Genomic DNA, 121896 nt, shown 5'->3' with positions numbered 1-121896 from the left:
CTGTAATTAAAAAAAAAAAAAAAAAAAAAATACAAAGGAGCAGTTTTGGAGAGGTAGGTTTCCACAGCATTCTATAATAGCAAGTGGAATAAATTCCAAAACTTAAAGAGAGGTCATGTTGAATGCCATCTACTTTTGCTTTGGCATCAAGGTGTTGAAATGACAGAACCTATAAAGGAGGCTGTAATCCAAATTACATCCCTCAAGCCACTAATAAGCAGAAACTGCTATGAACATGCATATTCCATATGTGTGGTATGACTAAAGGAAGGAGGCATTTCAAAGTTTCCTGAAAACATCAAGAATTGGAAAATTATATGCAAAGAACTGCTTATTTTTTTAAAAACCTCACTTGTACTTGGAGTTCCATGATAAAAAATAACCAGCAAGAAGCACTAGAGAGGAATATCATTTATCATGTCAGTATCAATCACTAGAATGAAACAAAAAAAATCTGTATCATTTTTATGCTTTAGCATAAAATCATTCCTTTTATTCAAATGTAGACTAGAAATTCCAAAATAGCTTTTTCCACCCCCACATAATTATTTAGAAGGAAATAAAAGAGTTTGACTTTTATTAAGTCAAACTTAAGATTAAACTCTAATGTTGATCCAGACAAATTAAAGCAGCATGTAAATTCCCTTGTTATAAAAATTACAAAAGCAGACCTAGGAGAAATGCAAGATTCTTACTCACTCTGGTGCTTTAGATTGCTGTACCTTATTCTCCAGCCTTTTACTAGTTCTTCTTCCTCCTATTACCTCACCTACTTACATGGGTTGTAATTCCAACAGACTCTTGACATTTCCCTCTCCTTACTCCACTTTCTATCTGTGTTATATAGTCTTTTGTAGTGTTGCTGAGGCTATGGCTAAATCTTAACTGAATGTGCATTGAGTTTTGTGGGAGGTAACAAGGAATGGCTATTTTTTTTTTTTTTTTCTTTTTTGTGGTATTAGGGATTGAACTCAGATGCACTCTACCACTGAGTTACCACATATTTGGGGCATTGTCATCTTGCTAAGCTGCTGAGGCTGACCTAGAACTTGGGATCCTCCTGCCTCAGCCTCCTGAATCACTGGGTTTAACAGGCATGTGCTATAGCACCTGGCAAGAAGTGCTATTTTCTGATCTTCCCTCTACTTCTTATTGGCTCTGATGTAACTCCTGTGCTGTCATGGGAATAAGAGATCTAAAAAGTTGTTTTATTGTTATTCTTTCATTCTCTTTCTATTATTACTGGGCACATTCTAAGGAATCACCTACTAAAACAATTCTGAAATATGACCTAATCTAAATATTTACAGTATAGGACTAGTTCAGCACCTTCTAACAATCCACTTAATTATTTTTGTTACTCTGACAACTTTTTACAAAAATATTAGATAATAACCTAAAGGGTTTAAAAATCATTGTAAACCTGGTATGGTGGTGCACATCTGTAATGCCAGCAGCTCAGGAGGTTGAGACAGGAGGATCAAGAGTTCAAAGCCAGCCTCAGTAATAGTGAGGTGCTAAAGCAACCCTGTGAGATAGACTCTTAAAAAAAAGCAAAATAGGGCTGGAGACATGGCTCAGTGGTTTAGTGACTGAGCTTAATCACCAGTACCAAAAAAAAAAAAAAAAAAAAAAAAAAAAAAAAAAAAAAAATGTAAAGATTCACAGGAAGTAAAGGCTACTCTGTAGGTTCAAGCTAATAATGGCTTGAGAAGTGCTACTTTAAAGCTACTTTAAAAGGCTCCTGGCAGAAGTGGTATTAACAGAAGCAGGGGGGAAAAAAATCTTCAGAACACATCTGAAAATTAAAGTCGACCAGGTGTGGTTGTGCATACCTTGTAATCCCAGTGACTGAAAAGGTTGAGGCAGGAGGATTGCAAGTTCAAGACTAGCCTCAGCAATTTAGCAAGGCCCTAAGGCAACTTAGCGAGACCCTATCTCAAAATAAAAAAAAAAAAAAAAATAGGGCTGGGGATGTGGTTCAGTGGTCAAGCACTCCGGGGTTCAATACCCAGTACCAATAAATAAATAGGTAAAATTAAATTAAAGCAATAGCTTATTCAAAACTTACCTGGGTCAAAGATGATGTAAACTAATTTTATCTAGAAAAATCGAGCATTTAAAGAAATCTTTGACTTGTAAAACATGGATGGATGAACAAAGTTAAACATTGTCATTCTATGACTTCCAGTAATATGTGAAGAATTCCCAAACATCCCAAATCCCAGGGGTTGTAGAAAGAACCTTGTCTGCAATCAGAGGCAAGCAAGTTTTTAATAAATCAGCCACAAATACAACATGGTATTTTAAATATACAGTAGGAACATTTATTTTAACACTTCTAAAAGACATTTCTCCATGCCTGATGATTTGATATAAAAATCAAACCCATCATACTTTCCCCATCAGTCTCTCTACATCAAGGGCAATCAGAAATTTGTACAACATGAATATTTGCTTCTGAAACAAAAATTACAAATTAAGTGATAACAAAAATACACAAATCAACTGGACCCTAAACAAATTTCTAATGAATTCTTTCCCCTTTCTCTCAATCACCTAGAGCTTCTTTCTTCAGCCTCATTTTGCTCCTTTTCCTTTCTTTGCTTGGCCATGAACTTCTGTGAAAGCAATTTGCAATATGAAATAATTATTAGATATTATTTTCCTGAATGTAAAAATCTTTCTAATGTATTTCATTGCATTTACTATTTAAAAGTGCCCACCTTTAAAAAATAAAGATTACAAACACAGTGCCTTTTATTAGTATTCCTTCTCTTCATTCATCAATCTTCTGATATTTTACGATATACCAAGCTTTATGCTTGGTGCTTGAAGATTTAGTGGTGAACAAGATAGACATTGTATACAACAATCAAAGAACAAAAATAAACAAGGTAATTTTGGGTAGTAGTAAGCACTCTAAAATTATAACAAGGCAACTGATTAGGTTGACTTGGGGTGAGGGCAAGATGGAATGTCCTATTTTAGCTAGGTCTTTCTTAAGCAAAGGTGTTTCTGAGGAGCTGATATTTGAGTTGAAACCAAAAAGATGAGGAAGACCTGGGGTCAAGAAGAGGAATTGAGAGAAAGGAAAGGAACAGCAATATAAAGATATAAAGCTGGCAAGGAGCCCTCATGAATAAAAAAGCAGAACAAAAGACCAGGTATAGGGCTGGGGATGTGGTCAAGGGGTAGAGTGCACTTGTGTTCAATTCTCAGTACTGTAGGGGAAAAAAAAAGAGAAAGCCAGAAAAGTTGGGATATAGCCAGTAAATAAAAAGCTGACTTCAGAGAAGTTCCAAAGCAGATCAGGTAGGGCTATATGGACCCACAATAAGAAGTTTAAATATTATTTCAAGAGCCCTATGACAGGGAGTTTAAATGGAAAATGACACAATAAAGCTAAATGCACAGGGAACATAAGCAAAATGTATGAGGGTCTGAGCCTAGAACAAAACAGCTAGGATTAAATCCTAGGTCTTCCACTAACTAGCTATGTGACCTTGGGTTTAGAAATGTAATCCTGAGTCTGAGTCTTCATCTCTAAAGCTGGAATAACATCTACCTTTTAAAGTTGACGAGGGGATTTAAATAAGTTTTCAGCACATAGTAGCTCAGTGTTTGATGAGTGTCTGTGACATAAATTCGATAGAAAGGACACATAAAACAATCTCAAACATTCAGGAGTAATCAGAACATTGCTTCAATGGCTAAGGATGATTCTCTAGAGCAGCGCTGCCTAAACATGCAAAACTTTAAAAAGAGGGCTTTGTGATCAATCAATTTAGGAAATTGCATTACATAAGCTTAAGCAGGATTCTTTATGGCTAGCAACTAAAAATTTTATTGTTTCCCATATATTACTTACTGGAAGAAAGGTTAGTATGCTAACACGTATATGACTTTGTAACAGGGTATCAGAATATGTAGTTTCTCACACTTTAATTGAGTGTCACGTGAGACTATTGATCTGCAGAATCTACTCTGGCAAATGCTATCGTTTAAGGAAAAGAAATAAGGGCTAGAAATCACTAGCAAGGTACAGTGAAGAAGAAAATAAGATTTTGGACTTAGATGAATAAAAGGACAAGAACATCTAAAAGTTCTTGCAAAGGGGAAAAATGTATATTTGGGATAGATATTTAGTTCAATTATAAGACAATAATAGCACCTGGAGATTTTTAGGAGTTAATAAGTAAAAATTACCTCTGTATTTTGCTTATGACGTGTACTCTTGCAGTGATTTGTCATTGCTTTTTCACCTGAGTAGAAGAGGGAACAAATTGGACAGAAAAATCCAGCCTTCGGTACAAGAAAATCTAAATCTTTAAGATAGAGTGAGAAGAGAAAGGAAGAAAATTAATAATGTTTTAACAGATCAGTCTATCCAAACATATTAAAAGAGTATGTATACTTACATATAAGGATAGTAAACACTATATACTCAGGAATCAAGAGCAATAACTTTAATTACAAAACAATTTTTAATTTTTTAAGAAATTATAACCAGGTACAGTAGCAAATGCCGGTAATCTCAGAAATTTGGGAGGCTGAGGCAGGAGAATCAAAGTTTAAGACTAGCCTCAGTAACTTAGGAAGAACATGTCTCAAAATTTAAAAAGGACTGGGAATGTAGCACAGTGGTAAAATGCCCCTGGGTTCAATCCCCAGTAACCAAAAAAGAAAAAAAAAAAAAAAATTAAAAAAATTCAGAGACTCTTAGGAATGCCAGAATTCCACTAAAATGGTATAATGCAAACTGAATAAATTCTCATGGATAAGGTTGAATTAGAAAGAACTGTTCCATTATCCTTCAGAATAGAATCTGACAGAGTCAAAAATAAACATTTTAGGAATACCCTGTTAAAAAATAAGAGGCAGAAGCAGAATAATGGGCAACTGCTTGTGGAGTGTACTAGCTGAACAAACAAGGACCCCTCAGCTTACCTCATAAAGAATCATGAAAAAAGTTTGCAAACTTAATTTTTTTTTTGCATATTCTGCCTAACTGGAGTTTCTGTCTGGGCAAGTGCAACTCAATTCTCACCACAGCAGCAAAGAAAGCACCAGAAATAACACAGGAAACATATATGCCAGGTTTTTTTAAAAGAGGGCAATAAAAATATCCCTGCCATGTATTAAAAAAAAAAAAAAAAGGCCTACTTAAGCTGTTTTCAGAAATAACAAGCAAGATTATTCAATAATTCATTTAAATAACAGAATAATTATTGTGGTACAGAATTTTTATAGGGAAAAGGAAAAGAATGTAATTTTTACTTTACCTTCTGGGATATCAGGTGTCACTGATTTGCCTAAAGAAGAGTCTTCAATCTTCTTGCGTTTTCGATCTGGTTCTGAATCCTTTAATCCAGATTCTTCATCAACTAAAGTCATTAAAAAATTTCAAGGAAAAAAGGAAGCTATTCAAAATAGATTTACAGACTTTGTGAAGTTAGTGCTGGATAATCCCTACCTTCAATGACTAACTTAGAAATCAAAGGAAATCCTCCTTGGTTTATACCACCTAACTATTCTGCATTTACTATTCTCTAGACTGTCTGATGTCAAAAAGTATATGGGTCAATCTGTTTAGATTTATTAAATGCATTTAGAGGTAAAGGGCTAAAGCTAGCAGAAAATCTTATTTATATAAAGTTTCAGAATAAATTTACAGGGGAACAGAAGTAGTCAAGTTCTACAGTTACTAGGAAGAGTTAACTTGTCTATGTAAGGTGCTAGGTTGAGGAGTTAAGTGGAAATTAGGGGAAAGGATACTAGGAGAGAATAATTCTGATGTATCCCCCCCACCGTCAACCTAGAAAATTAATGAGCCTAAACTGATAGACTAAAACAGAATTAAAAGTGAAATTATAAATATTAAAGCTCAGCAAAGTGAATGACCTCTAATGGGCTGTGGATAGCACTCTGGGCCCAGCTGAGATAAGATTCAAAGAACTTCTTGGAATGAATCATGGTTGATAATTTTTCCTTACAGAAAATAGAACAGGAAGACAAGGAGGGTGCTGCAAAGAGAATGGTAAAGGAAGACCCTTATAGTGCTATTTAAATCATCCTGGCAATAAATTCCCTGAAATCAGGAACTCTGTGTTCTTTCCTATACTTTTCAGCATTTTACTAGAGAGAGTATCCAATATGATGGACACAAAGCCAAACACTTGTTGAGTGAAGTATTCTCCCTTGCTGGACACTATTCCTTTTTTTGTTTCAACTTAAATTTTATTAATGTTATTCGGACATTTTGTTATTGTTTGGCTGCTTGGAAGCATGAAAAATAGTTAGATCATTTCTACCTGATGCTGCAACATTGGAAGAACCTTTTATAGATCATTTTCACAAATACATCTCATTGTAATATCAATGTTCCATTATGTCTCTAAATTATAAAGATAAAAATCATATCAGTACCTAATAATTCTAAACCTGCCATTTTCCACTCCTGTTTTATTCTACTGCTTTTCTACTTAGATGGTAATCTTTGGAACTTTTATCACCATCTCATGCTATGTAACTGTCTCCACACCCCAACAATCCTGCTTTACCTTCACTAATTTGGAAGGCCTCTTCACCTTTTGCTGATTCTGTTGCAACAGCTTTTTCTGAGGGTGGTGCTTTACCACCAATTCTAATTCTCTTCGTTGGTGTTTTAGCTTTAAAACAGAAAGACTAAATTTATTGCTCTAGTAATAGTATTTAAACTGCTTTAAGTTAAACATATTGAATTGAATAACAATTTCAACCCTTTAGTTTTAGAAAACAATACCCAAAGCTGAGAAGAAACCCTATTTCTATTATAAAATAGAATTCATTTAATAAATATTCCTTGTAGTTAAAACATCCTATGTTCCCATTTATCACATTCCAAACAACTCTTCTTCCCTATCTTCTTTACTTAAGGTGGCTACACATGTTTTTAAAATTTATTACATAAGACTGTGGGGACTTAGTATTTTATTCTTAGTTGGTTTAAATCTCCCCAGATTTTCTTTAATGGAAATTATCGCCTTCAAATCCTACAAGTGCTGCTCTATTATTCTAAACCATCAAAATATTACTTTAAAATAAAATTGCACACATGAATTGTTCTAAATCCTAAGTTTAAACAAAAACTGGATGGCAGTGTGGTATAAACATCCTTCTAATCATCAAAAGCTGTGTTTCCCACAATGTAAATATAGTATTATCATTCCAATTCTAATTTGGCTACTCTATAGCTTGTTTTCTGGTTTTGACATCCTTTCTTGACGTTTAACAACTTGGAGTAGAAGTTCTGCTCTAAAATTAAGGGAACTATGTGAAACTTGTATACATTTCTTTGGAAAATATTGTCGGGTATAACTCTTATTTGCTGGCTTATATCGATGCAGGGTGAAATTACTGGTAATGCCACAACATATATTTTTACATTAATTTTAAATATAACCCTCTCAAAAAACATGAAAACTACCACTTCCAAGAATCTACCTGCTAAGTGTCTTTCAATCATGGTTTTCAGATCTTCTGTAATATTCTCATTTACTGGACCTGTTTGGGACAAGGCTTCAAGTTTTGTCTTCTTTGTGTCCATGGCTCTCTTCTTTCTATCTCCTCTTTTATCTAGAGGACCATCATTTTTGCTTTGTGCTAATTCAACTTTTAAATCACTGTCTCCATCTTCCTCCTCTCCAACTTCATCAACAGTAACAAAATTAAGTTCTTCTTTAAGGTTGTTAAAATCAGCCAGAGAGTCTTCATCCTCTTCAGTTACTTCATCCAAAGTCACTAAATGCAAATCACTGCTGTCATCCTGTATTTCATCTACAGTGACTAAAGTAGAAGGATCTTCTGGCATCTGAGAAGAAATGAACCCAATGGAATCCCTTACAGCATTTCCTTCATCTCCTTTAGCATTTAAAGTGGCAAAAGTTATGTCTGCTGACTCATTTAAAGGTAGCTCTTCTACTTCTCCAATTTCATCCACAGTTACCAAGCGTTCTTGTTTGAGAAGATCTTGTTCTTCAGCCACTGATAGAACAGTAACATCTTTCGGTTCACTGTGGGAAATGCAATCATCCTGGTCAATTAATTCATCTAATGTAAGAAGTGAATTTGAATTTTTTACCATTTCTTCCATATTTAGTTCTTCTTCATCAATTACTTCATCCACAGTGACTAGAGCTTGTGCAGCTGCATCTTCCTCTTCCCCAATCTCATCCAATGTTACAAAAGATAATTCTCCCTCAACACCATGAGAAGCAGATGTTTTCCCTTTCTTTTTTTTCAAGTTAAGTTCAGAGGAAGGAGTATTTTTAAGAGCTTCTTTCCTTTTTCCCTTTAATGGATTCTGCTTGGCTTGAGAAGAATTCACTTCTTCTATAACCTCATCCACAGTAACAAATTCATCCAAGTTAAATGGAAATAATGGTTCCTGTTGGAAAGTTAAAAATCACAGCATTAACAATTATTGACCACTCAGGTTGCAAATGGTCACAATAAATGTGCAGGCAGATCATTTGTATGAATTTTACTGCAGTTTCCTATAAGTTAAAATAAAAATAAAAATTTTTTAAAGCCTCCACAAACAGATTAAGTATAATTCATACAGTAAATGTTAAAGGGAGTCAACGCTATCCATCTTCCAATTTCACAATTACTTCTTACATGATGAGTTTTGCAATACAACAATGGCATAAAAATACCACATTTAAGCATCTGTCAAACAATATAAAGAATTTACTCTTCCACATGTTAAATATCTAGTAAGTGCTCTGGGACACTTAATGGACTTTTAAAAGCTAGAAAGTAAATAGCTCAGATTGTTCCATTGACCAGTTTACTTACAATACATATTTTAACTTATACAATGCTAAGAAATAAAGTTCATATTTTGATAAAGTTACATGAAATCATTATTAGTTAATGTAATCATTTTTGAAAATAACACATCTGTAATTTGAAAAACAGTGCCTACAGAAACCAATTTTCATTAGTGCTCCTACATTTAGTATGCTATCAATGATCAACTACAAGTACATGTAATAAACTCAGTAGCCTACTGCAAAATAAAAAATTTTGGTAGTAGAATTAGTGCTAGGGTCAAAAATAAAACATTTCACTGCCATTTCTTACTCTATACCTCTCCAACTCTAAACATTTTATCAACTATTTTAAGGCAGACTCAAGTTATAAGACAGATGAATTCTTCGATGGGAGGATGGAAATGAAGGGCTGGTGTTAATGGATTATTTTTTACCTCTTTAGATTTGGAACTTCTACCAGTGGTGCTTTTAAAATTCTTAGTGTTTTGCCCAGACAAAGCCTGAAATATTAAGTAAGAAATATAGGAAAATAGAATTTACATCCAGGTTATTAATGTTCTTTAAAAAAAAAACAACAAAAAAACCACAAAACAGAACTTAACACAATTATGCAAATATTTAACAAGTATACAAAACTAAGTTACTGGTCATTTAATAGTACAGGCATAGTCTCTGTAAGTTGTAGCTAAATTCAGTTTTACAGATCTTTTCTTTACTATATCCACAATCTCTGAGTTGGACAATTAAGTGACCAAATAAAGGAAGCTTCAAATTCAAAGAAAAATTTTCTCACTCAGGAGAATACTAAATCACCTTAGGAGATTCACTACAGACCTTCCTTTTAAACCAAAGTTACACTTTTTACCAAATAATGCTTTTCCAACTAATTATGAATTTTGAGCTTTATATTCTAAATGCTTACTGGCTTAACTCAATGGAATTGTTTAAGAAAGGGAAATGAGAGCTTGTGGGGGCAGAGGGAGGAGGTGAAAATATGAAACAAGGTTACATCTCCTACTCCATAGCTACAGCAACAGAGCTAAGCACTTCAAAGACACACTGAGTCATCTTCTTACTCTCCTCACCTTATTGTTGCTGTCATCCCGTTTCATGATGGAAGGTCTAGCCTCTGTTTCCTGAGACTGTTTGGTTATTTCCTTGTAATCCAGTTTAGAATCCTTGCCTTGCAGGGCTGAGATCTTTCCACTACCTCCTCTGGTAACACCACTCTGAGTGGGTTTGAATTTACTGCTGCTTTCTGCCAAGCCTGACCTGGTACTTTTGAGTAGACCAAGTTCCTTGGCTGAAAGTTTCTTTTCAGTATTTACTTGATCTCTGAGCGCAGATTTTAGAAAACTTTTCTGATTTTCAGTTTTTGCCGCCGTAGTTTTTGCCTTAGGAGAAGAGACCATAGCAGCCTTAATGTTTGATTTACTGCTAGATGCATTTGATACAGCCAGCATACTAGTTTTACCAGTTTCATCAGGCTCATTGGTCTGACCCACTCCTTTATTTGGGCAGGCCTTGATTACAATGTTTTCTGCAGGCTTTTCTTTCACTGCTACCATAATCTCCAATTTTTCTGCAACCATCTTAGCTTCATTCTTTGCAGCCTTCTCTGTTCCTATCTGTAGATCCGTTCTGGTTTCCTTGGTATTAATTTCATTCTCCTCCTTTTCATCCATGTTGCTTTTTTCAGAAATATCCTTTTTGCTCACTATCTTCTCATCCCCAGTACAAATTCCTGATGCTACAGTCGTAACACAAGTTGATGGCACTATTCCTGAAATACTTTGTTTGTCCACTTCGGCTACGGCTTCTACCATAGACTGTGTGATTCCAGAAAAGAAATCTTCTGTTTCAGACGGAGAATCTTCTAGAATTCCTTTGATATTCCTTTCTTCTATAAGTACACTATCTGATATTGGTAATTCTGTTCCAGGGTTCATAATTTCTGCCTCTTCCTTCTCAAAGTCACTGGTACACACCTGTTGATTTAAAGCAGACTCCTCTATATTTTCCACAAATAATTCAATACTAGCCGGAGTGGATGCTACAAGAGGAATTTCTATGTTGACCTCCTCCCCTTGAGTTTCAATTTCCAATGTTTCAATAGCAAAATCAGAGTCACACAGCGCTTTTTCAGGTTCTTCCTCACAAGGCTCTTCCTGCTGTATGAAAGTTTCTGTCTGAATATTGGGAGTAGTTTCTTCTTCAACCTCACTAGGTTTAACAGAGGGACTATCAGCTGCTTTCTGCACCTCACTTTCATCAACTGGACTGTTTTTCAAGTCAGGGCTAAAAGTATTTAAAAACAAAAAGAACACAAACAAAAACAAACAAAAATCAAACTATGATGAGAATTCAACCATTATAAATAATTCTGTTGATGCCAATTGTAAAGACTTCCTGAAGCATTCGTAATAAGCACTGGGAAATCCAGTCAATCAGCATTAAAGTGGTTAAGATGTTCTGGTGTAAGTATGTAAACAATGTAAAAATTTAAGAGATCCTTCATCCTACTGAGGTTTTTTGGCTTTTTTTTTTTTTTTTTTTGGTGGTACTGTGAATTAAACCCAGGGGTTCTCTACCCCTGAGCTAGATCATCAGCCCTTTTTTTTACTTTGAAACAATGTCTCACTAAGTTACCCAGGCTCAATCCAACTTCTGATCCTCCTGACTCAGCCTCCCAAGTTGCTAGGACTTTAGGCATGTGGCACCCCACCTGGTTTGAAGATTTCTCTTTAATTCAAAGGAAACAATGACAGACGTATGACTGTTGATATGTTTGTTCATTTTACTCCTCTGAGTTATAATCAATATTTTTTCTGCTGTGTCAAGTTTATACTTCATACTGGAAGACCAAATGTGAATTTGAGATACCATGAATTATTACTAGAGGTCCTATCCTCTCATCAGAGGTAAATGAAATAAGAAAATATGTATACAGTTCTACAATTAAATTAAAATTCTGTATGTGAACTTTACCTAAAAAAAAAAAAAAAAAAAAAAAAAAAAAAAAAAAAAAACTGGTAGGGGGAAATGCCACTCTTAACCATATCCCCTCATTTTCGGATGTGAGAGATGTAAAAATTTGCTTTCAATCTCCCACGAATTATACTTATTAATGATATACTTAAAAGGAGATTTCTCTTTGGAAATATTTTTTAAATAACTGTTGGAAACTTATAGGTGAAACGGATAGAACATGAACATACCGTCTTATTATAAAACATTTATCTCTGGCTACATTATAGAAAGGAATATATGTTCTTATTAAAATAAACCTTTCTAGTGACTAAAAATAATATAAAATTCTAATTATTCAGAAGAAATAGAGAAAATACACACCCAAGTACATGTAATTGATGTTATCTCATCATGGTCTTCCCAAACCCAAAGCAAACGAAAGTGTGTGATCTTATAATTCCACTACTTACACTGAGGCAGAGACAAAATAAAGTATTTTTAATATTAATGTTCTGTAGATCAGAATTTATCTTAGGAGAATAAGGAACATCTTAGCTTTTGAAGACAATATCTAGCATGCTGGCAACACAAATTAATGTTTAACAAATATATTTACATAATTACATTAGAAGCAGCAAGTTGGAGGAAAACACCAGAAAATGATGGTTACCCTACCAACACTTCACAGTTAAGAGTACTAATTTGACATGCTTCTCCAAGGACAGTTACATATCCTTCAGTTGACAATGCAAGATGATGTGTACCTGTGTCCTGAGATGTTAATCATATTTAAGAAGAATGGAAAAGGTTCAAATCAGGGTCTAATCATTTGAACAAATAAACTTGTTCTCCCCAAAGGATGGTAAATTTAATTAGGCTTGCAAAGAAGAACAGAACACTTTTCTACTAGAAACACCTGTTTGTTCAAAAGTCGCAAAGGCACCAAGTTTGAATAATTTGAGCTAAACAGCCAGGAACCACAGACCTTAATATGTATTCTATTTACGGTAAAAGTTAAACTTTGTATGATGAAAGGCTAATTTCATTTGAAATAATTCACATCCTTTATATCAAAAATACCGATGGCTGATTTTAAGTGTTCCAAATTCTTAGGACTAGTCAAAATACAGTTTGTGACCAAGCACATACATGACAAAAGAAGTTGTCATATACACAGTTACACGAATATTATTTCTCAAAATATAAGATTCATTTCTGATGATGAAGAATAAACTCAAACTCCTGAATCATTACTGAACTGCATATTAACCCTAAAACCTTTACAAACATTTTTGGGGTTGGAAGAATTACAATGAAGAGGATCTTGATTCCTGGCTCAAGGATATAGCAAGACTTTTTCCCCTTTACCATATTTAAAGTTTGTCTATAAAAAGTTATTATATTTTATACAAAATGAATCACTATGCAGTTCTACACTTGAAAGAGAACATAGACTTACGTGGAAAAATGGTTTAATTCCATATTTGTCCTTCTGTGCTTCTCTTTAAAAATTTATAGAATTCATTTACCAAAAATCAATACCTGGCTAACATGGAAGAAAGCCTCAATAGTGATCAATTCAGGTTGGAAAGTCAGTTTGAGATGTCAAATAAGTGACATTATTAACGTCAAGAGTTAAATAAGAAGTCTTTTTAAAGACCAAAGGAAAACATAGTCATATTCTGGAAAATGGCACAAAAAAAGGATTCCAGTAAGGTTTTCATATCACAGGTATCTAATTTCCTATTCCCCGGTCCTACCCTGCACTCCCATAATTCCAGAATTTCAGAAAAGGCATAGAACAAAAGCTAAACATGAGAATGAGGGTTAACACCGTAAGACAGATATTCCAAGAAACTTTAGACTGTGACTACACAATACTGAAGATTAGTGTTTATTTCAGAGGCTCACTGGGTACTTCCTAATATTAGTGAATTAGGGAAATTAAATCTAGCATCCTTATTTGGAACCTTAGTCACATGGTAAGTAAATACTGATTGTATGGGGGGATGAAGACAGGCATAATGTGGATTATTATTAAATTATGAATATGATATTTTCTCTATGTGGGAAATTTAAATAGTTTACATTAATTATAAACAAAAGGATCATATTCATCATGAATGGGCAATCACAAGTACTTTATAAACATTATTATTTTCTTAGCATCAATTTCCTCTAAAAGAAATGTTATATATTCTGGCTATATCCCACATCTCTCTCCCTCATGTTATGTAAGTCAAAAAAAATTGGCAGCATACTAGAAATTAAGTATGAAATTATTAATGCTAGAATTTCTAAATTTTATAAGACTGAACTATCTGTAAATTCATTATTAATACATTTAATTTTAAAAGATACATCTAAACAATAAAAGAAAGGTAATGATCAATTACTACTATCAAAGAAAAGAAAACTATCAAAGAAAACTATCAAAGTACATAAAATGAATTTTGGGGACAGCCTACTTATTTACTAGTCACAGAGTTATTGTGGGCAAACTGTAGGTCTCTCTACACTACTATGTGTGGCACTGCTATTTATTGAGCCCTTTGTGGCTTTAAGAGAAAACATTGTTGGTTGTATTATTCTTTAGGTATGTGAATATAACTGGGTTGACAATGTACAACTTAAAAAAAAAGTAAGTGTTGACACATGTGGAAAATCCACGGCTTCAAAGTTACCCAACATATGTTAATGAACTCATAGTCATCTTTATCATCCAGAATAGTATAATTTTATAAAAACTACTGAGAAGAAAAACCCATAAGACATTCTGTTTTCAGGCATCTTAAAATGAGTGCATTAAATAACATAAATACTTTTTATATTTAAATACTTTCAAACTGCTGTTTCAAGTTTATATGTTCTTATAACATAGACTAACAAATACCAGTAATGAATTAGTACACAAGAGGTCAGCGAAATGTTCTAAGTCAGTGATTTGCAAAGAAAAGCAGTGAATGGCGGTTATTAACTGGTGGGATAAAGGGGATGACACAGAGTATCCAATAGAATGAAAATGTTAGTAAGGAGAGGGTTTACTTTACATGTGGTCAAATCAAGTTTGAATCACTAGTTTCTAGAGACTTTAAAAAAATCTTTCATCCTCTGAAAATACAAAGGACTTCATATTAACTTTTTTGTTTTTTTGAGAAATTTTCCTTTCCCCACTTCAGCTTCTAAAACTGTACAAATGTGTACACTAAAAATTATCTTTTTGTGTTTTAAACTGTATACACTGAAAATTATCTTTGTGTTTTAAACAAATGCAATTTTGTATTTTGGAGATTAAACACAATTACTATTGTGATTATTTTGGAATAGAGGAATCTAACAAAAAGAATATAATGTTGATCATGAAGTTGAACTGTTCAAGTCTCTGCAAAGCAATTTATAAAGAAGTAATATTTATATACTTAATCCAAACAGTAATATTTATATATTCAATTCATATAGTTTCTCTAAATCATCAACAAAACCTAAATGAGATAAAAACAAATAAACCCCTAAGTCAAAGAAACCAAAATTGAAAACCACAATGACTTCATATATATAAAGAATGAGTAAGAGGAATTTTTTGCTATCTAAGAATATTTACTACAAATATGGAAATACAATTCAGTTAACTAAATGCTATACAAAAATGTTAGCAAACTTAAAGCAACATACCTTTCTTTTTCTGGTTCTGGGTCCTTCTCATTCTGAGCCTGTAACACAATCCATATTTTGTAAAGAGGTTATTCTACTGGATTTTAAATATTCAGTTAATTTTTTTTTTAAGTCTAAAGCTTAATCCATTATATCCTATTGTTCTATATATAGTACACATACAAAAATCTACAAAATTTTATGGGACATCTGTAAAATTGCTCAGTTTAAGTTTTTAAAGGTGTCCTACATACAGAATGATGAAGCCTGATGAGTTAAAAATAAATGAACAGATAGTTTTCAGTGTTCACATAACTATCAGGTTCTAGAAATCTTTTTCTCATTAAAGACCACTAAGTTGTGTTACGCAGAAAAATTCACATATAGCAATTAAATTTTCTTTAATATTGACATGAATGAGAAACTATCTGTGGCTTAAAGAAAACCAATAAACCTAAAATATCAACATCCTCCTTGTGGAATTATTTTAAAAGATTTCTAATTATAAGGAAGACAATTTCCAGGGGCTGAAACTGTAGCTCAGTGACAGAGTGCTTGCCAAGCACATGTGAGGCATTGGGTTTGATCCTTAGCTCCACATATAAATAAATAAAATAATGGCGTTCTGTGCACCTACAACTACAAAAAAAAAAAAAAAATTCCAATTCAAAACACTTAGAAATGCTGGAACAACAATCCTTCCAAATATTTTTCTGAACTTTCAACAACATTCTGCCCACCCCCGCCCCCCAAAAGGTAAAAACTAAAAGATCAGTGCCTATGTACCAAGCACTATCTTAGGTATCTGGAAACATATCTGTGAACAAATGGCAAAAATATCTGCCATTGAGAGTTTATATACAGAAAAAGGAGGCCTTTTCTTTTAGGAATCATGCATTAGTCGAAATTGTCTTTCTAAAAGATTCTGTTGGAAAAACAAAAAAAAAAAACAAAGAATAGTACTTTACATAAAAATGAATAATCTGCTTAGAGAACCTCTTTTAAACAGGGTATGTGATAGGAGTCTAGACTACATTCTACTGGCATAGCAGAAATCAGTGACAGTCAATAAACCCTATCCAAAGATAATATTTATAAGCAGTCTTCCCGATCTGTGGAGTGGCCTCTTAGTGGGAACAAAACCCTATATGAAGGCAGAGGAAATCTGTAACAGGTACCTATATGAGCTATCTTCTCTCCCAATTCACAAGTAAAAGAGAAAAAGAAATTCATAGGAGTAAACATGATAAGCACATAAAACTGGTTCACAAAAGGTATTTCATACAACTGTAGCACTTAAAAAAAATTTAAAAATATCCCCAGAAAAATCCAATAAAAATGGAAGAGAAGATATAAACAATTAAGAGGAGAACTTTCCTCAGGTGAAGAATACACTGATCCTCCCCCCCGCCCCCCGCCCGCAGTACTGGGAATTGAACCCAGGGTCACTTTACCAATAAGCTACATCCCCAGTCCATTTTATTTTTTGAGACAGGGTTTCACTAAATTGTCCATGTTGACCTTGAACATGTGATCCTCCTGCCTCAGCCTCCCAAAATGCTGGAATTAAAGGCATATACTGCCGTGCCCAACTAAGAAGAGTTCCAATAAAATTTAATTTAAAACAAATATACATACTTCTTTCTCCCAGGAGGAAGTAATAAAGCAGCCTATATATCCTAGGACAATGATGATTCATATATGGAATCACTCCACCCACATGTCAAAAAATGCGTATTACATTTTTCAAAATTACCTCAATTTATTCTCATGAAGACAAATTTACACTGTTCCATAAACCATGACAATTGTGATTGCAAAACAAATTTTAAAAGAAAAAATATTTAAGCTCAGAACTAGTTTGACTACAGATTAAAAAACAAATTTTTTTTAAAAGAATAATTATTCAAACTACATTCAGAGTATATCTTCTGAGTTTCGGGTGAATGCTTTTTTTTTTTTTCATTTTCTAAAGGAACAACAACAACAACAAAAAGAAAGTTACCTCAGATAAATCCACCTTTGGAGATAATGTGCAGGTCAATACATGGTCACCTATGTTTTGTGGATTTTGTTTCAGAAAGCTGTACATTGATTGAGCAGATTCAGGACTTTCTAACTGAAGAATTGCCTTTAGAGAAGATTAAAAAAAAAGTATGAGTAGTTCCTAAAAAATTAAAAGTAGAATTACATTTATTTCAGTATGATCTAGCCATTTTTTTCCCCACACTCCCAAAAAACCTGAAAAAAAGGGACTCAAACATTTATTTGTACATATCAATTGACAGAAACATATTTACAACAGCCAAAAGGTAGAAGCAACAGAACTGTCCAAAGGATGAGTAGATTTTTAAAATGAGGTATAATGCATACAACAGAATATTGTTCAACCTTAGAGTGGAAATTCTGACACAAGATACAACATGGATGAACCTGAAAGACAAGTTATCATTTAGATATGAGGTGTTCCCTAAAACCTCATGTGTGAGTCAATGCAAAAGGATTTAGATGTTATGACAGCCTTAACCTAATCAGTGTGTTGATTCACTGTGATTAACTGGATGGTTACTGTAGACTGATAGGATGTGGCTGGAGGAGGTGGGCCACTTGGGGGTATTATCTTGGGATTTATATTTTGTCCTTGTTGAGCAGAGCTCTTTCTCTCTGCTTCCTGATGTGATGTCTTGAGCTGCTTTCCTCTACCATGTCCTTCCACTATGATGTTCTGCCTCACCTTGAGCCCTGAGGAATGGAGTCAGCTATCTATGGACTAAGACCTCTGAAACTGTGAGCCTCAAAATAAATTTTCCTCCTTTAAAATGGATTTATCATGTCTTTTGGTCACAGCAATGAAACTGCTGACTAAAACAATATACTAAGTGAACCCAGTCACTAAAGAGGAAATAAAGTACAATTCCATTTATATGTGGTACCTACAGTATTCATATCCATAGAAACAGAAAGATCATGGAGCATTTTGTCTAGCATGCAAGAGGCCCTTGTTCCATACTACCACCCCTCCACCAAAAAACAACAACAACAAACAAACAGGGAGGGTTTAAAAAAAAAAAAAAAAAAAAAGAAGTACAATGTTGATTGACAAGCTGGGAAAAAGGAATGGAAGGTTTAATGGACAGTGGACAGGAAGCTTCTGTTTGAGATGATGGAAAAACTTATGGAAATGGATAGCAATGATATTGTTATACAAAATGTGAATGTGCTTAATACTTAATAACTGAAATTAATCAGTGAACTTAAACATTGTTAAAATGGTAAATTTGGTTTTTTTTGCAAATGGCAAAATTTATATATTTTCACAATGAAATTTTTTTTCCTAAAATTTCTGAAGAATTTGCTTATCTTTTTCTTTCAGGCTTTATGTGTGATTACAAAGGTATTGTTAATTCTATTTCCAAGTAAAGGAGAGAAAACAATCCTCAGAATGTTACAAAAGGTAAAGCAAAACTGAAAAAGATTATGTATTTTAAAAATAGAGTATTAAGGATGCCTAAATTAGGGGCTGGAGTTGTAGCTCAGTGGTAAAGCACCTGCCTAGGCACGGGGTGAGGTACTGGGTTCAATCCTCAGCACCACATAAAAATAAATTAAATAAAAAGGATGCCTAAATTAATAAAACTTTAGAATTTGTATATGCCATCACACCCTACCTTCTAACCTATGTTACACCATTCCTACAATACCAAACATGCTCTATTTATCAGTTAGGAACATACCAAAAAAATAGTCATTGATCAAATATGTACTTTATATGAAGCAAAAATTATCAACTTTAATAGGAAATCCTACCTTTCTAGATAAAATATTGCTGATTGAAACCTAATTTTAATGGTCATAAACTAAAATATATATGGAATACAGAGGGCATGAAAAATGCAAACAGATGAACAATTTTTGGTTTTTCATTTTAAGAAAAGCAGCACAACGGCGCACACCTAATTCCAGAGACTTGGGAGGCTAAGGCCGGAGAATTTCAAGTTTGAGGCCAGCCTCGGCAATTTGGTGAGACCCTCAACAATCTAGCAAGACCCTTCTCAAAGTAAAAATAAAAAGGGCTGTAGATGTGGCTCAGTAATAAAGCAAAGTGCTCCTGGGTTCAATCTCTAGTACCAAAACAAAAGAAGCCAAATTATGAAGTATTTACACTTCTCATAAACGAAGAAACCTAAATCTACATGTTTTATAGCTGGAAGGAACTTTAATGTGCATTTCATTTTACAAATAAGTGTAAAACACTTTGCCAAGGTCACAAAGTTAGTTAAGGCCAGGTTAAAATGAACTCAGCCTAAACTTGCCAGTTAGATAATACTTTTTGTACTATTTTACCCTTCTTCCATGTGAGTCTTATTTCCCCTTAAAAACTAAGAGTTCTGACGAGACAAAGGAAGACAGAGAGTGATTGATGATCATTTTTTCCCTGTCAGTCAAGGGGAAAATATCCTGGTCTATCATCCTGCTAAGCAACTGAACAGTATTTATAGATTCTTCAATTCAAAAGTTGAATTAAAAGTAGTAGACCACAAACAGGCATGGTAGTGCATGTCTGTAATCCCAGCAACTCGGCAGGCTAAGGCAGGAGAACCACAAGTTTGAGGCCAGCCTCAGCAACTCAGCCAGACCCTAAGCAATTTAGTGTGACTCTGTCTCAAAATTAAAAAAATAAAAAAAGCTGGGGATATGGCTCAGTGTTAAAGTGGTCCTGGGTTAAAAATCCCTGGTACCCCAACTCCCCTAAAAAAATATTCTATACAGGTATATCAGGAAGGAAAATGTTACCTTGTTTTTATTACTCATGAATATGTGGTGATTCACTTTTCCAAACTGAAGTCCAACACAGAGTACACACTGAAGTCCATCTTCTGGTAAATTATCAAGATGTACAAACTGGCTATAAATTTTATCTGTATCTGCCTATATTTTTTAAGAGAGAGCATAGAAAAATTTAAAGTTGTACCTTCAAACTGTAAACACAGATTAGCAGTAATTTAAAATTACAGAGGCCAGACGATGTCTTCTCCCAAGAGTAAGAAAATGACTGTAGATAAAGATAGTAAGAAGGTCTCTTTTTTGGTGCTGGGGATAGAACACCAAGCCCTTATACATGCGAAAGCAAGTGATCTGCCCCAAAGTAAGGTTCCATTTTAGATCTGAGTAATCACGAAAACAATATGCCAAAATAGGAGGCATGATATTTCCACTATCAATATAATGTTTATCCAAAATATCCTCAAACAGGGCACTGACTTAATTTGGCTATTAATTAAACACTCTAGTACTTGAGAAAAAAATTTTCACATCAGCGATTATTATACTCCTTTACTATTTATTTTTACCAAGAAGACCCCACATGACATCTCTATCACTCCAGTACTGGTATGTTTAATTTTTTTAATTCCTAAAAGATGAACCAATAAAACAGTGTTTCTAAAAAAGAAGTAAACACAAGCATGTAAATGCAAAACTCACCTCTGGGTCATTTTCTTGAATCAAGGTTGTGAACAGAGCTTCCTAAGAAGTCAAAAAGAGAAAGGCTAAAGACATAAGCTCTTCCTCATTCATGTACTTAGTCAAGATTTGTAATATAAACTCTATACAAATAAGCATTATCCATTATTTCATCAAATGAGCACCAAAATTTTGATTCCTTCCAAAAATGTTTCCATCCTTTTGAAAGTAATTGAAGTCTCACCCCATCCATACAACTTCATTTTCCCTATTCCTCTAAATTAATTAAAGATCGGTAAATGCCACCTAGGGAAGACATCAGATTCACATATAAGGAATAAGAGACTTAATATCAACAAAAGAGAATTTAAATAGTAAAAGAAAATATAACAAAGCAAAGCAGGGGATAAGGAATAACAGATACAGGCAAATAAAAAAGCTACATAGTGTAGAAATGTATTGTGAACTGTTGCTGTTGAAATATAAAAAGCCAAGTGACATGAGAACAGAATGTCAAAGCTGGCAAAGGATAACTAAGGGAAGGATTTTTGTACAGGAAAAGAACTATCTTATAGGACTACAGTTCTCAAACTTTCTTTTTTCTTTGACACAAGTGACATATATAAAACAATCTCAACAATTTCCAAGATTTTTGCATTTCCACTTTCCTCTAGAGATACTAATATAATATTTCATTCCAGGCCATACACTGAAGGGTATTTACTGAATTTTAATAGATAGGAACTTTATCAGTCTCATGGTTTTGTGAATAAAGGACTTGATGAGACATAACTGAAGGCAGAAATTGAAGGAATATTACTTTGGTGGTCCAAGAAAAGTTTTTAAGAGAGGAAGTAACAGTAGGTGGAATGAAGAAGAAGAAACAAATCCTGCATTTAAGAGAGACAAAACCTCATGAAGGATCACATGTAAGAAATCAGAGAAAAAGAATTAAGATAACTCCCAGGATTCCTGTTTGGATAATGTTAAGATATGAGCAGTGAGGAGATGTCTGTTTCAGAAAATTTTCAATTTTTTTCTAATCTAACAAACTACATACAGGATTCCCTTAATATGAAAGTAACTCTCAAACTGGATTAAGTGATTACTACAAGGACAAAAAGTTTCCTTAGTGTCTGAGAAAAAAACATGCACCAAAGAAGAAAACTGGGTAACATAACAGACTATAAAAATCTGATAAAAAATTCAATAATATCTAATAAAAATGATGGTTTAAGTCTATTATTTACCTCATCTTTTATATTCATGTTTTCAGGAGCCATACTTATGGAGAGTTGATTTCCATCCATGGATATTGGGAAGCAGGTATAAAATTTTACCATAGAATCTGCAGATTTTCTATTTATTTCTATATATGCCTTTTAAAATAAAAATTACAAAAAAAAGTCTTAATTTTTCTTGAAAAGAAAATACTTCAAATGACTTAAACAACTTAATAAACATTTTTAGATAAAAAAAATGCAGACCTCAGACAGGTGAGGCCCAGACTAAGACTACTAAGAAATAATAAATGACTTAACTCATAAGGCAATACTACAAATATAAACAAAAGACATTCCAGTAATTGAACATTAAGGTGTTAACTTATTCACTGCATCCTTACTACCAAAATAGTACCTAAAAGGTAGCATTTTACGTTTTCTGAATAAATTTAATGACTAATAAAATGAAAAAAAAAATAAAGAAAGAAATGTGTAATGACAGTCAAATTGTTTTTTTCACTTTGCTTTTTTCATAGGTATAAAATTTTAGCTCTATGTATTTTTGTCTTAATTTTTAAGCCTGGGTAAGTTGAAATTGAATCTTCTATATATTTGCTAATAATGTGGTAGGAATCTTCTATGTATTTGTATACCATTATAAATATTTTACAAATTATTTTTCATTTGCCAATTTACTCACTGATCTTTAATATGCTATATAGCACACTGTGGATGTGAAGCCTGTTTCCCATTTTATACAATGTTTTTTCATTTTAAATATTCACTTTCCTTTATGCTAATTTTAATGTCATCATTATCTAAAAAAGGATACATAAATTTTAAAACTGAATGCCATTATGGGTGGTGTGATGAAATCTCCAGTCATCCCGCTTCTTCTGGCCTGGGACCCTTTATCTATCCATGCTGCCGATAGTCACTCAACAGTCATCTCTGTTACCAGACTGCTGAGTGCAACACTTATTTAAGTAACACTTATCTTACTAAAAAATGGCCTCAAAGCACAGAGTATGATGTTAACAATTTTTATGTGCCAAAGAGAAGCTGTAAAGTACTTCAAGTAAAAAGGTGAAAAGTTTATACATAATACAGATTTGAAAAATTACATGCTGAGGTTGCTAAGATCTATGGTGAAGACAAATCTTTTTTCCATGAAATTGTGCAAAAGAAAAAAAGAAATCTGTGCTAGTTTTTCTGTTGCATCTCAATATCAAATCAGCAAAAGTTACGACCAGCGTGCATGTTAAGAATTTAGTTAAGTACCAGAAAGGCATTAAATTTGTATACATATGTATTGAAAAAAATATAGTATATACAAAGTTCAGTCCTATGAAGTTTCAGGCATCCGTGGGAGTCTTCAAACCTAACTCTTCTACATAAACAGAAGCATGGAGGGGGAATGGACTACGGTTAACTGAAACTCATATTTTTCTGTATAATATCTAGAAAAGTATTAAATCTCCAAGTATTTAATAATTACACTCTAATCAAAACTGAGTAGTTAATAATCTAAGTATTTTTGTGTTTAGATTTTATACTTATATAATACATATATACACACTTTGCTGCATTATGTAGTTATCAGTAACCAATTTTAATTGTATCTAAACAATCCAAATTTCCCCTATTTCAATATATTGTCATATAAAAATCCTTAATATTAAAAAATGCATTCCCTTTTATGTTCATCTATCTTTTTTTTTTTTTTTTTTGGTGGGAATTGAACCCAGGGCCTTGTGTATGCAAGGCAAGCACTCTACCAACTAAGCTATATCCCCAGCCCCCATGTTCCTCTATCTTTAAACATTACAAATAATCTACTTTTAAAAAAACAAGCTTTACTAAAATATAACTGTCACATCATAAAGTTCACCCATTTAAAAGTGTACAATGGATGATTTTTTAATACATTTACAGAGTTGTGCAAATTCAAATAATCTTACTTTTGACGTGTTTGAAACAACAAAACTTATTTGTACTCTCCTCTCACTTTTTAAGAACACTGGCTCTGATTGTCACCAAAATATATCCTGTTCTATTCTCAAAGACTTTTCGAGATCTCAAACATACCTTTCAATGATAGGAACACTGCTTTCTACCCTACTTTTCCTGAAATCTCACCTCCTATAAAATATCTTTGACAAGTTGTTTATTATTAACCAAAAATTTTTACTGTGCTGTTTTAAAATTACAAAAACAAATATTGAAAGTTTGTAGCATATGGATAAATGTAGTGCTTAGCCACTGAGCAACATCCCCAGTTCTTTTTTTAAATTTTGAGACAGGGTTTGCTAAAATTGCCGAGGCAGGCTTTGAACTTGTGATACTCTTGCCTTAGCCTCCTGAGTGGCTAGGATTACAGGCATGTGCCACCGTGCCCAGCAAACTTGGTTGTTCTAAGAATAGTGGACATTATTAGTTTATGTCTAAAAACAGTGCTCATTTAAGTTATCAATGATAAGAGAGAATAAGACATACTAGTAAAAGAATACATAATTTTTAAGTCATTAAATAACTTTTTATGAAACATTAAAGACATGGAACATTTTCTAGTAAACTAAAATCTCAAGCAAAAACTTTGACAAATTATTAAGCCATTCCCTCTAAAACTGTGCCTTACTAGAACAGTATTAAAAATAAATATATTTTTTAAAATCCCTTAGAGTAATATTTTGACATGCTGCTTTTAAATCAAGTATTATGAATTTAATGTTTTTCAAAATTTATGTGCAAACAATATGAACAATATCAACAACTCTCACCTTTTTATGAGATGATAAAATCAAAATATCCTTTAAGCCACCAAATGGTTTTGTCAAGTTATAAATTTCTTCTATAGAATATCCTTTATTAGGTAAATTAGAAATAAGTACCACACACATTTCTTCTGTTTCCTTCAAAATGAATTAAGAAACTGTTATTAAAATTTCTTAATTTGTTTTTATATTTATTTAAATTTCTACTTTACATCATTATGTTAGTAATTAAATTGTGTTTATTACTGAGGAAAGTCTGACCAATACAGGAGGCTGGACTAAACTTAAAACAAAACAAAACAAAAAAAAACCTTCCCCTCAAATTTGCAAATTTACATTCTTCAAATACGTAAGTATAAAGTCAAACCACTTATCATCTGGCCCCAGTCTGTGGGTTTCTTTTTCTTTTCCACCCAGTGTTTTAAAACCTAAGCTCACTTACAACATTTTTCTTTCATATACTATTGTCATTTCCTATACCTTGTCATGCTGACATCCTCCATCTCCAAATCACTGTGTTGTCTTTTTATTCCCAAGTAAGATAATCACTTTTAGGCAATATAAAAAAGCTTACCCAATTCATTTAGATCCTTACCCAACAATTTAATCCACACTTCAAGTAAGTACTTTCTTTTCTACTATCCCCTATCTCAGATCTATTTTATTCTTCAAGATAATTCTCTCATGAAGCCAATTTTGCTTTTTGTAAATATTGGGAAAATTTCTAAGGATAAGCTATAGTAAGCTTGGCGATTTTTCACTTGTGTTAAAAAAAAAAAGATAGGAAGTTATAATTTTCATAAACCAGGTAAGAGTGATTTGCTGGCACATCAGGTGTGTTCAAAATGGTTCCTTCTGCAAAGCACGGTGGTACACATCTGTAATTCTGGCAGCTCAGGAGGCTGAGGCAGTACTGAGTTCAAAAGCCAGCCTCAGCAACTTATGGAATTCCTGAGCAACTCAGCAAGACCCTGACTCTAAATAAAATATAAAAAGGGTTGAGGATGTGTCTCAGTGGTTAAGCACCCCTGGGTTCAATCCCTGGAACCAAAAAAGAAAAAAAAAGGGGGGAGGGGGTTCCTTTTAAAGTCCTTTATGGAACTCAAGGTACTGTACTGGTGCTTAAAAACTCTTCCTAAAATAAAGTAAGTAGGACATTCTACTTAGTGACTTCTTAAAGAATGAATGGATTTGTTACAGCAAAAATAAATTTGTGGGGCTGTGGCTCAAGTGGCAGAACACTTGCCTGGTATGTGGGGGGGGGCACTGGCTTCTACCTTAGCACCACATAAAAATATATAAAATGAAGACATGCTGTCCATCTACAACTACAAAAAAATTTTTAAAAATAAATAAATAAACGTGCTTATTAGCAGTTGAGTGACCTCAAAAAACAAAATCTGAATTAATGATATTTTAATATTCTTAATGACAAATATAACCACAAGAAAATAATCAAAGTGAACTTTATGACCTTCAAATAAACTGGAAACTCCATTTGCACCTCCAAAAGCCCCCCACAACACCAAACAACCTGACGTGTTCTGAAGTTTTAATATTAGCATATCTCCCAGAAAGAAAAAAAAGATACCACAAAATTCTAGCTTAACATGCTATTCTCAGGGAAAAATAATCTTCAAATATGTACACATTTTTTGGTAAATTGTTCCTAAGTTTTTATTTACTTTGTTAACTGAAGGTTTTTGAACTGAAACCATATTTAAGGAGTCACAAATGACTTGAGTATTCCACAACCCAAATACTGTAAATTTTTTAACATGGGTTTAAAAAAAAAAAAAAAAAAAAAGTTTTTCCAAAATTTGAGCTTTAAAGAAATAAAACATAAAAACTGACCTTGCTAACTGGTTCATTTTCTGTGGCTTCCAAAGCAGCAGCTTCTTAATACCAAAATAATAACAACAATTATTTTTTTAAAAATTCACGTAGATATATTTATCAAAATCCCACTTTACAATGGATTGAATACAAGCTATTTGCACACATATTTACAATTGACAAAAGACTAAAAAATTAGTAGGAAACAACTCCAAAAGCGACATTGGCTTTTAGATAATATAATTTTGTTCATGTGTTCATTAAGTGCAATATTTTGAAATAATCAAGATAGGGTGAAGATGTGAATCATTATTCTTAATTTGACTTGGGCATGACAGTGGAATTGAAAAGTACACACCTACACACACACACACACACAAACACAAATGATATAAAACTCATTATGCTTTTCTTAAAATTTAAAAATTTCCTCTACTCTTAACCATAAGAAAACAAAATAAAATTCTACTGGCCTACCTGAAATAGTTTCTTTTGCACTGTTTTCAGTGGCTTTAGCATCCGTATTGGTCTTTATTTCAGAATTTGCTGCATGAAATAGTCTGCTTTAGTAATCTACAAAACACTTATCTAATGTAATTAGTGATCTAAACAATAACAAATTATTTTGTCGTTTCAGGTCTCCTTACACTGACCTGGGTCAAGTCAAATCCAATTTAACACATATTTCTTTCTGAAACAAAATAATCCCTTTCAGGATTTTTAAGGGAAATTTCAGAATTTTTAAGGGAATATACAGTAAAAAGAATCTAAAAAAAAAAATAAAATATAGAATCATACAACTTCAAGCTTACCTGGTACAGTTACAGGTTTGTTTAAATCTTTATTTTTGACATTCCCAGTCTTTTTGGCTTCTAAAGACTTCTTTCCAGTAGATTTTCCTTTTAAAACAATTGAACTGTTATTCTACAGGTCTGTTCAAAGATTTACATGTTTCATACCAATGTATTAGTAAATGAGTCATTCAACTTTATTGTAAAAGTGGTTCTTTTCATATATTTGTTATTTCTATTTATTTTGAATGTCCGTTTACCAGTAATAGTAAGTTTGAGATACAATTTTTTGCTAATGGCCGTAAATGAGTCATAAGTTTAACCTTCGTGTAGCAGAAACACATAATCACAAACACAAACCAAAAAAACATGTTTTAGAATTTCTGCAAAGGTTGTTTGAAATTAGTCTGTGAGAAAAGATACCACTAAAAAATTATGCTAAGTTGGGCTGGGGATATAGCTCAGTTGGTAGAGTGCCTGCCTCGCAAGCACAAGGCCCTGGGTTCAATCCCCAACACCACACACACACGCAGACACACACACACACACACACACACACACACACACACACAAATATTATGCTAAGTTTCAATAAGCTACATTTATTTAAAATAGTGCACTTACAGAGAAAATGCACTATTTCTTTAGAGAGAAATTCATCCTACCAACATGGAAAGAACTAATTCTTTTAAAGTAATAAACATCAGAGAAATTATACAAGCTAGGAAATGTAATATGAAGCGAAAGTTCTAAAAAAAAAAAAGACCAAAGACTAACAACTTACAGGAGGGAATGACAGAGTAGCCTCTGATTATATGATTACATATCTGTCAAACTATACAATCTATACAACTATAGATATATAGTTAAATATAATCTATACAATCTATAAAGCTATATACAGGTGTGTGCATGCATTTATAAATTATAGCTATGACTTATATCACAATACAAAAATGTATCTTTAATAGCAGTTTACTGTCAAAGATGAAAGTACCAACAAATACAAGTCCTATACAAGTCACAGAAATATCTATTAAATTCTTCAAGATGTTATTAGAGGGCTGGGGTTGTGGCTTAGTGGTAGAGCACTTGCTTATCATGTGTGAGGCACTGGGTTCAATCCTCAGCACCGCATATCAACAAAAATAAAGGTCCGTCAACAACTAAAAAAATTTTAAAAAGATGTTATTAGAAACTAAAAATTATTTTGTGAATTTAAAATTTGCTTTTCAGGGCTGGGGAGATAGCTCAGTCGGTAGAGTGCTTGCCTCGCAAGCACAAGGCCCTGAGTTCTAATCCCCAGCACCGCAAAAAAAAAAAAAAAAAAAAAAAAAAAAAAAAATTTTGCTTTTCATATTATATTTATATGCTTTAAGGAAGAATTAAAAGTAAACTTAATAAAACCTCTTTTTCCTTAATAGTCTTACCTGTTTTGACCGCTTTACCTTTAGCAGCTACTGTTACCACAGATTTTACAGAACCCGCTGATTTCCCTAAATCACAAAAGCTATAGTCAAAACTAGTTTACTTAATTAGTATCAACATTCTCCAAAGAACTTCAGAGAAAAAAAATAAGCACAAATGATCATATTTTATTTGAAATATAAAATGCTGTATCATCTTTGAGAGCATCTCATTTTCTAAAATCTACCTATGATGATTATTTCTTCAGGGGGAAAAAATAAAAATCACTGAAATAAGAATTCACCCCCCTGCTATAAATGGCATTCAGGTGAGTTAAATGAATCTCCAAATGTATGAATCAACTAGAAGCTAAATTAGTAATTCGAAGGACATAAAACAATTCCCACATTTTTTATGGCTCCAAAAAGTTAAGAGCTTCCCAATCCATGCTTCCCTTGCTCCAGTTGACTGAAAAAATTCAAGAACACCTAAAAGTCACATAAAGACTGCTTTTGACTCATTCCTAATGTGTTCTAGCTGTCCAAGACTATTTGTTTTCTGCCTACACATCTATTAGTGTTGCTTACTTTCTGTGATGATGCTATTTGTAAAAACTGTGATCATCAAAGTTGTCATAAAGATCACCAGAAAGCCAAAACCTCTGAGATTTAGCTCTGATTATTAGAATTTATAAAAACTCAGCAAGAAAATGCCATAAATCTAAGTTGAATTCCAAGTTAAATTAAGAAGGTATAGACCACTAACTGATTTCTGCACACTTTTCCCCACATATAAACAAAGGTGCTTGGTGAATGTCACAACTACCTAACAGTAACCTTGTGAGAATACAACCATACTTTCGAAAAATTAAATCACACACAAAAAGACACAGAGAAAGAATAACTGCCATCCATAAGAACCAATAGAAATAGTGTACAAACCCATCCTTTATATTCAAGGACAGACCATAATCTTTGTTCAAAAACAGCAATATGAAAGTACCTTTTGGTTTTGCTTTCCAGTTTCAGTTACCCACAGGTTGAATATATTAAATGGAAAATTCCAAAATTAAACAATTTGTTTTAAACTGTGTGTCATTTTGAGTAGTGTGATGAATATTTCATCTATCCTGCTTCATTCTGAGATGTGAATGTGCTCTTTATCCAGCATACCCATGATGTATACCTGTCCATTAGTAACTCAGGAGCAGCCTCTGATATCACACAATTATTTGAGTGCTTGTGTTTACTTAATTACTTAATTATGGCCCCAAAGCTCAAGAGTAGTGATGCTAGTAACATGCACATGCCAAAGAAACTGTAAAGTGCTTCCTTTAAGTAAAAAGGTAAAAAGTATAATTGGTAAGGTATTTCAAAACCATATTCCCTTTTTATTATTTTATTATCATTGCTAACTTTACTGTGCCTAGTTTATAAATTAGACTTTATCACAGGTATTTATATGTAGGAAAAACAGTATATGTGGGGTTTGGTACTATCTGCAGTTTCAGGCATCTACCATGGGTTCTGAAACATATCCCTGTTGGTACAGGGAACTACTGCACCAATCCCTTACAGTTTGTCACACTAGTCAATTCTTAGTAATTTGTAAATTTTACTATGCTGAAGTAACTTTGCCTCAGTAAGCCTAACAGGCATTTCTTTTACTACCACTATTATTATCACAAGTCAATTCACTTTCCTATTTCTATTTGGGTACCAAAATTTAAGAAAAAAATAGCCAGCATTTATTTCCAACAGTTAAGGGGTGACTAAGCAGCTTTATCTTCCTACTTTATATCTACCAGTGACTTCCATACATTTACTATCCAAGTAATAGTAAAGTGTTTGTTAAGTAAATACAGCCTCAAGACACGTTTCCTCACTATACAAGACCCCTTCAGATGACTGCTTCTAAGAAATGACTACATGAAAATTTTGGGTCTGCCACTAATAGTGGTATTGCCCAGTAAAAGGCTGATTGCTTTTCTGTTTAATACTGTAGGGAAGACAATTTAAAGCGTTGCTCTTATCCACTTAGAAATGACCCTGCATTTAGCAGAAATGGAAGGGAAAGGAAAGGAAGCATTATGCCAGGGTAATCAAAAAAATAGTAAGGGCCAGGGATAGAACTCAGTTGGTAGAGTGTGGCCCTGGGTTTAATCCCCAGCACCGCAGAAAAATAGAAAGAAAAGAAAAAAAAAACAATAATTACTTTAAAACTTACTAGTTTCATAAAAACCTCAGAGATCATGTTTGTTCTCTGAACTAATGTATAAAAAGTAAGAGAGGACCTCAATGAATGAAAAGGAAGAAAATATCTGTGATGTTCATCATGAGAAATACCTTCTCCAGTTAAATTATCTTATCTTACTTTGATAATTACTATAAGGAAAGAACATTATGTACTAAATCTCATTTCTCAAAATTGCAAGATGACTACAAATTTCGAGGATTATTATACATTCAATAATACTGTATGACATGAAATCCAGGACAACTGCTACACATTCTTAATTTAGAGTTAGCTAATGTGTCTAGATCTTAATTGAAAATACACCTGCAGGACTGAGTGTGGCTCAGTAGTAGAGTGCTCACCTAGCATGTGAAAGGACACTGTTTTAATCTCCCCCCTCCCAAACAATTACCTGTAGATTTGTTTACTTTGACTGCAGATGTCTTGGCTTGTCCAGTTTTGGCTAAAATAACAAGAAAAATATTTCAACAACACATTACAATAACATCATTTGGATTTAGGTAAGAGCTAACCTGGCAATAATTTTGATAGAATACAGCAAGAAACATCCCAGGAGTCGTCTTTGTATTTCTAGCGAATTATTACTAGGGCAAATTCTTAGAGACAGACTTGATGTGTCAAAAGGTACACACTTACATTTTTAACAATATTAAAACAGTCCTCCAGCATGATTGTACAAATTAATATTCCCCCAGTCTATCTTACTTTTGAGTAACTTAGCCATAAGCTTAACTAAATAACAGAAGTTATGAAAACTTTCCAATGTGACATCAACACTGGTGTGATTTTTATTAATTATGAGAAAAGTTGTATCAATTTTCACATTTAAAAACCATCCCTATTTCTTACATCCCTATGTAATCTTGCCTACTCATATTATTTGCCAAATTTCTCTGAAAGTTATTGACATTTTCCTCATATATTAAATCTCTTTACATATTAAGAAATTAGTGTATATCACACAGGTAACAATTTTTAAAATGCAATTATACAAAATGCTTATGTAAAAATATTTTTTAGGTAATCAAATGTCTTCCTGTTTGGAAAGAATTTGCTCATTTTGGAATTTAAAAAATATATTGTCCATATTTTTAAAAATAGCTTTACCAACCTATGTACCACATTAAATTTTTGCTCCAACTGTTATACTTAACATTTAGAGGACAGAAAAAAAATCTAAAATATTCCCTTTACCAGTCAAGTAAAGGAGAGAAAGATTTATTAACAAACTATTAACACCAAGTGATTTAATGTACAAATTATTGCTAGGAGAGACATATAAACTTCTAATAGACTAGGAGAGTCAGGGAAGGTATCATGAAGAAATTGAGATAGGCCATAAAGGATGAATTAAAATTGGCCTATCCCTACCCTCAAAAAGAAGTCATCACTGGCCTTTTATTTTTTTTTAATTTATTATTTTATTTCATTTTATCCATTTATTTTTATGAGGTGCTAAGGACCAGTGCCTCACACATGCTGGGCAAATATGGCCCTAGTCCTTTCACTGAGTTTATCTTCAGTACCTTGCCTGGCTGTTAAGTAGGTACTAAGTAAAGTTCACTGAAAGTCAGATAATTCCACACAAATGGACAGCATAAGTAAATAACTAAGGTATGAAAAAGCATGGCATACCTAGAATATAAATTGTTCTGAGTGGCTGAAACACAGCTGAGTTTAGAGGTAGAATAAGGAAGATGAGGCCTTCAAAGGGCAAAGGGTAATTTATGTAAAGATGAAGAATTTGGACTTTATTCTATGGGTCCCTTAGAGTATAATAATCAGATGTTTTAAGGAGACCTCAGAGCAACAGTGTGAATAACGGAATAGACAGTGGAATAAAAATACCAGTAGAAGGCTATCTTCAAAAGTTCAAATGGGAAAAGATGGGGGGAGAATTTTTAAAGTTACAGGTATAATGGAGCAAAGAAGAACTTGAGAGCAGTAGACTCAAGTGAGAACCAACACAAATCAGTCACTGATTGGAATAAATGAGGAAGGATGCTACTTAAGGTGGAACTGGGTGGGAAAGAAAAAAAAGAACAGGTTAAGGATTACTCCGGGGTTTCTAATTGGATGAGTAGTGGTGACTTTTTTTTTTTTTTACACATAAAACTAAGTCCTCTGACAGAAAGTCACAGGCACAGCATGTGATTTAGTTTACTACAAGATAACATTTTATAAAAATTCTACCCTAAATTTAAAAAATGTTAAAAGGCAGGCACAGTGGTACACACCTACAATCCCAGAGACTTGGGAGGCTGAGCAGGAGGATCTTAAGTTGGAGGCCAAGCTCAGCAACTTAAGAAAGATCCTGTATCAAAATAAAAAATGAAAAGGTCTGGGGATGTAGCTCAGTAGTAGAGAACCCCTGGGTTCAATTCATGGTAACTGTTTTAAGTGACGGAAGAAATGAGAGGAGTACGTCTGAGGGTATGGAGGAGGTTTACGTATGTGTAAGAGATGTCACTGGTCCTTAGACATGGAAAAGACAGAATCAACTAGGAAAAGAAAGCATAGCATGAAAAGAGGAATGAAGTTTTAGGGAAATTATTAAGATAAAAGAACAGTGATCAAGAGAGATTAAGGACAAGCTCCGATAAGCATTTATTACTTTTATAATTAGATTGTGTGTGTGTTTTTACTGGGAATCAAACCCAGGGCCTTGCACATGCTAGGGAGGCAAGCACCATACCAGTAAGCTATATACCCAGCCCCTATAATTAGATTTAAAAGAAAGTAGTTTTCATCTGGGAATTAATTTTTTTTTTTAATTGTAAACAAATGGGGTACAACTTGTTTCTCTGGTTGTACATGAAGTAGAGGAATACCATTTGTGTGGGAATTCATTTTGATAGAGTAGTTTAATACAGGTGAGACATTTTGAAATCTTACAGTTTTGAGTCTGAATCCTAAATCTTTCATATGGTCTTCAATAAATCATGTAACTTCTCTGAATTGGTTTACTTATTTATGAAATGAAAAAACCCAAAACTTTATTTCCATTTATCCAATCTATGTAAGAATCCTAAACAACTAGGAGGTGGCTCCTTATTCTCTATAGCAATTTTATCCAGTGTCTGCATCACTTTTACCAATTTTATAGTAAAAATGGAGTGTACCTTAGCCAAGTTTAGGAAACAATGGATTAAACAAAACTTAATAGGTTTCTTTCCTGTAGGACTTCATAAAATATATGTTTCATGGACTTAAAAAACAAGCTATGGTACATATCCCAAATTTTATCTGACCCAAATCATCTTCTAGAAATTACTCTCATGCAACACATTCTGGAAACTGCTATTAACTGGCTCAAATTCAAAAACTCCCCAGCATGACTCCTAATGGCCTTCTATAGAGTGATTCTTCAATTTTATTGCCTTTGTTATACCATCTCCCCACAAGAGGTAATCTTCTGTTTCTATATAATACTTGTAATACATATATCACCTAACAAAATCTTAGTCAAAATGACTGCCAGAGTACCTCCATTAATGTTCAATGCTTCATTACTTTATATAACTAAACATTATTAGGGGAAGGAGATATTTTATACAATCCAATTTTCTAGTCACTTGATTAATAATTTTAGTACCCCATCTCTATGGGGTACTATTATTCTGAAAGAAATCCAAAACTCACTATATACCTATCATCCCCAAATGAAACATACGAAACACAAGTTTCCGATTATATTTTATGTCTGCTTTATTTTAGCTTTCTCTCTTTCACTATTTACCTGTTTATTCTTACTAGTCTCAAAAGGGTACATTTTGGCAGCAATTTTTTTCTAGTTCTAACTAGATTGAGGGAAAAAGATAACCCCATTTATTAAAAATGTATGCAAAATTCATTTAGCTGGATTCATAATAAAGACATGAAGTACCCTCCTGAGTGAAAAGAAACAACTTTTAGCACATGAATGTCATAACATCTGTTTACTTAGTCCTTTTTTTGGTTTACTTTTTGACCCTCAGCTAACTCTGAAAACCAACATACATTTTCAAACTTTCAGGGGTGGGAGTTATGGGAAGGCGAAGGGGTTATACAGGGGTAGATGAAAGCTTTAATTTAGAAAGAAAGAAGTTTGAGTAAAGGAAATTATTTTGACTACATATATTTTATTTGAACTGGGTATTTTTGGACCACATCATTAAATAAAGTGTTAAGCTGCAGTTGGGTTGATCAGGTGGTGAGTGTTGATATGCTACATGTGGGAATCACTTGCCAGTTGTATTTTATGGAGCTTATTTTATGATTTAAAATACTGTAATGTACATAGGAGGTGTATTACCTTCTTCTTATTTGTATGCTTACTATATACCTCGATATTTGAAATGTTATGTACTGGAAAGGTCACTTACATTTCTAGAACAGATTGGATTTAATGGAACCTTTTTTTTCTTGAATTAACAGCAATTAAAATTAAAAAAAAAAAAAAAAAAAAAAAAGAAAGAAAGAAAAGAAAAGAAAAGAAAAACCAAAGGGAACCTAAGTAATCTTACCAAACCTTTCTTTATGTTTTATCTTGTGGGTTTATTGGGAGGGTCTGTAGGGAAGTATTATAAAACTAACCTAAACATGTAAAATCACAACTACAGCTATTAACTATGGAACATTTAAAAAAAAAAAAAATATATATATATATATATAAAATCTCAGAGTCCTTACATTTATTCCAGAAACTCTACATTACAAAGAACTAAATATTAAATACTCATTAATATAATTAAAGAATGCAATTTAAAGTACAATCTCTTTAAATATTATTTAAAGACATTATTATTATAATGTACTTTAAAACTTCGTTAAAGTACAATGTCTTTCAAGTAAGAAGTTTCCAGTAAAGTGACCAAATACACTCATCTGGAGGAGTATTAAAAGTTAACAACTTACCAGAAGTTGAAGTAACAGTTTCAACAGTTTTTGAAGCATCTGCATCTTTCCTATTTAAAAGAAGGAAAAACTTAGCACCAACTAAGAAATTCTATAAATTTTTTTAAATGCAGTGTTCAAAACTAAAAAAGCTGAAAAAAATCATTCCATTGGAATAATGTACCATTTAAATTATAATTATGGTGATTTAAAATATAGTTTTAAAATTTAAATTTCTTAATTCATATACACATTCTTATATGAAATCTTACAATCACTTACTTTAAAGCAGATGCAGTTAATTTCTTTGAGTCTGAAGTTTTCTTCTTCATTTCTTTGTTCTATAAAGAAAAAATATTTTGAACAAAAAATTTAGCTTTCTCTCCATTATAAAAAAATCAATTTAGAAAATGCAGAAAAGCAAAGGAAATTCAGAAGCAAAAAAAAAAATTTTAATCTTCCTACTTGAAGTATAAGTGCTTATACTTTTCTACTAAAAAAAATTTTTTCTTCAATTTGTGATTATACAGCAGAATTTATATCCTTATTATTCACATACATTTTTCTAATCATTATCTTTCAAAAACATGATTTCTCATAATGTTGTGACATTTCAGATGTCTAAATGTCAGCACTCCAATCTATGAGGGTAAATTACTTAATTACTACAACTGACTCAAAAGGATCTCTCTGCTTCTGTCCTTGCCTTTTCATCTATCTACACCCTACTGGCAACATAAAATCAGATTAAACCTGCCGTTCCTAATGCTGAAACTTTTACCACACTCAGAGCAAAAGTCAGTACAGCCATCTCCCCATTTCTATGTAGTATACATTGTAAAATCCTCAGTGGATGATTGACACTACAGATAGTGTTAAACCCTAAATATATTGTATTTTTTGCTAAACATACATACCCACCTGTGACAGTTTAACTTATAAATTAGGCACAACAGATTACTAATAATAATAAAACAATTATAAAAATAAATGATAAAAATTATGTGAATACGGTCTCTTGAAATATCTTATTGATTCCACTTTTACGTTTTCACTTGAAAGAAGCACTTTACAGCTTCTCTTTGGCATATACAAATTTCCAGCATTACCAACCTGCACTTTAGGGCCAAATTAAGTGAAATAAGGGTTACTTAAACACAAGCACTATAATACCTCAAGACAAATGTGATAACAGACCACTAAGTGACTAATGGTCAGTTATACAGCATGGATATGCTAGACAAAGAGCTCATTCCCATCTCTGGACAAAGCACAACAGTTGGAAATTTCATCACACTACTCATAAGGCACACAACTTAAAACTTATGAATTGTTTCATTTTGGGATTTTCCATTTAATAATTCTGGACCACAGTTGACACCAGTAATTGAAACTGCAGAAAGTAAAACTAAAGATAAGAGAGGACTCCCAAAGGCCTGTAAATTTCCTCCAAATGTTTCACTTACTCTCCATCCTCAAACCACTACTTATCTTTCACCCTCAACCCCAAATATCCTTCTTCTCTTCAAACGAGCTAGACAGGTGTAGAACTAAGTGTTTTACAACTAAGGGTTGTTCCTTCTGTGTGGAACAAGGTTGATCCCTCACCCTCCAGGTGTTTGTTCAAATAACATGTTTTCAATGAGACCTTCCTCAACTCCCTCATTGAAAGTTCCAGTTTCTTGTTCCCAGTAAGAACACTTCTACCCTTCCTGATATTTTTCACACAGCTCATGTTGCCAAGAGACATGATACATATATATTAATTGCTTCATGTTCTTTCTCTCTATCCCTTGAAGATAAACTTCATGACACCAGGGACTTTGTTATATTCCATACTGTATTCAAGTGCCTAAAAATCATGTGGGGCAATTTGGGAACATTCAGTAAATATTTGCTAAATTAAGACGATTTTCATAGTAGTTCTCATGTAATTTTACATTTTCTGTTCTTCTGGGGAATTCCTGAAATTTTCTTTTGCACTATATGGGATTTTATTCCGAATGTCTCCATCACCTCAATGACTTAGAAGATACTAAACCTATTTTTATTTAATTGTTACTTTCAATTTTAAAAGAAATTCCAAACTACTCTGTATAAGTTTAAAGATTTAGCCCGTACCCCTTTCTACATTCCAATCTTGGGGTGAGGGGATGGGTACTGGGGATTTAACCCAGGGGCACTTTATCGCTGAGCTACATCCCCAGGGCATTTTATGCTTTTTATTTTGAGACATGGTCTCCCTAAGTTACTTAGGGTGTAGTTAAGTTGCTGAAGCTGGCCTTAAACTTTTGATTCTCTTTTCTCAGCCTCTTGAGTCACTGAGATTATAGGCAAGCGCCACCATGATCAGCCGTACATTCCAAATTTTTGACCAGGGATTGAACCCAGGGACGTTTAACCACTGAGCCACATTCCCAGTCCTTTTTAATACTTTATTTAAAGACAGGGTCTTGATGAGTTTAGGGCCTTACTAAGTTGCTGAATTTGGCTTTGAACTCACAATTCTTCTGCCTCAGTCTCCCAAGCCAGGAATTACAGGCATTTCACACTGCTCCTGACACATTCCAATTTTTGATGATACAGTTTAGCATAAAATTATTTTTTGTGATTTATGCTAATTTATAAATATGTGATTATTTAATTTATGTGAAAATGTTTTCACTGCTCATTGTTAAGACATTTTATATAATTCTCCATTTCTTCCGTTCATTTTATACTCTTTCATAAAAGATATGTAAATGAAATAACTTTCTAAGACCATACATATCTGAAAATACTATCCTAACTCACATTAGGATTTCACTTGCAACAGATATACTGCATTATAATGAATCACAGTCTTTTCGCATATAACCCTGATAAGGTGTTGTTTCGCTCCTAAAGGCCGGACTATTTTTTGTATTTTACTGTGCCTACCTGGATCACTATAGGTCACCTCTCCCCTCCATAACCATGAAATATAAAGTCTTCACAACCACTTAAGTAATATCCTCTTTCTGAAATTTCAATTATGTGTAATTAGGTCTAGGATCATAAACACCTTCCAATGAATTTGTCTTGGGTGGTACCAGGGATTGAACCCAGAGGCACTTAAACACTGAGCCACCCCCAGTCCCTTTTTATTTTTTTATTTAGAGACAGGGTCTTGCTAAGTTGTTGAGTCTGGCTTTAAAATTTGTAATCCTCCTGCCTCAGCCTCCTGAGACCTTGGGATCATAGGCAAGTGTCACCGTGCCCAGCTCAAATGAATTTTTAAATTAGAACCCAATGGGAGAAAGATACCAATAACTCACTAAAACAGCCAGTAAAAATACCTAATAATTATATTAAAAAAATACTGAAGTTCACTAATAATGAGGAAAATGCAAATTAAAACTAGATACCATTTTTGATGTACTGAATTTTTAAAACTGAAGAAAGTAAAATGTTGCTAATGTAGAAACACCAGTCCTCACAAACTGCTACAACTACTTTGCAGGCAATCTAATATTATGTATTACTACACATCCTATAACCCAAAAGGATGACCTGTGAAAGGAATATAACAAGTTGACTAAACTCTTATTATAGTGGTGAATAAACTAGAAATAACCTAAATATCAATCAATAAGGATACTTAAAAGTAAAATATAAAGTAATACCACACAAATTAAAAATGAGAAAAATCCATATTAATATGGTTAGACTATTATTGAGAAATGTTTGATATATAACCTCTATAAAGCAGATATTCTACAGAAAACAGAAAAGTAACTCACACAAAGCCAATACTTATTGAAGATTTTTAAATAATTCTATTGATACCATCTTTCAACTAAGCACAGAAAATAGTCAAGCAAGACTAAACTCATAAAAATTAACACTTCTAAGGAAATAAAGAACCCAAAAGAACGTATTATCTCTGGTTTTGTTTACATAACGTTTAAAACAGGCAAAACTCAACTGGCTTCAGAAAGGAAGTGAGAAATTATCTGTGGGCAGAAGGGAGGATGTAAGGGTTGAGAAGCAGCAGTTAAGGACCTTCTAGGATGTTGTCAATGTTCTGTTTTGTGACCAAGGTAGCAGTTTCACAGATACTTGCTAATTTTGTTTTACATAATGTTAAGTATATGCTCCTAGTCTGTTGCTCACACACACACACGTGTGTGGTGCTACACATGTGTAAAAGAGTTTTTAAGCTTCAGCATATCTGAATTTATACACATAATCTGTTGGGCTAACATTTACATTTCATGAAGTTTTCTGCATGTATACCACACTTAAACAAAAGGTTAGAATAATCAACAATGAAACATCCAGTACCAAAATTCAATTTACCTGAGTTTTTTTCTTCCCTGGAACACTTATTTTCACATTTTTTCCTTTTATCACAAGAGGTGATGTTTCAGTATACTTCATGACTGCAGTAATTGCTTCTTTAAATTCCATTTCCAAGTAAGCCTAAAATGAAGTTTATTTCTTTTTCAGTCAAAAAATATACCTTTAAAAGCCCCTGCATTTTAAAATGGACTTAATACTTATGGAACAGAAAACTATGAAATTATTTTAAGGCCCAATTGCTTTTGCCTCTCTCTTTGTTTCACTAAAGTATCATTTAATCTTTAGCATGTTTCACACAAGAAAAGAATATTTAACCTCACAGAATCTCCATACTATTACCAAGATAGGAAGAGGGACCCCAGAGTCCATGACAGGCTCTTGTAACAAGAAGAAACAGGAAGACAGTGTTAACTGAACAGGTGTGAACCCAGCATCTTGTTTAGCTTACTCAACGTTGAACATTTTTAGGCTTTTTGCAGTAAAGATGACAACAATACTATGTTCCCTTATCTTAACTCACATCAATGTTCTGGTTTAGTCTAGGGTTCCTCATAGTTCCAAACTATCAGGTGAGCTACAGGAATATCCCCCACATGCAAAAAATACTTATCATACAAAGGAAATCATCTATTTTAATATAGTCCCACTGGTATAAAATATGGCACACCATCTATTTTTGTAATGTTTGGGGAATGCAGCCATGCTTGCTCATTTACATATTAACTATAGCTGCTTTTATACCACAGTGGCAGAGTAGTTAGAATGCTAAGGCCAGCTGACAAAGCTTGAAGTTATTTATTATCTGGCCCTCTACAGAAAAAGTTTGCCAAAGACATGGGAACATGTTCATTCACATCCAAACATTTGTAACTCTCAATGAACCGCAGAACAAGCAGCTGAGAGACCCAAAAAAAGTTTACAGAATCACTAAACAACTGCATGAATTTTTAAAATAGACTGAATGACTCACCTCCTTTCTATATGGAACAATCAGGACATCACTAACTTTTCCAAATGGCTGAAATATCTTCCTAATATCTTCTTCAGTACAGCCATCCTCTGGTAATTCAGATAAAAGAAGAACTGAACCATAATGCAAAGACTGCTCTTTCCGAAGCTGTTTTTGGAGTGAAAGAAAATAAAAAGAAACCAAGTAAGTCACAAAGTACATAACAACAATTCCCTGTATAATATATTATCCTATTAATCTTGGTCCTTCAATGGATCTTTTCTAAATATTTAATGCAAGTCTTACCAATGTCTTTAAAAATAAATTTTAAATGCTAAAGTGATAAGAAATATGATTTACAGTTTTTAACCCAACAGTAATAATAAATTTATAGGTGCTCTTTTCTGTGTGTAAGCATGTTATAGCAAACAAGACTTAGGGAATGATCTAGAGCTATTAAGAAAATATTTCTATTTGAATCTACTGGTCCACAATGTAGTAAAGTTGAATTTCCAGTGTTATTCATTCTGTGTTCTAATAATTAAAAATGTTACCTTATGTGGGTACAATGTTTTAAAAGATTCACTTATTATATATACAATTTGAATAACTGTAATAAATTTACTATTCATATTAAAAATTATCTAAAAGGAAAAAAGAACTTTCAAAAAAGGTTCATTACCCTGTAGAAGTCTTAAAAAAAAATGAAGTTTACAAATTAAAAATGTTTCCCTCTTCAAAAATTTCCCCACACTCAATACTTCTTCCAAAATCTCTTTGAAATTCTGTAATTACAATGGTTGATTTTCTAAGTTTATCCTTTTAAATATAGCCTCTTTGGGGCAAGAAATAGTTGTTGAAAAATCTTCAACATGCTGGGTGCAGTGGCACATGCCTGTAATCCTGATACTTGAAAGGCTGAGGCAAGAACTCAAGTTCAAGGCCAGTGTCAGCAACTTAGCAAGACCCTGTCTCAAAATAAAACACACGAAAGGCTGGGGATGCAGTTCAGTGGTAAAGCACCCCTGAATACAATCCCCAGTATCTTACCCGTCTGCCTTGCCAATGCCAAAAAAAAAGTCTTCAATGTACTTAGAAAAATGTGAGAGCAATGTGTACCTAAATACTTGAAGACAACAATCTATTTGTGAAACTAGCCCAAAAATTTTGCCAAGCCATCACACTATTTTTTGACACATCAAATGCCAAATCTCTGACATTCCTAAGCTATAAGATTTTGAATTATTGGATTTTTATACTCACAGGAGTTTATGAGAAACCAATAAAATGGAATCGTATCAAAATAATTTAACAAGTTACAAGTTCACATTTATTGGAAATGGAGAATAAGAAAATTCAGATAACTTTGTTTCCTCTTTGTTATAATAACAAATATATGTACACTTTCACTAATAAACAGAAGAATTACTGACCTTACGCTGGAGAGAAACAGCTTTACCAGACACTTGTTTACATTCTGGTAAGTTGTCATCTTCAAGATTCTTTGATTTACGAGCAGAATGTCCTCCTACATTTGCATCACCCTTTGTAGAGCTTATAGATTTAACTGTTGGCTTTGTTCCACTGACAACTTTAGGTTTTTGTGCTGGAGAGTGTCCTGTATCAACTGCTTCAAGATGCTTCTGTTTACTAAATTCTGCCCCATGTCCAGATCGTTGTACCACATCTTCTAATGCTTTTTTTCTATCTAGTAAGAATAATTTAAGTACAATTTCAATTGAAAAGAACTTAAAGGACCACTTTATGACATCATGAAGAAAAGGCTAACATTTATCACACAGAGCCCAATATGGAAGATATACACCAAAAAAATATTCTTAAAGTTTTAATTGTTTACTCAGAAGGTTTTTAGATCAAATTCCTTTATTCCACGTGGTCCTCAATTTTTTGGCTCCAGATCTCTTCATAAGCTGAGGACTTCAAAAAGTTTGTATTGTATTTACCATATTAAAAGTGAAAACAGAACTTTAAAACAATTTATTAATTCATTTAATAGTAAACTCCAATGTTAACAGTTACATATTTTTATAAAAATTAAAATTCTCTAAGTAAAAACAAAAAAAATTAGTGATATGAGTAGTAAACATCGTTCATTTCTCCAAATCTTTAATATTGGGCTTAAAGGGAAATACTTAAAATTCTTATTTGTTTCTGCATCCAATATGCTGGAAACACCATTTTGGTTCAAAGCATAAAGAAAATCCAGCCTCACACATATATGTAATTGGAAAAGGAAAAACCTCACAGAAATTTGAAAAAATTCTATGGACCCACAGGGGGTCTTGGACCACAATGAGAATAGCTGCCTTGTAAATGTGCAAGTATTTCCATTTATATTCAATCTTTTAGAATATACTGAATATGAGAAAAGAACTATTCCAAGTTATTCCTAAACAGGGTAAAAACACGAATAAGTTTTAAATGAATTCATGAAAGTCTAAAATCAATTATTAAGGCAAACTATGTTTTCACATGCTTATTTAGTTTTGTGGGTAAACAGATAACACTCTCCCATTCTTCTTTCCAAAGTTACCAGAAAAATGGACTCTGAGATGCCTGTCAGATTTCACACAGCAATATTACAATTTAATAGAACAGAACATTTCATTTCTTAAAATTTAAACAAAAGGAACTAAAAAAGTTTGTCAAAATAAGTAGATTCATTGTTTCATCGTCATCAGCATACCTGATGATCTCACTGATCTCCTTGATGTCCTTTCAGGACTAACTGATCGATAGCATTTTGGACTACCTCTAAATGGATTTCTAATTCGATATGGCGAACGGGATCTGGATCTAGACCTGTATCTAGAAATGAAACGATGGCAAATTCTTGGACTTCGACTTCTTGGTCTATATGGGTAGCGTATTGGGCTTCGAGATCGATGAAACCTGTGACTTGAGCTTGATCTCCTAGAACGCCTAGGACTCGGGGAATGAGAACGTCTTCTTGGAGTTTCATTTTCTTTTCTATTGCCCTCATTTCTACAAAGCAGGAAGAAAAAAGAAAAAAAAAAAAAAAGCAAGATGCAGCAATTTAATGTAAATTAAAATCATATTAAGTGACAGAAGTACCTTTTTTCTACAGTACTGGGTATTGAACCCAGGAACACTCTACCCCTAAGCTACCTCAGTCCTTCCTATCTACCTACCTACCTATTTGTTTAATCAGAGATAGGGTCTCACTAATTGTTTAAGGTCTCACTAGAATACTAAGGCTGATGTCAAACTTGCAGTCTTCCTGTCTCAGCCTACCAAGTTGCTGGGACTACAGGCAATCACACCCAGCTTCCAGTCTTTTTCATTTTTTATTTTGAGACAGGGTCTCAACTCAAACAGGGTCTCAAGTTGCTAAGGGTCTTGCTAAATTGCTGAGGCTGCCCTTGAACTTGCCATCCTCTTGCCTTAGCCTTTCAGGTCACCACCACATTCGGCCAGAAGTACCTACGTAAAAAATAATTATCACCAATACCAAACTTATAACAGGTATTTACTTAAAACAAGAAAACCTATCATTATAATTCAGCCTTGTAGGTATGGAAGAAATCAATCAGAATCGATGATTATCATTTCAATGGCTTCAAATCCTATCTTTTCTAGTCTACAGAAGAATGCTGTTATCGATTTTTTAGGCTTACCCTTTTGCCAATTTTGTTTTTCAAGTATAAAGCTAAGTAGAGAATTTAGGAAATGATTTACATACAGAAATATTTTCAAAAATTTTTCCTTGAAAAAGTATACTATCTACATATATATTTTTGACTTCTGCAAATGTATATATAGATAAATTGAGTAGGTATTCAAAGCTTAACAGGATCACTCCAGCTTTTATAATTACAAACATGAAATTATAATGAAGTTAGAATAAAACATTTTCATTTAAGACTATAAAGAAAGTTGGCATTCACAAAAGGAATGTATTGCTTTCAATGTAGAATAAGTAAAGAAGTTTCAGATAGCTTCCTGCATTTGCCCACTGTGAAAAGTGATGAAAGTAGGACACAATTCAAAAGAAGAGCTTTTTATTTTTTGGTACCAGGGACTGAACCCAGGGGAGCTTAACCACTGAGCCACAATCCCAGCCCTTTTTGTTTTTTATTTTAACACAGGGTCTTGCTAAGTTGCTTGAAGCCTTGTTAAGTTAATGAGGCTGGCTCTGAATTGAGTCACTGGGATAACAGGTGTGCACCACTGCGCCTGGAAAAAAATAGCTTTCTAAAAAGTAAATGTTTATTCTTAGAAGAAAATTAAGAGTACTTTTGTTTGTTTGTTTGTTTTTTGGTATAGGGATTGAATCTATGGGTGCTTAACCACTGAGTCACATCTCCAACCCATTTTTTATATTTTATTTAGAGACAGAGTCTCACTGAATTGTTCAGGGCTCACTAAGTTGCTGAGGTTGGCTTCTGAACTCGCAATCCTCCTGCCTCAGCCTCCCAAGCCACTGGGATTATAGGCATGCGCCACCATGCCCAGCTGAAAATCAAGTTTTAACAATTAACAACACTATTAAAAAATGTTACCTTCTTGATGGGAGGATCTCTGGATTCCAATCAGGATATCTATTTTGAAAATAAATAACATTAATAGACATTTACAATAAGATTATATGGCTCAACTATTCTTTACCTGCAATATCTGAAGACTGTTCAAAACCTAAGTTTACAGTGATTAATATTTTGAAATTTGAAAAATTTCTTAGAAATAAAATATTTTATGTGTCTAATTCAATAAATAAGGTATTGTGCTAGTAGGTACATCAGAGACGTCTATTTCCCATATTAAAAGGCCTCAAACTCTTAAGTAAAATGGGCAGCACATGCAAAAAGTATTTGGAGGCACAGAAGAGGTACAAGATACAAACTTAGATAGGGGGTTAAAAAAGAGAAGACATTCACTTTAGAGAACTCTCTGGGATACCATGCTTATCATACTCTACATGACTCTCACAGAATACAACATGAACAATGTCCTTTTAAGTTGTACCAAGGGGCACAACTTGGAGATGGTACAACTTGGAGATATACATCTATAAAAAGGAATCAGGAAAGAATACACAGAAAGGTGGTTTGGGAACAGCACTTAAAAAAGTCTACCAACAGTATGGATTAGGTTTGATTTCACATACTAGCAATACATAAATGAATAACTGGAGGCAAAACATAGGTGTTCTATTCCACCAACTCATCAGCTACAGCATAGGAATGATGAAAAGAAATTAAAAAGGACAAAACCTGGAAAAGCTACCTCAGGGAGAGACAAATTATGAAGGGCCCTGAAATCAAGTAATGAGGTTGTACGCACACAAAAAAAGGACTAGAGACTCACAAACATTTCTAAAGCAAGAAGAACAAAGGAATGTTTTCAAAACATGAATATCTAAAATTAGGCAATAAGATGAGAACTGAAATGTTTAGAAATGAGACATGCAAAAGTCTCTACAGTCTTGAGAGTGAGATTAACACAGGATGGACATAAAAATAGGACGGTTGAGAACAAAATCTACGCACACAGAAAGAAAAAGTAAGGAAGCTCACAAAAGCCATCTTCACTCTCAACTTTTCTTTCTTTCGTTCTTTTTTGTGGTTGTACTGGGGATTTAAGAGATTTAACCAGGGCACTCTACCACTAAGCTATACCTCCAGTCCTTTGTATTTTATTTTGAGACAGGGTCTCACTAAGTTGCCCAAGCTGGCCTTGAACTTGTGACTTTCCTGCCTTGGCCTCCTAAGTTGCTGGGATTACAGGTGTGTGCAAACAGCTCACCCTCAACTTTTCTAGAGAATCTGGACACTAACAGGGAGCTGGACATAGTAATTAAATTAAGTCACTAATATTCAAGAACACAATTTCAGTAGTAAGACAAAAGCCAGGTAAGGAAATGGAGGTATAGCAGATTGTTTCAGTAAGTCACCTAGCAGGAAAAAAAAAAAAAGTCAGGTCAAAACTTTTAAAAGGTAAAGTAATTTTTATTTGTTGCTATTTGCCTCAGGTATTATTAATGAGTTAACAACAATTCTCAACTCCCTGTCCTCTTGCCTGCTTCCACTACAAAAACAAAAGCAGTGTAATATTTGCTCTCTCAGCTTACCCAGAAGATAGACAGTGATAGGTTCTAGTCAAAGAAACATAGGTGCAAAATGACAGCGAATTCTGAGAAAACTTCTGCCCCCTACTTCTTGCAGCAACATGAGAGAAACTATGAGGTGAGAAACTATGAGGACAAAAAGTTAACTTTAATCCAATCTAGTGTTAATAATTTCCAATACATAGATAATTGTTTTATCTATCCCCACACTTCATTATTCTGTACCTTTCAAGAAGACAATTTCTAGTCTTAGACTACAAACCTTTGTAATCGAACAAAACTAGATTTAAATGCAGGTGCTGTCACTTAATGGCTATGTAACTTAAAAGTCAGTTACTTGATATGTGCAATCCTTAGTTTTCTCAAATGTTGAAATATAAGCTGGTCGACAATACATAAAAATTATTATTAAATTTCAAGAACTCTCCAGTTTATGGTTCACAAGAGCTAGAGAACTATTATTCAAGAGTTAGGAATAGGGCTGGGGTTGTAGCTCAGTGGTAGAGTGCTTGCCTAGCATGTGTGAGGCACTGGGTTCAATCCTTAGTACCACATAAAAACAAATAGTTATTGTGTCATCTGCAACTGAGGAGAAAAAAAAAAAAAAGTCAAGTAACACTGTTTTAGACCTTTACTAGCTTGCCAAGTAAAACAAAAGCTCTCATCTCCACAGCCCAAAGCAAAAAAGATAAAACATAATATACTGTAAGTAGAGTTTGGATCACCCAATATACTGCCTAATTAGTTTAAAAAAAAAAAAAAAAAAAAGTTTTAAGAGCAGGATACTCCTAATAAAGGTAAAATAACATAATAGTTAAAAGCAAGAAGTTAACCAACATCTATGTTCCAATGTGATGCAATAAATACATCACCTATGAAGCATCTGTGGCATAACTGTTCAACCTAAATTTAATGATCAGGAAACAGAATGTGAAACATCCCACAAGACAATGTTCCTGAACTCTTCAAAAAAAGTCAGCACTGGCCAGGCGTAGTGGTGTAATTCCAGCAACTAGGGGTGGGGGTGGAGGTTGCTGAGGTAAGAGGATTCCAAGTATGAGGGCAGTCTCAAACTTAGCAAGATCCTATCTCAAAAATAAATAAATAAATAAAAAGGACTGTGGTTATAGCTCAGTGGTAAAGCAACATTGGGTTTAATATCCAGTATTTAAAAAAAAAAAAGTCAATGTAAAAATACTCTCCAAAGGGAAAAAGAAAGGAAGGAAAGAAAAGAAAAAGGAAAAAGAAAGTTGGGAAAGGCACATAGAGAATATTATTATAGTTGTTTTCACCTCAATACCTAGTAGGGGAAATCTTCAGAGGTACATTGCCTTAAAGAAGGAAAAAGTAGAATGGAACTAATGTTCATTCCTTACTTAAGATTTATTTGGAAAAACATGTTCTGAGAGAGATTAAGGAACTGGAAATTAAATACTGATAATATGGCTTGGGTTAGTTTTTATTTACTTAACCCTTGATAAAGGGGGGAGATAATAGAAGGGAATGATATTTGCTCTGAAATAAACCATTCAGGGAAGGCAAGCCAGCAAAGTAGAAAAGAAAAAAAAAAAAAAAAAAAAAAAAAAAAAAACAACCTAATGGGAATTAAGTTAGGAAGGCGTTGAGTCAGAGGAAAGGATAATACTGAATTCTCTCCTTTTAGAAAAATATTAAATATACTGCTATAAAATTTTAATAGGCAATAGTCTTTCAACTTTTTGTTTTACAAAGTATCATACTAAAGGTACTTAACAGTCATGTCTGAACATAAATATTTTTGCAAATTCACCACCTATAAAAGAGAAAAATGTTCTTACTGTTGACGCAACTGTCGACAGCTCTCAATATGAGTAGATGTGTTTTGATGCTGAATCCAATCCTATTGTAAAAGGAAAAAAGTGCTGAAATTAGAATATTCCTTGTGTTGACCAATGAATTAAATTTATTTTTTAAATGATAAAGGATTTTAAAACAAATCTAATTATAAATAGCATTTGGCCACTCAATATATTCACAAACAAAATTTAAAGGTGTCCAAATGCACTTAAAACACCATACCTCATTGATCCCATTTAAAAATGTTTTAGTATTAAAAAAAAAATTTTTTTTAAATTATACCCATGGATGTTCATTTTGAAATCAATATGTATTTAAACTTGGAGAAAATAAAAGCACAAATCATAAAATAACTTATTTAAAGTATAAAAAACATTTCAGAGAACACCAAAAACTATAAATAAGGTGCAAGTGGTTATCTATGAAACAACATCTTCAAATTATAGTAGCTCAATGATTTATACCTCATGCTAACATCATCAACAACCAAATACTACTACCTCATAGGTCAGTACCATTCTAAACAAGGTATTCACTATATAGGGAAATAAGATTAGTGAAAATATGAAAAACTGCTACTGATCAAATCTAATTTATTTTCAAGATTTAAAGGAAAGTGACACCATTTTAAAGACACAATATCCCTTACATGTTGAGCTTTACAATTAACAAAATCCTTTCTTATACATTATGTCATTTACAAATAAATCTGCCCATAATTACAATCTATAACCACAAATAGCTCCTGGAAGATACATCTGATTTTAAAACAAAAACAAAAACCAATACAGTTTTTAAAGATACAGTCTCCAAAGTGAAACAGTTAAAAGCAACAGGTATATTACTCAATGTTTATTGTTCTTCCAGCATTTGGAAAGGCAAAAAAAAAAAAAAAAAAAAAAAAAAAAAAACTTAATAAACAGTTTTGTATTTTACAACTTCCCTTGAGGAAAATCTTGTTTCCATTTCAAAAACATTTTAGTTTAGGTCATTCCCAAAAGACAAGCTAGAGGTTTTCCATAGTTAAAACGAAATTTGACACTAATTTTGGATTCTGCCTTGGCAAGAAATAATCTGAAATACTCAGCAACAAGTTATGACAAAATCTGAACTGTTTTATTAAGCCCCAAGGCTTGATTGTGGGCTGCAAAAAAGAAATGTTTGCATATCCTCCTCAGTAACACAAACAAAAAGCTAAAAGAGATTAGCAGTTAAGATTCTCTAATATAACACTAAACCCACATCTTTGATATTAACTGTACATTGTTTACACCAAACAGACACACTGGCAGTCACAGAATTTGGCTTGGTTTATTTGGACCATAAAGTATTTTATTTGAATAATTTACCAACACTTATAAATTCAGAGATTTTCATTCCCAAATCCAATTTCCAGCTTTTCTTAAAGAAATATTAATACTGAAATACATATTCTCATAGCAACTATCAGCTGAAGGTGACAGCTGCCCTATTTAAGACATGTGCTCTTCAATACGCACACATACACACACACTGCTGTTTTAACAGGCTTATTTCATCCACTGATATTACTTGCTTAAAGTTCAGTAAATATACCTATATCACCCCAGTTTCTAGATTCCCTAGTAATAATACCCAGATCAGATAACTGGTTCAAAAGCAACACTGCCTCTCCAGGGAAAAAGGGATAATACCTACCAAAGCAGAAAATGCTGCAAGGACTGTAGACTGGGCAGGATCAGAATGGAACTGTAAAATACAGACCCTTATCAACACTTGCTCTCTAACCTCCAACTACCTTGAAAAATTCATAGGTTGATCAATACTTTCTTGAACCAAATTATTTCAGTCAGAAAGACAAATTTCTAAACCAAGGAAAGCCCCTCTTAAACCCAACCCATAATTTAAAAAGGAAACATTTCACAATCTACTGTTGCATTCTCAAAGTACAGCTTCAGGCTATAGTTTAAAAAACTCAAGGATGGGGAGGAAAGTATTGTCGGATTTACTCAGCAGGAAAAAGCTTGCAGTTGGTAATTCACATTTATTGGCTATATATTTATAATGTCATATATATGCACATTTATGAGGCAGTAAAATACATCAGAGAAACAAGAGAGGTAATTTCATCACCTAAATTCATGTTCGCATACTATCATTTGGCCATTCAGATATGGAATTCACTACTTAGATGAGCTTCAATTTGTTGTGCTGTTTAAAAAGTTGTGTTTTTTCTTTTAAAAGGCACTCTATAAACTCTAATGATCACTAAGTGATTTTCTCTCCTCTTAAATTTTTATCTTTTAAACCCAGGCTTCTACCATTTCACAATTGAATAACAAGGGAACCCTCCAAATACATGTCCTACCCCTCATTCCCACTTCTACATTTCCATTCACCTGCTCACTTCAATCAGATCTCCCTAAAACACTTCCAACATGTCAATTCACATATTGAGAAACTTAACTAGCTTCCTAATGCTAAACTCAAATCTAAACTCCACAGGCTAGCTTTTCAAGGCCCTTTCTACTTATTTCTAGCATGTTCATCACTTTCCCAATTGCCACCTGCTACAAGACAATCAATGTAGTCTTCTCTCAGACCTTTGCCTCTCCACATGTTGTTGATCCCATCTGGAATGTCATCTCTCCTCCCTTTCAGACAGATGTATCTCAAGCCTACTCATCATTCCAGACCCATCTTTGAACTACTCCATGAAGTCCTCATTCTCAAGTCATTCTAATACAGAAAAGTACATTTAGTAACTGTGAGTCCATTAGTCTTCAAAAAAGTCTTTTGATGCCAAGAAGTGTATTTTATACTTTTTAATTACATGCTGTTAGACACACAATAGGTATTGGTCAATTGATAATGCTGGCCTGATTGAGACAAATCTGAACTCAAGATAGAAATATTAAGTATCTTTCCGCTCCATCATACAAAAACAAGTTAAATGAATCATGAAACCTTTTTTTGCTGTTCCTAATTTTTTAAGTCGTTGGATGCATAATTTTTCTCCTCAGTGCAACTGTATGAACTGTTTAAAACATCAAAATTTAATATTGCTCATTTCTGCCCCAGCACCTAATACAAAATAATGTATAAAACTGGTATCAATAAATATATATTGAAAAAGTATATACCTTTTCCACTCTACAGAACAAAATGTAAAACTTCAATTTCTTTATGTGAAGAAATATTTTCTTCAATTCAACATTACTAATTAAAATTTCAAATCAAATGGAAAAATTATGCGGTATGCCCACATAAAGCAATACAGAGAGCTTCTAACACTCAATTCAGTACTTAGGCCAGGGCCACTGATAAATTAAACAAAGCACTGTGAATTATTCTGAGGTTTTTCAACGTAAAGACTGTTATCACTTTTGATGGAGTTTGACAACAATTTACTATTTTATTAGAGTTCAATAATTCTGGTTAACATAGATAGAATGTTGTTTTTTCCTTTTTCTCTCCTCCTGGATACTGGGATTGAACTAAAGGCCTTGTGCATGTTGAGCAAATGCTCCACCACTGAGCTACACTCCCAGCCCAAAATGTTGGCTTGTTTTGCTGAAGTGAACCTTCAGACAAGAACAACAGATCTAGGTATCAGATTGTTGAGTGGATAAATGAGCAAAAAAGGGCATCAAAAGAAGGAGAAAAACACAAGATAATTAACACCTTCAGATTTTTAACCCTCTCAAAGTACACACCAATTTAAAGCTAAGCCCTTGAACCAGTTTCTTCCTATGGGAAACATTTACTGGCAGTTGCCATCTAAATCTGCAAATTACATTAGTAAACAAAAAAACCAGTACTTCTAAACATATAATAAAACTTACTTGGAAATTCCTGCTCAAGTCTACCAATGATTACTATCAAATAATGTAGTCTACATGACCCTCTACATGACACTACTCTTCACCATCTCTGCAAAATACTTCCTTCTAACTATATTAACCACTAAAGTTACCTTAAGCTTATTTTAGAAACATTTTTCTCTCCAAATTTCTACATTTTACTCTTATCTTCTGAGCCCCCAACTGGTCCCATAATAAATGCATCTTGACTCGTTTTGCTACTACATTATTTTATGAAGCCCCTCTCAATACTAAAAATAAATAAATTGTCACTGGTCCATGTAAAAATCAGAATCTGTTTAAATCAACATTAAATGTTTTTAGCCCAAAACAGGTATGTGCAAAGTTATACTGTCTAATCAAAGTATGCAGCACAAATGGATATACCAAATTTTTATATTTTATGCTAATAAATCTTATTTAAACATAATTCATGTGACATCATGTTATAAGTACACAGTTTATGTTATATAAATTTTGTTGTATAAATGGGATGGCTGAAAGTTCAAAATAAATGGACAAACTATGTGATATGCCCAGTCACAGGTACGAAGAACATTCAATTCAGTAACTAAGGCCAGCACTACTTAAGATTACAACTAAAAGCACTGATTTTTCCAATCAAAATCAGTTTCTGAATTTCCTTCATGCCTATTAACATCAGCACACATTATCAGAATTTAGAGAAAACTTGGGTGCTGAGCATCATTATACAGTGATCTTTAAAAACACTCACCTTCAAATGACTACATTCTACGTTACACAGAGAACACAAATGTGGAAATATTCTTGGAGATGCTGCATAATAATCATTCATCATAGAAGGAGTTGGAAGTCTCTTCATCTTCTGGACATCAGCATGTGAAAACTTTGGTAGCCATGATGCTTTCACAATCCCAAAGGGAGACTGAATGGGAATGTCAGTCTCTGATTGGTAATTCTTTTTACTTCCTCTTGATCCAACATGTACATTAGATGAATTAATCACAGGTTTATGTGGGATCCGCTCTTGCTGGCTTACAGCTGAAATTAATTCAGATGAAAAAGGTTGCTGGTTCATAGATGGAGGAATCAGAGACTGACTCATTGTCTGGCTAACTGTTTGGCTAATGGATTGGCTGATGGATTTTACAGGTTCAAGGACTGACTGTCCTGAAATGTGTAAGCCTGACATCTTGGTTCCACTTTCAACTGGGAAAAAAGACTGATTATTTGAGGACTCACTGGGGAAGTCCATCTGGCGAAACACATCTTCAACAGGAAACATAGTATTACATATCATATTTGGAGTAGGAACAGAAGCAGAAATGCTCTGCTGTGACCGAAATTCATTCTTGACCTCATCAGTTGGAATTTCAGGATCATAAATACGTACTTCAAGTGGATCTTCTGTGTAGCCGTATTTGCTTGCATGCCCATAATCAATCACATTACTTGAAACTGCTTCACTACCAAGTACTTCTTTATTTCTGTTCTGAGAAGGTAAATTAGGTAATCGGCGCCCCATTTTTCTCATTCTTATATCCCTCAAAATTAATGGCATATTTTCAGGAGTTAGCTGTTCATCAGGATAGCGACTAAGTTCTTCTAGGTCTTCATTAGACAATCCAAAACTTGCTAAGATACTTGAGGCACTCTCTTTTGTATAGCGGCTCTGTACTTTAGGACTCTGCTCTGTAACCTGTGTGATAGAACTTTGTTTCACTCCCACTGATGCAGATATATGAGGCTCATCATCCCACCGGCTACCATGAGGCTTCCCCTTCTTTTGTTGTGCTTCGTGAAAATCCAACTTTTCTTTGGTCAATCTTGGATCAGTTCGGTGTTGAGTTACCTGAACACTCATTCTCTGTGGTCCCATGTTCTGATAAGATTCATGGCCAGCAAATCTGTGTGGGATTCCACGGGCTCTCCCTGCTGGGTAAAATCTTGGAAGACCCATAGATCCAGGCCTCATAAATGGTCCTGGAGGCCTCATCCCAGAAGGGTTAGGTGCTCGTGGCCTTTGAAGTGGAAAGTTTCCTCGAGGATTAAACCTGGGTCTCGACATGGCTACTTTCAAGAATGCCTGATTTAATAAAGTGTAAGGTGGTGTTGAACCATGTGAGGCAACGGCATTCAGCTGCTGAAGCGCCAACTGAGTCTTAATCTGAGCAAAGTGCAAAGGAGATGGGCCCAACAGAAGTGGGTTTGCAATGCCCAGGCTCAAGGAATTCACAAGTGGTGCGAAATTTTCCAAGAAATACACAAAGCTGAAAGTTAAAACACAAATATTAGATCATTTTAACTCAAACTACTTCATGAAGTGGGTTCTACAGCCAGTGTAAAACATTTTGAAATAAAGCCATGAAACCATTCTGCATTTCATATATTTTTAGAGTAAGGGCTTACAAGGATTTAAAATTTTCCCCTGAAACCTTCTCTTTTCTTCTTTCCTAAATCCAGAACACAAACCCCAAACCTCAAGCCAGAGTTCCTGTATGTGTTGCACTGTTTCCTGGGTGCTGTATTTACAGGTTCTTTTAAATAATCTTGAAAAACACAAAGTATTTATTTCATGCTTTAATGCTGAAAAAAGAAGATGAAGGCATTAAAATACTTAGAAATGTGCACATGCTTAATATGTATGAATCATACATATAAACAATGAAAGTAACAATTGTAACCTTCAACTTTTATAAGACCCATTTCTGTAAGACACATTCCTCCTTGGAACCAGCTTTCACATCTAATAAAATTCTACACAGCAATTAAACTGCTATTAAACAGTGTCTTGTGGTAAAACTTTGATGTCAGTAACTTGACTAGAGTCTAACAAAGCAGATGCAACAGCATGAAACTGGTTATAATATACCAAATACTATGTAACAAAACCAGTCACCCTTTTCTTGAATTCCCTCAATAGTGAGAGTTTAGATATTTTAGTAATAACAATGATAAACTTTATAGAGTATTGTCCATGTGTCAGTTACAGTTCTAAGCACATTATGTAGATTGTCAGTTCTCACACGCCCTAAAATATGTACAGTTTTACAGCGGACACTAAGACGCAGAGAAGTTAAGAACACAGATAAGTGCCTATGTCCACATATGCATTCAAGATAATTTAACCCATAATCCAGGCTCTTAATTAATTAATCCAGGCTAACAGATGTGAGCAAGACAATATTGCAATCCCCAGCATGTATTAGTTAAAACTGGTTGCTGACCAGCCCGTTAGAAGTACTATACTACTGGCCAGACACAGTGGCGCAGGCCTGTAATCCCAGAGGCTCAGGAGGCTGAGGCAGGAGAATACTCAGTTCAAAGTTAGCCTCAGCAAAAGCGAGGCGCTAAGTAACACAGTGAGACCCTTTCTCTAAACAAAATACAGAACTGGACTGGGGAATGTGGCTCAATGGTCAAGTATCCCTGAGTTCAATCCCCGGTACCCAGGGAGAGGGGAAAAAAAAAAAAAAAAAAAAAAAAAAAAAAGTAGTAGTATACTACTACTGCTTCTGAGAGAAAAAGTACTTTAATTATTCAGGACCAAGGTCAGCAGCCACATACCTTGCCTTCCCTCTTCCAGTTTCTTGTTTGTTGTTGCTGTTTAAAGCATGCATTACACCTGGGCTATCCATCAATTCCATACTTGAACACCCAAAGTGCACTGTGAAGTCTTGAGGCATCTATGTCTACCAATGGGAATCCATACTGTGGATCCTATTTACTGATCACTGCTTTAAGGTTTAAGCTACTATTTCACTCATTACTATATGTACCTTTTTCTTTATACACAATGTTAAGTAAGTAAACTACCATTATGTACTTTATACACAATGTCAGTAAAATGCTTAACTCATCTGGAAAATTCTCCCTTCCAACCATGTTACAAGCTGCCAACACATTTAATCTTTGCAACAGTACATTTTTACCACATAGCTCTTGTTCAAAAACCCAAGAGTTTTTCTTTCTCATTCACAGCTTTATTTAAGGTCCAACCAATCTTATCAATCTCTATCTTCTTAATTTACCAGATACTTACTACATTTAGACCTTTGCCCCTATTCTTTTCCCATATCCCTATCAAAACAAACAGCATGACCTTACCCTGGATACTGATTTGACTTTACCCATCCTTCAAGGTCGGTATCCATTTAAACTTTCACTGACCACCAATGCCAAGTGAGTCTTTCAACCTTTCTCAATTATTGCTGCTACCATTTTTTGACTCATATCTTTTACTATGTAGTATTTTTGTACTCATATGCATGATCTCTTCCAACAATCTAGTATCAACTAAAACTGTATGTTCATTCTTAAGACTTATTTCCCAAGCATATAAACCCCATTTCTATTCACAAGACCCTTAAATATTTGTTAAACTATCTGAACTATCGCCTCCAAAGTCCTCATTATTTAGATTATTAATTTTCAAGTTAGAGTAAAACACTAAAATAAGACAAAAATCACATAAGCTTCAAATTCACCAGATATAAGTAGACAAAGCTTATTGAACACTGATACCCAAATTCACTATAAACAATCTTTCACTAACAAAATCCAGGTGTGTTTTTAAGCAATCCAAATCATATGAAACTGTGTCTACCTTCTAGATAATAAAATTACTTCTAAGAACAATTTTGTCTCAATCCTTAAAAACAATGATGGCTTAGGAAAGCAGTTCTGTCATCTAGTTACTTTTTGCACAATGTTCTACACTTGAAGACTCCTCTTAGAACTTCAAGACCACAAGCCCTTCTAAATATTGTTTCTCCTCCAAAATAAAACACAAATGGCACAGATATCAATTATAGTCATCTAATTACTATATGTAATCATGAACAAATAGAACAAATACCAGTAACTATACTTTTTGTTCCTTAAAAGCAAAAACCTATCTATGTACTTTCTAGATGATAAAAGTTATACATTTAGAGAATTAATTAAGAGAACAGTCTTTTATATTTACAAACTCTTCTGTAGAAACCTGATTAAGAATTAGGCCATGCCACAACAAAGAAAATAACTCCTCTGCCTTTTAAGAATGATACTGATAAAATATGAAAACAATGTGACAAGAAACAGGAACCAAAGACAATATATTTGTCATTAACACCTGAAAACAACCAAACTAAGACAAGACATTTAACTCCAGGAGGTCTAGTCCTAAAGAGGTTTGTTCACCCAGAGGAATTTATAGATAAGATAGCCAACTTAAAAAATCATTAAACTAATGTGGAAAAACTAAGTTGAGATCTAAGCTACTGATTAAGTCCTTTGCAAACAACTGCAATTAAACAGTATTAATCTTTTAAAACTTTTATTTCTATAATATTATATATGCTTATTATAGAAAAGTAAAAAGTAACAAAATCTTTCAATAAAACCCAAAGCTTGTCACAGTGGCATCTGCCTGTAGTGCCAGCTACATAGGAGATTAAGGCAGGTACATAATGAGCCCAGGAATTTGAAGCCAGCCTGGGCAATACAGAAAGACTCCCTTTCAAAAATAAATAAATAAAAGCTTCACCCAGAGGAAACTAATAATTCTGGTAGAGTTTCTTCTAATTTTGTGTATGTATATACACATGATAGAGAAGAGTTTAAGAAGAGTTTATACCAAACATGATTTTACAACTCAGAAATATGCTGTTTTCTTTCTTATTTTGTGGTGCTTGGATCAAACCCAGGAATTGGAACATGCTAAGCAAGTGCTTTACTACTGAGCTATACATCCCCAGCCTGTTATTTTTAATTGACATTTTATTTTCCTATATTATTTTTCAAAAATGGGATTTTTAATGATCACAAAAAATTTATTTTGACAAGTAGTTTAAAACTCTTCAAGAACTCTCTTTTAACAAAAACATACCACTCTAAAATAAGAATTCAATATGTCAATCATAAAAATTCTTTTAGAACCATGTAGCAGAAACTGAGTTCTTGAGGCAAGCATAAAGAAATGTTCTTACAGATTAAAAAAGATATCACCATTAAATCCCATGAGGAATTTCTGAAATTTCTACTACTATGTACAATCAACAACTGCCTATAATTTTAATAGTGTCTTTCAGAGAGAAGAGAGCCCTTAAATTTTCAGTGGTATCAACAGACCTAAAAATCTTTTAGAATACACAAAGCATCATCAAAAATTAGCCAGATCATGATGGCTCCACTGGACTTATAATAAAAAAGATTTATATAAAATGTCACACTTGAACTTTGTAGCACTTCATGGTTTAAAAACACTTTACTACCCATTATCTTGTTTGAACTTCATAACCAAGAGCAAAGGAATCCCAGTGTTAACTGTACAGAGTAAGTGAAGCCTTACAACACAACAGAACCTACATCTCTCCTCGGTGTTCTTTTCATGCTATATTCCAGGTATCTGAAATATAAATTTATTCTATAGCTTCCTTTTTTTCTAATTAACAAAAAAGTAATATATGTTCTTTACCCTTACCAAAAAAAAAAAAAAGTGGGGGGAACCACCCCTTATGACACACAGAAAAGAATGAAAAGTTTTCTACCAATTTACCATAAAGGAAAGAATATCATTTTAACATTATTTTTTCTAGGTATATACCCACATACCTCATTTGATGCTGCTTGGCTAGAGCACTATCTCAGAATATTACAAATTTATTTTGGCACTGAAGAGTTCAGTTATTACAATTGTTAGTTAATACAAGAGTCCAGTTGTTCATTCTGTGCTTTCCTCAGTCTAACTACACTCGATCTCTAATCTCCCTTACCATGTAGAGCTATACCCACTCAGTCAACTCTTCTATTATTTTGTTCACTCATGTGTCACAAAAGATATACATGCCATAATGTTGAAGGTTCCAAGACTCTGAATAGAGAATATTATGTTGCATGCTAAAATGCTAAAACGTGGTACTTTCAAGGAAGCAGTAAAAGAAAGCAAAAACAATTAGAAACATAACTTGGCAACAGGAAGGGCATCACAAACTGCACTGCTACCTGAAAGGATGTATAAACATCATGACTTCAAATGTGAAGAACAATGGAAGATTCATTGTCAAAGCACAATTCTAAGAACAGATCAGACTGAAAATCAGGCACTAACTCCATATATCAATAATTTAATATTGTTTTATTTCCAGGAAAATGACTTTTTGATAAATGAGCTATTACATACACCTTTTTATGTTTTAGGAGCATGTACACTGCATACATAAACAGGTCTCTAGAGTACAAATATTTTCATCATAAATGATGCTCCCCTGAGTGTGTATATGCATTGGCGATCCTACCTTGACTCCCCTAAAAAGCACAATGGATTATTTGAAAAGAAACCACCTGATTCAAGTTGAAATAAAGAATCTCTCCTAGGATTACTGTTTTTACTAGAAATGAAAATGTGGTAGATGTTTATAAAACTCAAAATGCTTCTGACAACCATATTCACTGCCTCAGAAAGTACAAGCACTGCAAAAAAATAAAGACTTGTAACAAAGGCAAATAGGACCAAGAAGTAAATAGAATAGTGAAGGCATTTAACACCCAGTTCCAACTGATTAAGGCCTAATCACATCCTTGCCTTCCCTGACATTTGGTTACTTGCTTCTTTCAGGGATGGCATAAGCCAAAAATATTCCCATTCAGCTTTAAGTAGGTTCAAAAATCATCAAGTAAACCTAACTAAGGTACCTGACTGAAAGCCTTAAAATAGCAAAAGACTTAAAGTCTTTACAAAATACAAAAGAACATATATATTTGTCAAAAAAGGGAAATAAAATATACACATAACTTCTTATAGTTACAAAATAAAACACAAAAAGAATAGTACAGAAAACAATGAAGTGGGTTACTTTTAAGAGGTAATGGACAGTAAGGACTCATTTACTTAATGATATTTCATGGAGTAAATCCTGGAGGGTAAAGGGTACCGGTAATTGAACCCAGGGGTGCTTTACAACTGAGCTACATTCTTGGTCCTTTTTAATTTCAGACAGGGTCTAGCCAAGTTGCTTAAGGCCTTGCTAAATTGCTGAGGCTGGCCTCAAACTTGCAATCCTCCTACCTCAAAGCCCTGCCACCCCACAAAGTACCAAAAGCTGGGATCACAGGTGCATGACACTATGACCAGCCCCAGAATACATCTTATGTTGGGTTTTCTGTTTGTTTTGTACCTCACACACCCAAGGCAAGCCCTCTGTACAACTGAATTAGTTAGCTTTTATTATGTAGTTTTAAACTTGGGAAGTATGTTAACAATCTACATGCTTTAAAATAATATTAAATCAACAAGGTTGGGAAGGGAGGAAAATACCTAAAACTGAAAGCAAACTAATTCAATCATACTCCAAATGAATACCATAACCCACTGAAGAGGAAACAGAAAAATCCAAGTAACTTATAAACCCACTATTCAATTTATATGCCCTTAGTTCTCATGGAGTGGGCAGGGGGGATGAGAACAATTCTTTACTCATTTAGTAGATTTGGGGGTTTTGTTTTTTGTCTCATGTTTTTGGATAGTAATATGGATGAAGTAATGCTAAAACTACTCTAGATTATATCATAGGAATGAGCAAATAAGCAAAAGTTTTTGATGGTGTTGGGAACCAGGCTTCTCAAATGTGGAAGGCAAGACGTACAAATGTGAAGTGGGAGAAAGCAAGAAAGATCTGAATGGTAATGAATTATAAAACACTGAGAAAACCAAGAGTCCCTAAGTCCATATCAATAAATATATCAATGGAGTAGGAGGGAAGGCTCTTATTGAGTGCTGAGTATCCACTAGTAAAACAGCTAGTTGGAAAAGCATTTTTAAACTATCAGTAAAGAATGGCTCAAGCAAGAATCATTAGCAGATGTTACATTCAGAAGGAAATTTTGATGAATGGGACATACGCATGGTCTTAAAATGTCACAGCAAACATGTTAAACAAAACATATATCCAACACAGTATGGCCCAAGAAGTCATACTGTGAAGGGCAGATGGACACCATCCACTTCCAGGTCTGATACCCTGGGGACATACCATCATTTACACAATTTTTCTGCCCAGGGATGCATAATTTGAAACTTGATTAATCAAGAGGAAATATCAGACAAATTCAAAATAAGAAATGTTCTTTAGTTAAAAAGAAGAGCAAAGTAGACTATATACCCCCAAATGTCAACTTCACAAAAGATGCAGGCAGCTAGGGGAATGTTCCAGATTAAAGAAGACTAAAGAGATATATAACAACCAAATGCAGTATCGAATCCTAGACGATCCTGTTCCAGAAGGAGAAAAACTGCTATAATCAACTCTATTGGGTCAAATGACAAAAATCAGAACACAGATTCAGATTTAAGAATTTTATCAATCTTAAATTTACTAAAGTTGTTAACTGTAATATTACAAAACATCTTAGGAAATATACACTAAAGTATTTAGGGATAAAAAAGAACAACATAGGCAACTTACCATCAAATTGTTCAGGTAAAAAGTGTATGTATGTGTGTGTGTGTGTGTGTGTGTGTGTGTGTGTGTGTGTGTGTGCGTGTGCACATGCACCATGCACAGGAAAAGGGAGAAAAGGAATTCGTTCCCTGTCACTCAGAGCTTAAATTCATTTACAAATGGTTAAATGAGCCAACATTTTACGTTCAACATTGGACTTTATGACTTAATTGTACACTAAGTCAAAAAGACTACAAACAAATATGACAAGCAGAAAATTTGCAATATAATAAAGATCAGCAGCCCCAAACACATTTTTTTATTTGGCCCTTCTTTTTCTACATCATGTTCCCTCCCTAACTATTGACTGTTAGTCAGTCCATTACGCAATCTATAATAATCCAATCTTTGGGGAAATTTCCACTGATCCAAAGATACCACCCCTGCTAGGAGGGGAGCCAGTGAATGACTTCATATAAAATTGGGTTTACTCCCATAAGCAAAATTTAACACTTTTAATTCAGATTTAGAGAGATAATATAGCACAACTCTAAGAATCAAGACCTTATATTCAGTGTTTTAATTCTGTTCCTGCTACTTAATATCAATGTGACCCTGAGCACATAGATTAACCCAAGTCTCCATTTCATCATTCAAAAATGCAAATAAAAACAGTATGCACTCAGAATGTTGTCATGCAGATTAAAATTATAACTCCCGACATGCATCTAAACTGATGCTCAAAAAATACTAGGTAAGTAAATAAAATACTTTACTTAAGAAGCAGTTAAGTATCTGCTCCTTTTATTAAGACTGGGTAATTTCTGAAAATGACAATTTATTAGAAATAAAAATAGGAACTAATTGCTTATTTCCACCTTTCTTTCAGTCATTCCTAAATTGAGATCTAGCAATTACTGAGTATACTGTTAAAGTCATATCAAAATTTATGGATTCAGATGATGAAGCAAAGTATTATACATACATACCATTTAATGCATAAAAAGTAAAGTTTTTCTTCAACAAGAAAGAAAATGTAGGAAGGAGGTTTACAAATAGGCCTAAGAGATGTATCAACCAACTGCAACTAATGATTAATTCAGATTCTGACTCCAACAAACTATATATGTACACATGTGTGGCATATGATACACAACTAGGAAATCTGAAAACTGTCTGAATATCTGACTTTTAAAATTATTAACAATTATGTCATCATTAAAAATTGTTAATGGCTATTTTAGATGTGATAAGCAATTTCCCTAAATGTTTTAGAAAAAATTTTAAACCATATATTAATGGACTAATGAGACACAGGACTTTCTTAAAAACAGGGTGAAGGTCTGGGTGCAGTGGCATACACCTGTAATCCTAGTGGCCTGGGAGGTTATGGCAGGAGGATCATGAGTTCAAAGCCAGCCTCAGCCAACTCCATGAGGCCCTAAGCAAATCAGCGAGAACCTGTCTCTAAATAAAATATAAAAAAAAGAGCTGGGATGTGGCTCAGTGGTTAAGCATTCCTGTGTTCAATTCCCAGTACCAAAAAACAAAGGGTGAAGGGTAAGACAAGATTAAACATTAGCTTGTTCATTTTTATTTATTCATTTTTATTTTTTGCAGTGCTGGTGATCAAACGAGGGCATGCTAGGCAAGTGCTCCATCACTGGGCTATACCCCCAGCCCCATACCATTAGCTTGTAATTATTAAAGTTGTGTGATAGGTATATGGGTGAATCATTATGTAATGCTACTAATTCATATGTTTAAAATTTTCCATAATAAAATATTTAAAAAAATTTTTTTAAATGTTAAAGTACAACTCAAAAGAAAGTTGGCAACTTTCAGCAGAAACAATAGAAAAATTAGTTACAAATTTATAACTATACAAGTAGGGAGCTTATAGGCAAATATTTATGTTATTAAAGTTAGACTATGGAAATAAGTCAAGTGAAAAGTATAAAAACAATACAGAATTGGTACAATAAATAGATTTTGGTCTTTAAAGGGTTCAAAAGAGTTGAAAAAAATGTCCAAAATATATGTAACCCCAAGATAACTACCAAGACAATATATGCACCTTAAAGCTGTCTCTCCTGTGCTCCCTGAACTTTCTTCTTTCCATTCCAAAACACTTTTATTCTTGATCCTTACTGATCATTACTATAGTTGTGGGTTTTATTTCTACACCTCACTTTCTCCTCACCATTCTTTCTATTATTCTTGTTTTCCATATACTTATCTTCCTTCCACTTTCAGCCACAAAATTCAGAGGAAACAAAGTTGAAGCAATGAAAGAGTAAATAAGTTGGATACAAACGGTGGGCTTATTAGCTTTAGCTACAAACAGATACTTGCAATGTGGAGAATCTCTAAACCACCAAATTTCAACATTCATTAGCTCTGTTACCTTGCAAAACAGCCCAAACTGTATTACTAGGTTCCTATACAAGAAACACTATTTCTTAGTATGTAGAACATTTAAGATTCTGAACAGATTTATTCAAACCTTGTTCAATATACATTAAGGCACAGTGGAAAGGGAATAGAGTCCTGGCTCTAGCAACTACTAGCTGAGTTCATTCACTCAACTTCTGCATATCCAAAACATACCAGCCATTCAAACAGACACAAAGACTAATGCAATCATGTAAATACATTATTACGGTATATTTTGATAAGTGCAAGAGAAGCATGTATAAAGTTTATGGAAGCCCAAAATATTTCAATGAAAGATGATCTTTGAATTCCAAAATTCTATTAATGAATCTAAATTCACTGGGCTTGGTGGCACATGCCTGTAAGACCAGTAGCTCAAGAGGATGGCGAATTCAAAGTCAGCTTCAGCAGAGGTGCTAAGCAATTCAGTGAGACAGTTTCTAAATAAAATACAAAATAGGGCTGGGGATGTGCTCAGTGGTCAAGTGCCCCAGAATTCAATCTCCACTACCCACCCCCCCAAAAATGGAATCTAAATTCTTTCAAGCTTCTTCTTTTTAATTAAAAAGCAGTATTCCCAGGCTATAATTTTCTGTCAAAAAATGTTGCCTAAGAACTTTAAAATCTGAATTTAAAATAACATTTATTAAGAGACTAGTATGTATCAAGGGATAGGAGCTTTTCATATTCTGTCTTAAAAGTAACAAAAAAAAAAATCTCAAGCAGAAAGCAGTATCACCATTTTACATATAAAGAAACAAAAGTTCATAAAGACTAAAATAACTTGTCCCAAGTCACACACATTTAAGAGGAAAATAGGAATCTGAATTCAGATCTTCAAAGTCTATTCTTTCCATTAAACTGACTCTCATTTTCTTCCCTTACATAAAAACAAAACTTTTAGAGATTGCCTTAAGAGTACCAAAAAGAACCTTTTAAGACAGACATAGAGTGACAACTGATTATGAGAACCTTTTAAACATTAGTGTCTACCATACAGTCCTCAGTAACAAAAGACAAAGAAAAAAATTATAAATTTAAATATAATCAATATGTAAGGTAACAGATATGTGTGTCAAATATTTTCTGAAAACCCATTAATAAAAAACAAATTGGACTTTGTGATTTCTTCCAACTGTTTTATCTTTACCCCTATTTGGTCCAAGGAAGGAATGGCCCAGCACATTTTAGTGTATTAACATGATGGATTCCACATAATTAAAGTACATATTACAGAATATAGGGACACAAAATAAAGCGTATGTGAAACGCTGTCAAATAAATTTCATAAAAAAGAATACAACCTAAGCCCACTAAATCTAGAATGTCAAACCGTTAACATTTAAAGCAATCTTGAAGTAATGTACCATGCAAGTTTGTTTTTCCTGTAAACGTCCTTAAATTCATCTGTATTTTGTAAATTTCTTTTTCCTGGTTATTTTAAGTTGCTAATCTGAACCAACAAATGCAACATCCCTGAAAAATAAATTAACCCTTTACAACATATGACGAAAAAGAGATTTGGGGGGGGGGGGGGTGGTAACATAATTCCAAAGCTGGTTAGGAAAAGAATTTGAATCATATAAGCCGGTGACAATTTTTCTTCAGAACTCCTTCACATTCGTGGTATTTCCTCCCCCGGATTCCAAATTTCGCCTAAAGGCAAATTTTAAGGTTAAGAAAAATTAGCTTGAGGCTGCCCTCATTGTCTAGCTTAATTAAAAATTTTGCAATATTGTTAAGTCTCCCTCCTACACAGTTACCGCCAACAACAAAAGATGTTTCAAACGTCCTCAAGGATTAGAGCATGGGGTATATACATCTTCCCTCTTGAACAGATCGCCCCCTCCCAAGCCAGGAATCACATAAAAACAAATCACTGACGTTCTGCATTCCCGACTGCTCCGAGAAACGTGGACCTCAGCATCACCGCCATTTACGAGCCCTCCGTATCCCACACAGAGGTGACGTTCTCCCCGCTTGCTTCCACGCCCGCACAAGGAACACCGGCCCGCACCAGGCGCTGGGGCGCATCGCTCCCCTCCACCCCAACTCCCCCGACCCCAAACGCAAACACGCTCTTCTCCGCATGCTTCTTGCACAACGTCGCTGGGCAAAGGGCTCGGCTCAAACTCCGCCGCCTCCCGGGGCGGAGGGGCACGGCTCCTCCCTCTCCGGCTCCCTCACCACCGCTTCCTCGGCTGTCAGGCCTGGCGCGGCCTCGGCAGGCCCTGCGCCCAAGGGGAAGGGGCCGCCCGGCCTTGCCAAAGGGCTCTTCTCGTTCCTCGGCCCGTGCAGCGGCCTCAGCGGCTCTTCCCGACGCAGGCTCCGGCGCCGGCGCCCGACCCGGCGCTCCTGGGCAGCGAGGCGAGCAAACGCGCGAGCGGGGCAGCCCAGCACCCCTTCCCTGGCCATCCCGGGGGTCCCGCAGCTCCTCCCGCCCCCGCCGTCTGCCCGCCGCCATTTTGTGCGCAGCCGCTGCGACACACATACAATAGTCGGCCCGGACACCACAGGAAAGGCGCAGGACCCCCACGCTTCGAGCCTCCGCCTTCCAGCCCCCTGCTCCCCACAAGGCAGCAGTCCTACCTATGCCTACCGACTAACAGCCGGATCCCATTCGCGCCCCACACAGTCTAGCACTCAGCCTTCAGTCGCGACGCCGAAGAAGCTACCGCCTCCAGCGAGCTGCACGCATGCGCGCCCCTCCAGCCCCAGAGAGCCCTCGGCGGCTCCTGGCGCCTGCGTACCGCCAGCACCGCGCTTGCCCGAAGAACCGGGGAGGACCTGGGCAGCCTGCTTCCGGAAGGGGGCGCTGCTGCGTTGTGGCGTGCCGCGGCGCCCTCTGCCGACCCGAGCACGGTGTCAGTCAATGCCTTTGACAGTTGTGAGCCCATCCCGACCATACTCATCCTGGAAGACCTGTATCATCTCATCTCCTCCATGAAGTCTCCATGATCGTTTCCCCTTCAATAATAACATTAAAATTAGGAATGCCTGGCACTTAATATCAAGACGCTTTGTACAAATAGTTTATGTACCTTTATCCTACCTTTATCCTCTCACCTTGTACTTTTTCTTTCTAATCCGTAGAGCAATGACATGATGTATATTATGGCCACTCAAAATGCTGGGAAATTAGAATTCAATAAAAGTGTACTGAGCTCAAAAGTTAACACTCTGGAAATCCTATTATACACCATTTCACACTAAAAAGACTACCTCTGTGGTAGGCATTCACAATCTTCATTTTAGCCACAAAAAACCTTGCACTGAAAGTAGTGAGAAAATTTTTTTCTGTGCTTTATGTTTTCAAGATGACTCTATTATACCAGTATAAAAACACAATGTGGTAAAACCCCTACCTTCCAGATACCACACAAATCACAGAACCGGCTTTGAGGCTCATACAGTAGTTTCACCTGGCACCCATACTCACATTAAAATAAGCAAAGGAAAGGCTGAGTCTTCTTGAAAAGATATCTTAATGAATTTTCACTTCAAATGAAAAATGCTGCTTGGGGCAACAAGCCAAAAACAACAAAGTAAAAGCCAACCAGTTCTCCCAAAACCCTTTTAGCGAATGGTATAAACTTGTCTGATCAGTTTCCTTCCATACATTTCTTTATAGTCACATGACACATAATTTACATGTAACAGGAAATGTTCTTTATTCTTTTTCCCCCAAAATGAACACATTAGCCTGATACTTGCTTTTCTGATTACTGACATTTCTCCAAGTAAACCATAGTCTTTCTTTAATAGTTGCATAATATATATAGTATATACGTGCACCATCAATTATTCAACATATTGTGGAACACTGAAGTTGTTCTCAGTCTTTTTGATACTAAAAGTATTACTGTATACAAACTGACTAACCAAATGATGCCTTAATTTCTAAAGGCTAGACTCCCAATAGTGGGACTATTAAATATATACATATATATAAATGTGTGTGTGTGTGTATTTATATATTAAAATATGTAATTTTAATAGTCGCTAGAATATTTCCTAAAAAGTTTATACAAATTTCCACTTCCACTAACTAGGCAGGAGAGTAATCATTTACCCAAAAACTCACTTCTTTCTCTAAACCCTGTAATACTTTAAATATCACTGGACTTGTCTGTTCTTTGAAGGTTTGATCCAATTCATCTTTGAAATATCTTGTCTTGGTGCTTTTTTAATGAGAGTTGTTCTTCAATAATTTTATCTAGATACTTTATGACATTTAATTTGGTAAGAATTTCTCTCCTCCACAATTTGGTTAACATTTACAGTTTCCTGAAAAGTATTCATTTAATCTACGTTTTCACATTAATTTTTCTAGTATTGATCAAAGTAATCTCTTAAAGTTTCTTTCATTCCCTTCAGGTCAACCTCATCTGTGGCTTTATTTATTTCTACATTTGCCACTTTGCAACACATCAAAAAAAATTTTTTTTTATTGTGCTACTGGGGACCAAACCATGGGGCACCCCAACCCTTTTTAATTTTTAGTTTGAGACAGGGTCTCATCAACTTGCCCAGGCTGGCCTTGAATGTGGGATCTTCCTGCCTCAGTCTCCCAAGTAGCTATGATTATGTGCCCCAAACCACACCTCATTTTTTTTTTTCTTATCTATCTTCCTCCACCAGAATGTGAGTTCCATGAGGTCAGGGATATTTGCATGCCAAAAATGATACTTAACACACAGAAGATATATCAGTAAATATTTGTTGAAAGAACAAGTGACAGCCAGGTACAGTGGCACATGCCTGCAATCCCAGAGGTTTAGGAGGCTGAGGTAGGAGGATCACAAGGTCATGACAGGCCTCATCAATTTAATGAAACCCTAAGCAACTTAACAAGACCCTGTCTCAAAATCAAAAATAAAAAGGCTGGTGCTGTAGCTCAGTGATAAGCATCCCTGGGTTCAATTCCCAGTACCCCTCCCACCCACACACACACAAATGACTCTGATGGGTGAAAAATTGTTTGTAATTATTGAATATCACTCCATACCTATTAGTCATGTGCGTTTCTTTTTTCCCCTTTTTTATGTGCATTTCTTTAAAAGCTCCTTTTCATATTTTTAAAAAATATAAGTATTTCCTTTGTTTTTTAAATATATGTATATATATGTGTATATATGTGTATATACACACACATATATATATACATACATACATACATATATACAAACATATTTTAGTTGTAGATGGATATAATACCTTTGTTTTATTTTTATGTGGTGCTGAGGATTGAACCCAGGGCCTCACATGTGCTAGGGAGGCACTGAGCCCAACCCCAGCCCCCTTTTCATATTCTTATATTTCTAATGAGATAGTCTCTTATTACAAGGTAGTTCTTACTACATAAGGAATATTAATTCTTTGTCAAACACATTACAATTGGCTTTTCTCCATGAATATTTTGTTTCTTTTGCTATTATAAACTTTCAGTCTTCATGCAATCAAATCTATGAACTTTTTCCTTTATGACTTCTAAGTTTTCTTTTTAAACTAGAAAGTCTCATCCTACTCCCAAGAAGCATTCACACCCAAAAATTAAATAAAATTCTCCCAAAGTTTTCTTAATTTTTCTTTACTTCATAATTTTTCATATTTAAATGTTTAATTCATCTAGCATCTATTAATTTCATGATATGAGGTACAGATCTAGCTTCATTTTCTTTGAAATGAATAAAGTCAATCATGAAGATTCCAGATATTAAGTAAATTATCCCTTCCCCATATTCAAAATATGTCATCCCTTTCAAAAAAACAAAGAACTATTTCATAGCTATAAATTGGATTTATGAGCCAGACACAGTGGTACACACTCAGGAAGCTGAAGCAAGAGGATAGCAGGTTCTAGGCCAGCCTGAGCAACTTAGAGAGACCCTGTCTCAAAAATAAAAAGGGCTGGGGAACATTGTAGTTCAGGCAGTGCGCCGCCAGGTTCAATCCCCAATATGGGATGGGGGCAGGGTGTTTATGGACCTTCTGGTTTAATGATCTACTTGTTTACCCATGAATTAGGGTATTTGGCATTCATTAACTGACCCAACAAATATGTATTGTATATATTTTTAACTTTCTATGTTATGATGTTTGACACTTTAAAAAACCTGGGTAGCCAACTCTTTGAAGACCACCAAGGGCTCAACAAGAGCATACCTTTGATATGCAAACTAGCAAATCCAGAGCCCTACTTTCTCTGTTGGTCCCTGCACCAAAGGTGGCCCTATTCTTCTGCCAGGATAATCCCAAGGTCAGTTGTCAGGCTACTAAGAACCATGCTTATATTTTAGCACCTGCCTCAATTACTCAAACTAGCCAATCCTTAGCTGTTCACCTTGCCCCATGTTGCTTTTCCTTCAGAAACACTAATGAAGGCCTTGGCCTACGCTTTGCCCTCCATCCTGCCCCTTCTCCTCCTGACCTGGGTGTTTCCCAATATGGGCTGGCATGGCCTGCCATGCCTCCTTGCCTCCAGCACTTATGAGTGCAGTAATTTGTTTTCCTGAGACTCTTGTGTCTCCTCTTGTTGTGGCTATACCTGACTATCTCCCAAAAGAACACAGAAAAAAATATTACTTAAGGCCCCACTCTGGGCCAGAAACTATTCCAGTCACCACAGAGTCAGTGGCAAACCCAAAGGCAATACTAAGTCCAGCCACATGGCGTGTACAGTCTTGATTAGGGAGGCAGATAAGCAATAAGCAAATATATAGTTATGTCCAATGGTAATAAATACCATGGAGAAAAATAAGACAAGATCAGGATGCAGGGAAGGAGGAGGCCACAGAGGTTGCAATCTGAAGTAAGAAGGTGGAGAAAGGCATCGCTGAGAAGGCAGCATTTGAACAGGAACCTGATGGACGTCAGTGAACCCGCCGGCTGGACATCTGGGAAGAAGAGGGTTCCAGGCAAAGTGAAGGTCAGTGTGAAGGCTCGGAGGAGTGCCAGCTCTGGGCACTTGAGAGATACTGAGAGGCCCAAGGGGCTGAAAGAGAAGCCTAAGAGTACGAGGAGGAGCTCAGCTGCGGATGCTTATGAGCTGCCCTCGTCCACTAGGGTTGCCATAACCAAATACCACAGGCTGGACAGCTTAGACGACAGAAGTGACATCACACGACCCATGACAACTTTTCCATCAACCATAAATCACATAGCAATGTTGGCCCTGTAAGAGTAAAATGGAGCTGAAAGCTTCCTGTAGTCTAGTGACACAGTAGCTGCTGTGATGTTGTAGCACGACACATTACTCACGTTTTGTGATGATGCTGCCAGTTGCATAAAAATACAGCACACTTAGGTATAGTGTACAACGTGTATAACAAGCGACTGTGCTACTGGATCACGTACTCACTAACCCATACTTGTTATCGTTATTTGATTGTATAGTCCTACTTACAAAGAGAGTTTATTGCACAACAGTACACTACTGACCCCAGCAGCAGCCTCACGCTTACCAGTTTCTTGGCTGCATCAAGAGGCCACATCAAGTGATTGACCTATACCATCTAGGTGTGTGTAAGTACATGCCACGGTGTTCTTAAATGGCCAAATCACCTCAAGATGTTCTCGCAAATCAAAACTACCCTAAGATTCCATCTCACCCCAATTAGAATGGTGATTATCAAGAACACAAGCAACAATAAGTGTTGGCGAGGATGTGGGGAAAAAGGTACACTCATACATTGCTGGTGGGGCTACAAATTAGTGCAGCCACTATGGAAAGCAGTGTGGAGATTTCTCAGAAAGCTTGGAATGGAACCACCATTTGACCCAGCTATCCCACTCCTTGGCCTATACCCAAAGGACTTAAAATCAGCATACTACAGAGATACAGCCACATCAATGTTCATTGCTGCTCAATTCACCATAGCCAGATTGTGGAACCAACCTAGATGTCCGTCAATTGACGAATGGATAAAGAAACTGTGGCATATATATACAATGGAATATTACTCCGCCATAAAGAATAATAAAATTATGGCATTTGCAGGCAAATGGATGAAATTGAAGAATATCATGCTAAGTGAGATAAGCCAATCTCAAAAAACCAAAGGACGAATAATCTCACTGATAAACAGATGAGGACATATAATGGGGGGAGGGAGGGGTTAGCGTTAGGGTTAGGGTTAGGTTTAGGATTAGGGTTAAGGAGGGTGGTAAGAATGGAGGAAGGAAGGACTGTATAGAGGGAAAAGAGGGGTGGGGGGGAAGGGAAAAAATAACAGAATGAATCAAACAACATTACCCTATGTAAATTTATGATTACACAAATGATATGCCTTGACTCCATGTACAAATAAACAACATGTATCCCATTTGTTTACAATAAAAAAAAAAGATGCATTTCTCAGAATTATCCCCATCATTAATGACATGATTTTCTCATTCCCTAGAGGCTTAGATCCAAGGGCAAGGTATCAGGAGGTTTGGTTTCTCCTGAGACCTGGCTCCTTGGCTTGCAGTTGAGCACCTTCTCATTGTGCTCTCATGTGGCTTTTTCTCTGTGCACATGCCTCCCTTCGGTCTCCTCCTCTTCTCATAAAGAGACCAGTCACATTGGACAAGAGTCCATGAGGTTAAACTTCATTTAACCTTAACCATTCCTTAAAAGGCCAATCTCCAAATGTGGCCACTTTCTGAGGTACACTGGGAATTAAGGCCTCAAACATGTGAATTCAGGTGGAGGACACACAATTCAGTCCACGACAAAGGTCATTTTAGGGGCTTTGGTTTTTATTGTGAAAGGGAGAAAGGCTTTGAGCAAAGGAGTAACACAATTTGACTTGCATTACATTGAATACTTCTTCTATGCCACTACCGTAGGCACTGGAAGATATTTCAGTGAACAAAACTCGAGTCCTGATCTCATAGAATTCATACTTTAGAAGAAGAAAGCAATAAGTAAATATATCACGTGGTAACAAATTTTTTAAAAACACACAACAGGTAAAGGGGAAATGATGAGGCGGGGGATGGGGGATATTTTAGATAGGGGAACCAGGGGAATCATCTCTGAGAAGGCAACATCTGAGCAGAGATACAAAGGAAGACAAGGGAAGCCATGCAAATATCTGGAAGAACTTTGGGACCAGAGGAAACATCAAGTGCAAAGGCCCTGGGACTAACAAGAAGGCCAGCTCAGATGAGAAAGAGTAATGGAAAGAGGACCAGATGAGAGTGGAGAAGTGAGGGACCAGATTATGCAAAATCTGGCAGATCACTTACAGCAACATGTAACACTGCATGAAACACTGGATTAGGAATTATAAGAGTCATGTCTCTGGCCCCTGCTTTGATACTAAACTCACTAGTTTTCACTTTTCTTACATGTAAAGGTAAGAGAAGGGGCAACTAGATTAGCTAGTCCACAAGATGTATATGAAAATCTCCTGTGCACCAAGAGACTCATCAAGACCTATGGCATTTCAAAGAAAAGTACTCTTTATCATAGTATCTGCTATTCCCATGATACTATAGGCAGCTACGCTTTCTAATCACCTTGGACTGCTTCCACAAATTCTCATTTCCAGTTAGAAGTGTCAGTATTCTTTATAGGAAAAAAATTATATTCCACCTATTGTTGTCTTTATATTTTTCTCTTTCGGTTTTTGGGCCGAAGACCAAATCCAGGGCCTTGTGTGGGCTAGGCAAGCCTTTTGCCACTGAGCTAAATCCCCAACCCCCATCAATCCCACCATCATTGTCTTTTTACCATCACTCTTATCCACAATTTCCTACCCTCTTCTTTCATCCACCCTGTTTTCTGATTGGTCAGACAAGAATTGAGCAGCTCTATCCAGTCCTCAGTTTCTGCCTGCTCAGCTCTGTCACAGCTCAAAGCCTAAAAGTATTAGAAAAAAGAAGAGTCATCACAAACTTTCTCCCGTGATCTGTTAACATAAATGGGGCTTTGTCTCAATGACATAAAGCATCTCATCACCATTTTAGTTCAAGTGCAAGTATTCTTATAAATACTATTGGGGGCAACTACTTGCCCTTCTTCTGTCTTTAGGTTCTAAATTTAAGTACTGGCATGGACAGAAGGCCATGATGAAAAGTTTGAGAAATCCCAGATTCCTTTCCAGTCCTTCAAAGGAACATTAACATAACAAAAACTTAATTCTTTGGAAGGCTGAGGCAGGAGGACCGCAAGTTTGAGGATAGCCTCACAACTTAGCAAGATCCTAAGCAACTTAGTGAGACCCTATCTCAAAATAAAAAATAAAAGGGCTGGGGATGTGGCTCAGTGATAGAGCAGCCCCAGATTCAATCCTCCATACCAAAAACAAAAGAAGAAAGAAAGAAAAAGAAAACTTGATTCTTACTGATCTTTGAATTTTGGAGATCATAAAGTATACCAAGGCATAATATATATAGAAGTTCAGAAACTACTTCAAGAAAATAAGCACTATCTTTTCTGGAGTTTTATCAAAGCTAATACAATGGTGACTAGAAATCAGTTTGTCTCTTCTTGTTAAAGTGATTTTTAAATATGTTTTTAATTTATATAATATACTTCCCTTTAAGAGGTGAAGCCTAACTTTCCCTTGGATGTTAGAGATTTAGTTCACTGATGTTAATGAAAATGTGGCAGAAGTGACATTATATGACTTTCAAGGTCACGTCATATAAAGGAGAGCCGTCACCAACTGCCTTCTCTTAGATTACCTATCCTAGGGAAAGCCAGCTTCCATATTGTGAGGACATCCAAGCAGCCTGTTAGAGGTCCACCAGAGGCAAGTGCTGTGGCACACACCAGTAATCACAGCGACTGGAGAGGCAGAGGCAGGAGGATTGCAAGTTGGAGCCAGCCTCCGCAACTTAGCAAGGCCCTATCTCAAAACTAAAAAAATAAAAAGGACTAGGGGTGGAGTTTAGTAGTAAAGCACCCCTGGGTTCAATCCTCAGTACCACATACAAAAAAAAAGCCTATGTCAATAACCACTATAAAATTTCCATTCATTTCCATAAGCCACTTCAGAGACAGAACCTCCAGTCCCAATTAAATCTTCAGATGACTACATCCTTAAATTAGGTGCAGTGGCACATGCCTATAATCCCAGCTACTTGGAAGGCTGAGACAAGTGGATCCCAAGTTAGAGGCCAGACTGGGCAACTTAGCAAGACCCTGCCTCAAAAGGGCTGTGGATATAGCTCAGTGGTAGAGTGTCCCTGGGTTCAATCCCCAGTACCACCCCCCCATACACATAACTACATCCTAAACTGACATCCTGAAAGCAACACCATGAGAGAAGAACTGCCTAAGTTAATCTTCAATTCCTGATCCCCAGTAATGGTTAAGATGAAAAATATTATATTCTTGTTTTAAGTCATTAAGTTTTGGGATAAATTGTTTTTTTTAATATTCTTATCTGAAAATGAGGGAATCAATTCACTAAAAACATGACTCAACATCATGATCAATGAGTGGGCAATGAATTAGGCTTTAGAAACAACAGAATTTTAGTCTGAGCTCTAATTTAAGCAAATTAAAGATTAGTTTTCTCAAGCATAAATTGAGAATAATTCTTTACCTGGAGGATGATCATCTTATGAGCTCTTTATCCTGATAACACCATGTACGGTCTACTTATTACCTACAAAAGCAATTCAAGAAAGATCTAGCCAGGGCAATGGTGCACGCCTATAATCACAGTGGCTCGGAAGGCTGAGGCAGGAGGATCACCAGTTCAAATCCAGCCTCAGCAATGAAGTGAGGCCCTGAGTAACTTAGTAAGACCCTGTTTCAAAATGAAAAATAAAAAGGGCTGGGGATGTGGCTCAGTGGTTAAGTGCCCCTGGGTTCAATCTGGAGAGGAAAAGAGAGGAAAGAAAGGGAAAGGAGAGAGAAAAAGAAAAAGAAAAGAGGAAAGCAAGCAAGTGGCATCAACATCTGTAATCTCAACTACTCAGGAGGCTGAGGCAGGTGGATCACAAGTTCAAGCCCAGTCTGGGAAACTCAGTGAGACTCTATCTCAAAATAAAAACTTTAAAAGGGGTTGAGGGTATAGCTCAGTGGTAAGGCACTTGTCCAGCATGAACGAAGTTTAATCCCTAGGAAGGAAGGAAGGGAGGAAGGAAGCACTTTAAGAATGGAAGCAGGAAGATTTCCATGGACATGCTTCCCAGTGAATTAACCATAACTGGTAAAAATTATTATTAAAAAAAAAACAGTCACTTAGGGCTGGGGCTATAGATTAGTGGTAGATCACTTGCCTCGCATGTGTGAGGCACTCGGTTTGATCCTCAGCACATATAAAAAATAAATAAATAAAAAAATAAAGATTTCACTATTCCCTCCAAAATAACTTTTGAAAAAAAAGACACTTAAAGTTCTATAAATTGTTCTAACAATATATATATATATATATATATATAGAGAGAGAGAGAGAGAGAGAGAGAGAGAGAATGAAGAAATATTACCAAAGAAAATTCACCAAATCTTGGTAAGAACAGTGGGAGTCTCTGGCACTTGAATGATCCACTCATTTGTCATCCCAAAGCTCAGTGTGATAAAAGCTGACTCTGGTTGGTATCGGTAAGATAAGGTCCTCTTCCTCTACCTCCCAAGAGATATAATATCTCTGCAGAAGGGACAGGCCACCAGGATGTCCCTTTGGTCTAGGCAGAAAGGTCTGGGGTTCCCGTATTACACCTATCCCACACTTATAAGAGGGGTCTCCAGATGAAACAGTCCAAATATATTAGGGTCCTGCTTTTCTGTGCTACCTAGAGAGGGGTCCATATGACAGTATTCTGACTGTGATAACTTCAAGGGAAACTTCCACAATGTCCGGAACCCTTGATGTCCTCCAAATGAAGAAGAAAGAGGTCTTCAAATTCCTTGTAGCAGGGTCCCACTTAGGTGGTACCAACCTTGATTTCCAGATGGAACAGCATTCTACAAAAGGGAAAGCAATGGTATTTATATTATTAATCTGAAGCAGACCTGGAGAAGATTCTGCTAGCAACTTGTGCCACCGTAGCCACTGAAGCCCTGCTGAAGTCAGTGTCCTGTCTCTTACCCTTCACAAAACTCAATTCAAAATGGATCAAGGACCTTGGAATCAGACAAGAGACCCTTGCATCTTATAGAAGAAAAAGTAGGTCCAAATCTCCAAACATGTCAGCTTAGGATCAGACTTCCTTAACATGACTCCCATAGCACAAGAAATAAAAGCAAGAATCAATAACTGAGAAAGATTCAAACTAAAAAGCTTTCTCTCAGTGAAGGAAACTATCAGCAATGCGAAGTGAGAACCTACAGAGTGGGAGAAAATCTTTGCCTCTCATACTTCAGATAGAGCACTAATTTCCAGAATATATAAAGAACTCAAAAAACTCTACACCAAGGATACAAATAACCCAATCAACAAATGGGCTAAGGAAATGAACAGATACTTCACAGAAGATCTACAAGCAATCAACAGATACATGAAAAAATGTTCAACATCTCTAGTAATAAGAGAAATTCAAATCAAAACTACCCTAAGATTCCATCTCACCCCAATTAGAATGGTCATTATCAAGAATACAAGCAACAATAGGTGTTGGTGAGGATGTGGGGAAAAAGGTATACTCATACATTGCTGGTGGGGTTGCAAATTAGTGCAGCCACTCTGGAAAGCAGTGTGGAGATTCCTTAGAAAACTTGGAAATGGAACCACCATTTGACTCAGCTATCCCACTCCTAGGCCTATACCCAAAGGACTTAAAGTCAGCATAGTACAGAGATACAGCCACATCAACATCCACAGCTGCTCAATTCACAATAGCCAGATTGTGGAACCAACCTAGATGCCCCTCAATTGATGAATGGATAAAGAAACTGTGGTATATACATACACAATGGACTATTACTCAGTCATAAAGAATAATAAAATTATGGCATTTGCAGGCAAATGGATGAAATTGGAGAATATCATGCTAAGTGAGATAAGCCAATCTCAAAAAACCAAAGGGCGAATGATCTTGCTGATAAGCAGATGATGATACATAATGGGGGGTGGCGGGGAGGCAAGAATGGAGGAAGGAGGAACTGTATAGAGGAAAAGAGGGGTGGAAGAGGGGTGGCGGGCTAGGAAAAAATAACAGAATAAATCAAACAACATTGCCCTATGTAAATGTATGATTATACAAATGGTATGCTTCTACTTCATGTACAACCAGAGAAACAAGTTATACCCCATTTTTTACAATAATAATAATAAAAAAGGACTCAAACAGGAAGATCACAAGTGCAAGGCCAGCCTTAGTGATACCCTGTATCAAACTAAAATTTTTAAAAGGGCTGGGGATGTAGCTCAGTGATAGAACACTTACCTAGCATGTGTGAAGCATGCCCTAGGTTCAATCCCAGTATTGGAATTGCGGGGGAAAAAAAAAAAAGAGTCCTTTTAAAATACTTATCCCAGGATGACCATGTGTACATCTAAGACTTCGTCCTCTATGGAGCAAAAATAGAGGTTGTATATTTCAAGGGAAAGGGAAATAAACTTCACTAGAATAGTTCATCCAAGTCACTAAACAAATAAACAATAATAAAATAAGCCTAGGGGAAGGGAAAATCAGTATCCAGAGCTGCTGCAATATATTACCTAAGATGCTCCGGATTTCCACAACAAACATTCAAGGTACGGAAAGAAACAGGAAAGGGTAACCTGCACAGAGGAAAACACAGGCAAAAGAAACTCCCTGTGAAGGGCCCCAATATTGGATTTAACAGGCAAAGACCTGACAGTAGCAATTATAAATATATGGAAAGACCTAAAAGAAACCATGACTAAGTTTTTTTAAAAAAAGTATAATGATGTTCCAACAAACAAAGTATCAACAAAGACGGAAAAATTATTTCAGGCTACACAACCAGAATTTTTCTTTCTTCTTTTTTTCTTTTTTGAGTAGGGGGCTCACTGTGTTCTTATGCAGGGCCCCAACTCATGATCCTCTAGCCTCAGCCTCCCAAGTAGCTGGGATTACAGGCATGTGACACCATTCTGATTCAGAAATTCTGATTCAGTAGGTCTGGGGAACGCAATTTGAGAAAAACTGCTGTAGCAAATTTGGCCTCCTTTGAAGGGCTAAATTAGTGAACAACTGTTATTTTTGCCTTCCCAACATTCATCTCCTGCTTCTTCCCATAACCAAACCATTTTTTTATTTTTATTTTTTGGGTGCTGGGGAATCGAACCTAGGGCCTTGTGCTTACAAGGCAAGCACTCTACCGACTGAGCTATCTCCCCAGCCCCCTCCCCCCCAAACCATTTTTCCAGAGGGAAGGGCCTTCCAAGTAGTTTAGGTATGGCTGAACTGCCCACCTGGACCACAGGAGACACGTGACTCAGGCCTCACCAATCAGAATATTCCATTCCCAGGGCCACAAAAATGGATTCAGAAATAGGAAGGCAACCAATGAGAATGCTTCCTGGGATCTTTCTGTCAGAGTTATCAGAGAAGATAACTCTCTCACTGCTGAGGTTGCTAAGGCTAATAAGATTTGAGCCTTGGGCTTCTGGTGGCCCTCATGATTACCAAGTTGAGAAAACCTATTAGAAAAGGAGGATGTGGATGACACTCGAGCCCTTACATTCAGCCACATCCAAAATCAAACTACCCCTTAGCCTTTCCAGTTCCGTGAATCAATAAAATCCCCTTCTCCCCTTTTTGGCTGTGCTGGGGACTGAACTCAGGGCTTCACACATGCCAGAAAATGCTCTACCACTGAGCCATATCTCTCCAGCCCTACAAATACTCCTCTCATTTAAACCAAATTGAATTGGGTATTTGTTATTTGCAAACCAGAGTTCTGACAAATATATAAATTCATAACATGAAAGGAAGGATTGGAAATGATAAACCATAAAATATGGAGTGCTTGCGGAGTCCTCTATGCCTAGCTATGAAGTAACTAACCTTGGTCTGTGGTTTCAAAGGACCTAAATTGTAACATGGAACACTAACTTTCTGTCTACCAAACCTTCATTTTTAAAGGCTTTTAAAAACATTTTAGATGGGAACACATGATTTAAGTTGATCCAATCAAACTAAAGGAAAAATCTTATTTCATTTTAGTGAAGAGTTCCCCAGCCCCTGCATCTATATCAAGACATCACCAAGGAAGTCTCTGACCTCTATACCTATTGGCAGCTACCTTGCAACACAAGAAGGAAGCATCTGTTGAGAATAGCAGAATGAAGAGAAGAATGAACTTGGGTCTGTAATGACATAATTGAGCCATTGCTGATCTTTACCAGTCTAAAGCTCACCCTACCTCTGGACTTCCTATTATGGAAGATAATAAACGCATCTGTTTGTATTAGAATTTTTTGCAATTTGTAATAAAAAGTATCCTCACTCATATAATTGGTTATTTCTGACATCTAAATCTCACAAGAAATTATGTTTCAGTTTAAGTCTCCCTATCTGAAAGCCAACAGGAAAGACCATAGGGTCTTGCAAAGAGATACTTTTCATGCCCACGAACTAACACCGATATGAGTCAGATAATCACTAGTTTTGCATGACTGCAAAAGTCAAAATTTGTTCCAAACTAAATTAAAGGAGACATCATGGGAGAAGCAATCCAGACCCAGGAAGATTTGAAGAACGAGAAAATTCTAAAGGATCATGGTCCTTCCTGCCTCCTCCACCTGATCCCAAACTACTCTAGGTCAGATAAAGGTAAATACCACATGGTAATGAACCATTCCCTGGGAAAGCAGAATGAGGACAAGGGGCAGGAAAGCTGTTTCTCCCCAGCTCAAAGACATAGGCCAGAACTGAAATAGTTAAATTATGAGAAGGAGCTAAACAGAGAGAGGACTATTCCAAAGGAACAGAAATGACACTCACATTTAATATTGATGGGAACACAATATTTTAAAAGGCAATTTAGCTTAACAAAACCTTTTTTAAATGTCTCTACCCTGGATATAGTAATTCTATAAGCCAGGAATTGATCCTGAAGAAATGAAGACTTAATTACAGATATGCTCAATGTAATATTTAAAATGCCCAATCACTGGAAACAACTTGCCCCAACTAGGCAAAGTTACATCTTTCATTTCACAAATATTTATTAGTTATCTTCTGTATACCAGGCAATAAAATAGATTCAATAGTAGGCCAAATCAAACATGTTATATGTTGGCTACCAGTACATATCAAGTTAAATGCAAAATCTCAGAGTAAGTATTCAGAAACTTTTATATCACTATGATAGAGAAGATTTATGTCTGTTGCATTTAATCAAAAATTGAGGCTTCTATTTTGGCTTTGTTTTTATTTCAATTTTCTATTAATTTAGTTTTATTATCTTTTACAGAATATTATTCTATGATAGATCATAGAAATTTTAAAACAATGGTCCTTCACCACAGATACTTTAAGAGGCACTGCCAGAGAGAATTTATGGGATAGGGTCCAATGGGGCACAGGGAGATCAGTTGGTCTATGATATCACAGGTCATATCATAGATTTGGATATTGGTAGTGAAGACACTAAGAAATGGAAAGACTTAAGATATTTAGGAGGAAAATAGGCAACAATCTGGTAATACAGAAGACATGGGAGAGGGCTGAAGGACACATTAATGGTGATACCTGAGTTCATGGCATATTTGGTGGAACAGATGATTGTGCCATTCACTGGCAGAATGTCAGGTTTGCAGTGGAGGAATTTCATAGTTCTGACTTACTTGGGTATATAGAATCTTAGGTGTCTGGGCTTAAGCAAGTGGAAATGTTACACAGCAAATGTGATACATAGGTTGGGGCTCAGCCAAGGCTTATAAGCTAGACATATCAGTTGTAAGGCACAGGCATGTATCTAATAGTTGAAACTGCAAGCCATCAACGAGAATACTTAGGAGACAACACTCAGAAGAGAAGAAAGTCAAGGCCAAATTCTGAGAATAGGTAATAGCTAATGAAGAAAAGAGTGATTTTTTGCAGAAACAACTGAAGATAAACCACATAATTGTTTTTTTATCCATATAACAAAATATTATTAACAGTTTTAGATTTGTAAGATTAACTGAAAAGTTTAAAGTATATATGGTACACTTGCATTTTCAAACAAAAATGATATATTCTTTGAGATATATATTATATATATCTCAAACATATTATATAAATATATCATATATTTCAAATCATATATAGCAAAGTACATATCATAAAAAGTATGGTGTTAACAATGAGGAAAATTGAGGGAATTTTTTCCCTTATTTTTACTTCCACTTTCTCAATTTTCCACAATGATCACATTTTTTTTTATATGTGGCAAAAGCAAACTTTTGAAAACTTAAGTTTTTAAGTTTTAGTTAAGGATACAGTTCTTAAATTATAAGTTTTATTTGAAACAAAGGAAATATAGAAAATAAAAGTCCTCAAGTTTTGACTAAAGTTGCAGGATCAATAGGATTCTTTGAAAATACCATCTCTTGAGCATGCTAAATTTGAATTTTAGGGGGACCTGCCCCTATTTCAACAATATTATTATCTCTAAGGAAAGAAACAACTTAGAAATAAATTTCAAAAATAAAATTTTCAAAATCATAAAAGTGTAGAAAGCATTATTATAGAGTAAATGAATCCAGAAAAATATCCATAACTCACAAAAAACTAGTACTGTTATAAAGAACCTATAAGTAAATAAGAATAAAAGTAACTCAGTAGGAAAGTGGGTAAAGGATAATAAAAAACAATGAATCACAAATGGCTGTTAAACATATAAAATGATGCTCAATTTTACTGAGAAGCAAATGTAAACTGAAACTACCTGGAGATACCACAGCATCACACTGGATTAGCACAGAACAAAAAGATGACGATGTTGCCAGGGGTGATAAAGCAGACATGTAATCCATCTACTCTGTAGGGTGAGGCATGAGGATAGCAAAGTCAAGGCCAGCCTTGGCAACTTAGCTGGATTCTGTCTCAAAATAAAATTAAAAGGTCAGGGCATGTTGCTCAGTGGTACAGCACTTACCTTGTACGTTAGGCCCTGGGTTTGATTCACGGCACTACTAGGGGAAAAAAGGACTGTTAATTAGAGTACGGATGATCAGCATTCTCACAGATTCCTGTTTGACATATAAATTATAATCTCTAAGGAAGGCAATTTGGTAATATCTATCAACAAAAGCACATACTTTGAAATAGCAATTCTATTACTAGAAATTTATCCTATAGATACCCTCATAATTGTACAAAGATTATTCACTAAGCACTATTTATAATTACAAAAAAATTAAGAACAGCCTAAATTCCACAAACAGGAATTAATTTAACAAATAATTATATATCCAACCAATAAAAATACTAAAAAGTTATGCAAATGAGTAAGAAACTTGTTTGCATAATGGTCAGGAATGATCACTAAGCTATATTTAGTGAAAACAACAACAACAACAAAGGCAGAACACTATGGTGGGTGGCTGGAGTAAACCCTTCTATATACATTTTTGTTTTGAACTATGTCAATATATCATCAATGCAAATTATTTTAAAATAAGGACTGTAATAAGATTCAGTCTCTCTCACACACACGCACAAAATTAAATAAATAAGATAAAAATGTCAGAAAAAAAGATAAAGGTATCCATTGCATTATGCTACAAAAACAGATTACCACAAACTGGTGGATTAAAACAACAGAAACATGTTCTCTTGCATTTCAGGAGACCAGATGTCTGCAAGTAAGCTGTTAGCATTGATTCCTTCTGGAAACTCTAAGGGAGAAACCATCTTGTGCCTCTCTCCTATGCCATGGTGGTTGCAGGCAATCCTCAGTGTTCCCTGAACTGCAGGTGCATCAGTCCAATCTCCACTTCAACCTTCTTTATGTGTCTATGTGTCCTTTTTCTTTTATCTTTTTGCAGTACTGGAGACTGAACCCAGAGGAGCTCCACCACTGAGCAATACCTCCATCCCTTCTTTATTTTGAGAAAAGGTCTGGCTTAGTTGCCCAGGTTGGTCTCAAACTTGCTATCCTCCTGCCTCAGGCCCCTGAGTAGCTGGGATCATAGACATGAGCCACAATGCCTGGCTTATGTGTATTCTTTTCTATCCCTTATCAGGACACTTGCATTGTATTTAGCTCCCATCATAATCAAGTAGGATTGCATTTAGATCCTTAGTTACAACTGTAAAGGCCCTATTTCCAAAAAAAGTTATATTCTGAGGTTGTGAGTAGACTCAAACTGTAGCAACACTGCTCAATCCACTATACCCATAATCACTGGGGTTTTTGTTGTTGTTGTTGCTGTTGTGGTGTTGTTGTTGTTTTGACATTTAAACTGGTGGGACTAATGAAATAAGGCAAAAAAGTAAAAGTAGGCCAGGTGAGGTGGCACATGCCTGTGATCCCAGTGGCCTGGGAGGCTGAGGCAGGAGGATCAAAAATTCAAAGTCAGCCTCTGCAAAAGTGAAGTGCTAAGTAACTCAGTGAGACACTAAGCAACTCAGTGAGACCCTGTCTCTAAAAAAATACAAAATAGGGCTGGGGATGTGGCTCATGGTTGAGTGTCCCTGAGTTCAATACCCACTAGAAAAAAAAAAGGAAAGAAAGAAAGAAAGAAAATGCCAAAGAATCTACAGATAAATAACTAGAATTAATAAGAGTTTAACAAAGTATCTGAGTATAAGATCAAATTACCAAGTTGAGTACATTTCTACATACCAACAAAGTTAGGAAATATTAAAATAATTATTTATTGTAGTGATAAAATTAAGATGCCAAGAGTAAATATTTAAAATGATATGCAAGATTCTATATGGAAAACTTTTTAAAAACTTTAAACATATTAAATAAGACTAAATAAATATAAGCTATATACCATGTTTATAGACAAGAAATTCAATACCATCAATATATCAATTCATCCCAAAATACATTTCTTAATTCAACTGAATTTCAATCAAAATCCCTTCTCATCATTTTTTGGAATTCGATAAGGTAATTAAAATCTATATGAAAGAATGGTGAGCTAATAGTAGACAAAACTGTACTATGGAAGAATTGCCCTACCAGATATCAAGGTTATAATGCAGAAGAAAATGTGGTATTGTATAGAAAGAGACAAAAATGAATGGAACACAAGACAGATCAGAAAAAGATCTAGATTAGGGAAACAATATATAGCAGAGGAAGGATCTTGGCTTAGGCTGCTATAATATAACTTCATAGACTGAGTGGCTTAAACAATAGACAACTTAGTACTTACAGTTCTGGAAGTCAGGAAGTCAGGGATCAAGGCACTGGCAGTTTGAGTGCCTGGTGAGGACTCTTCCTGGCTTGAAGATTGCCACCTTCTTGCTGTATCCTTAATGGCAGCAACAGAAAGGGCTCTATTCTCTTCCTCTTCTTATAAGAGCACTAATTCCACCACAGCAACTCTACCCTTCAGACCTCACCTAAACCTAATTACCTCCAAAGGTCCCCACCTTCAAAAACCATCACATTAGGGAATAGTGCTTTGACATATGAATTTGGGGAGAAGGAAGGTTACAAACATTCAGCCCCTAGCAGGTTGGCATTGCAGATCAATGGCGAAAGAACAGACTCGTCACTGAGTGGCCAAAGTACAACTGGCTCTCCAGATGAAAAAAAGTGGACCTCTCTTCACATCATACCCAAAATTCATTCCAGGAAGATGAGATACTCAAAAGTGAAAAATAAACCTTTAAATTTTTTACCAAAACAGATCAGAAAATGCATTTATGACCTCAAGATAGGAAAGAATGTCTTACACAATACTCAACACAAAGCAACAAGGGAACTATTAATGATCATCTCCACTTTGAATTAAAACTATTTACTAAAAGATGCCAAAAAAATTTTAGAAGCAAACTAAAATGTAAGCCACAAAATAAAATATTTATCATAGAACTCATTAATGAAGGATTGCAATCTGAATTTATAAAGAACTCCTAAAAGTCAATAAGGAAGTATTAAACAACACATAGAAAAAGGAACAAAATATTTGAATAGGCATTTCCCAGATGAAGAAACACAAATGGCCAATAAAAATAGGCTCTACTTCACTAATAACCAAGAAAATGAAATTCATTCAATTCAGCCAACAAATATTTATTAAAGTCTACTATAGACAAGGTACTGCTCTAAATTCTAAGGCTACAAGAGTGAACATGACATGCAAAATTCCTTCTCCTGTGCCAGAGGGAAAAAAAAGTGGTAATAAGTGCTTGGAGAAAAATAAAGCAGCAAAGGGGTTGGGAAGAAAGGAGAGGAATGTCAGGTTTCAAACAGCTGGCCAGGAAAGACCTCACAGAACAGGAAAACCAGGTAAAGGCCTGAGGCAGGTAAAAGAGCAAACTGTGAAGATCACAGGGAGAAGAACATTCTAGGCAGAGGAAAGAGTAAGTGCAAACGTCATGAGGAAAACTCAGGAGGCCAGAGGGACTGGAGGAGAGGCCATATTGCACGCACCATGCTAAAACCTCGTCAAATGTTGACGAGGACATTGACAGGCAGGTGCACTACAACCTTCACTTCAGAAAACCATGGGTCATTTCCCAGCATTGTCCTCCTAGGTCAGTGGCCTAGAAAAACACTTAAACGTGTTTCTGGCAAGAGTCTCAAAATGTTCACAGCAGCACTGGTTTTTAACAGCAAAATTTAAAGCTTTCTTGAATTTAATACTTCTTTACATTGACAGACAAATAGCGACATGAATGGTACATTCAAAAAGCAGAACATGGGATGTGGTTCAGTGGTGGAGCACTGAAGCCCTGGGTTCGATCCTTAGCACCACATAAAAATAAAAATATTGTGTCTGCCTCCAACTTAAAAAAAAAAAAAAAAAAAAAAAAAAAAAAAAATATATATATATATATATATATATATATATAAACAAAACAATAAAACAGAATACCAGGGGCTGGGGTTGTGGCTCAGTGGTAGAGCACTTGCCTAGCATGTGTGAGGCACTGAGTTTGATTCTCAGTACCACATACAAATCAATGAGTAAAATAAAGGTCTATCAACATCTAAAAAAATTTTTTTTTTTAAAAACAGTACCATACAGTAGTAAAAATGAAGGTACCCTAAATGTAGCTACATGAATGAGTGTCAGGAACAGAATGTTGACTTTTTTTTAAAAAGCAATTTGCAAAAGAATATTTATATTATGTATCCATTCATGTAATGTTTTCTAACATACAAATCTAAGCACTACATTGTTTATAAATATGTCCACAAGTGGTAACATACTTTTTAAGGTAAGAGAATAAGAAATCAAAAAGTTAAAGGGCTGGGGGTACAGCTCAGTGGTAGAGCACTTGCCTAGCATGTGCAAGGCCTTGGGGTTTAATCTTACCAAGCACATACACACACACACACACACACACACACACACACACACACAAAAGCCACATTGGGAGATGTTCAGGAAGGAACACGGAATCAGTAAGGGTACACAAAAATCCAAAAATATTATTAACATTCCATTTGTTTAAATGAGTGGTAAGTACATGGCATTCATTTTCTTTTTGATCTTATCTTAAAATATATTTTTACTGGCCAAATTATATTGTTACATTCTGTGTAAGTACCAATACGTAACAACAGATTCCACCATTATGTACAACTATAATGTACCAATAAAAAATGTGGAAATGATATAAGTCAGATGACACTGAACCCAGAGGAATTTTCAGGAAGCAGGTTTATTTAAGCTGTAGTAGTCTAGAGGGGGTAATGCCTAAAAACTCTGGGCCCTGGGTCTGGAAATTCTTTTAGATTTGTACTTGGTGGGATAGTTACATGACAGTGAGTAGTTACATAGTAGATACTCTTTGTTTCATATTTTAGGTCAAAAACAGAGGTTTCACACGTTTTTACCACAGAAAATAGAGATATTAAGTTTTGTACAGTGCATTCTCTTGAGTCTGAGTCTATCATATCCATTTGTCTGCAAACCTGGCCTTTTACAAGAAAGAGGAAGTTTCAAACCACACAGAGCTCTCTGCAGAAATCCTGTGAAATCCTGTTGACACTCTTTGGAAAATCTTGATGACAAGCAGCTTAAATATGGTGTCAGGGTCACTGGAGAAGCTTACTTATGGTAAGGGTATCTTGGGGACTACTTCGGAAAAAAATCTCATATTTTTGATACTTCATTTTAAAGTGCTTCATTTAAAAAGTTCTTTAAAAATGAACAAATTTTAATTTCACTAGCATATATTTTATATAATCCTAAAATAAGGCAGAGTATCCTTTAAAAAAAATCTTGATTATTGCAAAGATTTTTCCTCTGAACAGATAAAAATATCTATGGAACAAAAACCTAATTTGCATGAATATTTCTTACTTCTTTCACTTTCTGAGAACACAACTCTATACCCTTTAATTAAAAAAAATCCTTCATATAAATAAATAAAATCCCTGTCATTTTCTCTTCAGTGACTAATTTAAAGGGTAAAATTGGGCTGGGGTTGTGGCTCAGTGGTAGAGTTGCTTGCCTGGCATGTGTGAAGAACTAGGGTCAATCCTAAGCACCACATAAAAATAAATAAACAACTAAAAAATGAAGTTAAAAAAATAAAGGGGTAAAATTGGGAAATATGATTGACAGGAAAAAGGAAGCTATTAAATGCTACCTAAACTAGTAAATTTGATTTATAATTTTTTTCTGTTTTTTGATTTGCTATTTTTTTTTTTTTCTTTGCAGTGCTGGGGATATACCAGCCCTAGACTTGACTTTTCTTTTTCTTTTTTTTCTTTTTTGTTTGTCATCTTTAGTTAGTTGATAGTAGAATGTATTTTGACATAGACTTTTTAATCAGGAAAAATTCTCAAGAAGTTCACTCATCTACTTACTAAATTAAATCAACTCAATGAATAGCAAAAATGTAAACTTTAATTCCATATAATTTTAATGTTTTTTTGTGCCGGTGTTGTTCTAAGTGCTTTTACACTCATTGATTCATTTATCTCTGAGAATAACCCAGTGAAGTGTGTACTGTCACTATCTCCATTTTGTAGAAAAAAGTACCAAAGCACAAAGTGAAGGAATTTTCTGAATGTTACACAGTTAATAACTGATAGTCTCTATTTGACCCAAGGAACAGTCCTCCAGAATCCTTATAATATAAAGTATTGGTGGAAAGGGACAGTAGGACAGAGGGCAGGAAAGAGGGTAAAGGAGAACAGAGCGCTAAGAAGGCAGTACTCATATCTGCAAGAGCCCAAGAGGCAGGGTGCCAAATACACAGACCAGAATTGCTTTTCAACATGTGTAAAATGCTTCACAGACGTAATGGGTAAGCGTTGTAAAATCCTGCCAGAACAAGCATTCTAATCATTCCAAAAGTTTTGAAACATAAGACTTTTTAAATTTTTCTTTTCCTCATTTTCAACAAGGAATATCTGATCTCTTCCAAATTTGACATTTAAAAAAAGACATTTTAGGGTTCTGTCACCATCTTGCGGTGTTTTGTAGTACTGCTACTAAAAACTTTTAATCTGGACTAGGCTCTAAGAAAAATGCTTAAGCCAATCTTAGGGCTGATATTTTGCCTGCTTTTGATAATTTTTGTTATCTACCCCGGGCTCCTGAATTTATCTACATCACTTTTGTGTGTGTATGTGTGTGTACTGGGAATTGAACCCAGGGCCTGGTACATTCTAGTAAAGTACACCATCACTGAGTTACATCCCCAGTCCCTTTATTATTTTACTTTGAGTCAGGGTGTCACTACATTGCCCAGGCTAGCCTTGAACTTTAATCTTCCTGCCTCAGTCTCCCAAGTAGTTCGGATTACATACATGTGCCACCATGTCTGCCTATCTACATCATTTTAAAAGCATAGTAACCAAAACTGGGCACAATCCAGTCTATTAATTTAATGCCAAATTAAGACTAGCTATGCCCAAAACCTTTCCGATTAAGGAAAACCATCTCATCAAGCCCTTCTGAGGGGAAGCCTGTGTCACTTTTCACAGTCACAAGCCTCAAGACAGTTCTTTATGCAGAGTTCATTTTGGGATTCCTTAGTTTAATCCAGTAATACATTATATTGAATCACAATTCTTAGTCACTCTCTTATTTCCTCACTGCAGTGCTGATCTCCCCTCTCAAAGGTCTCTTCCCCTCCCTTGGGAGGAAGGAGGGACAGGCTGGCACTAAGGGATAAGGTACACTGCAGTACCATGCCAACACTACAGGCTTAGGATGAGAATTATGAGTCTTTCAAGCACATGTCCGCTTCCTGATAGCTTCTTGGGATTGACAAATGAGAACAACTTAAATTCCAGAAAAAACTTAAATGCAACTTACTTTTTGTCTTGATTTTGACCAAAATAATCCTTGAAAATACCTTAAATTCCTTATTCAGGTATAGCATATACAGTTCTATGCAACCCATCTTAAAGACCAGGTTGTCACTTCCTCTAATTTTTCATTTAGCTTTCTTTTCTTTCTTATTTTCTTCTTCTTCTTCTTCTTTTTTTAATTGGGGGTTGAACCCAGGGGTTCTCTACCACTGAGTCACATCCCCAGCCCTTTTTACTTTTTATTTTGAGAGAGGGTCTCACAAAGTTGCTTAGGGCCTCACTAAGTTGTTGAGGCTGGCCTTGAACTTGTGATCTTCCTGCACCAATCTCCAGTCATTGGGGCATGCACCACTGTGACCAGCCACTTAACTTTCGTGATGACCCTACATGCTTTTCTTTTTCTCTAGTGTTCTCAATCTAAGACAGTATGCTCCTAAACCCTACCCACCTACTGGTGTATGAAGGTCCATAGGGGCTATTCTTTGGCTGAATACACAATCCAGGAACTACAGACATTTAAGGGTCAAGGGCCATACATACTAAAAATTCTGCAATATGTGTGACCCTGTCTTAATTGTCCTGTACAATCAGAAAGCCACTACTTTCTGAAGGGGAAAGGGGAGGGAAGAAAGGAAGAGGGAGGGAAGGAAAAGCTCTTTGAGAAATATGACACACATACAGGGGGGAAAAGATACAAAATGAAAATGTATTGTAGGATAATAATTCATAGCAAAGTAAAGTATCTATATAATTGTCATGCAGGATAAGAACTAGAACATTACAAAAATCAGTAAACTCCACTTGATCATGGTGTATACTCCCTTTTGTAAGTTACTGAATTCTAGTTGCTAATATTATGTTAAGGGTTTTTGTATCTATATTCATGAAGGATACTGAACTGAATTTCCATTTTCTTATTCTTTGTCTTACTTTGGTATCACAGTAATACTACCTTCATAAGATAAACTGGAGGGGGCTGGGTAGATAGCTCAGTTGATAGAGTGCTTGCCCTGTAAGCACAAGACCGTGGGTTCGATCCCCAGCACCAACAAAAAAAAAAAAGATAAACTGGAGGAAGAAACATATGATTAGATTAACTGATTCAGAAAATGTTCTTGGCAAAATTCATCGTCCTTTTATGATAAAAAATATTCAACAAACTAGGAATCAAAGAAAATATGCCCACAACTAACATTGGCAAAAGACAGAAAGCTTTTCTGCTAAGATCAAGAACAAAGAAAAGGATTTTCACTTCTAGCTTTTCTATTTAACATGGTAGTAAAAGTTCTAGCCAGACTAATTAGGTAAGGAAAAGAAATAAAAGATATCCAAACTGGAAAGAAGTAAAATTATCTCTTTTCACAGATGACATATATGTAGAAAACCCTAAACACACACACACACACACACACACACACACACACACACACACCAGAACCAAAAAGCAAATTTAGCAAAACTGCAAGATAAAAAATCAAAATACAAAAATCAATTGTTTCTATACACTGAGTAATCTCCAAAGAAAATTAAGAAAACAATTCCATTTATAATAGTATAAAAGAATAAAATACTTAGTAGGAATAAACTTAACCAAGGAGGTAAAAGACACATACTGAAAATTATAAAATACTGCTGAAATTAAAGAAGACAAATAGAGACATCCCATATTTATGGATTAGAAGATTTAATAATGTTGCAATGGCAATAATACCCAAAACAATCTATAAATTCAATACAATCCCTATCGAAATCAAAAAGATGCCTTTGGAGAAACAGAAAAAAAAATCCATATAAAATTCGTATGAAATCTCAAGGGATCCTGAACTGCTAAAACAATTCTGAAAAAGAACAAAGTTGGAGTATTCACACTTCCTGATTTCAAAATCTACTATAAAGCTACAGTAATTATGGGGCTGGAGTTGTGGCTCAGTGCTGGAATGCTCCCCTAGTGCATGTGGAGGTCTGGGTTTGATTCTCAGCACCATATAAAAATAAATGAATAAAATAAAGTTATTGTGTCCATCTACAACTAAAAAATAAATTTTACAGGGGTATGAAAGATGGTAGAATGAGACAGACATCATTACCCTATGTACATGTCTGATTACACAAATGGTGTGAATCTACATCATGTACAACCACAGAAATAAAAGTTGTACCCCATTTGTGTACAATGAACCAAAATGCAGTCTGTAAAACAAACAAACAAACAAACAGCAAAATATATATATATATTTAAAAAGCTACAGTAATTAAAAAAACAATGTGATACTGGCATAAAGACAGACATAAATAACAATGGAATAAACCAGACAGCCTAGAAATAAGCCCTCACATAAATGTTCCAATGATTTTTAACAAGGGTGAAAAGATCATTCATTGGGGAAAGGGCAGTCTTTTCAACAAATGGTGCTGGAAAAACTGGATATCCACATGCAAAAGAACAAAGCTGGACCCTTACCTTACATCATATGAATCAAAGATCTAAACCTAAGAGTTAAAACCAGAAGCCAGGCATGCTGGCACATGCCTGAATCCAGTAATTCCAGAGGCAGAAGCAGAAGGATTTCAAGTTCAAGATCAGTTTCAGCAACTTAGTGAGGTCCCAAGCCATTTAGAGAGACCCTGACTCAAAATAAAAATGAAAAGGGGTGGGGATGTAACTCAGTGGTAAGGCTACCCTGGGTTCAATCCCCAGAAAAAAGACAGTTAAAACTATAAAACTCCTAGAAGCAAACATAGGGTAGAAACTTCTCAACACTGAATTTGACAATGATTTCTTAAATAAGATACCAATGTGGAGTCATATTCAATAGTTACAAGGCAAATAAGAAAATCCACATAAATAGACTTCATCAAAATTTAAAACTTTTATGCCTTAAAGGAAAGTATCAACACAGTGAAAAGGTCACCCATGGAATGGCAGAAAATACTGGCACACAATACATTTGATAAGAGATTAATACCCAGAATATATAAAGAACTCCTTAAAAAAAAAAAAAAAAAAAAAAAAACACCAGACACCTCAATTTTTAAAAATGGGCAAAGGATTTCAGTGGAAACTTCCCCACAGAAGATACAGATGATCAACAAGCACACAACAAACACACAAAAGGATGTTCAATATTGCCACTCACTAGGACAATGCAAATCAAAACCATGATGAGATACTACTTCATAGTCATTAGGATGGCTTGTTTTTTTTTTTTTAATTCAAAAACAGAAAAATAACAACTGTTGGTAAGGATGTGGAGAAAATGGAACTCTTATGCACTACTGGTGGGAATATAAAATGGTGCAGCCACTGCGGGAAAACAATATGACAGTAAAAAACTAAACATAGAATCACCATATGATCTAGCCATTACACTTTGAGGTGTATACCCCAAAGAGCTGAAAGCAGGAACCTGAACAGATAGAGCTACACCACTGTTCATAGCAGCATCATTCACAACAGTCAAAATGCACAAACAACCCAAATGTCCAATGAAAAAATGGTAAGCAAAATGTGGTCAGTACATTCAATGAGATATTATTTAGCATTAAAAATAGAATTCTGGAGCTGGAGACATAGCTCAGTGGTACAGCATGCATAAGGTCATGGGTTCAATCCCTAATACCACCGACCCCCCCCCAAAAAAAAAAAAAAACAAAGAAAAAAAGAAAATTCTAATACGTTACAGTATGGATGAACCTTGAAAGCATTATGCTAAATAAAATAAGCCAGACACAAATATTACTTGATTCCTGTTTATGAAGCGCCTAGAATAGTTAAATTCATAAATATAATGGAATTGTGGTTGCCAGACTGGAGGAAATGGGGATTGGGAAGTTACTGTTTAATGAATACAGAGCTTGAATTTGGGCTGATAAAAAATTTTTGGAAATGATATTGGTTATGGTTGTATAATAATATGAACGTACTTTGTGCCCCTGAATTGTATATTTTAAAGTGGTTAAAATGACAGAAAGAGAAAGGTATCTAACTGTAATAAACTAGCCCCATGTGGCCCTGGCCAAAATAAAAAAGATTAAAATGGTAAATTTTTCTGTTATGTATATTTTACAATTAAAAACTGGATCTGAGTGGCATATATTCATATCTTTTCTCCCATTGATCACTTACTTTACCAAGATGAGAATAATTGTTCTTGACCATACCTCAAAACCTAGGTTCCCCTTTGATTAATAGTTCCTGGGATGCCAGAGCGAAGTGACTTCTGTGGAAATGCTTAAAGCATCTCTGTCTCATCCATCACCTCAATAATTAATTGAAGTAACTAACTGTCATATGAAGTAGTGATTTGTAACTACCACGAAGTCCCAGCCAGCTGGGATAAGTCTACACCTTACCACACAATATATACTTTATCCCAGAGCCCAAAGCAGTGGCAGGAAAGCAAGAAAATGCTGAAGGAATTCAGGAACTCATCTAGGTTTCTATGTACAATTCCATCACAGGTACAAATGCAAATGTATTAACTGTAGTAATTCATTATCTATAAATTGAAGATTTAGAAAAATATTTCCCATTGTCCTCTTTTTTCTGTTTCCTTGGGCAAGTTGGAGAGCTTTAGAAAAAAAAAAATTTCCTCTGTGGTCAAAGCTTTACTAAAGTCTTTCAAGTCTATAATTCTATGAAAAGGCAATACACAGCAAGCAATTGAGAAGCAATGCTATAGCTGCATCCGAACCAGGGTGAGGGTAGCACTGCCAGGAAGAGGGAGACAAGGCAGCTTCTCACAGGCTGCAGACATCTGTCTCAAAACCAAGAATATCAATGATGCAACAACAGAGGCCCAGGCATTATTACAAAATACAATACAGACTCTCACTCCTCACCTGAACTCTCCATGTGTCAACGGAGTTTGGGTGGAGCTTCAGATCCCACCAAAGTTATAGGTGTTAATTTTCAGTGGTTTGCCCTGAAGCTTTACTAGGAATTCCCACTGAAGATTCAGCCGGGGGTAAGAGAAGGGTGAAGAAAAATCTCTCTCTCTCTCTCTCTCTCTTTCCCTCTCTCTTTCCCTCTTTCCCCCTCCCTCTCTTTCACTCTCTCCCTCTCCCTCTCTCTCTCTGTCTCTCTCTCTCTCTCTCTCTCTCTCTCTCTCTCACCTGGAATTGAACCCAGGGACACTTACCCGCTAAGCTGCATCCCAGCCCTTTCATTTCTTATTTTGAGACAGGGTCTTGCTAACTTGCTTAGGGCCTTGCTAAATTGCTTCAGCTGACCTTGAATCTGCAATCCTCCTGCCTCAGCTTCCAGATTCACCGGGATTACAGGCGAGCGCCACTACATCTGGCAATAGCATCTTTTCTTGATACAAACACTTTTTTTTTTTTAATTTTTAGTTGTAGATGGACACAATGCCTTTATTTTATTTATTTATGTGGTGTTGAGGATCGAACCCAGTGCCCCATGCATGCAAGGCAAGCGCTGTACCCCAGAGCCACAGCCCCAGCCCACAAATACTCTTTGTTTACATATTAAAATATAGGAATACTCTTAACCTCCACACACACAAAAATGCTCTTCCCTCCCCCACTTTTTATTTTTTTTTTTAATGAAAGAGACTTTTTCTTTCTGTGGGTTTGAAAGAAGAATGGACCCCAAATACACTGTCTTTCCTTCTTAAAGCTACAGCAGTAAAACAGCAGCACAAATATAAAGGATAAACTTCTACTGACACTTAGCCCACATAATGGTGGCATGAACAAAAGGGGAGCACATCGTCTCCAAAAGGGACAGATGTGGACTGAGGTAGAGGGCTTATATAGCATGTGAGAATTCCTCAGTTCCATCTCCAGCACCATGAAAGAGAGAGAGAGAGAGAGAGAGAGAGAGAGAGAGAGAGAGAGAGAGAGGGGGACAGATGCTCCCAACTTCAGCTATTGTAGCCATAAAATAAAGCAGTCTCAGCTTTTCCTGTGCTCCCATGTCCTTAAACACTGGAAACGCAGATTGGCTCTGTGTGTGTGTGTGTGTGTGTGTGTGTGTGTGTGTGTGTGTGTGTATGTGTGTGTGTGCAGCTGCCAATTTTAAAGTATTAACAGTTCAAGAGGCTGGGGCTGTAGCTCAGTGGCAGACAGCTTGCCTAGCATGTTTGAGGCCCTGGGTTTGATCCTCAGCACCACATAAAAATAAATAAATAAAATAAAGGCATACTAAAATATATATTTACAAAAGTTAATTCAAAACCATGTAAAATACAGAGCCAACAAATGGCCCACAATCCATCAACTTGGGATGTCTTCCCTTCCCTTCCCGTTCAACACCCACCATGAAATTTCAGTGCAACATCCATCTATATTCTTAGAAAATAAGCAAAGCAAACAGTAATCTTTTCATACAACCTACTCGTCTCCCGAGCTGAGGCTTAATGGCCTTCTACCAAGCCTCAGGAATCACTGTCCCAAGACAACATACAATAATCTAAAAGTTCATTGAAATCACTGTGGTCTCTGGTTCTATTCTCTTTTACTTTGAGATCTGCTCATCTAATCATGGTTTATGATGCATAATGTTTAGATGCACCCTTTCCCAGGGCCAGTCTCCCATTATCTTGCAACAGGTGACTTTGTCAGCCCCATAAGAGAGAGGTTCTAACTTCCAGGTTACCAATAGAGGGCCCAGATAAGGTATGAAGCAGAAAATTATATGGTGAGTCAAAGCCTATATATTAAACTGGGACCCTTGGTCCCTGTGCAGAATTTACATGGCAGGCCTGACACTGCTAACTTTTCAAAAGTCTGCTTACAAGGTCCACCTTGGCTGGTGTCTAGCAACTTTGATTTCAGGAAGGCTCCCACCTTTCCCTAACTGATAAGAGTGGCTCACTGCACCTAAACATTGTTTGTACAAGCAATGTGGTTTATGCTGAACACCCTCTTTCCTTCTGGGAGTCCAGAATTTCAGTACATGCTAGGCAGAGGGTGCCAACATGACCAGTCCCCAATAAAACCTTAGGTTCCAAGACTCTAGTAAGTTTCTCTGGTAGACAACGTTTTGCACCTGCAGTCAGGATTAATGAGCACATCCTGTGGAACACACTGGAAAAGGACTCTTGAAAGCTTGCATCTCTTCTCCTCCAGACTTCACCCCATGCACCTTTCCACATTGCCAATTTTGCTTTGCATCCTTTTGCTGTTATACATCTCAGTTGAGAGTACCTGTATATGCAGAATCCTGAAGTCCTCCTAGCTAATCACTGAACCTGGGAGTGGTCTTCGGGAATGGGTCTGCTCCCTGGATTACATCCTACACTGCAGAGAACTGAAAGTTTCTCCCTGAAGAAACTGAAAAGCCACACAAAGAGAAAAAAAGAACTTCAAAAGGCAGAAACAATGAAGAAAGCAAAAGAAAACTCCAAATGCAAAATCCACACTTAATATCTTTTAAAAATAAAAAACATATTGCCATCCTAAAATAAGAGCAGGAGGTATGAAAAGGAGCAGAGAATATGAAAGAGCTCTACAAAATTAAAAATAAGATTAAAATGAAATACTAAATAGAAGGACTAGAGACAGAGTTGAAAAATTCACCTGGAGAATTTGGAAAAAATAGAAAGCAAGATGTGAAAAATATAACAAGGATTATAAGAAATTTAAAGCTTAAACCAGGAGGTCAGAAATCCAAAAGAACAAAAGAAAAAAAAGGAGAACAAAATTAATGGAAAGGAAAACATTATTAAAATTTTACCTTACAAGGGTGGATGGTGGGGAGAGAAGAATGAACGAACTTTGGATGGTGTAGAGGAAAATGGGGTGGGAGCAGTTGGGGGTTGCAAAGAGTTGAATGAAACAGTATTACTCTATGTATATATATGATTACATGAATGGTATGAATCTACAAACAACAACAAAAAATTTACCAAACAGGGAAAAAGAGGGGATCTCAGGTTAAAAGGGCCCTAAGGAGAAAGCATAAAAAAGAATCACTGCAAGAGCACACTATCAAACAATCTCAGAATACCAAAGATGTGGCTCAGTGGTAAAGTGTTGGCCTGGCATGCATGAGACCCTGGGTTCAAATCCCCCAGCACCAAAAAAAAAAAAAAAGAAAAAGAAAAACAGCCCATATCCCAAGGAACAGGAAACAATATCAGATTTGTATTTTCCCTCAGTACCGGGGATTAAACCCAGGCCCTCGGGCATGCTAGATGAATGCTCTTCTACCACTGAGCTACACCCACAGTTCTTTTATTTTGTATTTTGAGATAGAACTTCACTAAATTGCTGAAGTTATCCTTGAACTTGTTTACAGGTGTGCACCCTTGATTACAGGTGTGCACAACCACGCCCAGCTGATATTGGATTTCTTAGCAATACTGACGACAGCTACACTAGAACTCTGTCTTTAAAATTCTGAGGAGAAAGCTAGACTTACATGCAAGTACACTACAGTTCAAGTGTAAGGGTAGACTAGAGACATTTTTATGACACACAAGGACTTAGAAAAGTTATCTTTTAGCCGGGTATGGTGGTCCACGCTTCTAATCCCAGCAGCTCCAGAGGCTGAGGCAGGAGGATTGTGAGTTCAAAGCCAACCTCAGCAAAGCGCTAAGCAACTCAGTGAGACCCTGTCTCTAAATAAAATACAAAATAGGGCTGGGGATGTGGCTCAGTGGTCAAGTGCCCCTGACTTCAGTCCCCGGTACCTCTCCCCCCAAAAAAGTTATCTTCTCTTAGAAAGTAACAACTAAGTTCTTCAGTAAAATGAGTAAACCAAACCAGGATCTAATAACAGAAGAGTCAACCTGGGAAAGAGGAAGAAAGCCCCAAACACAGGCAACTCTAACTTCTAGTCCTTCTGTTCAGAATTCTATGTGACTATCATACCTTGAATTTCATAGAGCTCTTCTTATTCTTTGATAGCTTATTTCCATAGTGCCCTACTGTTATTTTATGGGTCCACTCTATTTTCTCATTTCTTTAAAGATATTCATCTTTAGGTTTGGTATAAACCCTCCAAATTTTTAAAATTCTTTTAAAATTATTTAATGCTAAAGTACTCTAGAAAGTTTTATTATGCCTTACCTCATGTTTCAGTAACCCAAGAGATTCCTTCACACAGCAAGAGTATACTCAATTAGCCCAACTACAAAGGAAACTCTTCCTTATATTATTCTTCATTTCTTCTTTCTTTCTTTTGCTCTTTTTTCTTTTTTTTTTTCCTGTTGAGATTAGGTCTTGCTAAATTGCCCAGGCTACCTTGAATTCCTGGGTTCAAGTGGGCTTCCTGCTTCAGCCTCCAAAGTATTGGGACTACAGCATGTTCCATTGTGCTTCAGTGTCTTAATCAAGGTTCATCTTCGGTTTTTAAAATTCTGTGTTTCTGTGCTAATAATCGCTTTGTAGGAAATAACTTCTGAGAAAGCTCTTGATATGAAAAGATGTCTCGGATACATTGCAGGATGGAAAAACACAATGGAAGAAAAGTGCAAACATATACCAGGGGAAAATGTAAATGTTTTCATTTGTGTATGCAGAAAATATCTCTGGAAGATTAAGCAATAAATAACTAATAATGGTTACCCAGAGGAGGAAATCTGGAGGAATAGGAATTGAGGAATTGAGGAACAGGTCAAAGAGGGAGACTTTTTATTATATAACCTTTTTTCCATTTTTGCTCTTTAATACATTGCTCTTTAATGATTGCCTACTAGTTTATATATTTATTTAGTATATGAATATATAGTATATTTATCTATTTATTTAAATTAATTAATGTATTTATTTAATCTATAAATATATAGTTTATATATTTATTTATTTATTTTAATGGTGCTGGGGGTTGAACCCAAGGCCTCCTGCATGCTAGTCAAGCACTCCACACACTGAACCACATCCCTCGCCCTTAAAAAAAATTTTTTAAGTCATACTCTTTATCTTGATACAAAATTAAAGTACAACTATTTTGAAAATTTTGGGAGACACTGAAAGAGGTCAATACCCCACAAAATCCCACCTACCCAGAAATAATCACTTTACGTATTCTGATGTACACACAATAGTCACATCACCAATGTTGAACTTACACACTTACTGAGAATTTAAATGCCAATCTTTCAAACCTCACAACAACAAGTTTATTAACCTATATTAAAATTATAAAGCTCAACAACTAAAAGAGAAAAAAGTAAACCCTGTGGATAAGCAGGGATACTTGAAAACTCCCCATGTAACTCTTGTGATTTGATAATTACTTCAAAGACAGACTGGTTTCAATGCCTAAATATATGTTCACAGCCTTCTCTTTTTTCCTTCTTCAATCTAACTCAGAGGTTTTTTAATTTTTTTTCTCTCTTTTTTTTGAGACAGGATCTCACCAAGTTGCTCAGGGCCTTGCTGAGTTGCTGAGGCTGGCCTCAAACTAGCAATCCTCCTGCCTCAACCTCCTGAACTCAAAGGCTTTTAAATTTTACTATGCAGGAGAATTTCTCTCAAAGTGGTAAGCCTGAATAGTATATAAGTGCAATCTTTACTTCAGAATCTTTTATTCATATTTACTTTTAATCAAAAATGAGATAACATTCATATCTTAAGTTCTTTTTTTTTTTTGCAGTGCTGGGAATTGAACCCAGGGCCTTGTACTTGAAGACTTTATTTTTTAAACTTGTTATTATTGTGAACATCTTTTCATTTTGTGCAATTCTTTCACAACATGATTTTAATGGCTGCATAATTTTATATAATATGAACCATCACATATATCTTCTATTATATAAATTATTTTGCCATTTCTTAGAGTATTTTTCAAAGCTTCATCATTAGAAATAACAATGCAACAAACATTCTAATAACAAATTCTGTCTTCCTTAGGATAAATTTCTGAAGTGGAATTGCTGTGTCAAATGTCTTCTAAAAATTCAAGGATTTTAACAGGTATAGACAAATGGTCTCCTGATTAATTCTTAATAGAAAAGTAAATATGAGATACTTAGGGAAAATGATATAGGATATTTTATTGAATTGATCTCGAGTCCTCAGCTACCCAATTCTGAGTACAGATCTCAACTGCAAAATCTTACACATGTAAGACAAAAATAAAAAAAAAAGAGGGCTCTGAACCTTGATAATAAAACCACAGCTCCTACATGAATGCTGCGAGGAAAATATTGAAGCTTCAGAGAAAAAGAAGAAAACTTTAAGTAAGGACACGTCACTAAAAAATTAGTTCTCAAAAATCTTCCAACTTAATGTCATTAAAAACAATCACAGCCTGTAATTCCAGCAGCTCAGGAGGCTGAGGCAGGAAGATCACAAGTTGAAAGCCAGCCTCAGCAATTTAGCAAGGAACTTAGTGAGACCCTTTCTCATAATAAAAAATAAAAAAGGGCTGAGGATGTGGCTCAGTGTTAAGTGCCCCTGTGTTCAATATCCCTGGTACAAAAAAGAAAAAAAAAAAAAAAGCCAACAATCACAGCATTTAACATTAGTGGTCCTAATAGTTACTGAAGCATTTTATTATCCCATTCATTTCTTTTTCTTTTCTTTTTATTTTTTTTAATTGTAGATGGACAGCATATCTTTATTTTATTTGTTTATTTTTATGTGGTGCTGAGGATGAAACCCACCGCCTCATACATGCAAGGCAAGCACTCTGCCACTGAGCTACAGCTTCAGCCCCTTCCATTCATTTCTTACAAGAGAAAATGTCAAAATAAGTCTCTGGTGTTGTTGATAGGTCAATGGATAAAATTTTCATTGTAATATAAACTATAATCCTTCCCATTCCCTAACCACAAAAGTTGCACGTTCAACACTGCAGATACCATTTCAAATTTGGAAAATGGGCATGTAGTTTCCAGTCTAAACCAACTGGAAAAAACTAATCTTTCAAAATTGATGACTGAAAACACTAGGTATGGTTTTTGTGTTTTTCTATATTTTGCAAAATTTCTTTAATGGGAGATAACATTCCCATAAGAGTTCAAAACTTACTATTTAGTAAACAAAAGTGCCAATGTTGCATTCAAATGTTTATCCTGACATTAAAAATTTGTAGAAAAATAATTCTACAAATCACAATACACTTTTTAAAAAAGAGCAGTCTTCAAAATATTCTTCAAACCATTCTACTTCTTAAATCATTACTGTTTTCCTTGCCACTATAAACCATCCCCAGAGGCAAAAGATAAGGAAATACTTTACTTTATAACTCCCCTCACTAAAATACACTTAAAATTTAAAGAAGATACTAAGAATTATGACTACTAGAAACGGCAAAACAATACCTAAATTTTAATTTTTTATTCAAAGGAGATTTATAGAAAAGATAAATCAGAGATGCCTTTTGATTTTACAAGTGAATTAGTAGTAGCATTGGCAATTGCAAAGGGTGCAAAGTATTTAAGTTTTTCCTAATTACTGAATAAATCAGAGCAGCATTTGTACTTTCCAATTCCCTAACAAGAACAATTACAGTATTCCACAATCTTCAATATTCCTTCATTTAAAAAATAATCTGTAATATTCTGATCCTCTGAAGAAGGTAGACTAAATTGCAGCACTTTTTTGTCAAGTCAGCAATCTCTTTCTCTAATCCTTACAGGATAGGAAATAGGCATTCCTTTTCCACTCAAACCAAGCCAGAGGCCTGGAAAAGGACAAAACAGGCTGAGATAAATGCCACCAGAACTTAGTTCTAGAAACAAGTGCCAAGGATGACAACACCAAAGCGTTTTTCAATCTTTCCAAAACGTATATCATTTTCTGCACTCTCGGCTCCAATCAACTCACACAAACACCACAAAGACTGGGAGAGGGCAGTATAGTACTGGTATCCGCTGTATTAGGTAAGAACAATTCACTTAAGTACTTCAAGTGTCTATCCACCCTGATCCATCCAGAGGACCGGAGAAGACTCAGGCCAGAAAGGCGAAAAGAGCGAGCTGATGCTGCGATCAAGCGCCCCGAAGGCGGAGGAAACAGCAGCGTCCGCTATGACTCCAAATCGCTGCAATAAATAGCCGGGGCCAGCAGGACAGCCTCTTCTGTGCTTGGGGTCAGTCCTGAGTCCGCAGCCAAACCGGCGGCCAGGTGCAGCACACTTGTCCTTGGCTAAGTGGGATGGGGTTTGGGGGATGCTATTTACATCATTCCAAAATCTGGAACTTGTCTATGTAAATGTGGGTGAAAGCACGCCTAAGCAAAATGAGAAAAGAAAACTAATCCTTCAAGATTTATCATTCAAAACACTACGTATGACTCCTTTTTTTGTTTGTTTGTTTTCCGAGAATTTTCTTTAAGAAATCTGTTGCAAATAAATAAATAAATAAATAAATAAATAAAACCCCAAAACTTTCTTCCTGGGGGAAGAGAGTCAATTTTGCATTCAAATGATTATCCTAACATCAAAAGCTATTTCTGGAGAAGACAGAGCAAATTATGCAATTCTACAATGTAATTCTTCTTAAAAGAGCAATCTTTTAAAGAGCTCGAGCTCGCCCAAGCTATTTCACCCACACAGAAGCTAAGCTGCTGCGACCCCTCTGCCCTGCCTCTCGGGTACCCCGAAGGGCTGAGGGGGCTTTCACTTAACCCGGGTCTTCTCAGGGCCGCGCACTGCGCGGCTACTTCGCCGAGCCCATCCAGGTTCGCAGAAGAGTTGCTTGGACCGGAGGCCGAGGACAAGTGCCCGCGGCCGCTCGATGACCAGTTGGCACATCTGCACACACCACTTACTAAGTGCGACAGGCATCCTGGGGACTGACAGTCACGGGGCGAATCTGGACCTGGTCCCGGGGACGCCGGTGCGCAGCACCCAGTCGGCCCGCCCCTTCCTGCCCACCCGCGGCCAACTGCCCCTAAGCAGGGGCGAGGGCGGGGAGCACAGGGGGCAAAGGAAGCGCTCACCGCTTCAGCGGGTCCGAAGCCCGCGGCGCTCCGGCGGTGGCCGAGACCGGGCCAGACGTCACGGCCCCGGCTGCCGGCCGGGATGCAGTCCCAGCAGAAACGCGGTCCCGGGGCATCGCCGGCGGCGCGCGCGTAGCACCAGCACAGCTCCCAGCGCGCCTCGCACGCCGCGGCACCAGCCCCGGGGCGCAGAGCTCCGCGCGGCGGGGTCCGCCCACCGGCGAGGCCAGCCAATGGGCGCACAGCGCGGGAAGCCGGGGGCGGGGCAGAGTGGGCTGGGCCTCCCACGTCGCTCTGCTGCCCAGCCCCAGTTCAGCGACGCCTTAGGCTCAGCTGTCCTGAGCGCTGGCGCGCCCATCGCCGTCCAGGTTGGGGGAAGCACATTCTGTAATAGTCTAGGACATTAGGGATCCGCTTCTGATTTTGCAGATTCTTTCCTGATTTCGACAAGTATTTGCCCGCTGATTCCTGAACACCTACTGCGGGCCAGCCATAGACCTGCTTTCGGATCTCGCAGTCGGTAGAATGGGTGTGCAGATACAGGAAACAGGAATCTGCAGGAGCCCACAGAAGGCGCATTCCAATATCAAAAGTCAAGTTTTGATATGGGGGGGATGAGATTTCTGCCAGAAGAAAAGCCAGTTCTGAATTTAGGGTTCACAGTGGAGAACAACCCACACCACGTCGTCGTCGTTTCTTTCTTACAACTAAGCAATGTGTGACATGGTTAGAATTTCAATCATGTCAAAAAAACATACAATGAAATGCGTTTACATCCTCTGCTGGCTCTGCCTATCTGCCCCCCTCTCTCTCACACACGCACACGCACACACACATACACATAAATTGGGTTTCTTTCCTTTTAGGCTACCATTAAATTTCTTGCATGTCCTTTTAAAGGCATTCTCTGCGTTAAAAATACGCACATACAATGCTTCCTCCAATCCGTCTCTCTCACACACACACACACACACACCTTGTTTTGCCACCTTTCTTTTCTACACTTACAATGTATCTTGATGCCTTTCATTCATTGTTCTGCTGATATAGTATTTCATCAAAATTGTACTTGTTTCTATGTTTTTGCTATTACAAAAAATACTGCAGTCAGTACTGCAATACTACCAATATTCTTATTTATAGTCACTTGGCATATGAGCCTATGTATGTTTAGAGAAAATACCTGGGTGTTGAATGCTGGACCTTAAGGTGAGGACTTTAAAAATTCTGATGAATGTTGCCAAATTGCTCTCCATACAGTTTGTTTCAGGTTATGGTCTCATGGCAATGTATCAGAGTGCCTATTTCAGTACATTTCTGTATGCAGCATGCTGTCAAACTTAACTTTTTAATTTCTTTTTCTGTGAACGGTCTGCTCATACCCTTCGTCCATTTTTCTATTCAGTTGATCTTTTTGAAAGCTATAGGATATTTTTGTATATGTAAATTAATCTATCATAAATAGTTCACCTTTTACCTACCTGTCTTTTGGCTTTGTTTACTGTATTTTTTGCAATGAATTTTTCTTTACTTGTCATATAATCATATTAATTGTCTTTTGTTTTGTTTTGTTTTGTTTTAGTGCTAGGGATTGGGCCTTGTGAGTGCTAGAAAAGCACTCTACCAACTGAGCTATATCCCCAGCCCACTTTAATTGATTTTTAAAATATTTTTAAGGTTGTCTTTAATCTTTCTTAAATTAAAAGATTTAGAAAAATTCCCCCATGGTTGCTCCTAGTATGTTTTACATCTATACAGTTATTCAATAATGCAGATAATCCATAATAGGAATAATATATGTTATGACAAAGAAATAAATTAGGGTAAAGGATATGAATAGTTTTCCAAAGAAGATATACAGTGTACTGGGATTGTGGCTCAGTGGTACGGCACTTGCCTAGCATGTGTAAGGCAATGGGTTTGATTCTCAGTACCACATATAAATAAATAAATAGAGGTATTGTGTCCATCTACAACTAAAAGAATATTTTTTAAATGAAGGTATACAAATGCCAATAAGCACATGAAAAGACATTTAACATTAGTTGCCATCAAGGAAGTGAAAATCAAAACCATAATGAGATACCACTTCATATTCACTAAGATGGATATTACAAAAAAGGCACATATATTTATATATATCCTTTGGTTATATATAATCAAATATATGTTTATATAGAAAAAAATGATATGTATCATGTAGTATATAAAATCAAAAAGATAATAACAAGTGTTTGTGAGTGTTATGAACCAAATCACATCCCCTACAATTCATATGTTGAAGCTCTAATGCCCAATATGAATGTATTTGGAAATAGGCCCTTTATTGATTGACTGATTGATTGATTGATTTTGGCAATCCCACATTTTCTTAACTTTTTTTTGACAATTATAAATTTTTAAAAAATTTTCATAAATATATATAGGGTAATGTCTGTCACAATCTACCTTCCTTCCCCTCCCCACCCACCTCGCCCCACCCCTCCCCTCACTTCCCTCTGTACAATCCAAAGTTCCTTCATTCTTCCCTACCCAACCCCCACTATGGATCAGCATCTGCTTATCACAGAAAACATTCAGCCTTTGTTTTTTTCCAATCCATTTACCTGCAAATGCCATAATTTCATTCTTCTTTAAGGCTGAGTAATATTCCATTGTGTGTATGTACCACATTTTCTTTATCTATTCATCTGTTGAAGGACATCTAGGTTGGTTCCATAATTTCAATATTGTGAATTGAGCTGGAGATAGGCTCTTTAGAGCAATAATAAAGGTGAAGCGAGGTCATAAGTGTGAGGCCCTAGTCCAATATGACTGGTGTCCTTATAGAAGGAAGAAGAAACACCAGAGGTGTGTGCATGCAGAGAGCAGATCATGTGAGGACCCAGGGACAAAAGCATCCATTGGTAAGCTCAGAAGATCTTGAGAAACCAAACCTGCTAACACCTTGATCTTGGACTTATGGCCTCTAGAACTGTAAGAAAAGAAATTTCTGGTGTTTAAGTCTATGGTATTTTGTTTTGGTATCCCTAAAAAACTAATACAGCAAGGATGTAGAGAAACTGCTGGTGGAAATGTGAAATAGCACAGCCACTTTGGAAGACAGGTCAGTCGTTATTCAGGCAGTTAAACAGAGTTATCTAATCCAGTGTTTCAGTCAGCTTTTTCATTGCTCTGACCAAAAGACCCAACAAGAACAACATAGAGGGGAAAAAAAAAGTTTATCTGGGGCTCACAGTTTCAGAGGTGTGAGTCCATAGAAGGCCGACTCCATTGCTCTGGGCTCAAGATGAGGTAAAGCATCAGAGTGAAAGGGTGTGGCATAGCAAAGCAGCTCAGGACAAGACAACTAGGAAGCAGAGAGAGACTAAGCTGGGCTCACCAGGGACAAAATACATACCCCAGAGGCATGCCTGCAATTACCCGCCTCCCGCAGCCACACCTACCTGCCTACAGCTAATCCCTATGAGAGAATTAATGCAATGATTACATTAAGGCTCTCATAAACTAATCATGTCACCTCTAAACTTCCTTGTATTGCCTCACACATGAGCTTTTGGGGAACATCGCATATCTAAACTGCAACACCCAGCAATTGCATTCTTACATACATACAAAAGAGAAGCGAATCATGCCCACACAAAAACTGAATATTCATAGCAGTATTATTCATAATGGACAAAAAGTGGTGACAACTTACAAGATTATCAATCGATGAATGGATGAAGCAAGGGATATATCCATTATGTAGATATATATCCATTCCATATAATGGAATACTATTCAGCGATAAAAAGAAATAAAGCATTGATATGCTACAAGCGAATGAACCTTGAGAACATTAATGGTAAGTGAAAGAAGTCAGTCAGTAAGGGTCACATACCGTATGATTCCATTTACATGAAATAGCCAAAAGAGGTCAATGTATAGAAATATAAAAAGAGATCAGTGGTTGTATAGAGCTGCAGAGCAGGAGGAACTGGGTGCTAGATTGATGCTTGGGACACAGAATTTCTTTGGGGGATGACAAAATGTTCTAAAATTGTGATGATAGTCACACAACTTTGTGAATAAACTAAAATTCATTGAAGTATATGATATTGGAGAAACTGTGTATATGTGAGTTATATCTCAATTAAAACAAAATGAATACCCAGAGTTCACTGGGCAAAAGTTAAAGTATATGACCAAATAGTTCATTAAAGAAGAAATCCAAGGAAGTAAGCTTTTGGGGAAATTCTTAACCTTGCTGCAATGCTAGTTGAAAATTACAAAAGAGAATCTTGATAGAGCTAGGAAAAATGGTTAAATCTATAAGCTGATAAAAATTGTTTCATAGAATAACTATTTTTAAGAGTACTGTAACAAAGTATAAGATCTATGAAATTATTCCTTTTCATCCAATCACCTACATATTGGAATAGAATACATTCCCTCAGAATAACCAAATGAGAAAAATCAGTTTTTATTCATTGTTTATGGCAACACTATTTATAAAACAAAACTGGAAACTACTGGGATACTTAATTATTGGGAGGATATGCATTAAAGAAGCAAAAATGGGTTACGTTAATAAATGGGGAAGTACATGTAAAATAATTTAAGAAAAGTAGAATACAAATTAGTTTGTAAATGCCTATAAGTATGCTTAAGTAAGCATGCACTTATATGTATCATTAGGAAAAATTTCAGTAATAAATAGTACCAGGATTCCTTGGGGGCAGGAACTGCTATTTTTGGGAGAATACACTCATAATTTATTTGGGGTGTCAAAGGAGACCCTGAAAATATTGATTATGAGCAGAAGCCCTAGCAACACAAGAAAAACTACTTTGTATGAGAATATGAGAGGAATTTATCTTTTCCCATGAGAGAGAGGAAGATAGAGTGTTGAGAAGAGATGGGCCAAACAAGGAGGGGATAGGAAAGACAAGTCAAGGGGACAAGGAGAGGCTGGGAATGAACTGAGCAAAGAGCTAATGGGAAGTCTCTGGTGACAGGCTGGGGAATCGAGATTTTAAAGCCAAGGAGGGTCTGATATGTAAATGGAAGTTATGTCCCCAAATCTTAAAATCTTACTAAAGCTTTGCATAAACGGGGTTTCATTGAAGCTGAGGAAGAGGCTGAAATTGAAGCAGTTGGAAGCTGAAGCTTGGGGGTAGAAAGGCTGGAAGAGACAAGCACCTCGGCAATGATGGGTAATCTAGAGAAGAGGTGTATCACCTCCTTGGGTGTTTGGGATGAACTCATTTAGACTGCAAAAGGAAGAGGAATTCTAGCTGACATTGCCTTATATAAAGATAAGAAGATAACATCGCTTAAATGTGGGTGGTTTAAGTTTATGAGAGGCTTAAATTTATGAATATTTAAACAATACTGACTTCCAGCCACTGATTAAGATAGAATGAATGAAACCTGGTTAAGCCCCTGCCACAGTGAAATCCCTTGGAAGTAATGTTCAAGTGCACCCTAGATGATGGCTGGGAGAAATGGAGATGAATAAACGAGATGGAAAAATTTTATTCCTGTCTCTTGGTTGTCAAGTTGGAAAGAGTTTGGTTACACCATCCAAATTTGGGTAAATCATTTTAACATGTTCCATGTTGATATGTTATTACAGCAGAAATAGAATCAAATGTTCAGGAAGGTTGAACTGTCATAAAATTTCAATACAATGAATGTGTATGATAGTCTCGGTGAGCATTTGAAATTCTTACTTGCCCAACTTCAGAGTTCATGATTTCCACAGACTTGGCCAGAGGAAGGTTATTAACCAGCCCTAATTTACAGACAGCAGGTCTGTGGCACAGGGCCTAGAAGTGATTTTCCCAAGGTTATAGAGCAAGCCAGAGGGTGAGCTGAAAATAGAACTGTACCTCACACCCCCATGCAGGCTATATGATAACTTGTGTACTGTCAGCAAAGAGTTGAGGAATGAATGTCCTGGAGAGGTTAGCATGGTTTAATGGCTAAAGGAGTCTTGCTCAACAATTGCAAATGCCACCTGACAACAGCAAATGACCTATCTAAGCCTATAAACAGTAACATCCTGGGCATGTAATCAAAAATTACAGAGAAACAAAATTCCTCTTTGACAATTGAAAAAAAAATTAAATGCACATCTCCACCATCATGAAACCAGCATTTGTGTAATGCTTTAACCTCCAGCGGTAGTCACCTTCAACCCTGCCCCTCTAAAGACTAAACTACAAAGCAACTCCTGGGCTTGGGGCGTAGCTCAGTGGTAGAGCACTTGCCTAGCATGTGTGAGGCCCTGGGTCCAATTCCAAGAACTATAAAAAAAAAATTGCAGAGATTACCACTCCTAAACACTGCAATATCAGCAAGTTTATAAGATCTTGGGTATGTGTTTACATGTTTTCCTAAGTGCAGGATTTTCTGGTGACATAGGCCCTCACTGATAACTTTCTCTAAGTTTCCTTATTGAGTTAACAGAACTAGAAAATAGAATGATAGTCTAAAAGTGAAGCCTCACAGCCAACCACTTAATACATGTCTCTCGGTATCCAGGGCATGGAAGGATAGCCCAGGTAGCCATTATGCTCATACCTAGGGATATTTTAGAAAAATAACAAAACTTAGGATCCCAATTGGATGACTGTTCTCTAGGGTAGTTTCTTACAGTGCACTGATCTGGTCACTAGAAAGTTGCAAAATATGTTTTCAGGAGTTTTATTAATCTCATTCTCTTCCAGATAGGATTCTTTTTGATGAAGGCTGTGTAAGGTGGGCTAATACTTTCTGTCCAGCCCTAAGTGGAAACATCATGATGCTATACTATGGACTTCTGGACTTTCTCCTATTTATTTATTTATTTATTTATTTATTTTCTTTTTAACCAGGAATTGAACCCAGGGGTGCTTAACCACTGAGCCACATCCCCAGGCCTTTTTTTTTTTTTTTTTTTTTTTTTTTCATTTTTTGAAACAGGGTCTCACAAAGTTGCTGAGGGCCTCAGTAAGTTGTTGAAGTTGTTGAGACTGGCCTTGAACTTGCTATCCTCCTGCCTCGACTTCCCAAGTTGCTGGGATTACAGGCATGCACCACTGTGCCTAGCTCTCCTTTTCTTCTTTTGTTTAAGTTTTTTTTTAAGTTGTCAATGGATCATTTATTTTATTTATTTATATGTGGCACTGAATATTGAACCCAGGGCCTCACACATGCCAGGCAAGTGGTCTACCACTGAGCCACAACACTGGCCCTCTCCCTTTCTCATAAGAGACTACATGGTTACTGCTTCTGCTTAGTTCTTCAGAGTCACACTTTATACAAGACCTGGACAGAACAAAAAATTCTAAGTATACAGCAAAAGAAAGAAAGTGCTGGTTCCAGCAAGTATTTCTCAATGAGCTCTTACTTAAGTGATAAAAATGGTGGAAGCCAATCCCCTTTCTATAGCATAAGTTGGTATCTAAAAGCCTCTTACAGAGCTCCCACAAAAAGTAGGATCTACAGCTCTATCTAGATAAAATGTGTTGAAATTGTATATTGTAAGTTTCCGCCAATAAAATAAAGTTTATTAGAAATGTTATTTTTACAGGCAATATTTGATTAATATAGGAATAATTCAGTTATTATGAAGGGAACAATCTAAACATCCAAATTTGCATTAAATGTTTGACTCCTTCTATCTCTTTTAGCATAGTTTGGCTGCTACTGGACCCCAGCTCTTTAGCATCATAGTATCATGGGTTAGGACTTTTGGGTCCTAAATACACATAAATATACATAGGTTGAATGTATTTCTTATGGGGTATTGATATAACTTTATTCGGACTGCCTTTTGAGCATCCTTAGCTATTCTACTGTTTGAATTTTGGCAATACATAGGAACTGTCTCTGCTAACCAACAGAGAAAGAGCAGGGTTCACACAGAAGACAAAAGAAATCTGAAGAACTCCATGGGTCAACAGAATATCTGAGTTACCCCTCTGCTTTCTTCTCTTAGTTTGACCCATGTTCTGTTTTACCTCCTGGTTTTTTATTTTGAAACCTGGTTTAGAAATTTCATGTGCACAGTTCCAACATGTGAACTATTTGAATTGATTGACTAATTCATCCACCTACTAACTTTTCTTTTCTTTTCTTTTCTTTTCTTTTCTTTTCTTTTCTTTTCTTTTCTTTTCTTTTCCCGTATCAGGGATTGAACCCAGGGCACTTAACCACTGAGCCACATCCCCAGTCCTTATTTTTTATTTTGAGACAGGGTCTCACTAAGTTGCTTAGGGCCTCACTAAATTGCTGAGGCTAGCTTTGAACTTGCAATCCTCCTCCCTCAGCCTCTGGAGCTGCTGGGATTATAGGTGTGTGCCACCACGCCTGGGTCCAACATTTTTATCACTCTATGGGTTGTAAGCTCCTCTTGCCTTTACTAAGGCTGCAGTTGAATGGGTAGATAGCCACAGTGACAAATACAATGTAAGAATGTATGAAATTATTGCTAAAGGGTGGGCTTTGGGGTCAGAAAGACTAAACTCAAACCTAACTCTGCTATTTATTAATTGAGTAACTTGAGTCAAATTACTAAACCTGAGTTTCAGTTTCACTGTCAAAGAAAAGGAGTGTTTATCTCTCAAGATATTCTCAACTATTCTGGTACTCAGGCTTTGTGTAATCTTGCCTTGAATGTGAGCTGGACCTAGTGACTTGCTTCTAAATGGAGATGCTCCTCCATTAAAAATAGGGCACATCCTGGTAAACCCATTGTAAGCTTAAAATATTTGAAGTTGAAAATGCTTATAATACTCCTCACGCACTGAACATCAGAGTCTAGAAACACAGTACACTGGAGAGGAGAGTTGTTCGTCCTCCTGATGGGTGTCTGACCGGGAGCGGCAGCTGGAGGCCACTGTCAGCCCGGCATATCCCCAGCCCAGGAAAATATCAAAACTCAAAATTGTAAGTACAGTTTCTACAAAATGAGTACCACTTTCACCTGTTGTAAAGTCAAAAATTGCAAAAGGCGAATGATCCTAAGTTGGGGACCAACTACACTACACAAGTGTTGGGCTATCACTTTCACAATAAGAATGACTCCATCTTGATTCCTCAGAAAAATTGGCATGGACCCACCATTTGACCCAGTTATCCCACTCCTCAGTTTATACCCCAAAGACTTAAAATCAGCACACTACAGTGATGCAGCCACATCAGTGTTCATAGGAGCTCAATTCACAATAGCTAGATTGTGGAACCAACTGAGATGCCCTTCATTTATCCATCCATTGATGAATGGATAAAGAAAATGTGGTATATAAACACAATGGAATATTACTCAGTCATAAAGAAGAATAAAATTATGACATTTGCTGGTAAATGGATGAAGTTGGAAAATATCATGCTAAGTGAAATAGGCCAAGCCCAAAAAACCAAAGACCAAATGTTTTCTCTGATAAGTGGATGATGATATATAATGAGGGGGAGTGGCGGGGGGGAGGAGAGAAGAATGAAGGAACTTTGGATGGTGTAGAGGAAAATGGGGTGGGAGGAGGTGGGGGAAAGAAAGATAGTAGAATGAAACGGACAATATTACCCTATGTATATGTATGATTACATGAATGGTGTGAATCTACATTGTGTACAACCATAGAGATGAAAAGTTGTACCCCATTTGTGTACAATGAATCAAAATGCTATCTGTAAAAATTAAAAAAAAGTTAATAAAAAAGAATGACTCCATTTTACCATGTCTACTCTATCGCATTCCTAGTTTACATGCTTTGAGGAAATAAGTGGCCATTTAGAAAGCCCTGTGTGGCAGGAAATGAAAGCTTCAGTCAATAGTCAGCGAGGAACTGAATCCTGCCAGCAATCGGGAAGCAAATCCATTCCCAATCCTGCTTGAGATACCACAGCCCCAGGTGGCACCTTGACTGCAGTCTGTGAGACCTTGAAGGAGAGGACCTCGCCGAGCCAGCCCAGATTCCGGGAACTGAGATAATAAATATTGTTTAAAGCCACCAAGTTTTGGGAGTGGGTAATTTGTTATATAGCAACAGGTAACTAATACAATAGGAAAACATGTTCCTTGCAGACTTAGTGTGGGAATAGGAATGTACATGAGGATCAGAAATATGATGATGATGATGATAATGACAGAGGATCAAAGGTGAACTTAAACTAAGGTTCAGAATCTGACAGAAGCGCCTCTACTGCAAAGAAACTATTTTTAAGGTGTTGCCGTGGATGTGGGGGAAAAGGCACAGTCAGACATTTGCTGGTGGGACTGCAAATTGGTGCAGCCACTCTGAAAAGCAGTGTGGAGATTCCTCAGAAAACTTGGAATGGAACCACCATTTGACCCAGTTATCTCACTCCTCGGCCTATACCCAAAGGACTTAAAAATCAGCATGCTGTAGTGACATAGCCACATCAATGTTTATAGCTGCTCAATTCACAATAGCTAGATTGTGGAACCAACCTAGATGCCCTTCAATTGATGAATGGATAAAGAAACTGTGGTCTATATACACAATGGAATATTATTCAGCCATAAAGAAGAATAAAATTTTGGCATTTGTAGGTAAATGGATGGAGTTGGAAAATATGCTAAGTGAAATATGCCAATCCCAAAAAACCAAAAGTCAAATGTTTTCTCTGATAAGTGGATGATGATACATAACAGAGAAGGGGTAAGAGAAGAATGGAGAAACTTTGGACTGTGTAGAGAGAAATGAGGGGAGGGGAGGAGCAGGGGGAAAAGAAGATAGTGAAATGAGACAGACATCATTACTCTATGTACATGTACCATTCGTGTGTGACTACATCATGTATAACCAGAGACATGAAAAGTTGTACCCCATTTGTGTACAAGAAATCAAAATGTAGTCTGTAAAAATAAAAATAAATAATAATCCAAAAAAAGTCCAAAAAAAAAAAAGAAACTATTTTTAGTTCTTGAGCCCCTAAGGAGTACAAGAGGTGTAGGCATGCGGAACAGGGTACTAGGTTTCTCACTCAAGTCAAACTGTCTGATTCTGATAGGAAGAAACTTGTAAGCAAAAATTGAAGTGGCAGGTTTGTGAGATTCAGTGAACAAGAAACGTTGCATGGGGGACCAGGTGACAAAGTTGGACAAACAATTGGGAGGAGGGTTGTGTTCCTACTTTTGCTCAGATTAGAGCATAGTTATCACCATGTTTGATGTGGTCGGTGAACAATAAGAAAGAGATCATGGTAAAGAGCATAAGTGTACTTGATTCTGTACAGCTTCTGAGAAGGGAAGCTGAGGCCCAACATCACCATAAGCCAGTGAAATTCAGGATATAGGTGTCTTAAAGGATGTGTGGAGTTTTGACAGGCAAGGAAACGAGAACATCCTAAACTGAGGGAACAGCACAGAAGAGATTCAGAGCTGTGAACCAAAATAATTTTGTTAGGGAATCACAAGTGGGCTTGTGTGACCAGAGAAAGGAGTACAAACTAGTCAGCACTTCCTATTCTGATTCTAATAGTCTCTAGAGCAATGATTCTCAAATATTTTGGCAATAGTCTCCCTTTGTGCTCTTAAAAATTATAATCACCTTAAGGGTTTTTGTTCATGTGAATAAAATCTTTTGAACATCTTACCATGTTAGAAATTAAAACAGATAAGTGTTTATTTAGTCTGCATTCCTCTAAAGCAACAAAAATAAATTCATTTATATTAACATAAATAACATTTTTTAATGAAAAATAAGTATAGCTTCCAAAGCACAACAAAAACAGCTGAGAAGAGTGGCATTCTTCTACATTTTTAAAAGTCTCTTCTATGTTTGCCTTAATAACAACTAAATTTTCATATAATTGTTTCTGCATCAATCTGTTACAACATCACAGGTCACATTGGTCTGGAAAACCGCCCAAGGCACTTGTGAGAGAATGGAGTGAAAGAGCAAATCAGGTCCTATTATGAAAGTAGTTTTGATCTCCCAAACCCCCTAAGGAGTTTTGGGGCCCCAGAGGTCCCTGGATCACACCGTGAAGATCACCTTCCTAGAGCAAAAGCAGTAGCTATTACTGAGAGAAAAAGGCAGAGCTCACAAATGCACGGATGGCGCTGATGATAGAACTAATTGCGATCACTAACATTTACTGGGTGCTTACTCTGTGCTAGTCTAAGCACTCATAAAAACCTAAGATGTGGTTATAATCATCCTTCACAGATGAGGAAACTAAAGACAAAGCCAAGTTTACACAGCTGGTTAGTAGTGGTGAAGTTAAACACAAATGTCGGAAAAGTGGCTCCGAAGGCTTACTCCTAACCACTGCACCACCCAGCCTCTCTCAGAGACAAAGGCCTGCAGTATAATTGACAAAAGCCTAAGTCATCCCACTCACCCACCCCTTCTCCCTCCTCTCCTTGCCATTTCAGATTTCAATGCTCTTTTCTCTTTGCCTGCCTGGTTAGAGAACTCATGTTTCTTTTGACTCTGCAGTAAGTCCTTGTCCACTGCCCGTTGTTCATTATTCCCACCACTCCACAGAAACTGCTCTCTCCAAAGTCACCAGTGACCTTATAATGATCAGCTTCAATGACCACTTTTCAGTCCTCATCCTCCTTGAGGATCTTCGAGATGGCAGTATTATTGACCATTATCTTATTTATTAAAACTCTCTTTTTTGGTGACTCTGATACCAGATGCTTCTCTGTCTTTTACCACCTATGCAATAATTTGTTAAGCCTTAAGGGGGGTCCTCTTCCTTGCCTGTCCCTAACATCTTCATTCCCCAGTGTTTGGTCTTAGGCCCATCCCTCTCATTCTGCATCTTCTCTGTCTTCCACACCATTCACTTCCACAGCCTTAATTATTAAACATACACAGATAACACCCAAAGATATTATTTACAGCCCAACTCTGACATATGTCCAGATGAGGCCTCAACACTTCCCCATGCACTTCAAAGTCAGCACATCCAAATCCTCCACCCATCATCTCTCCCTTCAGATTGGTCCCTCTGGCCTCTGGTCCCTGGACCCTGACCTGGGGAACTGTAGCACCATCTTTTGTGAGCAGACACTTGGGAGTCATTCCAGACTTGTCTGACATGCCTCAAGGTTCTATTGGATCTACCTCTGAAAACTTTCTGAAATCTATCCTTTCTCCCTCTCCCCTGCTACTACCCCAGCTCAGGCCCTCCTCTTCCTGCCTGGATTATTGCACTCGTCTTGCTATTCGTTCCCATTCTCCTGATTCTGGCTGCTGACAGTTCACCCACAGCAGCAGGGAGGCCACTGCACAACTCTAGCAACCACCGTTATTTTGTCTCCTACTGGGAACCCCTGGAATTGGGCAGTCCTGAGGCTTTGCACTACACTACTGTTGCATTTTGTAATTACTCCACAGCAAGGAGCCACTTCAGTGATTTCCCATTATCGTCAGGAAGCCAGACTCAACAAGGTGTTTCAGCTATCCTTGACTGGGTAACAAACTGTTTACTCTAAGCTGAGTGATGTGAAAACAACCATTTTATAAGACTCATGGATTCTGGGGATTAGAGATTTGGAAAGAGTTTAGGAGGGATGGTTTGTCTCTTTGATGTCTAGGGCTTTACCTGGAGGTGTCTGAGGCTAGTACTGCTGATCACAGCACCTAAGTAAGCCTCTCTGTGTGGCTTGATTTCCTTGTAGCTTGATGGCCTTAGGGTAGAAAGATTTCTTATGTGGCACTTCACAGTTCCAAGTGCAAATGCTCCACTGAACAAGCGGAAAGTTACAATGCCATTTATGACAGTCTCTGAATGGGTGCTAGGGGTGTAGCTCAGAGGTAGAGCACTTGCCTAAATGCAGGCAAGGTCCTGGGTTCAATCCCTAGCAACACACACACTTACTGAAGGAAGACTTAGGCAAGCATAAATAAAAAAAGAAGTACTCCAATAAGCTTTCAAGCAGGAAAAAAACTGATGACTTGAAAAGGAGTTAAATTGTGTTTCCAAAATGTCAGAAGAACAGGCAGAATGATCCTTCAGAGTAGAACTCAGAAAGAGATGCAAAGATAAACTGGAATTTAATGTTTGATATATGAGTGCCTTTTCAAATCAGGGAGGGAAAAGATTTACCAGCTGAACAGTCATCCAAGAGTTAGCTTCACATGGTAGCATTGGAAAAGGGAGTTCTTCCAAACACTCCTCCTGTTTCCCCCTGAGTTGTCTACTCTGCATAGGCTCCTCCCAGATCCACTCTGGCCTGTCTCCACCTCTCCACTTTGCTCTTAATCTCTGCCTGGGAGTCCTGGACATGTACCTCCCACAGATTCTGCTCCTTCAGCATCCACATCACCACCAAACATGTTGCCCAGGTGTGCAATATTCAACTCTACTAAAGGATTGGGAAAATTACAGAAATTTGTCATGTAGCTCGGGAGAACTGAGAACTGAGTGCCAAATATGACTTTTCCCTCCAGAAAACACCTATGAGATTCATGTGGACAATGTTCATTTAAGGTGCATGTATTTATTGAGCATCCACTACATACCAGGCACAGTACTAGGTACTGGGGATACAATGATACAGGAGATGGTGTTGTGCCCCCATGTACCTTTGGTCCTTATCATTAGAGTGCATGCCATCCCATTTCTAATGACCTGTATCTGCATCTCTTTGCCTATTAACCCTCTTCAGGAATTAGAATATGGCACGCATGTGGGCAAGTAGACTCATCAGGAAAGAATATGTAAGAATTAATATACCCTAGAAAGAGCCCTCTACTGGTGACTAACAGGAGTTGGTACAATAGTACACTTTAATGTGGGAAATATTCCTAGACCCCCAGTGGATCCCTAAAATCATGGATAGTAGCAAACCCTATACATCCTATGCTTTTCCCTACATATACATACCTATGATAAAATTTAATTTATAAATTAGGCACAGTAAGTGATAAACGACAATAATAAAATCGAAAAATTATAATGATAAATTGTAATAAAATTGTCAGTATCACTACCTTTGGGCTTTGGAGTCATCATTAAGTAAAATAATGGTTACTTGAACACAAGCAATCAAATATCTTCCTAGTCAATCAGATAAGCAAGTCAGCTGCTAAGTGACTGGTAGGCAAGTGGCATGTACGGTGTGAATATGCTGGATTCACATCCCAGGCAGGATGGAGTGAGATTTCACCCTATTAAAACACTGAAAGATTTAAAACTTACAAATGTTTTTTTTTTTCCCCTAGAATTTGCCATGTAATAATTTTGGACCACAATTGACCACTGGTAGTTAAACCACAGAAAGCAAAACCACAGATTTAGACAGAGGACCACTTTTTACTAGTATCTCAGCAACCACACAGTATATTCTTTCAGGCTGGTGTTTTCCTGCAGAATCGAGCCCTAGTTAACTACAGTGGTAACTTGCTTGACAAGGTCTCCTTTATTGACTGCCTTCTCATCTGTCTCACTTCCCATTCTCTTACTGGTATCTCCCTTGATCATATCCATATAAACACTCACGCTCAAAGTTTTGTCTCAGGTCAGCTTCTTGAAAAGCCCAAATAGTTAAAAAATTATATATACATATATATATATATATATATATATATATACATATTTCTCTTCCTTCCCTCTCTTGTACTAGGGCAATATTGAATCCACAGGCTCTCTACCACAGAGCTACATCCCCAGCCCTTTAAAAAAATTATTTTGAGACAGAATCTAGCTAGGTTGCCAAGGCTGGCCTCAAACTTGGGATCTTCTTGCCTCAGTCTCCTAAGTTAGGATTACAGGCATGGCCATCATGCCTGGTTGAAACATATTTAAAAAAAACAAAGCAAAGTCCTGACCTCATGGAGAAGATAAACTATAAGTAAGTAAACAAATAAAGGTGTGATTTTAGGAAATAAGAGATGCTATGAAGAAAAATAAAAGAAAGTAAGGGACACAGAGTGATTGGTGGGTATAAGGAGAAGGGATGCTCTTTAGATGGGGCGATTAAGGAGATCTTTTGATGTGAGGAGATGATAGTTGAGGTGTGATTGAAGTGAGGGAGTAAGCCTGGCGAATGTCTAATGGAAGAATATTCTTGGCAAAGTACCTGAAGCAGGAATGAGCTCCACATGTTTTAGCAAGAAGGCCAGAGGGGCCCTTTCCTCTTCTCCAGTCACACTCACTCCCTTGGGGTATCCTCTGGTGCCACGGGCTGAAGTCCTACTCATGTGCTTCCAATTCCCACAATCATGCCTCCAGCTGTACCACTTTTCCGGAATCTAGACTTACAAATCTAATTAACTGCCCATCTCCCTTTGTATGTCTAACAGGCATCTCAAACTAAGAGGTCCAAACTCCAAATGCTGGTTCTCCTCCCACTGAGATGTCTTCCCACATCTCAGTAAGTGGGCAACTTCATTTCTCCAATCTCTCAAGTCAGAATCTGGGGTCATCTTTGACTCCTCTCAATCATCTCTCACTTCCAATTCAGAAGCAAATCCTGTCAGTTCTGCTTGAAAATATATTAGAACCCAGTCACTTGCTACCTTTGCTGCTACCATGTTGATCCAGACCATTATTGTTTCTTGCCTTTCTTGTCTTATTTGGTCCTACTGCAGTTGATTCCTACCCAGCAGAAGAAATCCTTTTATAAACGAAGTCGATTCATCTCAAAGTAAAAGCCGAAGTTCTTACAATGGCCTAAAAGACACTACACTGTCTACATTCTCACTTAACATTTTTATCTCATCACCCACTACTCTCCTTCACTTTATTATAGCCACAAGAGCTTTATTATTGTTGTTGTTGTTGTTATTATTATTATTTCCTCAAATATGCCTA

The 121896-nt window shown here is 36.0% G+C and overlaps 1 protein-coding gene across 9 annotated transcripts; it reads right to left on the bottom strand.

The window, feature by feature from the left end:
• Positions 1 to 2302: 2302 nt before the first annotated feature.
• On the bottom strand, positions 2303 to 105271 carry ZNF638 (zinc finger protein 638). 9 transcript variants are annotated; one of them, XM_079111397.1, is made up of 29 exons: positions 105130 to 105271; positions 53861 to 55376; positions 50960 to 51010; positions 49264 to 49325; positions 45882 to 45920; positions 44045 to 44343; positions 42771 to 43045; positions 41359 to 41505; positions 40386 to 40508; positions 36348 to 36406; positions 36087 to 36136; positions 31582 to 31632; positions 28958 to 29023; positions 27549 to 27635; positions 27214 to 27282; positions 26755 to 26795; positions 24907 to 25038; positions 22154 to 22282; positions 20925 to 20966; positions 20235 to 20369; positions 17446 to 17571; positions 15462 to 15499; positions 9905 to 11117; positions 9254 to 9319; positions 7486 to 8428; positions 6564 to 6671; positions 5286 to 5387; positions 4210 to 4328; positions 2303 to 2621 (listed from the first exon to the last, which is right to left on the bottom strand). In XM_079111397.1, exons 1-29 carry the CDS (start codon positions 105243 to 105245, stop codon positions 2556 to 2558), a joined length of 6270 nt encoding a protein of 2089 aa, XP_078967523.1. In that variant the 5' UTR covers positions 105246 to 105271; the 3' UTR covers positions 2303 to 2555. The 9 variants fall into 9 exon arrangements, with proteins under 9 accessions (XP_078967523.1, XP_078967528.1, XP_078967529.1 ...); XM_079111402.1 differs by lacking the exon at positions 105130 to 105271 and adding an exon at positions 67554 to 67705; XM_079111403.1 differs by lacking the exon at positions 105130 to 105271 and adding an exon at positions 67564 to 67698.
• Between the last annotated feature and the right edge of the window lie 16625 nt (positions 105272 to 121896).

Source organism: Sciurus vulgaris (assembly GCF_902686455.1).
Source record: "Sciurus vulgaris genome assembly, chromosome: 14".
NCBI classification, from domain to species: Eukaryota; Metazoa; Chordata; class Mammalia; order Rodentia; family Sciuridae; genus Sciurus; species Sciurus vulgaris.
The sequence above is the reverse complement of the archived record's forward strand: the minus strand, read 5'-3'. Positions and strand labels throughout refer to the sequence as shown.

Coding starts and splice junctions, on each gene's coding strand:
- ZNF638 (XM_079111397.1), bottom strand. CDS start 105,245: ATGCCCCGGGACCGCGTTTCTGCTGGGACTGCATCCCGGCCGGCAGCC. Junction 31,633..36,086: donor AACTGTTACTTCAACTTCTG/GTAAGTTGTTAA, acceptor TTGTTATTTTAG/CCAAAACTGGACAAGCCAAG. Junction 25,039..26,754: donor AAAATGAACCAGTTAGCAAG/GTCAGTTTTTAT, acceptor TTCATTTTGAAG/GAAACAGAAGAAATGTGTGT.